The following is a 117,993-nucleotide window of genomic DNA, read 5'->3' as shown; positions in this document are numbered from 1 at the left end:
ACCTCAGGGTCTGCGCCTTCGTCTGTGTCAAATGAAATAACTGAAAACGACAGTAAGATAAAAATGACGGTACAACCACCTCTACCACCAAATTCTCCACCACCAATCCTTTGAATTTTGAAATTAAGACCGAAGTTGTGGATGATATGTACTGAAGTTAACACAGAAGAAAGACCAAATAAATAGGGGACAGACAGTAGAATATTCTATAGAGTTTGAGTCCTAAGCAGAAAACCTAAAAACAATGTGCAATGCAAGGATTTCATTCGTGGTACATGCAAGAGAGGAGAAACCTGCAATTATGTGCATGTGCTGGATTTGGACAACTACTTTTTGAAAGGAAAGCTTCTTTAGAACTGGTTATTTGCCACCACATACGTTACGCCATTTGAAATAATGCATCCAGTTTATCCTACCCTACCAACGGAAATGCAAGCTGGATCCTATTCGGGACCACCAGGATCAAGAAACGAAAGACGAGACAGTCCCGTTCAAAACGGGACTTGTGGTCATGTTGCATATACACCATTCCGTGCGGCTGTCTCTCCGCCTACTTATGCTTGGTGTTGAAAATACAGACCAACCGGTATACAAGAAATGTCTGAATTGTGAATTCCATAAGGTCAGATACCAATAAAATCAAGCAAAGATAGACATATCGATAAAATCCACTAAAACATTGGATGAAAATATTGCAAAATTGTTGAATAAGAAGAACTGGCTTACCACTGTGCTCAAAGTTATATTGTCCTGTCCAGACACTTATTACAATAGCGATGTAACTGCCTGAATTTATACTACTAATATACGGTATAATATTTTTTGTAAACATACCATTACGTACATGAAAATATACTGTACTTATTTTAATTTTATGCCTTGCTGTGCGATGGTTCTTTTACGATGATTATGATTTCAGTATTTTATAATTTTAAATATATTAACCCTACAAGAGAACCATAGAAGAACCATATGCGGAACACCGACTTTAATCGTTCCTGTAGCTATAAAAGTATTAGTAGCGACATCTTTTGACTTGACTTGATAGAAGCTACTGATTTTTAGCAATATAGTAATACGATCCATTACCGAAAGATGTTGTTCGTGTTTTTGTTATAGTGAACTCAGGGTGAAATTTGAATGAAAGTGTTGCGTTAGTAAGTTGTTTTTTATATTACAATAGTAAACGTATCAGTAAATCATATTTTTATATATGTTGTTGTTTTATATGTGTTGCTGTCCTTGTGAATACTTTGATTTTATTATAGATAATGTCGCGAAGAAGATTGTGTGATGCAGATATTGAGGGTTTCTTGAATATTCCTCCTGGAAGCGAAGATGAACAAGATTTCTATGACGCTGAAAGTGATGATGACATCGAAAGTTCAATCAATCCGAAACATTTTATCCGAGGCGCTTAGCGACGTGGAAACTTCCTCATCTCCGCAGAAACGTCAGTGTTCGTCTCCTGTTAACGAGGTTGTTACGAATATTGAAAATTATCAACCAGAAATATTAGAGCCTCAGTCTAGTACATCAGGAATGACTTCCGGGACAACTACAGGTACCATTACACAATGTCGGGCATCTAGACGATCATGGAGTATGAGTAACACAATCGGTCATAGATCTAGAATCCCTGGCTCTGTCACTCAAAGAAAAAAGAGGAGATTTATTTGGAAGAAAACTTCTTTCCAATCACTTCCTTTATCATGTACTGGAAACACAAATTTACAGTCACCGATTATAGACTTCGAAACTCCCCTGCAATATTTTTCATGGTTTTTTGATAATGAATTATTTCAACATATCGTAGAAGAAATGCACAAATTTAGTATACAAAAATCCATCAAAGCCGTATATAATAACAACTAATGAATTGGAAAAGTTTACAGGTATCTGTGTGATTATGAGTCTGGCGCCACTGCCAAATATTCGAATGTATTGGGCATCTGAATTAGGTATTCCTTTGATTATAAAGACGATGTCGCTAAATCAATTCAAAAAAATCTGTCAATTCCTACATTTTAACGATAATTCTACGCAACCGCCATCAGATAGTCCAGGGTATGACCGTTTGCATAAAATTAGGCCCATATTGGAAACATTAAAAAAAATGTCAAAGCGTGCCGAAAAGAGAAGCACTATCAGTCGACGAGCAAATGTGCGCGACAAAAGCCTGTAATCTTCTTCGACAATACCTACCTAATAAGCCACACAAACGGGGCTATAAACTGCTTATTCTCTGCGACGATCGTGGCTTTGCTTACGATTTTGAAATTTATTCTGGAATGGAGAACGATCCCGAGCTAAGACATCCAAGTGAGCCAGACTTAGGAGCTAGTTCAAATATCGTAGTACGCTTAGTTAGGTCCATACCAAAGAATAAAAATTACAAATTATTCTTTGATAATTATTATACATCACCAGAATTGATTGCTCATTTGGCCAAACAGGGACCAACTATTACACCTATATCTTGAGATATGTTAGGCACAATGTAAGCCTTTAAATCTTTACACATGGCTTCATCAGCTTTTATAGTAATCAAAACCTCGCCAAGAGGTGTAACAATTGATCCACCGAAACCTTTTATTACATTATTTTCTGCACACGGTTGAATGTCCAGCAATAGTTGATTAGCCACCGACTCCGTTATCGTAATGCATGTACTTCCAAAATCTATAAAAGCATTTACTTTTATGTCATTAATAATTATGGGCATAAAATACTTTGAACCTTCATCACGATCAGTAATCAATTGTACCTTTTGCGGAGGCATAGAGTTTTTTGTATTACGACTTTAAGTTTGAAGCATTCCTCCTTAATGTGACCCATTTTATTACAATATGAACATTTACGTATTTTTAAAAAACAATTATTTTCATTATGTCCCTTTTTACTACAAAACGAACAATTACTTACTAATTTTTCACGCATTTTATAAGTACAACGATTGGCAGTATGACCGCGCCTTTTGCAAGTGTGACATTTAACATTATTAGAATACCTAACGTCCGTACTCTCATATTTGTGAGACACTGGAACGGCTAAAGCTGAGGTTCTCAATGATGACAAATAATTTAATAATGAATTTGGTTCACGACAACCCGCCGATATCGCTCCTATTTCTACCAACTCGTTACCTATCGTACCTATAATTGCCTCTGTTATTAACGATGGTTGTATGTTACATGCATTACCTAGCGCCAGTTTATCATAGTAAAATGGTAAATAATCCATATCGGGACGCCTAATGGTATTTACTAAATCACGTAACATACTTAATTTACTTTTATGGGACGGAAAAGCTGTTAACAATTTATTTTTAAATTCCGCCCAAGGGCGGTTTATATCTTGCAGTTGTAATTGATTATACCAACTACGAGCATAACCTTTTAATTTTGAAGCGCAATTAAATAGTAATGTTTTCTCATCCCAGCCATACATGTTGGAAATGCCCTCTACCTTACGGAGCCACAACTCCATGGTTATTAACGACGTTTGAGGGTCGTATTCTGGTACTGGGTCACTCCGACCTACATAACGAATATTAGTATTGAAAGAACTATTATTACAATGTTCATCATACGTAAATCCCTCTTGAGATGACAGCTGTGGTCTACCTGTGATAGTCGTTGAGTCCTGTGCGACTACAACAGGCAGCGAACCAATTGTGCACGAAGGAGTCTGCACTGTAGACTGTGAGTGCGCGGCCCGCTCACTAACAATCACAGACGGCATGGCCTGTAATGTAATGAGGTCGACTGCAACCCTCCGTCAATTGGAACATGCCGAGCTTTGTAAATTTCATTTTCCAAATTATGTAACCGTTGTGCCAACCGACGGTTTTCTATTTCGGCAAGCAACCGACGACGTAAACGCTTTTCCCGTCTTGCACTTGATTTGTCTTTTTTTGACTTCGACCCCATAGTCACAATATTAGTACTATAAATATCACAGTTACGTCGTAAACAAACACAATAACAAGCGTTCTTCGGCTAACTACGCAGTTAAATTGTCTATCCCGGAAACACAAGAACAAGCGTTCATCGGTTAACTACGCAGTTAAATTGTCCATCGCACTTCTGAACTGTAAGAGTATATAATAAAATTAAACTATAGTTCATTCTATTAATTTATGAACACAGTTTATCACTCGTATATATATTAACAAAAAACAATAAAACATAATTGTGGACGAGTAGCAAGAACGCAAAAGTAGTAGCCGTGAGGTGTCCTTCACACCGGGCGACGGATGTCGAACTAACTCGGCTCACCAAGGACGTGCGTAGCAAGCGCCGATTCGGATACGCGAGAACAATAGGTGTTAGGCTGGCATCCCCACTATGGTCGCGTCCTCGTTCACTATAAACTCGCATTAAATATGTCATCGTTTGCAAAGTTATTGCATATCATAGTTCATATATACCGCTTTTTAAATAAATTATCAAATAAGAAATGCATGTCATCTGGAGCAAGTTCAGAAATGTTACCTGAAGCTGCTAAATCAATCAATTTTAAGCCTTCGCCTAACTTTAAATACATAAGAAAGTAATTAAAATCTAAGTTTGAGGAAGCAGATAAGATAGCGTCAACGTCTAGTGTACCGTCAGGGTCTGCGCCTTCGTCTGTGTCAAATGAAATAACTGAAAACGACAGTAAGATAAAAATGACGGTACAACCACCTCTACCACCAAATTCTCCACCACCAATCCTTTGAATTTTGAAATTAAGACCGAAGTTGTGGATGATATGTATGAAGTTAACACAGAAGAAAGACCAAATAGGGGACAGACAGTAGAATATTCTATAGAGTTTGAGTCCTAAGCAGAAAACCTAAAAAAACAATGTGCAATGCAAGGATTTCATTCGTGGTACATGCAAGAGAGGAGAAACCTGCAATTATGTGCATGTGCTGGATTTGGACAACTACTTTTGAAAAGGAAAGCTTCTTTAGAACTGGTTATTTGCCACCACATACGTTACGCCATTTGAAATAATGCATCCAGTTTATCCTACCCTACCAACGGAAATGCAAGCTGGATCCTATTCGGGACCACCAGGATCAAGAAACGAAAGACGAGACAGTCCCGTTCAAACGGGACTTGTGGTCATGTTGCATATACACCATTCCGTGCGGCTGTCTCTCCGCCTACTTATGCTTGGTGTTGAAAATACAGACCAACCGGTATACAAGAAATGTCTGAATTGTGAATTCCATAAGGTCAGATACCAATAAAATCAAGCAAAGATAGACATATCGATAAATCCACTAAAACATTGGATGAAAATATTGCAAAATTGTTGAATAAGAAGAACTGGCTTACCACTGTGCTCAAAGTTATATTGTCCTGTCCAGACACTTATTACAATAGCGATGTAACTGCCTGAATTTATACTACTAATATACGGTATAATATTTTTGTAAACATACCATTACGTACATGAAAATATACTGTACTTATTTTAATTTTATGCCTTGCTGTGCGATGGTTCTTTTACGATGATTATGATTTCAGTATTTTATAATTTTAAATATATTAACCCTACAAGAGAACCATAGAAGAACCATATGCGGAACACCGACTTTAATCGTTCCTGTAGCTATAAAAGTATTAGTAGCGACATCTTTTGACTTGACTTGATAGAAGCTACTGATTTTTAGCAATATAGTAATACGATCCATTACCGAAAGATGTTGTTCGTGTTTTTGTTATAGTGAACTCAGGGTGAAATTTGAATGAAAGTGTTGCGTTAGTAAGTTGTTTTTTATATTACAATAGTAAACGTATCAGTAAATCATATTTTTATATATGTTGTTGTTTTATATGTGTTGCTGTCCTTGTGAATACTTTGATTTTATTATAGATAATGTCGCGAAGAAGATTGTGTGATGCAGATATTGAGGGTTTCTTGAATATTCCTCCTGGAAGCGAAGATGAACAAGATTTCTATGACGCTGAAAGTGATGATGACATCGAAAAAGTTCAATCAATCCGAAACATTTTATCCGAGGCGCTTAGCGACGTGGAAACTTCCTCATCTCCGCAGAAACGTCAGTGTTCGTCTCCTGTTAACGAGGTTGTTACGAATATTGAAAATTATCAACCAGAAATATTAGAGCCTCAGTCTAGTACATCAGGAATGACTTCCGGGACAACTACAGGTACCATTACACAATGTCGGGCATCTAGACGATCATGGAGTATGAGTAACACAATCGGTCATAGATCTAGAATCCCTGGCTCTGTCACTCAAAGAAAAAAGAGGAGATTTATTTGGAAGAAAACTTCTTTCCAATCACTTCCTTTATCATGTACTGGAAACACAAATTTACAGTCACCGATTATAGACTTCGAAACTCCCCTGCAATATTTTTCATGGTTTTTTGATAATGAATTATTTCAACATATCGTAGAAGAAATGCACAAATTTAGTATACAAAAAATCCATCAAAGCCGTATATAATAACAACTAATGAATTGGAAAAGTTTACAGGTATCTGTGTGATTATGAGTCTGGCGCCACTGCCAAATATTCGAATGTATTGGGCATCTGAATTAGGTATTCCTTTGATTATAAAGACGATGTCGCTAAATCAATTCAAAAAAATCTGTCAATTCCTACATTTTAACGATAATTCTACGCAACCGCCATCAGATAGTCCAGGGTATGACCGTTTGCATAAAATTAGGCCCATATTGGAAACATTAAAAAAAATGTCAAAGCGTGCCGAAAAGAGAAGCACTATCAGTCGACGAGCAAATGTGCGCGACAAAAGCCTGTAATCTTCTTCGACAATACCTACCTAATAAGCCACACAAACGGGGCTATAAACTGCTTATTCTCTGCGACGATCGTGGCTTTGCTTACGATTTTGAAATTTATTCTGGAATGGAGAACGATCCCGAGCTAAGACATCCAAGTGAGCCAGACTTAGGAGCTAGTTCAAATATCGTAGTACGCTTAGTTAGGTCCATACCAAAGAATAAAAATTACAAATTATTCTTTGATAATTATTATACATCACCAGAATTGATTGCTCATTTGGCCAAACAGGGACCAACTATTACACCTATATCTTGAGATATGTTAGGCACAATGTAAGCCTTTAAATCTTTACACATGGCTTCATCAGCTTTTATAGTAATCAAAACCTCGCCAAGAGGTGTAACAATTGATCCACCGAAACCTTTTATTACATTATTTTCTGCACACGGTTGAATGTCCAGCAATAGTTGATTAGCCACCGACTCCGTTATCGTAATGCATGTACTTCCAAAATCTATAAAAGCATTTACTTTTATGTCATTAATAATTATGGGCATAAAATACTTTGAACCTTCATCACGATCAGTAATCAATTGTACCTTTTGCGGAGGCATAGAGTTTTTTGTATTACGACTTTTAAGTTTGAAGCATTCCTCCTTAATGTGACCCATTTTATTACAATATGAACATTTACGTATTTTTAAAAAACAATTATTTTCATTATGTCCCTTTTTACTACAAAACGAACAATTACTTACTAATTTTTCACGCATTTTATAAGTACAACGATTGGCAGTATGACCGCGCCTTTTGCAAGTGTGACATTTAACATTATTAGAATACCTAACGTCCGTACTCTCATATTTGTGAGACACTGGAACGGCTAAAGCTGAGGTTCTCAATGATGACAAATAATTTAATAATGAATTTGGTTCACGACAACCCGCCGATATCGCTCCTATTTCTACCAACTCGTTACCTATCGTACCTATAATTGCCTCTGTTATTAACGATGGTTGTATGTTACATGCATTACCTAGCGCCAGTTTATCATAGTAAAATGGTAAATAATCCATATCGGGACGCCTAATGGTATTTACTAAATCACGTAACATACTTAATTTACTTTTATGGGACGGAAAAGCTGTTAACAATTTATTTTTAAATTCCGCCCAAGGGCGGTTTATATCTTGCAGTTGTAATTGATTATACCAACTACGAGCATAACCTTTTAATTTTGAAGCGCAATTAAATAGTAATGTTTTCTCATCCCAGCCATACATGTTGGAAATGCCCTCTACCTTACGGAGCCACAACTCCATGGTTATTAACGACGTTTGAGGGTCGTATTCAGGTACTGGGTCACTCCGACCTACATAACGAATATTAGTATTGAAAGAACTATTATTACAATGTTCATCATACGTAAATCCCTCTTGAGATGACAGCTGTGGTCTACCTGTGATAGTCGTTGAGTCCTGTGCGACTACAACAGGCAGCGAACCAATTGTGCACGAAGGAGTCTGCACTGTAGACTGTGAGTGCGCGGCCCGCTCACTAACAATCACAGACGGCATGGCCTGTAATGTAATGAGGTCGACTGCAACCCTCCGTCAATTGGAACATGCCGAGCTTTGTAAATTTCATTTTCCAAATTATGTAACCGTTGTGCCAACCGACGGTTTTCTATTTCGGCAAGCAACCGACGACGTAAACGCTTTTCCCGTCTTGCACTTGATTTGTCTTTTTTGACTTCGACCCCATAGTCACAATATTAGTACTATAAATATCACAGTTACGTCGTAAACAAACACAATAACAAGCGTTCTTCGGCTAACTACGCAGTTAAATTGTCTATCCCGGAAACACAAGAACAAGCGTTCATCGGTTAACTACGCAGTTAAATTGTCCATCGCACTTCTGAACTGTAAGAGTATATAATAAAATTAAACTATAGTTCATTCTATTAATTTATGAACACAGTTTATCACTCGTATATATATTAACAAAAAAAACAATAAAACATAATTGTGGACGAGTAGCAAGAACGCAAAAGTAGTAGCGGTGGGGTGTCCTTCACACCGGGCGACGGATGTCGAACTAACTCGGCTCACCAAGGACGTGCGTAGCAAGCGCCGATTCGGATACTCGAGAACAATAGGTGTTAGGCTGCCATCCCCACTATGGTCGCGTCCTCGTTCACTATAAACTCGCATTAAATATGTCATCGTTTGCAAAGTTATTGCATATCATAGTTCATATATACCGCTTTTTAAATAAATTATCAAATAAGAAATGCATGTCATCTGGAGCAAGTTCAGAAATGTTACCTGAAGCTGCTAAATCAATCAATTTTAAGCCTTCGCCTAACTTTAAATACATAAGAAAGTAATTAAAATCTAAGTTTGAGGAAGCAGATAAGATAGCGTCAACGTCTAGTGTACCGTCAGGGTCTGCGCCTTCGTCTGTGTCAAATGAAATAACTGAAAACGACAGTAAGATAAAAATGACGGTACAACCACCTCTACCACCAAATTCTCCACCACCAATCCTTTGAATTTTGAAATTAAGACCGAAGTTGTGGATGATATGTATGAAGTTAACACAGAAGAAAGACCAAATAGGGGACAGACAGTAGAATATTCTATAGAGTTTGAGTCCTAAGCAGAAAACCTAAAAAAACAATGTGCAATGCAAGGATTTCATTCGTGGTACATGCAAGAGAGGAGAAACCTGCAATTATGTGCATGTGCTGGATTTGGACAACTACTTTTGAAAAGGAAAGCTTCTTTAGAACTGGTTATTTGCCACCACATACGTTACGCCATTTGAAATAATGCATCCAGTTTATCCTACCCTACCAACGGAAATGCAAGCTGGATCCTATTCGGGACCACCAGGATCAAGAAACGAAAGACGAGACAGTCCCGTTCAAAACGGGACTTGTGGTCATGTTGCATATACACCATTCCGTGCGGCTGTCTCTCCGCCTACTTATGCTTGGTGTTGAAAATACAGACCAACCGGTATACAAGAAATGTCTGAATTGTGAATTCCATAAGGTCAGATACCAATAAAATCAAGCAAAGATAGACATATCGATAAAATCCACTAAAACATTGGATGAAAATATTGCAAAATTGTTGAATAAGAAGAACTGGCTTACCACTGTGCTCAAAGTTATATTGTCCTGTCCAGACACTTATTACAATAGCGATGTAACTGCCTGAATTTATACTACTAATATACGGTATAATATTTTTTGTAAACATACCATTACGTACATGAAAATATACTGTACTTATTTTAATTTTATGCCTTGCTGTGCGATGGTTCTTTTACGATGATTATGATTTCAGTATTTTATAATTTTAAATATATTAACCCTACAAGAGAACCATAGAAGAACCATATGCGGAACACCGACTTTAATCGTTCCTGTAGCTATAAAAGTATTAGTAGCGACATCTTTTGACTTGACTTGATAGAAGCTACTGATTTTTAGCAATATAGTAATACGATCCATTACCGAAAGATGTTGTTCGTGTTTTTGTTATAGTGAACTCAGGGTGAAATTTGAATGAAAGTGTTGCGTTAGTAAGTTGTTTTTTATATTACAATAGTAAACGTATCAGTAAATCATATTTTTATATATGTTGTTGTTTTATATGTGTTGCTGTCCTTGTGAATACTTTGATTTTATTATAGATAATGTCGCGAAGAAGATTGTGTGATGCAGATATTGAGGGTTTCTTGAATATTCCTCCTGGAAGCGAAGATGAACAAGATTTCTATGACGCTGAAAGTGATGATGACATCGAAAAAGTTCAATCAATCCGAAACATTTTATCCGAGGCGCTTAGCGACGTGGAAACTTCCTCATCTCCGCAGAAACGTCAGTGTTCGTCTCCTGTTAACGAGGTTGTTACGAATATTGAAAATTATCAACCAGAAATATTAGAGCCTCAGTCTAGTACATCAGGAATGACTTCCGGGACAACTACAGGTACCATTACACAATGTCGGGCATCTAGACGATCATGGAGTATGAGTAACACAATCGGTCATAGATCTAGAATCCCTGGCTCTGTCACTCAAAGAAAAAGAGGAGATTTATTTGGAAGAAAACTTCTTTCCAATCACTTCCTTTATCATGTACTGGAAACACAAATTTACAGTCACCGATTATAGACTTCGAAACTCCCCTGCAATATTTTTCATGGTTTTTTGATAATGAATTATTTCAACATATCGTAGAAGAAATGCACAAATTTAGTATACAAAAAATCCATCAAAGCCGTATATAATAACAACTAATGAATTGGAAAAGTTTACAGGTATCTGTGTGATTATGAGTCTGGCGCCACTGCCAAATATTCGAATGTATTGGGCATCTGAATTAGGTATTCCTTTGATTATAAAGACGATGTCGCTAAATCAATTCAAAAAAATCTGTCAATTCCTACATTTTAACGATAATTCTACGCAACCGCCATCAGATAGTCCAGGGTATGACCGTTTGCATAAAATTAGGCCCATATTGGAAACATTAAAAAAAATGTCAAAGCGTGCCGAAAAGAGAAGCACTATCAGTCGACGAGCAAATGTGCGCGACAAAAGCCTGTAATCTTCTTCGACAATACCTACCTAATAAGCCACACAAACGGGGCTATAAACTGCTTATTCTCTGCGACGATCGTGGCTTTGCTTACGATTTTGAAATTTATTCTGGAATGGAGAACGATCCCGAGCTAAGACATCCAAGTGAGCCAGACTTAGGAGCTAGTTCAAATATCGTAGTACGCTTAGTTAGGTCCATACCAAAGAATAAAAATTACAAATTATTCTTTGATAATTATTATACATCACCAGAATTGATTGCTCATTTGGCCAAACAGGGACCAACTATTACACCTATATCTTGAGATATGTTAGGCACAATGTAAGCCTTTAAATCTTTACACATGGCTTCATCAGCTTTTATAGTAATCAAAACCTCGCCAAGAGGTGTAACAATTGATCCACCGAAACCTTTTATTACATTATTTTCTGCACACGGTTGAATGTCCAGCAATAGTTGATTAGCCACCGACTCCGTTATCGTAATGCATGTACTTCCAAAATCTATAAAAGCATTTACTTTTATGTCATTAATAATTATGGGCATAAAATACTTTGAACCTTCATCACGATCAGTAATCAATTGTACCTTTTGCGGAGGCATAGAGTTTTTTGTATTACGACTTTTAAGTTTGAAGCATTCCTCCTTAATGTGACCCATTTTATTGCAATATGAACATTTACGTATTTTTAAAAAACAATTATTTTCATTATGTCCCTTTTTACTACAAAACGAACAATTACTTACTAATTTTTCACGCATTTTATAAGTACAACGATTGGCAGTATGACCGCGCCTTTTGCAAGTGTGACATTTAACATTATTAGAATACCTAACGTCCGTACTCTCATATTTGTGAGACACTGGAACGGCTAAAGCTGAGGTTCTCAATGATGACAAATAATTTAATAATGAATTTGGTTCACGACAACCCGCCGATATCGCTCCTATTTCTACCAACTCGTTACCTCTCGTACCTATAATTGCCTCTGTTATTAACGATGGTTGTATGTTACATGCATTACCTAGCGCCAGTTTATCATAGTAAAATGGTAAATAATCCATATCGGGACGCCTAATGGTATTTACTAAATCACGTAACATACTTAATTTACTTTTATGGGACGGAAAAGCTGTTAACAATTTATTTTTAAATTCCGCCCAAGGGCGGTTTATATCTTGCAGTTGTAATTGATTATACCAACTACGAGCATAACCTTTTAATTTTGAAGCGCAATTAAATAGTAATGTTTTCTCATCCCAGCCATACATGTTGGAAATGCCCTCTACCTTACGGAGCCACAACTCCATGGTTATTAACGACGTTTGAGGGTCGTATTCTGGTACTGGGTCACTCCGACCTACATAACGAATATTAGTATTGAAAGAACTATTATTACAATGTTCATCATACGTAAATCCCTCTTGAGATGACAGCTGTGGTCTGCCTGTGATAGTCGTTGAGTCCTGTGCGACTACAACAGGCAGCGAACCAATTGTGCACGAAGGAGTCTGCACTGTAGACTGTGAGTGCGCGGCCCGCTCACTAACAATCACAGACGGCATGGCCTGTAATGTAATGAGGTCGACTGCAACCCTCCGTCAATTGGAACATGCCGAGCTTTGTAAATTTCATTTTCCAAATTATGTAACCGTTGTGCCAACCGACGGTTTTCTATTTCGGCAAGCAACCGACGACGTAAACGCTTTTCCCGTCTTGCACTTGATTTGTCTTTTTTTGACTTCGACCCCATAGTCACAATATTAGTACTATAAATATCACAGTTACGTCGTAAACAAACACAATAACAAGCGTTCTTCGGCTAACTACGCAGTTAAATTGTCTATCCCGGAAACACAAGAACAAGCGTTCATCGGTTAACTACGCAGTTAAATTGTCCATCGCACTTCTGAACTGTAAGAGTATATAATAAAATTAAACTATAGTTCATTCTATTAATTTATGAACACAGTTTATCACTCGTATATATATTAACAAAAAAACAATAAAACATAATTGTGGACGAGTAGCAAGAACGCAAAAGTAGTAGCCGTGAGGTGTCCTTCACACCGGGCGACGGATGTCGAACTAACTCGGCTCACCAAGGACGTGCGTAGCAAGCGCCGATTCGGATACTCGAGAACAATAGGTGTTAGGCTGGCATCCCCACTATGGTCGCGTCCTCGTTCACTATAAACTCGCATTAAATATGTCATCGTTTGCAAAGTTATTGCATATCATAGTTCATATATACCGCTTTTTAAATAAATTATCAAATAAGAAATGCATGTCATCTGGAGCAAGTTCAGAAATGTTACCTGAAGCTGCTAAATCAATCAATTTTAAGCCTTCGCCTAACTTTAAATACATAAGAAAGTAATTAAAATCTAAGTTTGAGGAAGCAGATAAGATAGCGTCAACGTCTAGTGTACCGTCAGGGTCTGCGCCTTCGTCTGTGTCAAATGAAATAACTGAAAACGACAGTAAGATAAAAATGACGGTACAACCACCTCTACCACCAAATTCTCCACCACCAATCCTTTGAATTTTGAAATTAAGACCGAAGTTGTGGATGATATGTATGAAGTTAACACAGAAGAAAGACCAAATAGGGGACAGACAGTAGAATATTCTATAGAGTTTGAGTCCTAAGCAGAAAACCTAAAAAAACAATGTGCAATGCAAGGATTTCATTCGTGGTACATGCAAGAGAGGAGAAACCTGCAATTATGTGCATGTGCTGGATTTGGACAACTACTTTTGAAAAGGAAAGCTTCTTTAGAACTGGTTATTTGCCACCACATACGTTACGCCATTTGAAATAATGCATCCAGTTTATCCTACCCTACCAACGGAAATGCAAGCTGGATCCTATTCGGGACCACCAGGATCAAGAAACGAAAGACGAGACAGTCCCGTTCAAAACGGGACTTGTGGTCATGTTGCATATACACCATTCCGTGCGGCTGTCTCTCCGCCTACTTATGCTTGGTGTTGAAAATACAGACCAACCGGTATACAAGAAATGTCTGAATTGTGAATTCCATAAGGTCAGATACCAATAAAATCAAGCAAAGATAGACATATCGATAAAATCCACTAAAACATTGGATGAAAATATTGCAAAATTGTTGAATAAGAAGAACTGGCTTACCACTGTGCTCAAAGTTATATTGTCCTGTCCAGACACTTATTACAATAGCGATGTAACTGCCTGAATTTATACTACTAATATACGGTATAATATTTTTTGTAAACATACCATTACGTACATGAAAATATACTGTACTTATTTTAATTTTATGCCTTGCTGTGCGATGGTTCTTTTACGATGATTATGATTTCAGTATTTTATAATTTTAAATATATTAACCCTACAAGAGAACCATAGAAGAACCATATGCGGAACACCGACTTTAATCGTTCCTGTAGCTATAAAAGTATTAGTAGCGACATCTTTTGACTTGACTTGATAGAAGCTACTGATTTTTAGCAATATAGTAATACGATCCATTACCGAAAGATGTTGTTCGTGTTTTTGTTATAGTGAACTCAGGGTGAAATTTGAATGAAAGTGTTGCGTTAGTAAGTTGTTTTTTATATTACAATAGTAAACGTATCAGTAAATCATATTTTTATATATGTTGTTGTTTTATATGTGTTGCTGTCCTTGTGAATACTTTGATTTTATTATAGATAATGTCGCGAAGAAGATTGTGTGATGCAGATATTGAGGGTTTCTTGAATATTCCTCCTGGAAGCGAAGATGAACAAGATTTCTATGACGCTGAAAGTGATGATGACATCGAAAAAGTTCAATCAATCCGAAACATTTTATCCGAGGCGCTTAGCGACGTGGAAACTTCCTCATCTCCGCAGAAACGTCAGTGTTCGTCTCCTGTTAACGAGGTTGTTACGAATATTGAAAATTATCAACCAGAAATATTAGAGCCTCAGTCTAGTACATCAGGAATGACTTCCGGGACAACTACAGGTACCATTACACAATGTCGGGCATCTAGACGATCATGGAGTATGAGTAACACAATCGGTCATAGATCTAGAATCCCTGGCTCTGTCACTCAAAGAAAAAAGAGGAGATTTATTTGGAAGAAAACTTCTTTCCAATCACTTCCTTTATCATGTACTGGAAACACAAATTTACAGTCACCGATTATAGACTTCGAAACTCCCCTGCAATATTTTTCATGGTTTTTTGATAATGAATTATTTCAACATATCGTAGAAGAAATGCACAAATTTAGTATACAAAAAATCCATCAAAGCCGTATATAATAACAACTAATGAATTGGAAAAGTTTACAGGTATCTGTGTGATTATGAGTCTGGCGCCACTGCCAAATATTCGAATGTATTGGGCATCTGAATTAGGTATTCCTTTGATTATAAAGACGATGTCGCTAAATCAATTCAAAAAAATCTGTCAATTCCTACATTTTAACGATAATTCTACGCAACCGCCATCAGATAGTCCAGGGTATGACCGTTTGCATAAAATTAGGCCCATATTGGAAACATTAAAAAAAATGTCAAAGCGTGCCGAAAAGAGAAGCACTATCAGTCGACGAGCAAATGTGCGCGACAAAAGCCTGTAATCTTCTTCGACAATACCTACCTAATAAGCCACACAAACGGGGCTATAAACTGCTTATTCTCTGCGACGATCGTGGCTTTGCTTACGATTTTGAAATTTATTCTGGAATGGAGAACGATCCCGAGCTAAGACATCCAAGTGAGCCAGACTTAGGAGCTAGTTCAAATATCGTAGTACGCTTAGTTAGGTCCATACCAAAGAATAAAAATTACAAATTATTCTTTGATAATTATTATACATCACCAGAATTGATTGCTCATTTGGCCAAACAGGGACCAACTATTACACCTATATCTTGAGATATGTTAGGCACAATGTAAGCCTTTAAATCTTTACACATGGCTTCATCAGCTTTTATAGTAATCAAAACCTCGCCAAGAGGTGTAACAATTGATCCACCGAAACCTTTTATTACATTATTTTCTGCACACGGTTGAATGTCCAGCAATAGTTGATTAGCCACCGACTCCGTTATCGTAATGCATGTACTTCCAAAATCTATAAAAGCATTTACTTTTATGTCATTAATAATTATGGGCATAAAATACTTTGAACCTTCATCACGATCAGTAATCAATTGTACCTTTTGCGGAGGCATAGAGTTTTTTGTATTACGACTTTTAAGTTTGAAGCATTCCTCCTTAATGTGACCCATTTTATTACAATATGAACATTTACGTATTTTTAAAAAACAATTATTTTCATTATGTCCCTTTTTACTACAAAACGAACAATTACTTACTAATTTTTCACGCATTTTATAAGTACAACGATTGGCAGTATGACCGCGCCTTTTGCAAGTGTGACATTTAACATTATTAGAATACCTAACGTCCGTACTCTCATATTTGTGAGACACTGGAACGGCTAAAGCTGAGGTTCTCAATGATGACAAATAATTTAATAATGAATTTGGTTCACGACAACCCGCCGATATCGCTCCTATTTCTACCAACTCGTTACCTATCGTACCTATAATTGCCTCTGTTATTAACGATGGTTGTATGTTACATGCATTACCTAGCGCCAGTTTATCATAGTAAAATGGTAAATAATCCATATCGGGACGCCTAATGGTATTTACTAAATCACGTAACATACTTAATTTACTTTTATGGGACGGAAAAGCTGTTAACAATTTATTTTTAAATTCCGCCCAAGGGCGGTTTATATCTTGCAGTTGTAATTGATTATACCAACTACGAGCATAACCTTTTAATTTTGAAGCGCAATTAAATAGTAATGTTTTCTCATCCCAGCCATACATGTTGGAAATGCCCTCTACCTTACGGAGCCACAACTCCATGGTTATTAACGACGTTTGAGGGTCGTATTCAGGTACTGGGTCACTCCGACCTACATAACGAATATTAGTATTGAAAGAACTATTATTACAATGTTCATCATACGTAAATCCCTCTTGAGATGACAGCTGTGGTCTGCCTGTGATAGTCGTTGAGTCCTGTGCGACTACAACAGGCAGCGAACCAATTGTGCACGAAGGAGTCTGCACTGTAGACTGTGAGTGCGCGGCCCGCTCACTAACAATCACAGACGGCATGGCCTGTAATGTAATGAGGTCGACTGCAACCCTCCGTCAATTGGAACATGCCGAGCTTTGTAAATTTCATTTTCCAAATTATGTAACCGTTGTGCCAACCGACGGTTTTCTATTTCGGCAAGCAACCGACGACGTAAACGCTTTTCCCGTCTTGCACTTGATTTGTCTTTTTTTGACTTCGACCCCATAGTCACAATATTAGTACTATAAATATCACAGTTACGTCGTAAACAAACACAATAACAAGCGTTCTTCGGCTAACTACGCAGTTAAATTGTCCATCCCGGAAACACAAGAACAAGCGTTCATCGGTTAACTACGCAGTTAAATTGTCCATCGCACTTCTGAACTGTAAGAGTATATAATAAAATTAAACTATAGTTCATTCTATTAATCTATTTAATGAACACAGTTTATCACTCGTATATATATTAACAAAAAAACAATAAAACATAATTGTGGACGAGTAGCAAGAACGCAAAAGTAGTAGCCGTGAGGTGTCCTTCACACCGGGCGACGGATGTCGAACTAACTCGGCTCACCAAGGACGTGCGTAGCAAGCGCCGATTCGGATACTCGAGAACAATAGGTGTTAGGCTGGCATCCCCACTATGGTCGCGTCCTCGTTCACTATAAACTCGCATTAAATATGTCATCGTTTGCAAAGTTATTGCATATCATAGTTCATATATACCGCTTTTTAAATAAATTATCAAATAAGAAATGCATGTCATCTGGAGCAAGTTCAGAAATGTTACCTGAAGCTGCTAAATCAATCAATTTTAAGCCTTCGCCTAACTTTAAATACATAAGAAAGTAATTAAAATCTAAGTTTGAGGAAGCAGATAAGATAGCGTCAACGTCTAGTGTACCGTCAGGGTCTGCGCCTTCGTCTGTGTCAAATGAAATAACTGAAAACGACAGTAAGATAAAAATGACGGTACAACCACCTCTACCACCAAATTCTCCACCACCAATCCTTTGAATTTTGAAATTAAGACCGAAGTTGTGGATGATATGTATGAAGTTAACACAGAAGAAAGACCAAATAGGGGACAGACAGTAGAATATTCTATAGAGTTTGAGTCCTAAGCAGAAAACCTAAAAAAACAATGTGCAATGCAAGGATTTCATTCGTGGTACATGCAAGAGAGGAGAAACCTGCAATTATGTGCATGTGCTGGATTTGGACAACTACTTTTGAAAAGGAAAGCTTCTTTAGAACTGGTTATTTGCCACCACATACGTTACGCCATTTGAAATAATGCATCCAGTTTATCCTACCCTACCAACGGAAATGCAAGCTGGATCCTATTCGGGACCACCAGGATCAAGAAACGAAAGACGAGACAGTCCCGTTCAAAACGGGACTTGTGGTCATGTTGCATATACACCATTCCGTGCGGCTGTCTCTCCGCCTACTTATGCTTGGTGTTGAAAATACAGACCAACCGGTATACAAGAAATGTCTGAATTGTGAATTCCATAAGGTCAGATACCAATAAAATCAAGCAAAGATAGACATATCGATAAAATCCACTAAAACATTGGATGAAAATATTGCAAAATTGTTGAATAAGAAGAACTGGCTTACCACTGTGCTCAAAGTTATATTGTCCTGTCCAGACACTTATTACAATAGCGATGTAACTGCCTGAATTTATACTACTAATATACGGTATAATATTTTTTGTAAACATACCATTACGTACATGAAAATATACTGTACTTATTTTAATTTTATGCCTTGCTGTGCGATGGTTCTTTTACGATGATTATGATTTCAGTATTTTATAATTTTAAATATATTAACCCTACAAGAGAACCATAGAAGAACCATATGCGGAACACCGACTTTAATCGTTCCTGTAGCTATAAAAGTATTAGTAGCGACATCTTTTGACTTGACTTGATAGAAGCTACTGATTTTTAGCAATATAGTAATACGATCCATTACCGAAAGATGTTGTTCGTGTTTTTGTTATAGTGAACTCAGGGTGAAATTTGAATGAAAGTGTTGCGTTAGTAAGTTGTTTTTTATATTACAATAGTAAACGTATCAGTAAATCATATTTTTATATATGTTGTTGTTTTATATGTGTTGCTGTCCTTGTGAATACTTTGATTTTATTATAGATAATGTCGCGAAGAAGATTGTGTGATGCAGATATTGAGGGTTTCTTGAATATTCCTCCTGGAAGCGAAGATGAACAAGATTTCTATGACGCTGAAAGTGATGATGACATCGAAAAAGTTCAATCAATCCGAAACATTTTATCCGAGGCGCTTAGCGACGTGGAAACTTCCTCATCTCCGCAGAAACGTCAGTGTTCGTCTCCTGTTAACGAGGTTGTTACGAATATTGAAAATTATCAACCAGAAATATTAGAGCCTCAGTCTAGTACATCAGGAATGACTTCCGGGACAACTACAGGTACCATTACACAATGTCGGGCATCTAGACGATCATGGAGTATGAGTAACACAATCGGTCATAGATCTAGAATCCCTGGCTCTGTCACTCAAAGAAAAAGAGGAGATTTATTTGGAAGAAAACTTCTTTCCAATCACTTCCTTTATCATGTACTGGAAACACAAATTTACAGTCACCGATTATAGACTTCGAAACTCCCCTGCAATATTTTTCATGGTTTTTTGATAATGAATTATTTCAACATATCGTAGAAGAAATGCACAAATTTAGTATACAAAAAATCCATCAAAGCCGTATATAATAACAACTAATGAATTGGAAAAGTTTACAGGTATCTGTGTGATTATGAGTCTGGCGCCACTGCCAAATATTCGAATGTATTGGGCATCTGAATTAGGTATTCCTTTGATTATAAAGACGATGTCGCTAAATCAATTCAAAAAAATCTGTCAATTCCTACATTTTAACGATAATTCTACGCAACCGCCATCAGATAGTCCAGGGTATGACCGTTTGCATAAAATTAGGCCCATATTGGAAACATTAAAAAAAATGTCAAAGCGTGCCGAAAAGAGAAGCACTATCAGTCGACGAGCAAATGTGCGCGACAAAAGCCTGTAATCTTCTTCGACAATACCTACCTAATAAGCCACACAAACGGGGCTATAAACTGCTTATTCTCTGCGACGATCGTGGCTTTGCTTACGATTTTGAAATTTATTCTGGAATGGAGAACGATCCCGAGCTAAGACATCCAAGTGAGCCAGACTTAGGAGCTAGTTCAAATATCGTAGTACGCTTAGTTAGGTCCATACCAAAGAATAAAAATTACAAATTATTCTTTGATAATTATTATACATCACCAGAATTGATTGCTCATTTGGCCAAACAGGGACCAACTATTACACCTATATCTTGAGATATGTTAGGCACAATGTAAGCCTTTAAATCTTTACACATGGCTTCATCAGCTTTTATAGTAATCAAAACCTCGCCAAGAGGTGTAACAATTGATCCACCGAAACCTTTTATTACATTATTTTCTGCACACGGTTGAATGTCCAGCAATAGTTGATTAGCCACCGACTCCGTTATCGTAATGCATGTACTTCCAAAATCTATAAAAGCATTTACTTTTATGTCATTAATAATTATGGGCATAAAATACTTTGAACCTTCATCACGATCAGTAATCAATTGTACCTTTTGCGGAGGCATAGAGTTTTTGTATTACGACTTTTAAGTTTGAAGCATTCCTCCTTAATGTGACCCATTTTATTACAATATGAACATTTACGTATTTTTAAAAAACAATTATTTTCATTATGTCCCTTTTTACTACAAAACGAACAATTACTTACTAATTTTTCACGCATTTTATAAGTACAACGATTGGCAGTATGACCGCGCCTTTTGCAAGTGTGACATTTAACATTATTAGAATACCTAACGTCCGTACTCTCATATTTGTGAGACACTGGAACGGCTAAAGCTGAGGTTCTCAATGATGACAAATAATTTAATAATGAATTTGGTTCACGACAACCCGCCGATATCGCTCCTATTTCTACCAACTCGTTACCTATCGTACCTATAATTGCCTCTGTTATTAACGATGGTTGTATGTTACATGCATTACCTAGCGCCAGTTTATCATAGTAAAATGGTAAATAATCCATATCGGGACGCCTAATGGTATTTACTAAATCACGTAACATACTTAATTTACTTTTATGGGACGGAAAAGCTGTTAACAATTTATTTTTAAATTCCGCCCAAGGGCGGTTTATATCTTGCAGTTGTAATTGATTATACCAACTACGAGCATAACCTTTTAATTTTGAAGCGCAATTAAATAGTAATGTTTTCTCATCCCAGCCATACATGTTGGAACTGCCGTCTACCTTACGGAGCCACAACACCATGGTTATTAACGACGTTTGAGGGTCGTATTCTGGTACTGGGTCACTCCGACCTACATAACGAATATTAGTATTGAAAGAACTATTATTACAATGTTCATCATACGTAAATCCCTCTTGAGATGACAGCTGTGGTCTGCCTGTGATAGTCGTTGAGTCCTGTGCGACTACAACAGGCAGCGAACCAATTGTGCACGAAGGAGTCTGCACTGTAGACTGTGAGTGCGCGGCCCGCTCACTAACAATCACAGACGGCATGGCCTGTAATGTAATGAGGTCGACTGCAACCCTCCGTCAATTGGAACATGCCGAGCTTTGTAAATTTCATTTTCCAAATTATGTAACCGTTGTGCCAACCGACGGTTTTCTATTTCGGCAAGCAACCGACGACGTAAACGCTTTTCCCGTCTTGCACTTGATTTGTCTTTTTTTGACTTCGACCCCATAGTCACAATATTAGTACTATAAATATCACAGTTACGTCGTAAACAAACACAATAACAAGCGTTCTTCGGCTAACTACGCAGTTAAATTGTCTATCCCGGAAACACAAGAACAAGCGTTCATCGGTTAACTACGCAGTTAAATTGTCCATCGCACTTCTGAACTGTAAGAGTATATAATAAAATTAAACTATAGTTCATTCTATTAATTTATGAACACAGTTTATCACTCGTATATATATTAACAAAAAAACAATAAAACATAATTGTGGACGAGTAGCAAGAACGCAAAAGTAGTAGCCGTGAGGTGTCCTTCACACCGGGCGACGGATGTCGAACTTACTCGGCTCACCAAGGACGTGCGTAGCAAGCGCCGATTCGGATACTCGAGAACAATAGGTGTTAGGCTGCCATCCCCACTATGGTCGCGTCCTCGTTCACTATAAACTCGCATTAAATATGTCATCGTTTGCAAAGTTATTGCATATCATAGTTCATATATACCGCTTTTTAAATAAATTATCAAATAAGAAATGCATGTCATCTGGAGCAAGTTCAGAAATGTTACCTGAAGCTGCTAAATCAATCAATTTTAAGCCTTCGCCTAACTTTAAATACATAAGAAAGTAATTAAAATCTAAGTTTGAGGAAGCAGATAAGATAGCGTCAACGTCTAGTGTACCGTCAGGGTCTGCGCCTTCGTCTGTGTCAAATGAAATAACTGAAAACGACAGTAAGATAAAAATGACGGTACAACCACCTCTACCACCAAATTCTCCACCACCAATCCTTTGAATTTTGAAATTAAGACCGAAGTTGTGGATGATATGTATGAAGTTAACACAGAAGAAAGACCAAATAGGGGACAGACAGTAGAATATTCTATAGAGTTTGAGTCCTAAGCAGAAAACCTAAAAAAACAATGTGCAATGCAAGGATTTCATTCGTGGTACATGCAAGAGAGGAGAAACCTGCAATTATGTGCATGTGCTGGATTTGGACAACTACTTTTGAAAAGGAAAGCTTCTTTAGAACTGGTTATTTGCCACCACATACGTTACGCCATTTGAAATAATGCATCCAGTTTATCCTACCCTACCAACGGAAATGCAAGCTGGATCCTATTCGGGACCACCAGGATCAAGAAACGAAAGACGAGACAGTCCCGTTCAAAACGGGACTTGTGGTCATGTTGCATATACACCATTCCGTGCGGCTGTCTCTCCGCCTACTTATGCTTGGTGTTGAAAATACAGACCAACCGGTATACAAGAAATGTCTGAATTGTGAATTCCATAAGGTCAGATACCAATAAAATCAAGCAAAGATAGACATATCGATAAAATCCACTAAAACATTGGATGAAAATATTGCAAAATTGTTGAATAAGAAGAACTGGCTTACCACTGTGCTCAAAGTTATATTGTCCTGTCCAGACACTTATTACAATAGCGATGTAACTGCCTGAATTTATACTACTAATATACGGTATAATATTTTTTGTAAACATACCATTACGTACATGAAAATATACTGTACTTATTTTAATTTTATGCCTTGCTGTGCGATGGTTCTTTTACGATGATTATGATTTCAGTATTTTATAATTTTAAATATATTAACCCTACAAGAGAACCATAGAAGAACCATATGCGGAACACCGACTTTAATCGTTCCTGTAGCTATAAAAGTATTAGTAGCGACATCTTTTGACTTGACTTGATAGAAGCTACTGATTTTTAGCAATATAGTAATACGATCCATTACCGAAAGATGTTGTTCGTGTTTTTGTTATAGTGAACTCAGGGTGAAATTTGAATGAAAGTGTTGCGTTAGTAAGTTGTTTTTTATATTACAATAGTAAACGTATCAGTAAATCATATTTTTATATATGTTGTTGTTTTATATGTGTTGCTGTCCTTGTGAATACTTTGATTTTATTATAGATAATGTCGCGAAGAAGATTGTGTGATGCAGATATTGAGGGTTTCTTGAATATTCCTCCTGGAAGCGAAGATGAACAAGATTTCTATGACGCTGAAAGTGATGATGACATCGAAAAAGTTCAATCAATCCGAAACATTTTATCCGAGGCGCTTAGCGACGTGGAAACTTCCTCATCTCCGCAGAAACGTCAGTGTTCGTCTCCTGTTAACGAGGTTGTTACGAATATTGAAAATTATCAACCAGAAATATTAGAGCCTCAGTCTAGTACATCAGGAATGACTTCCGGGACAACTACAGGTACCATTACACAATGTCGGGCATCTAGACGATCATGGAGTATGAGTAACACAATCGGTCATAGATCTAGAATCCCTGGCTCTGTCACTCAAAGAAAAAAGAGGAGATTTATTTGGAAGAAAACTTCTTTCCAATCACTTCCTTTATCATGTACTGGAAACACAAATTTACAGTCACCGATTATAGACTTCGAAACTCCCCTGCAATATTTTTCATGGTTTTTTGATAATGAATTATTTCAACATATCGTAGAAGAAATGCACAAATTTAGTATACAAAAAATCCATCAAAGCCGTATATAATAACAACTAATGAATTGGAAAAGTTTACAGGTATCTGTGTGATTATGAGTCTGGCGCCACTGCCAAATATTCGAATGTATTGGGCATCTGAATTAGGTATTCCTTTGATTATAAAGACGATGTCGCTAAATCAATTCAAAAAAATCTGTCAATTCCTACATTTTAACGATAATTCTACGCAACCGCCATCAGATAGTCCAGGGTATGACCGTTTGCATAAAATTAGGCCCATATTGGAAACATTAAAAAAAATGTCAAAGCGTGCCGAAAAGAGAAGCACTATCAGTCGACGAGCAAATGTGCGCGACAAAAGCCTGTAATCTTCTTCGACAATACCTACCTAATAAGCCACACAAACGGGGCTATAAACTGCTTATTCTCTGCGACGATCGTGGCTTTGCTTACGATTTTGAAATTTATTCTGGAATGGAGAACGATCCCGAGCTAAGACATCCAAGTGAGCCAGACTTAGGAGCTAGTTCAAATATCGTAGTACGCTTAGTTAGGTCCATACCAAAGAATAAAAATTACAAATTATTCTTTGATAATTATTATACATCACCAGAATTGATTGCTCATTTGGCCAAACAGGGACCAACTATTACACCTATATCTTGAGATATGTTAGGCACAATGTAAGCCTTTAAATCTTTACACATGGCTTCATCAGCTTTTATAGTAATCAAAACCTCGCCAAGAGGTGTAACAATTGATCCACCGAAACCTTTTATTACATTATTTTCTGCACACGGTTGAATGTCCAGCAATAGTTGATTAGCCACCGACTCCGTTATCGTAATGCATGTACTTCCAAAATCTATAAAAGCATTTACTTTTATGTCATTAATAATTATGGGCATAAAATACTTTGAACCTTCATCACGATCAGTAATCAATTGTACCTTTTGCGGAGGCATAGAGTTTTTTGTATTACGACTTTTAAGTTTGAAGCATTCCTCCTTAATGTGACCCATTTTATTACAATATGAACATTTACGTATTTTTAAAAAACAATTATTTTCATTATGTCCCTTTTTACTACAAAACGAACAATTACTTACTAATTTTTCACGCATTTTATAAGTACAACGATTGGCAGTATGACCGCGCCTTTTGCAAGTGTGACATTTAACATTATTAGAATACCTAACGTCCGTACTCTCATATTTGTGAGACACTGGAACGGCTAAAGCTGAGGTTCTCAATGATGACAAATAATTTAATAATGAATTTGGTTCACGACAACCCGCCGATATCGCTCCTATTTCTACCAACTCGTTACCTATCGTACCTATAATTGCCTCTGTTATTAACGATGGTTGTATGTTACATGCATTACCTAGCGCCAGTTTATCATAGTAAAATGGTAAATAATCCATATCGGGACGCCTAATGGTATTTACTAAATCACGTAACATACTTAATTTACTTTTATGGGACGGAAAAGCTGTTAACAATTTATTTTTAAATTCCGCCCAAGGGCGGTTTATATCTTGCAGTTGTAATTGATTATACCAACTACGAGCATAACCTTTTAATTTTGAAGCGCAATTAAATAGTAATGTTTTCTCATCCCAGCCATACATGTTGGAAATGCCCTCTACCTTACGGAGCCACAACTCCATGGTTATTAACGACGTTTGAGGGTCGTATTCAGGTACTGGGTCACTCCGACCTACATAACGAATATTAGTATTGAAAGAACTATTATTACAATGTTCATCATACGTAAATCCCTCTTGAGATGACAGCTGTGGTCTGCCTGTGATAGTCGTTGAGTCCTGTGCGACTACAACAGGCAGCGAACCAATTGTGCACGAAGGAGTCTGCACTGTAGACTGTGAGTGCGCGGCCCGCTCACTAACAATCACAGACGGCATGGCCTGTAATGTAATGAGGTCGACTGCAACCCTCCGTCAATTGGAACATGCCGAGCTTTGTAAATTTCATTTTCCAAATTATGTAACCGTTGTGCCAACCGACGGTTTTCTATTTCGGCAAGCAACCGACGACGTAAACGCTTTTCCCGTCTTGCACTTGATTTGTCTTTTTTTGACTTCGACCCCATAGTCACAATATTAGTACTACAAATATCACAGTTACGTCGTAAACAAACACAATAACAAGCGTTCTTCGGCTAACTACGCAGTTAAATTGTCCATCCCGGAAACACAAGAACAAGCGTTCATCGGTTAACTACGCAGTTAAATTGTCCATCGCACTTCTGAACTGTAAGAGTATATAATAAAATTAAACTATAGTTCATTCTATTAATTTATGAACACAGTTTATCACTCGTATATATATTAACAAAAAAACAATAAAACATAATTGTGGACGAGTAGCAAGAACGCAAAAGTAGTAGCCGTGAGGTGTCCTTCACACCGGGCGACGGATGTCGAACTAACTCGGCTCACCAAGGACGTGCGTAGCAAGCGCCGATTCGGATACTCGAGAACAATAGGTGTTAGGCTGCCATCCCCACTATGGTCGCGTCCTCGTTCACTATAAACTCGCATTAAATATGTCATCGTTTGCAAAGTTATTGCATATCATAGTTCATATATACCGCTTTTTAAATAAATTATCAAATAAGAAATGCATGTCATCTGGAGCAAGTTCAGAAATGTTACCTGAAGCTGCTAAATCAATCAATTTTAAGCCTTCGCCTAACTTTAAATACATAAGAAAGTAATTAAAATCTAAGTTTGAGGAAGCAGATAAGATAGCGTCAACGTCTAGTGTACCGTCAGGGTCTGCGCCTTCGTCTGTGTCAAATGAAATAACTGAAAACGACAGTAAGATAAAAATGACGGTACAACCACCTCTACCACCAAATTCTCCACCACCAATCCTTTGAATTTTGAAATTAAGACCGAAGTTGTGGATGATATGTATGAAGTTAACACAGAAGAAAGACCAAATAGGGGACAGACAGTAGAATATTCTATAGAGTTTGAGTCCTAAGCAGAAAACCTAAAAAAACAATGTGCAATGCAAGGATTTCATTCGTGGTACATGCAAGAGAGGAGAAACCTGCAATTATGTGCATGTGCTGGATTTGGACAACTACTTTTGAAAAGGAAAGCTTCTTTAGAACTGGTTATTTGCCACCACATACGTTACGCCATTTGAAATAATGCATCCAGTTTATCCTACCCTACCAACGGAAATGCAAGCTGGATCCTATTCGGGACCACCAGGATCAAGAAACGAAAGACGAGACAGTCCCGTTCAAAACGGGACTTGTGGTCATGTTGCATATACACCATTCCGTGCGGCTGTCTCTCCGCCTACTTATGCTTGGTGTTGAAAATACAGACCAACCGGTATACAAGAAATGTCTGAATTGTGAATTCCATAAGGTCAGATACCAATAAAATCAAGCAAAGATAGACATATCGATAAAATCCACTAAAACATTGGATGAAAATATTGCAAAATTGTTGAATAAGAAGAACTGGCTTACCACTGTGCTCAAAGTTATATTGTCCTGTCCAGACACTTATTACAATAGCGATGTAACTGCCTGAATTTATACTACTAATATACGGTATAATATTTTTTGTAAACATACCATTACGTACATGAAAATATACTGTACTTATTTTAATTTTATGCCTTGCTGTGCGATGGTTCTTTTACGATGATTATGATTTCAGTATTTTATAATTTTAAATATATTAACCCTACAAGAGAACCATAGAAGAACCATATGCGGAACACCGACTTTAATCGTTCCTGTAGCTATAAAAGTATTAGTAGCGACATCTTTTGACTTGACTTGATAGAAGCTACTGATTTTTAGCAATATAGTAATACGATCCATTACCGAAAGATGTTGTTCGTGTTTTTGTTATAGTGAACTCAGGGTGAAATTTGAATGAAAGTGTTGCGTTAGTAAGTTGTTTTTTATATTACAATAGTAAACGTATCAGTAAATCATATTTTTATATATGTTGTTGTTTTATATGTGTTGCTGTCCTTGTGAATACTTTGATTTTATTATAGATAATGTCGCGAAGAAGATTGTGTGATGCAGATATTGAGGGTTTCTTGAATATTCCTCCTGGAAGCGAAGATGAACAAGATTTCTATGACGCTGAAAGTGATGATGACATCGAAAAAGTTCAATCAATCCGAAACATTTTATCCGAGGCGCTTAGCGACGTGGAAACTTCCTCATCTCCGCAGAAACGTCAGTGTTCGTCTCCTGTTAACGAGGTTGTTACGAATATTGAAAATTATCAACCAGAAATATTAGAGCCTCAGTCTAGTACATCAGGAATGACTTCCGGGACAACTACAGGTACCATTACACAATGTCGGGCATCTAGACGATCATGGAGTATGAGTAACACAATCGGTCATAGATCTAGAATCCCTGGCTCTGTCACTCAAAGAAAAAAGAGGAGATTTATTTGGAAGAAAACTTCTTTCCAATCACTTCCTTTATCATGTACTGGAAACACAAATTTACAGTCACCGATTATAGACTTCGAAACTCCCCTGCAATATTTTTCATGGTTTTTTGATAATGAATTATTTCAACATATCGTAGAAGAAATGCACAAATTTAGTATACAAAAAATCCATCAAAGCCGTATATAATAACAACTAATGAATTGGAAAAGTTTACAGGTATCTGTGTGATTATGAGTCTGGCGCCACTGCCAAATATTCGAATGTATTGGGCATCTGAATTAGGTATTCCTTTGATTATAAAGACGATGTCGCTAAATCAATTCAAAAAAATCTGTCAATTCCTACATTTTAACGATAATTCTACGCAACCGCCATCAGATAGTCCAGGGTATGACCGTTTGCATAAAATTAGGCCCATATTGGAAACATTAAAAAAAATGTCAAAGCGTGCCGAAAAGAGAAGCACTATCAGTCGACGAGCAAATGTGCGCGACAAAAGCCTGTAATCTTCTTCGACAATACCTACCTAATAAGCCACACAAACGGGGCTATAAACTGCTTATTCTCTGCGACGATCGTGGCTTTGCTTACGATTTTGAAATTTATTCTGGAATGGAGAACGATCCCGAGCTAAGACATCCAAGTGAGCCAGACTTAGGAGCTAGTTCAAATATCGTAGTACGCTTAGTTAGGTCCATACCAAAGAATAAAAATTACAAATTATTCTTTGATAATTATTATACATCACCAGAATTGATTGCTCATTTGGCCAAACAGGGACCAACTATTACACCTATATCTTGAGATATGTTAGGCACAATGTAAGCCTTTAAATCTTTACACATGGCTTCATCAGCTTTTATAGTAATCAAAACCTCGCCAAGAGGTGTAACAATTGATCCACCGAAACCTTTTATTACATTATTTTCTGCACACGGTTGAATGTCCAGCAATAGTTGATTAGCCACCGACTCCGTTATCGTAATGCATGTACTTCCAAAATCTATAAAAGCATTTACTTTTATGTCATTAATAATTATGGGCATAAAATACTTTGAACCTTCATCACGATCAGTAATCAATTGTACCTTTTGCGGAGGCATAGAGTTTTTTGTATTACGACTTTTAAGTTTGAAGCATTCCTCCTTAATGTGACCCATTTTATTACAATATGAACATTTACGTATTTTTAAAAAACAATTATTTTCATTATGTCCCTTTTTACTACAAAACGAACAATTACTTACTAATTTTTCACGCATTTTATAAGTACAACGATTGGCAGTATGACCGCGCCTTTTGCAAGTGTGACATTTAACATTATTAGAATACCTAACGTCCGTACTCTCATATTTGTGAGACACTGGAACGGCTAAAGCTGAGGTTCTCAATGATGACAAATAATTTAATAATGAATTTGGTTCACGACAACCCGCCGATATCGCTCCTATTTCTACCAACTCGTTACCTATCGTACCTATAATTGCCTCTGTTATTAACGATGGTTGTATGTTACATGCATTACCTAGCGCCAGTTTATCATAGTAAAATGGTAAATAATCCATATCGGGACGCCTAATGGTATTTACTAAATCACGTAACATACTTAATTTACTTTTATGGGACGGAAAAGCTGTTAACAATTTATTTTTAAATTCCGCCCAAGGGCGGTTTATATCTTGCAGTTGTAATTGATTATACCAACTACGAGCATAACCTTTTAATTTTGAAGCGCAATTAAATAGTAATGTTTTCTCATCCCAGCCATACATGTTGGAAATGCCCTCTACCTTACGGAGCCACAACTCCATGGTTATTAACGACGTTTGAGGGTCGTATTCAGGTACTGGGTCACTCCGACCTACATAACGAATATTAGTATTGAAAGAACTATTATTACAATGTTCATCATACGTAAATCCCTCTTGAGATGACAGCTGTGGTCTGCCTGTGATAGTCGTTGAGTCCTGTGCGACTACAACAGGCAGCGAACCAATTGTGCACGAAGGAGTCTGCACTGTAGACTGTGAGTGCGCGGCCCGCTCACTAACAATCACAGACGGCATGGCCTGTAATGTAATGAGGTCGACTGCAACCCTCCGTCAATTGGAACATGCCGAGCTTTGTAAATTTCATTTTCCAAATTATGTAACCGTTGTGCCAACCGACGGTTTTCTATTTCGGCAAGCAACCGACGACGTAAACGCTTTTCCCGTCTTGCACTTGATTTGTCTTTTTTTGACTTCGACCCCATAGTCACAATATTAGTACTACAAATATCACAGTTACGTCGTAAACAAACACAATAACAAGCGTTCTTCGGCTAACTACGCAGTTAAATTGTCCATCCCGGAAACACAAGAACAAGCGTTCATCGGTTAACTACGCAGTTAAATTGTCCATCGCACTTCTGAACTGTAAGAGTATATAATAAAATTAAACTATAGTTCATTCTATTAATTTATGAACACAGTTTATCACTCGTATATATATTAACAAAAAAACAATAAAACATAATTGTGGACGAGTAGCAAGAACGCAAAAGTAGTAGCCGTGAGGTGTCCTTCACACCGGGCGACGGATGTCCAGCTTACTCGGCTCACCAAGGACGTGCGTAGCAAGCGCCGATTCGGATACTCGAGAACAATAGGTGTTAGGCTGCCATCCCCACTATGGTCGCGTCCTCGTTCACTATAAACTCGCATTAAATATGTCATCGTTTGCAAAGTTATTGCATATCATAGTTCATATATACCGCTTTTTAAATAAATTATCAAATAAGAAATGCATGTCATCTGGAGCAAGTTCAGAAATGTTACCTGAAGCTGCTAAATCAATCAATTTTAAGCCTTCGCCTAACTTTAAATACATAAGAAAGTAATTAAAATCTAAGTTTGAGGAAGCAGATAAGATAGCGTCAACGTCTAGTGTACCGTCAGGGTCTGCGCCTTCGTCTGTGTCAAATGAAATAACTGAAAACGACAGTAAGATAAAAATGACGGTACAACCACCTCTACCACCAAATTCTCCACCACCAATCCTTTGAATTTTGAAATTAAGACCGAAGTTGTGGATGATATGTATGAAGTTAACACAGAAGAAAGACCAAATAGGGGACAGACAGTAGAATATTCTATAGAGTTTGAGTCCTAAGCAGAAAACCTAAAAAAACAATGTGCAATGCAAGGATTTCATTCGTGGTACATGCAAGAGAGGAGAAACCTGCAATTATGTGCATGTGCTGGATTTGGACAACTACTTTTGAAAAGGAAAGCTTCTTTAGAACTGGTTATTTGCCACCACATACGTTACGCCATTTGAAATAATGCATCCAGTTTATCCTACCCTACCAACGGAAATGCAAGCTGGATCCTATTCGGGACCACCAGGATCAAGAAACGAAAGACGAGACAGTCCCGTTCAAAACGGGACTTGTGGTCATGTTGCATATACACCATTCCGTGCGGCTGTCTCTCCGCCTACTTATGCTTGGTGTTGAAAATACAGACCAACCGGTATACAAGAAATGTCTGAATTGTGAATTCCATAAGGTCAGATACCAATAAAATCAAGCAAAGATAGACATATCGATAAAATCCACTAAAACATTGGATGAAAATATTGCAAAATTGTTGAATAAGAAGAACTGGCTTACCACTGTGCTCAAAGTTATATTGTCCTGTCCAGACACTTATTACAATAGCGATGTAACTGCCTGAATTTATACTACTAATATACGGTATAATATTTTTTGTAAACATACCATTACGTACATGAAAATATACTGTACTTATTTTAATTTTATGCCTTGCTGTGCGATGGTTCTTTTACGATGATTATGATTTCAGTATTTTATAATTTTAAATATATTAACCCTACAAGAGAACCATAGAAGAACCATATGCGGAACACCGACTTTAATCGTTCCTGTAGCTATAAAAGTATTAGTAGCGACATCTTTTGACTTGACTTGATAGAAGCTACTGATTTTTAGCAATATAGTAATACGATCCATTACCGAAAGATGTTGTTCGTGTTTTTGTTATAGTGAACTCAGGGTGAAATTTGAATGAAAGTGTTGCGTTAGTAAGTTGTTTTTTATATTACAATAGTAAACGTATCAGTAAATCATATTTTTATATATGTTGTTGTTTTATATGTGTTGCTGTCCTTGTGAATACTTTGATTTTATTATAGATAATGTCGCGAAGAAGATTGTGTGATGCAGATATTGAGGGTTTCTTGAATATTCCTCCTGGAAGCGAAGATGAACAAGATTTCTATGACGCTGAAAGTGATGATGACATCGAAAAAGTTCAATCAATCCGAAACATTTTATCCGAGGCGCTTAGCGACGTGGAAACTTCCTCATCTCCGCAGAAACGTCAGTGTTCGTCTCCTGTTAACGAGGTTGTTACGAATATTGAAAATTATCAACCAGAAATATTAGAGCCTCAGTCTAGTACATCAGGAATGACTTCCGGGACAACTACAGGTACCATTACACAATGTCGGGCATCTAGACGATCATGGAGTATGAGTAACACAATCGGTCATAGATCTAGAATCCCTGGCTCTGTCACTCAAAGAAAAAAGAGGAGATTTATTTGGAAGAAAACTTCTTTCCAATCACTTCCTTTATCATGTACTGGAAACACAAATTTACAGTCACCGATTATAGACTTCGAAACTCCCCTGCAATATTTTTCATGGTTTTTTGATAATGAATTATTTCAACATATCGTAGAAGAAATGCACAAATTTAGTATACAAAAAATCCATCAAAGCCGTATATAATAACAACTAATGAATTGGAAAAGTTTACAGGTATCTGTGTGATTATGAGTCTGGCGCCACTGCCAAATATTCGAATGTATTGGGCATCTGAATTAGGTATTCCTTTGATTATAAAGACGATGTCGCTAAATCAATTCAAAAAAATCTGTCAATTCCTACATTTTAACGATAATTCTACGCAACCGCCATCAGATAGTCCAGGGTATGACCGTTTGCATAAAATTAGGCCCATATTGGAAACATTAAAAAAAATGTCAAAGCGTGCCGAAAAGAGAAGCACTATCAGTCGACGAGCAAATGTGCGCGACAAAAGCCTGTAATCTTCTTCGACAATACCTACCTAATAAGCCACACAAACGGGGCTATAAACTGCTTATTCTCTGCGACGATCGTGGCTTTGCTTACGATTTTGAAATTTATTCTGGAATGGAGAACGATCCCGAGCTAAGACATCCAAGTGAGCCAGACTTAGGAGCTAGTTCAAATATCGTAGTACGCTTAGTTAGGTCCATACCAAAGAATAAAAATTACAAATTATTCTTTGATAATTATTATACATCACCAGAATTGATTGCTCATTTGGCCAAACAGGGACCAACTATTACACCTATATCTTGAGATATGTTAGGCACAATGTAAGCCTTTAAATCTTTACACATGGCTTCATCAGCTTTTATAGTAATCAAAACCTCGCCAAGAGGTGTAACAATTGATCCACCGAAACCTTTTATTACATTATTTTCTGCACACGGTTGAATGTCCAGCAATAGTTGATTAGCCACCGACTCCGTTATCGTAATGCATGTACTTCCAAAATCTATAAAAGCATTTACTTTTATGTCATTAATAATTATGGGCATAAAATACTTTGAACCTTCATCACGATCAGTAATCAATTGTACCTTTTGCGGAGGCATAGAGTTTTTTGTATTACGACTTTTAAGTTTGAAGCATTCCTCCTTAATGTGACCCATTTTATTACAATATGAACATTTACGTATTTTTAAAAAACAATTATTTTCATTATGTCCCTTTTTACTACAAAACGAACAATTACTTACTAATTTTTCACGCATTTTATAAGTACAACGATTGGCAGTATGACCGCGCCTTTTGCAAGTGTGACATTTAACATTATTAGAATACCTAACGTCCGTACTCTCATATTTGTGAGACACTGGAACGGCTAAAGCTGAGGTTCTCAATGATGACAAATAATTTAATAATGAATTTGGTTCACGACAACCCGCCGATATCGCTCCTATTTCTACCAACTCGTTACCTATCGTACCTATAATTGCCTCTGTTATTAACGATGGTTGTATGTTACATGCATTACCTAGCGCCAGTTTATCATAGTAAAATGGTAAATAATCCATATCGGGACGCCTAATGGTATTTACTAAATCACGTAACATACTTAATTTACTTTTATGGGACGGAAAAGCTGTTAACAATTTATTTTTAAATTCCGCCCAAGGGCGGTTTATATCTTGCAGTTGTAATTGATTATACCAACTACGAGCATAACCTTTTAATTTTGAAGCGCAATTAAATAGTAATGTTTTCTCATCCCAGCCATACATGTTGGAAATGCCCTCTACCTTACGGAGCCACAACTCCATGGTTATTAACGACGTTTGAGGGTCGTATTCAGGTACTGGGTCACTCCGACCTACATAACGAATATTAGTATTGAAAGAACTATTATTACAATGTTCATCATACGTAAATCCCTCTTGAGATGACAGCTGTGGTCTGCCTGTGATAGTCGTTGAGTCCTGTGCGACTACAACAGGCAGCGAACCAATTGTGCACGAAGGAGTCTGCACTGTAGACTGTGAGTGCGCGGCCCGCTCACTAACAATCACAGACGGCATGGCCTGTAATGTAATGAGGTCGACTGCAACCCTCCGTCAATTGGAACATGCCGAGCTTTGTAAATTTCATTTTCCAAATTATGTAACCGTTGTGCCAACCGACGGTTTTCTATTTCGGCAAGCAACCGACGACGTAAACGCTTTTCCCGTCTTGCACTTGATTTGTCTTTTTTTGACTTCGACCCCATAGTCACAATATTAGTACTATAAATATCACAGTTACGTCGTAAACAAACACAATAACAAGCGTTCTTCGGCTAACTACGCAGTTAAATTGTCTATCCCGGAAACACAAGAACAAGCGTTCATCGGTTAACTACGCAGTTAAATTGTCCATCGCACTTCTGAACTGTAAGAGTATATAATAAAATTAAACTATAGTTCATTCTATTAATGTATTTTATGAACACAGTTTATCACTCGTATATATATTAACAAAAAAACATAATTGTGGACGAGTAGCAAGAACGCAAAAGTAGTAGCGGTGAGGTGTCCTTCACACCGGGCGACGGATGTCGAACTAACTCGGCTCACCAAGGACGTGCGTAGCAAGCGCCGATTCGGATACGCGAGAACAATAGGTGTTAGGCTGGCATCCCCACTATGGTCGCGTCCTCGTTCACTATAAACTCGCATTAAATATGTCATCGTTTGCAAAGTTATTGCATATCATAGTTCATATATACCGCTTTTTAAATAAATTATCAAATAAGAAATGCATGTCATCTGGAGCAAGTTCAGAAATGTTACCTGAAGCTGCTAAATCAATCAATTTTAAGCCTTCGCCTAACTTTAAATACATAAGAAAGTAATTAAAATCTAAGTTTGAGGAAGCAGATAAGATAGCGTCAACGTCTAGTGTACCGTCAGGGTCTGCGCCTTCGTCTGTGTCAAATGAAATAACTGAAAACGACAGTAAGATAAAAATGACGGTACAACCACCTCTACCACCAAATTCTCCACCACCAATCCTTTGAATTTTGAAATTAAGACCGAAGTTGTGGATGATATGTATGAAGTTAACACAGAAGAAAGACCAAATAGGGGACAGACAGTAGAATATTCTATAGAGTTTGAGTCCTAAGCAGAAAACCTAAAAAAACAATGTGCAATGCAAGGATTTCATTCGTGGTACATGCAAGAGAGGAGAAACCTGCAATTATGTGCATGTGCTGGATTTGGACAACTACTTTTGAAAAGGAAAGCTTCTTTAGAACTGGTTATTTGCCACCACATACGTTACGCCATTTGAAATAATGCATCCAGTTTATCCTACCCTACCAACGGAAATGCAAGCTGGATCCTATTCGGGACCACCAGGATCAAGAAACGAAAGACGAGACAGTCCCGTTCAAAACGGGACTTGTGGTCATGTTGCATATACACCATTCCGTGCGGCTGTCTCTCCGCCTACTTATGCTTGGTGTTGAAAATACAGACCAACCGGTATACAAGAAATGTCTGAATTGTGAATTCCATAAGGTCAGATACCAATAAAATCAAGCAAAGATAGACATATCGATAAAATCCACTAAAACATTGGATGAAAATATTGCAAAATTGTTGAATAAGAAGAACTGGCTTACCACTGTGCTCAAAGTTATATTGTCCTGTCCAGACACTTATTACAATAGCGATGTAACTGCCTGAATTTATACTACTAATATACGGTATAATATTTTTTGTAAACATACCATTACGTACATGAAAATATACTGTACTTATTTTAATTTTATGCCTTGCTGTGCGATGGTTCTTTTACGATGATTATGATTTCAGTATTTTATAATTTTAAATATATTAACCCTACAAGAGAACCATAGAAGAACCATATGCGGAACACCGACTTTAATCGTTCCTGTAGCTATAAAAGTATTAGTAGCGACATCTTTTGACTTGACTTGATAGAAGCTACTGATTTTTAGCAATATAGTAATACGATCCATTACCGAAAGATGTTGTTCGTGTTTTTGTTATAGTGAACTCAGGGTGAAATTTGAATGAAAGTGTTGCGTTAGTAAGTTGTTTTTTATATTACAATAGTAAACGTATCAGTAAATCATATTTTTATATATGTTGTTGTTTTATATGTGTTGCTGTCCTTGTGAATACTTTGATTTTATTATAGATAATGTCGCGAAGAAGATTGTGTGATGCAGATATTGAGGGTTTCTTGAATATTCCTCCTGGAAGCGAAGATGAACAAGATTTCTATGACGCTGAAAGTGATGATGACATCGAAAAAGTTCAATCAATCCGAAACATTTTATCCGAGGCGCTTAGCGACGTGGAAACTTCCTCATCTCCGCAGAAACGTCAGTGTTCGTCTCCTGTTAACGAGGTTGTTACGAATATTGAAAATTATCAACCAGAAATATTAGAGCCTCAGTCTAGTACATCAGGAATGACTTCCGGGACAACTACAGGTACCATTACACAATGTCGGGCATCTAGACGATCATGGAGTATGAGTAACACAATCGGTCATAGATCTAGAATCCCTGGCTCTGTCACTCAAAGAAAAAAGAGGAGATTTATTTGGAAGAAAACTTCTTTCCAATCACTTCCTTTATCATGTACTGGAAACACAAATTTACAGTCACCGATTATAGACTTCGAAACTCCCCTGCAATATTTTTCATGGTTTTTTGATAATGAATTATTTCAACATATCGTAGAAGAAATGCACAAATTTAGTATACAAAAAATCCATCAAAGCCGTATATAATAACAACTAATGAATTGGAAAAGTTTACAGGTATCTGTGTGATTATGAGTCTGGCGCCACTGCCAAATATTCGAATGTATTGGGCATCTGAATTAGGTATTCCTTTGATTATAAAGACGATGTCGCTAAATCAATTCAAAAAAATCTGTCAATTCCTACATTTTAACGATAATTCTACGCAACCGCCATCAGATAGTCCAGGGTATGACCGTTTGCATAAAATTAGGCCCATATTGGAAACATTAAAAAAAATGTCAAAGCGTGCCGAAAAGAGAAGCACTATCAGTCGACGAGCAAATGTGCGCGACAAAAGCCTGTAATCTTCTTCGACAATACCTACCTAATAAGCCACACAAACGGGGCTATAAACTGCTTATTCTCTGCGACGATCGTGGCTTTGCTTACGATTTTGAAATTTATTCTGGAATGGAGAACGATCCCGAGCTAAGACATCCAAGTGAGCCAGACTTAGGAGCTAGTTCAAATATCGTAGTACGCTTAGTTAGGTCCATACCAAAGAATAAAAATTACAAATTATTCTTTGATAATTATTATACATCACCAGAATTGATTGCTCATTTGGCCAAACAGGGACCAACTATTACACCTATATCTTGAGATATGTTAGGCACAATGTAAGCCTTTAAATCTTTACACATGGCTTCATCAGCTTTTATAGTAATCAAAACCTCGCCAAGAGGTGTAACAATTGATCCACCGAAACCTTTTATTACATTATTTTCTGCACACGGTTGAATGTCCAGCAATAGTTGATTAGCCACCGACTCCGTTATCGTAATGCATGTACTTCCAAAATCTATAAAAGCATTTACTTTTATGTCATTAATAATTATGGGCATAAAATACTTTGAACCTTCATCACGATCAGTAATCAATTGTACCTTTTGCGGAGGCATAGAGTTTTTTGTATTACGACTTTTAAGTTTGAAGCATTCCTCCTTAATGTGACCCATTTTATTACAATATGAACATTTACGTATTTTTAAAAAACAATTATTTTCATTATGTCCCTTTTTACTACAAAACGAACAATTACTTACTAATTTTTCACGCATTTTATAAGTACAACGATTGGCAGTATGACCGCGCCTTTTGCAAGTGTGACATTTAACATTATTAGAATACCTAACGTCCGTACTCTCATATTTGTGAGACACTGGAACGGCTAAAGCTGAGGTTCTCAATGATGACAAATAATTTAATAATGAATTTGGTTCACGACAACCCGCCGATATCGCTCCTATTTCTACCAACTCGTTACCTATCGTACCTATAATTGCCTCTGTTATTAACGATGGTTGTATGTTACATGCATTACCTAGCGCCAGTTTATCATAGTAAAATGGTAAATAATCCATATCGGGACGCCTAATGGTATTTACTAAATCACGTAACATACTTAATTTACTTTTATGGGACGGAAAAGCTGTTAACAATTTATTTTTAAATTCCGCCCAAGGGCGGTTTATATCTTGCAGTTGTAATTGATTATACCAACTACGAGCATAACCTTTTAATTTTGAAGCGCAATTAAATAGTAATGTTTTCTCATCCCAGCCATACATGTTGGAAATGCCCTCTACCTTACGGAGCCACAACTCCATGGTTATTAACGACGTTTGAGGGTCGTATTCTGGTACTGGGTCACTCCGACCTACATAACGAATATTAGTATTGAAAGAACTATTATTACAATGTTCATCATACGTAAATCCCTCTTGAGATGACAGCTGTGGTCTGCCTGTGATAGTCGTTGAGTCCTGTGCGACTACAACAGGCAGCGAACCAATTGTGCACGAAGGAGTCTGCACTGTAGACTGTGAGTGCGCGGCCCGCTCACTAACAATCACAGACGGCATGGCCTGTAATGTAATGAGGTCGACTGCAACCCTCCGTCAATTGGAACATGCCGAGCTTTGTAAATTTCATTTTCCAAATTATGTAACCGTTGTGCCAACCGACGGTTTTCTATTTCGGCAAGCAACCGACGACGTAAACGCTTTTCCCGTCTTGCACTTGATTTGTCTTTTTTGACTTCGACCCCATAGTCACAATATTAGTACTATAAATATCACAGTTACGTCGTAAACAAACACAATAACAAGCGTTCTTCGGCTAACTACGCAGTTAAATTGTCTATCCCGGAAACACAAGAACAAGCGTTCATCGGTTAACTACGCAGTTAAATTGTCCATCGCACTTCTGAACTGTAAGAGTATATAATAAAATTAAACTATAGTTCATTCTATTAATTTATGAACACAGTTTATCACTCGTATATATATTAACAAAAAAACAATAAAACATAATTGTGGACGAGTAGCAAGAACGCAAAAGTAGTAGCCGTGAGGTGTCCTTCACACCGGGCGACGGATGTCGAACTAACTCGGCTCACCAAGGACGTGCGTAGCAAGCGCCGATTCGGATACGCGAGAACAATAGGTGTTAGGCTGGCATCCCCACTATGGTCGCGTCCTCGTTCACTATAAACTCGCATTAAATATGTCATCGTTTGCAAAGTTATTGCATATCATAGTTCATATATACCGCTTTTTAAATAAATTATCAAATAAGAAATGCATGTCATCTGGAGCAAGTTCAGAAATGTTACCTGAAGCTGCTAAATCAATCAATTTTAAGCCTTCGCCTAACTTTAAATACATAAGAAAGTAATTAAAATCTAAGTTTGAGGAAGCAGATAAGATAGCGTCAACGTCTAGTGTACCGTCAGGGTCTGCGCCTTCGTCTGTGTCAAATGAAATAACTGAAAACGACAGTAAGATAAAAATGACGGTACAACCACCTCTACCACCAAATTCTCCACCACCAATCCTTTGAATTTTGAAATTAAGACCGAAGTTGTGGATGATATGTATGAAGTTAACACAGAAGAAAGACCAAATAGGGGACAGACAGTAGAATATTCTATAGAGTTTGAGTCCTAAGCAGAAAACCTAAAAAAACAATGTGCAATGCAAGGATTTCATTCGTGGTACATGCAAGAGAGGAGAAACCTGCAATTATGTGCATGTGCTGGATTTGGACAACTACTTTTGAAAAGGAAAGCTTCTTTAGAACTGGTTATTTGCCACCACATACGTTACGCCATTTGAAATAATGCATCCAGTTTATCCTACCCTACCAACGGAAATGCAAGCTGGATCCTATTCGGGACCACCAGGATCAAGAAACGAAAGACGAGACAGTCCCGTTCAAAACGGGACTTGTGGTCATGTTGCATATACACCATTCCGTGCGGCTGTCTCTCCGCCTACTTATGCTTGGTGTTGAAAATACAGACCAACCGGTATACAAGAAATGTCTGAATTGTGAATTCCATAAGGTCAGATACCAATAAAATCAAGCAAAGATAGACATATCGATAAAATCCACTAAAACATTGGATGAAAATATTGCAAAATTGTTGAATAAGAAGAACTGGCTTACCACTGTGCTCAAAGTTATATTGTCCTGTCCAGACACTTATTACAATAGCGATGTAACTGCCTGAATTTATACTACTAATATACGGTATAATATTTTTTGTAAACATACCATTACGTACATGAAAATATACTGTACTTATTTTAATTTTATGCCTTGCTGTGCGATGGTTCTTTTACGATGATTATGATTTCAGTATTTTATAATTTTAAATATATTAACCCTACAAGAGAACCATAGAAGAACCATATGCGGAACACCGACTTTAATCGTTCCTGTAGCTATAAAAGTATTAGTAGCGACATCTTTTGACTTGACTTGATAGAAGCTACTGATTTTTAGCAATATAGTAATACGATCCATTACCGAAAGATGTTGTTCGTGTTTTTGTTATAGTGAACTCAGGGTGAAATTTGAATGAAAGTGTTGCGTTAGTAAGTTGTTTTTTATATTACAATAGTAAACGTATCAGTAAATCATATTTTTATATATGTTGTTGTTTTATATGTGTTGCTGTCCTTGTGAATACTTTGATTTTATTATAGATAATGTCGCGAAGAAGATTGTGTGATGCAGATATTGAGGGTTTCTTGAATATTCCTCCTGGAAGCGAAGATGAACAAGATTTCTATGACGCTGAAAGTGATGATGACATCGAAAAAGTTCAATCAATCCGAAACATTTTATCCGAGGCGCTTAGCGACGTGGAAACTTCCTCATCTCCGCAGAAACGTCAGTGTTCGTCTCCTGTTAACGAGGTTGTTACGAATATTGAAAATTATCAACCAGAAATATTAGAGCCTCAGTCTAGTACATCAGGAATGACTTCCGGGACAACTACAGGTACCATTACACAATGTCGGGCATCTAGACGATCATGGAGTATGAGTAACACAATCGGTCATAGATCTAGAATCCCTGGCTCTGTCACTCAAAGAAAAAAAGAGGAGATTTATTTGGAAGAAAACTTCTTTCCAATCACTTCCTTTATCATGTACTGGAAACACAAATTTACAGTCACCGATTATAGACTTCGAAACTCCCCTGCAATATTTTTCATGGTTTTTTGATAATGAATTATTTCAACATATCGTAGAAGAAATGCACAAATTTAGTATACAAAAAATCCATCAAAGCCGTATATAATAACAACTAATGAATTGGAAAAGTTTACAGGTATCTGTGTGATTATGAGTCTGGCGCCACTGCCAAATATTCGAATGTATTGGGCATCTGAATTAGGTATTCCTTTGATTATAAAGACGATGTCGCTAAATCAATTCAAAAAAATCTGTCAATTCCTACATTTTAACGATAATTCTACGCAACCGCCATCAGATAGTCCAGGGTATGACCGTTTGCATAAAATTAGGCCCATATTGGAAACATTAAAAAAAATGTCAAAGCGTGCCGAAAAGAGAAGCACTATCAGTCGACGAGCAAATGTGCGCGACAAAAGCCTGTAATCTTCTTCGACAATACCTACCTAATAAGCCACACAAACGGGGCTATAAACTGCTTATTCTCTGCGACGATCGTGGCTTTGCTTACGATTTTGAAATTTATTCTGGAATGGAGAACGATCCCGAGCTAAGACATCCAAGTGAGCCAGACTTAGGAGCTAGTTCAAATATCGTAGTACGCTTAGTTAGGTCCATACCAAAGAATAAAAATTACAAATTATTCTTTGATAATTATTATACATCACCAGAATTGATTGCTCATTTGGCCAAACAGGGACCAACTATTACACCTATATCTTGAGATATGTTAGGCACAATGTAAGCCTTTAAATCTTTACACATGGCTTCATCAGCTTTTATAGTAATCAAAACCTCGCCAAGAGGTGTAACAATTGATCCACCGAAACCTTTTATTACATTATTTTCTGCACACGGTTGAATGTCCAGCAATAGTTGATTAGCCACCGACTCCGTTATCGTAATGCATGTACTTCCAAAATCTATAAAAGCATTTACTTTTATGTCATTAATAATTATGGGCATAAAATACTTTGAACCTTCATCACGATCAGTAATCAATTGTACCTTTTGCGGAGGCATAGAGTTTTTGTATTACGACTTTTAAGTTTGAAGCATTCCTCCTTAATGTGACCCATTTTATTGCAATATGAACATTTACGTATTTTTAAAAAACAATTATTTTCATTATGGCCCTTTTTACTACAAAACGAACAATTACTTACTAATTTTTCACGCATTTTATAAGTACAACGATTGGCAGTATGACCGCGCCTTTTGCAAGTGTGACATTTAACATTATTAGAATACCTAACGTCCGTACTCTCATATTTGTGAGACACTGGAACGGCTAAAGCTGAGGTTCTCAATGATGACAAATAATTTAATAATGAATTTGGTTCACGACAACCCGCCGATATCGCTCCTATTTCTACCAACTCGTTACCTATCGTACCTATAATTGCCTCTGTTATTAACGATGGTTGTATGTTACATGCATTACCTAGCGCCAGTTTATCATAGTAAAATGGTAAATAATCCATATCAGGACGCCTAATGGTATTTACTAAATCACGTAACATACTTAATTTACTTTTATGGGACGGAAAAGCTGTTAACAATTTATTTTTAAATTCCGCCCAAGGGCGGTTTATATCTTGCAGTTGTAATTGATTATACCAACTACGAGCATAACCATTTAATTTTGAAGCGCAATTAAATAGTAATGTTTTCTCATCCCAGCCATACATGTTGGAAATGCCCTCTACCTTACGGAGCCACAACTCCATGGTTATTAACGACGTTTGAGGGTCGTATTCAGGTACTGGGTCACTCCGACCTACATAACGAATATTAGTATTGAAAGAACTATTATTACAATGTTCATCATACGTAAATCCCTCTTGAGATGACAGCTGTGGTCTGCCTGTGATAGTCGTTGAGTCCTGTGCGACTACAACAGGCAGCGAACCAATTGTGCACGAAGGAGTCTGCACTGTAGACTGTGAGTGCGCGGCCCGCTCACTAACAATCACAGACGGCATGGCCTGTAATGTAATGAGGTCGACTGCAACCCTCCGTCAATTGGAACATGCCGAGCTTTGTAAATTTCATTTTCCAAATTATGTAACCGTTGTGCCAACCGACGGTTTTCTATTTCGGCAAGCAACCGACGACGTAAACGCTTTTCCCGTCTTGCACTTGATTTGTCTTTTTTTGACTTCGACCCCATAGTCACAATATTAGTACTATAAATATCACAGTTACGTCGTAAACAAACACAATAACAAGCGTTCTTCGGCTAACTACGCAGTTAAATTGTCTATCCCGGAAACACAAGAACAAGCGTTCATCGGTTAACTACGCAGTTAAATTGTCCATCGCACTTCTGAACTGTAAGAGTATATAATAAAATTAAACTATAGTTCATTCTATTAATTTATGAACACAGTTTATCACTCGTATATATATTAACAAAAAAACAATAAAACATAATTGTGGACGAGTAGCAAGAATGCAAAAGTAGTAGTGGTGAGGTGTCCTTCACACCGGGCGACGGATGTCGAACTAACTCGGCTCACCAAGGACGTGCGTAGCAAGCGCCGATTCGGATACGCGAGAACAATAGGTGTTAGGCTGGCATCCCCACTATGGTCGCGTCCTCGTTCACTATAAACTCGCATTAAATATGTCATCGTTTGCAAAGTTATTGCATATCATAGTTCATATATACCGCTTTTTAAATAAATTATCAAATAAGAAATGCATGTCATCTGGAGCAAGTTCAGAAATGTTACCTGAAGCTGCTAAATCAATCAATTTTAAGCCTTCGCCTAACTTTAAATACATAAGAAAGTAATTAAAATCTAAGTTTGAGGAAGCAGATAAGATAGCGTCAACGTCTAGTGTACCGTCAGGGTCTGCGCCTTCGTCTGTGTCAAATGAAATAACTGAAAACGACAGTAAGATAAAAATGACGGTACAACCACCTCTACCACCAAATTCTCCACCACCAATCCTTTGAATTTTGAAATTAAGACCGAAGTTGTGGATGATATGTATGAAGTTAACACAGAAGAAAGACCAAATAGGGGACAGACAGTAGAATATTCTATAGAGTTTGAGTCCTAAGCAGAAAACCTAAAAAAACAATGTGCAATGCAAGGATTTCATTCGTGGTACATGCAAGAGAGGAGAAACCTGCAATTATGTGCATGTGCTGGATTTGGACAACTACTTTTGAAAAGGAAAGCTTCTTTAGAACTGGTTATTTGCCACCACATACGTTACGCCATTTGAAATAATGCATCCAGTTTATCCTACCCTACCAACGGAAATGCAAGCTGGATCCTATTCGGGACCACCAGGATCAAGAAACGAAAGACGAGACAGTCCCGTTCAAAACGGGACTTGTGGTCATGTTGCATATACACCATTCCGTGCGGCTGTCTCTCCGCCTACTTATGCTTGGTGTTGAAAATACAGACCAACCGGTATACAAGAAATGTCTGAATTGTGAATTCCATAAGGTCAGATACCAATAAAATCAAGCAAAGATAGACATATCGATAAAATCCACTAAAACATTGGATGAAAATATTGCAAAATTGTTGAATAAGAAGAACTGGCTTACCACTGTGCTCAAAGTTATATTGTCCTGTCCAGACACTTATTACAATAGCGATGTAACTGCCTGAATTTATACTACTAATATACGGTATAATATTTTTTGTAAACATACCATTACGTACATGAAAATATACTGTACTTATTTTAATTTTATGCCTTGCTGTGCGATGGTTCTTTTACGATGATTATGATTTCAGTATTTTATAATTTTAAATATATTAACCCTACAAGAGAACCATAGAAGAACCATATGCGGAACACCGACTTTAATCGTTCCTGTAGCTATAAAAGTATTAGTAGCGACATCTTTTGACTTGACTTGATAGAAGCTACTGATTTTTAGCAATATAGTAATACGATCCATTACCGAAAGATGTTGTTCGTGTTTTTGTTATAGTGAACTCAGGGTGAAATTTGAATGAAAGTGTTGCGTTAGTAAGTTGTTTTTTATATTACAATAGTAAACGTATCAGTAAATCATATTTTTATATATGTTGTTGTTTTATATGTGTTGCTGTCCTTGTGAATACTTTGATTTTATTATAGATAATGTCGCGAAGAAGATTGTGTGATGCAGATATTGAGGGTTTCTTGAATATTCCTCCTGGAAGCGAAGATGAACAAGATTTCTATGACGCTGAAAGTGATGATGACATCGAAAAAGTTCAATCAATCCGAAACATTTTATCCGAGGCGCTTAGCGACGTGGAAACTTCCTCATCTCCGCAGAAACGTCAGTGTTCGTCTCCTGTTAACGAGGTTGTTACGAATATTGAAAATTATCAACCAGAAATATTAGAGCCTCAGTCTAGTACATCAGGAATGACTTCCGGGACAACTACAGGTACCATTACACAATGTCGGGCATCTAGACGATCATGGAGTATGAGTAACACAATCGGTCATAGATCTAGAATCCCTGGCTCTGTCACTCAAAGAAAAAAAAAGAGGAGATTTATTTGGAAGAAAACTTCTTTCCAATCACTTCCTTTATCATGTACTGGAAACACAAATTTACAGTCACCGATTATAGACTTCGAAACTCCCCTGCAATATTTTTCATGGTTTTTTGATAATGAATTATTTCAACATATCGTAGAAGAAATGCACAAATTTAGTATACAAAAAATCCATCAAAGCCGTATATAATAACAACTAATGAATTGGAAAAGTTTACAGGTATCTGTGTGATTATGAGTCTGGCGCCACTGCCAAATATTCGAATGTATTGGGCATCTGAATTAGGTATTCCTTTGATTATAAAGACGATGTCGCTAAATCAATTCAAAAAAATCTGTCAATTCCTACATTTTAACGATAATTCTACGCAACCGCCATCAGATAGTCCAGGGTATGACCGTTTGCATAAAATTAGGCCCATATTGGAAACATTAAAAAAAATGTCAAAGCGTGCCGAAAAGAGAAGCACTATCAGTCGACGAGCAAATGTGCGCGACAAAAGCCTGTAATCTTCTTCGACAATACCTACCTAATAAGCCACACAAACGGGGCTATAAACTGCTTATTCTCTGCGACGATCGTGGCTTTGCTTACGATTTTGAAATTTATTCTGGAATGGAGAACGATCCCGAGCTAAGACATCCAAGTGAGCCAGACTTAGGAGCTAGTTCAAATATCGTAGTACGCTTAGTTAGGTCCATACCAAAGAATAAAAATTACAAATTATTCTTTGATAATTATTATACATCACCAGAATTGATTGCTCATTTGGCCAAACAGGGACCAACTATTACACCTATATCTTGAGATATGTTAGGCACAATGTAAGCCTTTAAATCTTTACACATGGCTTCATCAGCTTTTATAGTAATCAAAACCTCGCCAAGAGGTGTAACAATTGATCCACCGAAACCTTTTATTACATTATTTTCTGCACACGGTTGAATGTCCAGCAATAGTTGATTAGCCACCGACTCCGTTATCGTAATGCATGTACTTCCAAAATCTATAAAAGCATTTACTTTTATGTCATTAATAATTATGGGCATAAAATACTTTGAACCTTCATCACGATCAGTAATCAATTGTACCTTTTGCGGAGGCATAGAGTTTTTTGTATTACGACTTTTAAGTTTGAAGCATTCCTCCTTAATGTGACCCATTTTATTACAATATGAACATTTACGTATTTTTAAAAAACAATTATTTTCATTATGTCCCTTTTTACTACAAAACGAACAATTACTTACTAATTTTTCACGCATTTTATAAGTACAACGATTGGCAGTATGACCGCGCCTTTTGCAAGTGTGACATTTAACATTATTAGAATACCTAACGTCCGTACTCTCATATTGTGAGACACTGGAACGGCTAAAGCTGAGATTCTCAATGATGACAAATAATTTAATAATGAATTTGGTTCACGACAACCCGCCGATATCGCTCCTATTTCTACCAACTCGTTACCTATCGTACCTATAATTGCCTCTGTTATTAACGATGGTTGTATGTTACATGCATTACCTAGCGCCAGTTTATCATAGTAAAATGGTAAATAATCCATATCGGGACGCCTAATGGTATTTACTAAATCACGTAACATACTTAATTTACTTTTATGGGACGGAAAAGCTGTTAACAATTTATTTTTAAATTCCGCCCAAGGGCGGTTTATATCTTGCAGTTGTAATTGATTATACCAACTACGAGCATAACCTTTTAATTTTGAAGCGCAATTAAATAGTAATGTTTTCTCATCCCAGCCATACATGTTGGAAATGCCCTCTACCTTACGGAGCCACAACTCCATGGTTATTAACGACGTTTGAGGGTCGTATTCAGGTACTGGGTCACTCCGACCTACATAACGAATATTAGTATTGAAAGAACTATTATTACAATGTTCATCATACGTAAATCCCTCTTGAGATGACAGCGGTGGTCTGCCGGGGATAGTCGTGGAGTCCTGTGCGACTACAACAGGCAGCGAACCAATTGTGCACGAAGGAGTCTGCACTGTAGACTGTGAGTGCGCGGCCCGCTCACTAACAATCACAGACGGCATGGCCTGTAATGTAATGAGGTCGACTGCAACCCTCCGTCAATTGGAACATGCCGAGCTTTGTAAATTTCATTTTCCAAATTATGTAACCGTTGTGCCAACCGACGGTTTTCTATTTCGGCAAGCAACCGACGACGTAAACGCTTTTCCCGTCTTGCACTTGATTTGTCTTTTTTTGACTTCGACCCCATAGTCACAATATTAGTACTATAAATATCACAGTTACGTCGTAAACAAACACAATAACAAGCGTTCTTCGGCTAACTACGCAGTTAAATTGTCTATCCCGGAAACACAAGAACAAGCGTTCATCGGTTAACTACGCAGTTAAATTGTCCATCGCACTTCTGAACTGTAAGAGTATATAATAAAATTAAACTATAGTTCATTCTATTAATTTATGAACACAGTTTATCACTCGTATATATATTAACAAAAAAACAATAAAACATAATTGTGGACGAGTAGCAAGAACGCAAAAGTAGTAGCCGTGAGGTGTCCTTCACACCGGGCGACGGATGTCGAACTAACTCGGCTCACCAAGGACGTGCGTAGCAAGCGCCGATTCGGATACGCGAGAACAATAGGTGTTAGGCTGGCATCCCCACTATGGTCGCGTCCTCGTTCACTATAAACTCGCATTAAATATGTCATCGTTTGCAAAGTTATTGCATATCATAGTTCATATATACCGCTTTTTAAATAAATTATCAAATAAGAAATGCATGTCATCTGGAGCAAGTTCAGAAATGTTACCTGAAGCTGCTAAATCAATCAATTTTAAGCCTTCGCCTAACTTTAAATACATAAGAAAGTAATTAAAATCTAAGTTTGAGGAAGCAGATAAGATAGCGTCAACGTCTAGTGTACCGTCAGGGTCTGCGCCTTCGTCTGTGTCAAATGAAATAACTGAAAACGACAGTAAGATAAAAATGACGGTACAACCACCTCTACCACCAAATTCTCCACCACCAATCCTTTGAATTTTGAAATTAAGACCGAAGTTGTGGATGATATGTATGAAGTTAACACAGAAGAAAGACCAAATAGGGGACAGACAGTAGAATATTCTATAGAGTTTGAGTCCTAAGCAGAAAACCTAAAAAAACAATGTGCAATGCAAGGATTTCATTCGTGGTACATGCAAGAGAGGAGAAACCTGCAATTATGTGCATGTGCTGGATTTGGACAACTACTTTTGAAAAGGAAAGCTTCTTTAGAACTGGTTATTTGCCACCACATACGTTACGCCATTTGAAATAATGCATCCAGTTTATCCTACCCTACCAACGGAAATGCAAGCTGGATCCTATTCGGGACCACCAGGATCAAGAAACGAAAGACGAGACAGTCCCGTTCAAAACGGGACTTGTGGTCATGTTGCATATACACCATTCCGTGCGGCTGTCTCTCCGCCTACTTATGCTTGGTGTTGAAAATACAGACCAACCGGTATACAAGAAATGTCTGAATTGTGAATTCCATAAGGTCAGATACCAATAAAATCAAGCAAAGATAGACATATCGATAAAATCCACTAAAACATTGGATGAAAATATTGCAAAATTGTTGAATAAGAAGAACTGGCTTACCACTGTGCTCAAAGTTATATTGTCCTGTCCAGACACTTATTACAATAGCGATGTAACTGCCTGAATTTATACTACTAATATACGGTATAATATTTTTTGTAAACATACCATTACGTACATGAAAATATACTGTACTTATTTTAATTTTATGCCTTGCTGTGCGATGGTTCTTTTACGATGATTATGATTTCAGTATTTTATAATTTTAAATATATTAACCCTACAAGAGAACCATAGAAGAACCATATGCGGAACACCGACTTTAATCGTTCCTGTAGCTATAAAAGTATTAGTAGCGACATCTTTTGACTTGACTTGATAGAAGCTACTGATTTTTAGCAATATAGTAATACGATCCATTACCGAAAGATGTTGTTCGTGTTTTTGTTATAGTGAACTCAGGGTGAAATTTGAATGAAAGTGTTGCGTTAGTAAGTTGTTTTTTATATTACAATAGTAAACGTATCAGTAAATCATATTTTTATATATGTTGTTGTTTTATATGTGTTGCTGTCCTTGTGAATACTTTGATTTTATTATAGATAATGTCGCGAAGAAGATTGTGTGATGCAGATATTGAGGGTTTCTTGAATATTCCTCCTGGAAGCGAAGATGAACAAGATTTCTATGACGCTGAAAGTGATGATGACATCGAAAAAGTTCAATCAATCCGAAACATTTTATCCGAGGCGCTTAGCGACGTGGAAACTTCCTCATCTCCGCAGAAACGTCAGTGTTCGTCTCCTGTTAACGAGGTTGTTACGAATATTGAAAATTATCAACCAGAAATATTAGAGCCTCAGTCTAGTACATCAGGAATGACTTCCGGGACAACTACAGGTACCATTACACAATGTCGGGCATCTAGACGATCATGGAGTATGAGTAACACAATCGGTCATAGATCTAGAATCCCTGGCTCTGTCACTCAAAGAAAAAAGAGGAGATTTATTTGGAAGAAAACTTCTTTCCAATCACTTCCTTTATCATGTACTGGAAACACAAATTTACAGTCACCGATTATAGACTTCGAAACTCCCCTGCAATATTTTTCATGGTTTTTTGATAATGAATTATTTCAACATATCGTAGAAGAAATGCACAAATTTAGTATACAAAAAATCCATCAAAGCCGTATATAATAACAACTAATGAATTGGAAAAGTTTACAGGTATCTGTGTGATTATGAGTCTGGCGCCACTGCCAAATATTCGAATGTATTGGGCATCTGAATTAGGTATTCCTTTGATTATAAAGACGATGTCGCTAAATCAATTCAAAAAAATCTGTCAATTCCTACATTTTAACGATAATTCTACGCAACCGCCATCAGATAGTCCAGGGTATGACCGTTTGCATAAAATTAGGCCCATATTGGAAACATTAAAAAAAATGTCAAAGCGTGCCGAAAAGAGAAGCACTATCAGTCGACGAGCAAATGTGCGCGACAAAAGCCTGTAATCTTCTTCGACAATACCTACCTAATAAGCCACACAAACGGGGCTATAAACTGCTTATTCTCTGCGACGATCGTGGCTTTGCTTACGATTTTGAAATTTATTCTGGAATGGAGAACGATCCCGAGCTAAGACATCCAAGTGAGCCAGACTTAGGAGCTAGTTCAAATATCGTAGTACGCTTAGTTAGGTCCATACCAAAGAATAAAAATTACAAATTATTCTTTGATAATTATTATACATCACCAGAATTGATTGCTCATTTGGCCAAACAGGGACCAACTATTACACCTATATCTTGAGATATGTTAGGCACAATGTAAGCCTTTAAATCTTTACACATGGCTTCATCAGCTTTTATAGTAATCAAAACCTCGCCAAGAGGTGTAACAATTGATCCACCGAAACCTTTTATTACATTATTTTCTGCACACGGTTGAATGTCCAGCAATAGTTGATTAGCCACCGACTCCGTTATCGTAATGCATGTACTTCCAAAATCTATAAAAGCATTTACTTTTATGTCATTATTAATTCTGGGCATAAAATACTTTGAACCTTCATCACGATCAGTAATCAATTGTACCTTTTGCGGAGGCATAGAGTTTTTTGTATTACGACTTTTAAGTTTGAAGCATTCCTCCTTAATGTGACCCATTTTATTACAATATGAACATTTACGTATTTTTAAAAAACAATTATTTTCATTATGTCCCTTTTTACTACAAAACGAACAATTACTTACTAATTTTTCACGCATTTTATAAGTACAACGATTGGCAGTATGACCGCGCCTTTGGCAAGTGGGACATTTAACATTATTAGAAGACCTAACGTCCGTACTCTCATATTTGTGAGACACTGGAACGGCTAAAGCTGAGGTTCTCAATGATGACAAATAATTTAATAATGAATTTGGTTCACGACAACCCGCCGATATCGCTCCTATTTCTACCAACTCGTTACCTATCGTACCTATAATTGCCTCTGTTATTAACGATGGTTGTATGTTACATGCATTACCTAGCGCCAGTTTATCATAGTAAAATGGTAAATAATCCATATCGGGACGCCTAATGGTATTTACTAAATCACGTAACATACTTAATTTACTTTTATGGGACGGAAAAGCTGTTAACAATTTATTTTTAAATTCCGCCCAAGGGCGGTTTATATCTTGCAGTTGTAATTGATTATACCAACTACGAGCATAACCTTTTAATTTTGAAGCGCAATTAAATAGTAATGTTTTCTCATCCCAGCCATACATGTTGGAAATGCCCTCTACCTTACGGAGCCACAACTCCATGGTTATTAACGACGTTTGAGGGTCGTATTCAGGTACTGGGTCACTCCGACCTACATAACGAATATTAGTATTGAAAGAACTATTATTACAATGTTCATCATACGTAAATCCCTCTTGAGATGACAGCTGTGGTCTGCCTGTGATAGTCGTTGAGTCCTGTGCGACTACAACAGGCAGCGAACCAATTGTGCACGAAGGAGTCTGCACTGTAGACTGTGAGTGCGCGGCCCGCTCACTAACAATCACAGACGGCATGGCCTGTAATGTAATGAGGTCGACTGCAACCCTCCGTCAATTGGAACATGCCGAGCTTTGTAAATTTCATTTTCCAAATTATGTAACCGTTGTGCCAACCGACGGTTTTCTATTTCGGCAAGCAACCGACGACGTAAACGCTTTTCCCGTCTTGCACTTGATTTGTCTTTTTTTGACTTCGACCCCATAGTCACAATATTAGTACTATAAATATCACAGTTACGTCGTAAACAAACACAATAACAAGCGTTCTTCGGCTAACTACGCAGTTAAATTGTCTATCCCGGAAACACAAGAACAAGCGTTCATCGGTTAACTACGCAGTTAAATTGTCCATCGCACTTCTGAACTGTAAGAGTATATAATAAAATTAAACTATAGTTCATTCTATTAATTTATGAACACAGTTTATCACTCGTATATATATTAACAAAAAAACAATAAAACATAATTGTGGACGAGTAGCAAGAACGCAAAAGTAGTAGCCGTGAGGTGTCCTTCACACCGGGCGACGGATGTCGAACTAACTCGGCTCACCAAGGACGTGCGTAGCAAGCGCCGATTCGGATACTCGAGAACAATAGGTGTTAGGCTGCCATCCCCACTATGGTCGCGTCCTCGTTCACTATAAACTCGCATTAAATATGTCATCGTTTGCAAAGTTATTGCATATCATAGTTCATATATACCGCTTTTTAAATAAATTATCAAATAAGAAATGCATGTCATCTGGAGCAAGTTCAGAAATGTTACCTGAAGCTGCTAAATCAATCAATTTTAAGCCTTCGCCTAACTTTAAATACATAAGAAAGTAATTAAAATCTAAGTTTGAGGAAGCAGATAAGATAGCGTCAACGTCTAGTGTACCGTCAGGGTCTGCGCCTTCGTCTGTGTCAAATGAAATAACTGAAAACGACAGTAAGATAAAAATGACGGTACAACCACCTCTACCACCAAATTCTCCACCACCAATCCTTTGAATTTTGAAATTAAGACCGAAGTTGTGGATGATATGTATGAAGTTAACACAGAAGAAAGACCAAATAGGGGACAGACAGTAGAATATTCTATAGAGTTTGAGTCCTAAGCAGAAAACCTAAAAAAACAATGTGCAATGCAAGGATTTCATTCGTGGTACATGCAAGAGAGGAGAAACCTGCAATTATGTGCATGTGCTGGATTTGGACAACTACTTTTGAAAAGGAAAGCTTCTTTAGAACTGGTTATTTGCCACCACATACGTTACGCCATTTGAAATAATGCATCCAGTTTATCCTACCCTACCAACGGAAATGCAAGCTGGATCCTATTCGGGACCACCAGGATCAAGAAACGAAAGACGAGACAGTCCCGTTCAAAACGGGACTTGTGGTCATGTTGCATATACACCATTCCGTGCGGCTGTCTCTCCGCCTACTTATGCTTGGTGTTGAAAATACAGACCAACCGGTATACAAGAAATGTCTGAATTGTGAATTCCATAAGGTCAGATACCAATAAAATCAAGCAAAGATAGACATATCGATAAAATCCACTAAAACATTGGATGAAAATATTGCAAAATTGTTGAATAAGAAGAACTGGCTTACCACTGTGCTCAAAGTTATATTGTCCTGTCCAGACACTTATTACAATAGCGATGTAACTGCCTGAATTTATACTACTAATATACGGTATAATATTTTTTGTAAACATACCATTACGTACATGAAAATATACTGTACTTATTTTAATTTTATGCCTTGCTGTGCGATGGTTCTTTTACGATGATTATGATTTCAGTATTTTATAATTTTAAATATATTAACCCTACAAGAGAACCATAGAAGAACCATATGCGGAACACCGACTTTAATCGTTCCTGTAGCTATAAAAGTATTAGTAGCGACATCTTTTGACTTGACTTGATAGAAGCTACTGATTTTTAGCAATATAGTAATACGATCCATTACCGAAAGATGTTGTTCGTGTTTTTGTTATAGTGAACTCAGGGTGAAATTTGAATGAAAGTGTTGCGTTAGTAAGTTGTTTTTTATATTACAATAGTAAACGTATCAGTAAATCATATTTTTATATATGTTGTTGTTTTATATGTGTTGCTGTCCTTGTGAATACTTTGATTTTATTATAGATAATGTCGCGAAGAAGATTGTGTGATGCAGATATTGAGGGTTTCTTGAATATTCCTCCTGGAAGCGAAGATGAACAAGATTTCTATGACGCTGAAAGTGATGATGACATCGAAAAAGTTCAATCAATCCGAAACATTTTATCCGAGGCGCTTAGCGACGTGGAAACTTCCTCATCTCCGCAGAAACGTCAGTGTTCGTCTCCTGTTAACGAGGTTGTTACGAATATTGAAAATTATCAACCAGAAATATTAGAGCCTCAGTCTAGTACATCAGGAATGACTTCCGGGACAACTACAGGTACCATTACACAATGTCGGGCATCTAGACGATCATGGAGTATGAGTAACACAATCGGTCATAGATCTAGAATCCCTGGCTCTGTCACTCAAAGAAAAAAGAGGAGATTTATTTGGAAGAAAACTTCTTTCCAATCACTTCCTTTATCATGTACTGGAAACACAAATTTACAGTCACCGATTATAGACTTCGAAACTCCCCTGCAATATTTTTCATGGTTTTTTGATAATGAATTATTTCAACATATCGTAGAAGAAATGCACAAATTTAGTATACAAAAAATCCATCAAAGCCGTATATAATAACAACTAATGAATTGGAAAAGTTTACAGGTATCTGTGTGATTATGAGTCTGGCGCCACTGCCAAATATTCGAATGTATTGGGCATCTGAATTAGGTATTCCTTTGATTATAAAGACGATGTCGCTAAATCAATTCAAAAAAATCTGTCAATTCCTACATTTTAACGATAATTCTACGCAACCGCCATCAGATAGTCCAGGGTATGACCGTTTGCATAAAATTAGGCCCATATTGGAAACATTAAAAAAATGTCAAAGCGTGCCGAAAAGAGAAGCACTATCAGTCGACGAGCAAATGTGCGCGACAAAAGCCTGTAATCTTCTTCGACAATACCTACCTAATAAGCCACACAAACGGGGCTATAAACTGCTTATTCTCTGCGACGATCGTGGCTTTGCTTACGATTTTGAAATTTATTCTGGAATGGAGAACGATCCCGAGCTAAGACATCCAAGTGAGCCAGACTTAGGAGCTAGTTCAAATATCGTAGTACGCTTAGTTAGGTCCATACCAAAGAATAAAAATTACAAATTATTCTTTGATAATTATTATACATCACCAGAATTGATTGCTCATTTGGCCAAACAGGGACCAACTATTACACCTATATCTTGAGATATGTTAGGCACAATGTAAGCCTTTAAATCTTTACACATGGCTTCATCAGCTTTTATAGTAATCAAAACCTCGCCAAGAGGTGTAACAATTGATCCACCGAAACCTTTTATTACATTATTTTCTGCACACGGTTGAATGTCCAGCAATAGTTGATTAGCCACCGACTCCGTTATCGTAATGCATGTACTTCCAAAATCTATAAAAGCATTTACTTTTATGTCATTAATAATTATGGGCATAAAATACTTTGAACCTTCATCACGATCAGTAATCAATTGTACCTTTTGCGGAGGCATAGAGTTTTTTGTATTACGACTTTTAAGTTTGAAGCATTCCTCCTTAATGTGACCCATTTTATTACAATATGAACATTTACGTATTTTTAAAAAACAATTATTTTCATTATGTCCCTTTTTACTACAAAACGAACAATTACTTACTAATTTTTCACGCATTTTATAAGTACAACGATTGGCAGTATGACCGCGCCTTTTGCAAGTGTGACATTTAACATTATTAGAATACCTAACGTCCGTACTCTCATATTTGTGAGACACTGGAACGGCTAAAGCTGAGGTTCTCAATGATGACAAATAATTTAATAATGAATTTGGTTCACGACAACCCGCCGATATCGCTCCTATTTCTACCAACTCGTTACCTATCGTACCTATAATTGCCTCTGTTATTAACGATGGTTGTATGTTACATGCATTACCTAGCGCCAGTTTATCATAGTAAAATGGTAAATAATCCATATCGGGACGCCTAATGGTATTTACTAAATCACGTAACATACTTAATTTACTTTTATGGGACGGAAAAGCTGTTAACAATTTATTTTTAAATTCCGCCCAAGGGCGGTTTATATCTTGCAGTTGTAATTGATTATACCAACTACGAGCATAACCTTTTAATTTTGAAGCGCAATTAAATAGTAATGTTTTCTCATCCCAGCCATACATGTTGGAACTGCCCTCTACCTTACGGAGCCACAACTCCATGGTTATTAACGACGTTTGAGGGTCGTATTCAGGTACTGGGTCACTCCGACCTACATAACGAATATTAGTATTGAAAGAACTATTATTACAATGTTCATCATACGTAAATCCCTCTTGAGATGACAGCTGTGGTCTGCCTGTGATAGTCGTTGAGTCCTGTGCGACTACAACAGGCAGCGAACCAATTGTGCACGAAGGAGTCTGCACTGTAGACTGTGAGTGCGCGGCCCGCTCACTAACAATCACAGACGGCATGGCCTGTAATGTAATGAGGTCGACTGCAACCCTCCGTCAATTGGAACATGCCGAGCTTTGTAAATTTCATTTTCCAAATTATGTAACCGTTGTGCCAACCGACGGTTTTCTATTTCGGCAAGCAACCGACGACGTAAACGCTTTTCCCGTCTTGCACTTGATTTGTCTTTTTTTGACTTCGACCCCATAGTCACAATATTAGTACTATAAATATCACAGTTACGTCGTAAACAAACACAATAACAAGCGTTCTTCGGCTAACTACGCAGTTAAATTGTCTATCCCGGAAACACAAGAACAAGCGTTCATCGGTTAACTACGCAGTTAAATTGTCCATCGCACTTCTGAACTGTAAGAGTATATAATAAAATTAAACTATAGTTCATTCTATTAATTTATGAACACAGTTTATCACTCGTATATATATTAACAAAAAAACAATAAAACATAATTGTGGACGAGTAGCAAGAACGCAAAAGTAGTAGCCGTGAGGTGTCCTTCACACCGGGCGACGGATGTCGAACTAACTCGGCTCACCAAGGACGTGCGTAGCAAGCGCCGATTCGGATACGCGAGAACAATAGGTGTTAGGCTGGCATCCCCACTATGGTCGCGTCCTCGTTCACTATAAACTCGCATTAAATATGTCATCGTTTGCAAAGTTATTGCATATCATAGTTCATATATACCGCTTTTTAAATAAATTATCAAATAAGAAATGCATGTCATCTGGAGCAAGTTCAGAAATGTTACCTGAAGCTGCTAAATCAATCAATTTTAAGCCTTCGCCTAACTTTAAATACATAAGAAAGTAATTAAAATCTAAGTTTGAGGAAGCAGATAAGATAGCGTCAACGTCTAGTGTACCGTCAGGGTCTGCGCCTTCGTCTGTGTCAAATGAAATAACTGAAAACGACAGTAAGATAAAAATGACGGTACAACCACCTCTACCACCAAATTCTCCACCACCAATCCTTTGAATTTTGAAATTAAGACCGAAGTTGTGGATGATATGTATGAAGTTAACACAGAAGAAAGACCAAATAGGGGACAGACAGTAGAATATTCTATAGAGTTTGAGTCCTAAGCAGAAAACCTAAAAAAACAATGTGCAATGCAAGGATTTCATTCGTGGTACATGCAAGAGAGGAGAAACCTGCAATTATGTGCATGTGCTGGATTTGGACAACTACTTTTGAAAAGGAAAGCTTCTTTAGAACTGGTTATTTGCCACCACATACGTTACGCCATTTGAAATAATGCATCCAGTTTATCCTACCCTACCAACGGAAATGCAAGCTGGATCCTATTCGGGACCACCAGGATCAAGAAACGAAAGACGAGACAGTCCCGTTCAAAACGGGACTTGTGGTCATGTTGCATATACACCATTCCGTGCGGCTGTCTCTCCGCCTACTTATGCTTGGTGTTGAAAATACAGACCAACCGGTATACAAGAAATGTCTGAATTGTGAATTCCATAAGGTCAGATACCAATAAAATCAAGCAAAGATAGACATATCGATAAAATCCACTAAAACATTGGATGAAAATATTGCAAAATTGTTGAATAAGAAGAACTGGCTTACCACTGTGCTCAAAGTTATATTGTCCTGTCCAGACACTTATTACAATAGCGATGTAACTGCCTGAATTTATACTACTAATATACGGTATAATATTTTTTGTAAACATACCATTACGTACATGAAAATATACTGTACTTATTTTAATTTTATGCCTTGCTGTGCGATGGTTCTTTTACGATGATTATGATTTCAGTATTTTATAATTTTAAATATATTAACCCTACAAGAGAACCATAGAAGAACCATATGCGGAACACCGACTTTAATCGTTCCTGTAGCTATAAAAGTATTAGTAGCGACATCTTTTGACTTGACTTGATAGAAGCTACTGATTTTTAGCAATATAGTAATACGATCCATTACCGAAAGATGTTGTTCGTGTTTTTGTTATAGTGAACTCAGGGTGAAATTTGAATGAAAGTGTTGCGTTAGTAAGTTGTTTTTTATATTACAATAGTAAACGTATCAGTAAATCATATTTTTATATATGTTGTTGTTTTATATGTGTTGCTGTCCTTGTGAATACTTTGATTTTATTATAGATAATGTCGCGAAGAAGATTGTGTGATGCAGATATTGAGGGTTTCTTGAATATTCCTCCTGGAAGCGAAGATGAACAAGATTTCTATGACGCTGAAAGTGATGATGACATCGAAAAAGTTCAATCAATCCGAAACATTTTATCCGAGGCGCTTAGCGACGTGGAAACTTCCTCATCTCCGCAGAAACGTCAGTGTTCGTCTCCTGTTAACGAGGTTGTTACGAATATTGAAAATTATCAACCAGAAATATTAGAGCCTCAGTCTAGTACATCAGGAATGACTTCCGGGACAACTACAGGTACCATTACACAATGTCGGGCATCTAGACGATCATGGAGTATGAGTAACACAATCGGTCATAGATCTAGAATCCCTGGCTCTGTCACTCAAAGAAAAAAGAGGAGATTTATTTGGAAGAAAACTTCTTTCCAATCACTTCCTTTATCATGTACTGGAAACACAAATTTACAGTCACCGATTATAGACTTCGAAACTCCCCTGCAATATTTTTCATGGTTTTTTGATAATGAATTATTTCAACATATCGTAGAAGAAATGCACAAATTTAGTATACAAAAAATCCATCAAAGCCGTATATAATAACAACTAATGAATTGGAAAAGTTTACAGGTATCTGTGTGATTATGAGTCTGGCGCCACTGCCAAATATTCGAATGTATTGGGCATCTGAATTAGGTATTCCTTTGATTATAAAGACGATGTCGCTAAATCAATTCAAAAAAATCTGTCAATTCCTACATTTTAACGATAATTCTACGCAACCGCCATCAGATAGTCCAGGGTATGACCGTTTGCATAAAATTAGGCCCATATTGGAAACATTAAAAAAAATGTCAAAGCGTGCCGAAAAGAGAAGCACTATCAGTCGACGAGCAAATGTGCGCGACAAAAGCCTGTAATCTTCTTCGACAATACCTACCTAATAAGCCACACAAACGGGGCTATAAACTGCTTATTCTCTGCGACGATCGTGGCTTTGCTTACGATTTTGAAATTTATTCTGGAATGGAGAACGATCCCGAGCTAAGACATCCAAGTGAGCCAGACTTAGGAGCTAGTTCAAATATCGTAGTACGCTTAGTTAGGTCCATACCAAAGAATAAAAATTACAAATTATTCTTTGATAATTATTATACATCACCAGAATTGATTGCTCATTTGGCCAAACAGGGACCAACTATTACACCTATATCTTGAGATATGTTAGGCACAATGTAAGCCTTTAAATCTTTACACATGGCTTCATCAGCTTTTATAGTAATCAAAACCTCGCCAAGAGGTGTAACAATTGATCCACCGAAACCTTTTATTACATTATTTTCTGCACACGGTTGAATGTCCAGCAATAGTTGATTAGCCACCGACTCCGTTATCGTAATGCATGTACTTCCAAAATCTATAAAAGCATTTACTTTTATGTCATTAATAATTATGGGCATAAAATACTTTGAACCTTCATCACGATCAGTAATCAATTGTACCTTTTGCGGAGGCATAGAGTTTTTTGTATTACGACTTTTAAGTTTGAAGCATTCCTCCTTAATGTGACCCATTTTATTACAATATGAACATTTACGTATTTTTAAAAAACAATTATTTTCATTATGTCCCTTTTTACTACAAAACGAACAATTACTTACTAATTTTTCACGCATTTTATAAGTACAACGATTGGCAGTATGACCGCGCCTTTTGCAAGTGTGACATTTAACATTATTAGAATACCTAACGTCCGTACTCTCATATTTGTGAGACACTGGAACGGCTAAAGCTGAGGTTCTCAATGATGACAAATAATTTAATAATGAATTTGGTTCACGACAACCCGCCGATATCGCTCCTATTTCTACCAACTCGTTACCTATCGTACCTATAATTGCCTCTGTTATTAACGATGGTTGTATGTTACATGCATTACCTAGCGCCAGTTTATCATAGTAAAATGGTAAATAATCCATATCGGGACGCCTAATGGTATTTACTAAATCACGTAACATACTTAATTTACTTTTATGGGACGGAAAAGCTGTTAACAATTTATTTTTAAATTCCGCCCAAGGGCGGTTTATATCTTGCAGTTGTAATTGATTATACCAACTACGAGCATAACCTTTTAATTTTGAAGCGCAATTAAATAGTAATGTTTTCTCATCCCAGCCATACATGTTGGAAATGCCCTCTACCTTACGGAGCCACAACTCCATGGTTATTAACGACGTTTGAGGGTCGTATTCAGGTACTGGGTCACTCCGACCTACATAACGAATATTAGTATTGAAAGAACTATTATTACAATGTTCATCATACGTAAATCCCTCTTGAGATGACAGCTGTGGTCTACCTGTGATAGTCGTTGAGTCCTGTGCGACTACAACAGGCAGCGAACCAATTGTGCACGAAGGAGTCTGCACTGTAGACTGTGAGTGCGCGGCCCGCTCACTAACAATCACAGACGGCATGGCCTGTAATGTAATGAGGTCGACTGCAACCCTCCGTCAATTGGAACATGCCGAGCTTTGTAAATTTCATTTTCCAAATTATGTAACCGTTGTGCCAACCGACGGTTTTCTATTTCGGCAAGCAACCGACGACGTAAACGCTTTTCCCGTCTTGCACTTGATTTGTCTTTTTTTGACTTCGACCCCATAGTCACAATATTAGTACTATAAATATCACAGTTACGTCGTAAACAAACACAATAACAAGCGTTCTTCGGCTAACTACGCAGTTAAATTGTCTATCCCGGAAACACAAGAACAAGCGTTCATCGGTTAACTACGCAGTTAAATTGTCCATCGCACTTCTGAACTGTAAGAGTATATAATAAAATTAAACTATAGTTCATTCTATTAATTTATGAACACAGTTTATCACTCGTATATATATTAACAAAAAAACAATAAAACATAATTGTGGACGAGTAGCAAGAACGCAAAAGTAGTAGCCGTGAGGTGTCCTTCACACCGGGCGACGCATGTCCAGCTAACTCGGCTCACCAAGGACGTGCGTAGCAAGCGCCGATTCGGATACGCGAGAACAATAGGTGTTAGGCTGGCATCCCCACTATGGTCGCGTCCTCGTTCACTATAAACTCGCATTAAATATGTCATCGTTTGCAAAGTTATTGCATATCATAGTTCATATATACCGCTTTTTAAATAAATTATCAAATAAGAAATGCATGTCATCTGGAGCAAGTTCAGAAATGTTACCTGAAGCTGCTAAATCAATCAATTTTAAGCCTTCGCCTAACTTTAAATACATAAGAAAGTAATTAAAATCTAAGTTTGAGGAAGCAGATAAGATAGCGTCAACGTCTAGTGTACCGTCAGGGTCTGCGCCTTCGTCTGTGTCAAATGAAATAACTGAAAACGACAGTAAGATAAAAATGACGGTACAACCACCTCTACCACCAAATTCTCCACCACCAATCCTTTGAATTTTGAAATTAAGACCGAAGTTGTGGATGATATGTATGAAGTTAACACAGAAGAAAGACCAAATAGGGGACAGACAGTAGAATATTCTATAGAGTTTGAGTCCTAAGCAGAAAACCTAAAAAAACAATGTGCAATGCAAGGATTTCATTCGTGGTACATGCAAGAGAGGAGAAACCTGCAATTATGTGCATGTGCTGGATTTGGACAACTACTTTTGAAAAGGAAAGCTTCTTTAGAACTGGTTATTTGCCACCACATACGTTACGCCATTTGAAATAATGCATCCAGTTTATCCTACCCTACCAACGGAAATGCAAGCTGGATCCTATTCGGGACCACCAGGATCAAGAAACGAAAGACGAGACAGTCCCGTTCAAAACGGGACTTGTGGTCATGTTGCATATACACCATTCCGTGCGGCTGTCTCTCCGCCTACTTATGCTTGGTGTTGAAAATACAGACCAACCGGTATACAAGAAATGTCTGAATTGTGAATTCCATAAGGTCAGATACCAATAAAATCAAGCAAAGATAGACATATCGATAAAATCCACTAAAACATTGGATGAAAATATTGCAAAATTGTTGAATAAGAAGAACTGGCTTACCACTGTGCTCAAAGTTATATTGTCCTGTCCAGACACTTATTACAATAGCGATGTAACTGCCTGAATTTATACTACTAATATACGGTATAATATTTTTTGTAAACATACCATTACGTACATGAAAATATACTGTACTTATTTTAATTTTATGCCTTGCTGTGCGATGGTTCTTTTACGATGATTATGATTTCAGTATTTTATAATTTTAAATATATTAACCCTACAAGAGAACCATAGAAGAACCATATGCGGAACACCGACTTTAATCGTTCCTGTAGCTATAAAAGTATTAGTAGCGACATCTTTTGACTTGACTTGATAGAAGCTACTGATTTTTAGCAATATAGTAATACGATCCATTACCGAAAGATGTTGTTCGTGTTTTTGTTATAGTGAACTCAGGGTGAAATTTGAATGAAAGTGTTGCGTTAGTAAGTTGTTTTTTATATTACAATAGTAAACGTATCAGTAAATCATATTTTTATATATGTTGTTGTTTTATATGTGTTGCTGTCCTTGTGAATACTTTGATTTTATTATAGATAATGTCGCGAAGAAGATTGTGTGATGCAGATATTGAGGGTTTCTTGAATATTCCTCCTGGAAGCGAAGATGAACAAGATTTCTATGACGCTGAAAGTGATGATGACATCGAAAAAGTTCAATCAATCCGAAACATTTTATCCGAGGCGCTTAGCGACGTGGAAACTTCCTCATCTCCGCAGAAACGTCAGTGTTCGTCTCCTGTTAACGAGGTTGTTACGAATATTGAAAATTATCAACCAGAAATATTAGAGCCTCAGTCTAGTACATCAGGAATGACTTCCGGGACAACTACAGGTACCATTACACAATGTCGGGCATCTAGACGATCATGGAGTATGAGTAACACAATCGGTCATAGATCTAGAATCCCTGGCTCTGTCACTCAAAGAAAAAAGAGGAGATTTATTTGGAAGAAAACTTCTTTCCAATCACTTCCTTTATCATGTACTGGAAACACAAATTTACAGTCACCGATTATAGACTTCGAAACTCCCCTGCAATATTTTTCATGGTTTTTTGATAATGAATTATTTCAACATATCGTAGAAGAAATGCACAAATTTAGTATACAAAAAATCCATCAAAGCCGTATATAATAACAACTAATGAATTGGAAAAGTTTACAGGTATCTGTGTGATTATGAGTCTGGCGCCACTGCCAAATATTCGAATGTATTGGGCATCTGAATTAGGTATTCATCCGCCGCTTTCCTCCACTGGTCCCGGCACTTCAAGTATGCGGGACCCTGTGACCGCCAGTCTAAAGCCCAGCTCGGTGATTCCGAGGGCATCCAACCGGATGTTTTGTTGGGCCTCTCGGAGCACCGAGCTGTAACTTGATCCTGCCGCCGCGGCCCCCGGCTGTAGCGTCAGCACTATCGCCGAGGATCGCGGAGGTCGGAACTGCCTCCTTCTCGCGTTCCTTTTCTTGGCGGCCTCATTAGTCGCCTTCTGTGTTGCCTCCTTTTGGGCTGGTCTCGCCCCTCCAGTGGGCGCCTGGGTGGCTGGGGCTGACTCCTTGCCCTTCGCCCCCTTGGCGCGCTTCCCACGCCGGACGACTGTCGTCCATTGCTCCTTGGTAGTGGGAAGCGGCTGAGAAGCACTCAATCCCGCCCCACTAGTGCCGGCTACAGGCGCCGAAGAACCTCCCTGTTTAGCCGCCCCAGGTGTTCGGGGTGCGGCCGTGGCGCGTTTGGGCGGCGAGATGTTTTGCCTGCCCACAAGCTCCTCGATTTTCTCAAACCGGGCATTGAAGATGTCCCCGATTTGTCTCACAATTCGCGCCTCGACGCTCTCGCTGATGGTCGGTGTTTCACTCGGACTAACAGCTTGAGCGTCGGGCGTCATCTCCATAGCCACAGACTCCGACGATTTCGCCAATGCGGCTTTGGCATCTGCCAACTCCCTTTGCGCTGTCGCAAGCGCAAGCCGATCCTCCGTGCTTCTCTTCAGGAGATCTTGGAAGGAACTTCGTGTAGCGGCCATTTCCTTCTCCCATTCCGCTCTTTCCGCCTTGAGCATTGCGAGCTCGTCCATGCCCTTGGCGGAAGCCCCCATGGTGTTCTTGAGGGTCTTCAGCTCCAAGTAATATTTGTCGGTTTCCTGCCTCATTCCCGTCAACATTTCCCGCATGTCCACCAGTTCGTTGGCCAAACGGGAGTTTTCCCGGCGCAACGCTGCACACTCTGATGATGCGGTCCTGTCTACAAGCGATTCGGACGCCACGCGGATGGTAGCAACGGCGTCCTTTATCTCCTTGACCACTGTGCCCTTCAAGTGGCCGGATTTCCTCACGGCTTCGAGGACTCTCAGGGCACACTCCCGAATATCCGATCCCAACACGTCGGCGCGCTTCGAGTCCTCAGTCGAGGGCCTGCGGGTGGTAGGGCGCGCCGACGGTTTCGGAGCATTCGCTACTGCGACTGCTGCCTCCCTCTGGATGTCACATTCCATGGCGGCGGCCAATTTGGCCTTTGCCTGTGTCGAGTCCGTGTATTTGCCCTTAGTGGGCGTCTTTCCTTTTTTTGAAGTTGGAGTCGCAACGACTTCGACAACCTCGACCTCCTCATCAAACTCCAAATCCGGGTCTGCGTCAACTTCTATCATCCTCCTTTTGCGCAGCGAGGCCCGAGATGTGCTGGGCCCGCTTCCTCCTACAGCGTCATCCTCCGTGTAGAATGAGAGCGACGAGTCGGAGCGCTCCAAGTAGTACTCCGCCTCGTCGCACTCACTCCTGCTTCTCCTATCCAGCTCCACGCTCCTCACTACCACCACTCTCGCCTCTCCTCTTTCAACCCCCCTTCCTCTGGCCTCAGTTGCCCCCTCCAGATACATGGGGCTGACCGCCCCCGGCTTGCCCGGTGCGACGGTGGAGGATTCTCCACCCGATTTACGGGTGGTACCTCCCTGGAGTATTTCGTTTTTCCTGCTGGCCATTTTCATCTTTGTTCCTTTTTTACCCGGGTTTGGTCCCGCATATAAAAACAGAAAATGAAAAAGAAGAACAAACCAAAACTATAGAAAGGAAGAAAGGACAGAAAAGGAAGAGAACACAAAACGAAGAGGAAAACTATTTACAAATATACAAACTAAACCTAACTATTTACAAATAAATAACTTAACCTAACTATGTACACTATATACACTCCTACCTACTCGCCGGACTATCGGCCGACATAGTAGCAGTATCCCGAAGGAACGTCTACTATCCCGCCCGGGGCGTACCAGAACCAAACCATTGCTCGGCCACCGTTCCCCGCGGACGTATCCACGAGGATGGGGAAGCCTCCCAATGGCAGGCCCATACTTGGAGGTTGCCCGACACACGCCCCAACCTAACCTAACCTAACCTAACCTAACCTAACCTAACCTAACCTTTTTTTTTTTTTTTTTTTTTTTTTTTTTTTTTTTTTTTTTTTTTAACGAGGGGAAAGGTTTCAATACCGAAACGTCCGCCTTTATGAAGGGGAGCGGACGAATACTGTGGGACTGGACGAATCCGACCCACCAAAACCCCTCGGTGTTCCTCCAAAAACCACGAAAGACGCCTTCGTGCGGGTTCGCATTTGCATTCAACCGCACTCCGGCCGCGGGTCTCCAGTGAAGGAGCCGCCGAAGTTGGGCGCGGGGACCACTCCACGCCCACACTCCACGGATCACTCGCCTCCTGGGAACTTCGGATGCCCCTACATCCTCCGCTCTGAGTGTCCAAGTTGGGGCTTAGGGTGAAAATACACCTTCCGCCCCCCACGCAAAGGCCGCGATCGCCGCTGCGTTGCGCTAGAAGCGCACCGCAGCCGCGACCGCGTATAGCCTTCCCGCCGGACGGAAGCGGTCCTGAAGGCACCGCTCCGCCCGGTGCCCCGACGGGTCGGGGCGACACACGCATACTTACCTTCGGCGACGTACTCCCTGCGCCGTCAGCAGTCTGCCCACCAAGCCGCACCAAGGCGCAGCCCGGGGATGTCCTCCGCAGATAGGACTCCCGATCTTAACATGTTAAAATCGGGAGCTGCCTACTCGTGAATACTTACCCAGATTCGCGATGCTCCTCCGGGACCGTATCCTCCATAAGCACTACCGCGCCACACGGTTAAACCGTAGGCGCCGGTAGTGTTGCCTCCTCGAGTGTTGCCCAGCGTCCGAAGACGCCTAGCAACGATCCTCCCGCTGTCTTCTCACGCCGCGTCGACTCCGTCGTCTGCGGGCGCTCCTCGCCCGGACGACGTCCTCCTCGTCGACAGCCGCGCCGACCGCCAGAGGTTTTTTATAGAGGTTGTCTCCTCGCAGCCCCGGGCGAACCCAGGGCCCCCGTTCTCACACTGGGCGGACGACCACTGTCATCACACCCAGTGCAAGTTTACGGTATGAAGAGACACTCGCAGTCTTCGCCAGAGACAACTCCGTCGTCTACGGGCACTCCTGCCCGCAACTCCGTCCTCCTCATGACTCTGACTCCGACCGCGAGAGGTTTTTTATAGAGGTTGACTCCTCGCAGCCCCGAGCGAACCCAGGGCCCCCGCTCCCACACCGGGCGGACGACCTCCTGTCATCACACCCAGTGCAAGTTTACGGTATGAAGATACACTCGCAGTCTTGGCCAGAGACAACTCCGTCATCTAAGGGCACTCCTGCCCGCAACTCCGTCCTCCTCATCAACTCTGACGCCGACCGCGAGCGGTTTTTTATAGAGGTTGGCTCCTCGCAGCCCCGGGCGAACCCAGGGCCCCCGCTCTCACACTAGGTGGACGACCTCCTGTCATCAACACCCAGTGCAAGTTTGCGGTGTGAGTCAGTCCGGCTATGCGCAAAGCACCACCGGACCCGACCCGAATGCTTCGCTCACGGCCTGGACGGGTCCCGGTTGGGGTCAGGACCCATTGTCCTAGCCGCTCGCGTCGCCCTCTCGCCGAAATCGGCCTAGGTGGCACGCCACCATAATTGGACGGGCGCCGTTAAACAGCGCCCACCCCCTACTCGCCGGGCTACTGGCCGACATAGTAGCAGTATCCCGAAGGAACGTCTACTATCCCGCCCGGGGCGTACCAGAACCAAACCATTGCTCGGCCACCGTTCCCCGCGGACGTATCCACGAGGATGGGGAAGCCTCCCAATGGCAGGCCCATACTAGGAGGTTGCCCGACCACACGCCCCAACCTAACCTAACTAACCTAACCTAACCTAACCTAACCTAACCTAACCTTTTTTTTTTTTTTTTTTTTTTTTTATCGTGTGGAAAAATCTTCAAAAGACCGTCACCCCGCCGGAGGGATGGCGAGGTGGTGTGTGGGACTTGTACCCACTAAAAAACCACACGGTGTACCTACGAGCGCCTATGCCGGAGCCAGGGGATTCGCAAGTGCATTCTACCCCAGCTCCGACGGCGACGGCCCGCCCTGTAGATGTTGTAGGGCAGGCCCCATCTCGTTTTGTGGTTAGGGCGACCTATTTCGCCCTACTCCATTGTGGAGGCGTGTGGGTACACGCGCACACCTCCGGGGCCTTTGGATTGGGGGACTGCCTCCCTCAAGGCAGTCACCCCGGCCCCAGTGGGGGATAGAGGGGGGCGGAGTTGGATACGCTCCCACCTCTAGGCCTGGCTCTTCTGCGGCGGAGGGAAGCGGGACGAGCTGGCTCCCGCTCCCTTTCCGCCGCCTCCTTCCGCGAGATAACTTCCTCGCAGAAGGAGCTCACCGCCAGCCACGATCTCTCGCTACTGACCATCCTCCGAACTAAATTCGGCAGCGAGAGATCGTCCCCCACTATTCGTGTGAGGACACGGCGCTCACTCTCGAACGCTGGACATTCGTCCAGCGTGTGTTGCGCCGTGTCCTCCACACCTCCGCACTCGTGGCAGCCGGTCGTCGGCTCCTTTCTCGCCACATGACACAGATACCGCCCGAAGCACCCGTGCCCGGACAGTATCTGCGTCATGCGGTACGTCAGTGGCCATCTCCTATTCATCCACCTTTTGAGGATGGGACGGACAGCCTCGACGGTCCTCAGGCCGGCCGATGGACTGGCCAGCCTTTCTCTCCACCTGATCCTGAGGATCCGCCGAAAGTCGGACATCCGCGCTCCAATCTCGTGGCCAGCGGGTGCCTCCCCCATGGAACGTCGCTCCGCGCACCAGTGGTACACTGACGCGTGGAGCTCCGCTACCAAGTCCCACGGAGGAGACCCCGCCAGCAGACCCGCCGCTTCCCCGGATATGGTGCGGTAGCCTCTTATGGCCCGTATGGCCATGACCCTGTGTGGCCTGTTAAGGCAGGCCACATTTTCCCTACCTAGGGCCCCCACCCAGATGGGGGCTCCGTACAGGGCCATGGACCGCACCACGCCGAGGTATAGGCGGCGGGAACCTTCTCCCGGGCCCCTCACGTTTGGCAGCAGCCAGCTAAGAGCGCCGGCGGCTGCCATAAGGCGAGGGACCAGGTTCCGAAAGTGAGCGCGGAAGCTCCAACGACTGTCCAGGTCAAGCCCCAAGTATCGAATACAGGGCTTGACCCCCACCCTCTGGCCACTGACGACCAGCTGGGCATCCGGAGGTGGCGCACGCCGAGGCCCATGAAAACATAAACCTAACCTAACCTAACCTAACCTAACCTAACCTAACCTTTTTTTTTTTTTTTTTTACAAGGGGAAATCCGTCATGGAGACCCGCACGCCCCGGGGGAAGCGTGGGGGTACTGCCGGACTCCTACCGGCTAAAACCCCTTGGTGTCCTCGAGCGCTTTAGTGCCGGGGTTACGGGATCGAGACATTCAACCGTGATCCCCGGCAGCGCGGGCTCTTCAGCCCCACTCCTGAGTGGCGCACGCGGACACCACGCGCGCCTACTCCTGGCCTCATCCCTTCTTAGGTGACAGCCGACGCCCCCGCGTCAGCTGCCACGAGGCCCATGGTGGGAGGCGACGGGCCGGACTCGGCCTCCATCGTCTCCACTCTCGCCGCCTGTTTGGGCGGACGGCACCCATTGGTGCTTCCCATTCGGTGGTCAGCCTTCCTCTTCGCCGCTGCACAATAGGGGCAGTGCGGCGAGGGGGCGGTGCACGAGGCGGCCTTGTGGCCGTCTTGTCCGCAGCGGAAGCAGGCTCCGCCGCGGTCCTCCTTGGCGGTGCACCGCTGGCCCACGTGACCCGTGAGCAGGCAGCGATAGCACCGCATCGGCCGGGGGTCTAAGGACCGCACCCGTGCCATCGTCCACCCCACTTTTAATCTGCCGGCATCGACCAGTCGCTTCACTGCTCCGATTGGGCCTCGGACCCAGACGGAGCCACTCCCTGAGGGAGAGCGCCGGATCTCCCCCGTTTTAACGGAGGCCTCGGCGCAGTCTCCCTCGCGCGCTACGGCTGCCACCACATCAGCTGCGGTTGTGGCATCGTCCAGGTCCAAGACGCGGAACTCCGCTGACTTGACCGGCCTGGTGACGCTGACCACCTCTGCCGGAAGCACCTCCGACAGTTTTGCGGCGAGGGCATCCGCCTTACCGCCGCTTTCCTCCAATGGCCCTGGCACTTCCAGGATACGGGACCCCGTAACGGCCAATCTGAATCCGAGTTCGGTGATTCCGAGGGCATCCAACTTGATCTTCTGTTGGGCCTCTCGGAGCACCGATGTATAACTCGATCCCGCCTCCGCAGCTCCCGGCTTCAGTGTTAACACTATCGCCGAGGAGCGCAGCTGGCGGAACTGCCTCCTTCGCGCCCTTTTCTTCTTGGCAGCCTCACTGTTGGCCTCCTTTTGAGTCGCCTGGGTAGACGTTTCGCGTCCTGATGCCGCCTGTGTGGCTGGGGCCGACTCCTGGCCCTTAGCCTTTTTGGCGCGCTTGCCTCTCCGGACAACGGTCGTCCACTGCTCGTTGGTAGTGGGAAGCGGCTGAGAAGCGCTTAATCCTGCCCTACTGGTGCTGGCAACAGGAGCCGCACTGCCTCCTTTCTTGGCCGCCCCAGGTGTTCGGGGTGCGGCCGTGGCCCGTTTGGGCGGCGAATTGTTCTGCCTGCCCACGAGCTCTTCAATTTTCTCAAATCGGGCATTGAAGATGTCACCGATTTGCCGAACAATCCGTGTCTCGACACTCTCGGTGATCACCGGGCCTTGCACACCCGGTTCAGCACCTCGAGCATCGGAAGTCACCTCCATGGCCGCACTATCCGGCAGTTTCGCCAAAGCCACTTTAGCCGCCGCCAGTTCGCTTTGGAGCGAATTGAGCGCCAAGCGGTCCTCGGTGCTCCTCTTGAGTAACTCCTGGTAGGAGTTGCGGGTCGCGGCGATCTCCCGCTCCCATTCCGCCCTCTCCGCCTTGAGCATCGCGAGCTCGTCCGTGCCCTGGGCGGCGGACCCCATGGTCTTCTTTTTGAGGTCCCGCAACTCCACGTAATACTTGGCGGACTCCTCCCTTATGGCGGTCATCATCTCCCGCATGTCCGCCAAGTCTCGTGACAACCGGGAGTTCTCTCGGCGCATTGCTACGCACTCAGTTGAAGATGTCCTCCCCGCCAATGACTCAGACGCCGCGCGGATGGTAGCTACGGCGTCCTTAATGTCCTTCACGATTGTGCCCTTCAGGTGGCCGGACTTCTTCACGGCATCAAGGACCTTCAGGGCACACTCCTGAATATCCGAAACCAGGACGTCAGATCGCTTCGCATCCTCATCTGATGGTCTGCGAGTTACCGAACGCTTCGCCGGTTTCGGAACAACCACTGCTGCAGCTGCTGCCTCCATCTCCACGTCTCTTTTTGTAGCGGCGGCCAATTCGGCCTTCGCATGCTCCAATTCAGGGTCATTGTCACCCCTCGTCATTTTCTTTGGCCCGGTACTGCTACCACCCTTTGTAACGGGCACCTTCTTTGCCGCGGATGAATTTGCGGGCTTCTGCGCCGGTGTTCTGAACACAATTTCTGGCGCGTCATTGTCAGTCTTGGGTTTTTCCACAATCCGCCTCTTGCGTTGTGATCGTCGTTGCGGCAAAGGTGTTGTGCCGCCAACATCGCTTCCCACCTCTGAGTCGAGGGAGAGACTCGATCCGGAGAAATCCGAATCTAATCCCTCCATCGCTTCTGCCTCCATTTCCTGTAGCAGCCTCTCTACGTACTCTCTCCTCGCTGCATCTACCTCCTCATCTTCCTCCCACCCATGACCTATGTTGTCCCCCCCAGAATACGTGGGACAGCCCACCCCGGCGAATCCGGTGCGGTGGGGAAGGATTCTCCAGCCTTGCTGGTACCTTCCTGGGGTAATTTGTCATTTTTAACATCTGTCATGTCTCCTGTGTTCCTTTTTTAACCGGGTGAGGTCCCGCGAAAGACGAAAAACGAAAACGAAGAATAAGGGGACAGAAAGAATATTAGGATAGGAAAGGGAAAACAACACAAATAAAACGAAGAAGAACGAAAACCAAGGAGAAAAACTATTTACAATTATACAACCTAAACCTAACTATTTACAAATAAATAACTGAACTATTTACACTATATACAACCTAACCTACTCGCCGGGCTACTGGCCGACATAGTAGCCGTATCCCGAAGGAACGACTACTATCCCGCCCGGGGCGTACCAGAACCAAACCATTGCTCGGCCACCGTTCCCCGCGGACGTATCCACGAGGATGGGGAAGCCTCCCAATGGCAGGCCCATACTAGGGCCCCGACCCACGCCCCAACCTAACCTTTTTTTTTTTTTTTTTTTTTTTTTTTTTTTTTTTTTTTTTTTTTTTTTTTTTTTTTTTTTTTTTTTACTTGGAGAAAATCCCTCATGGAGACCCGCCGGCCCCGGGGGAAGCCCGCGGGTACTGTGAGACTCCTACTCACTAAAAACTCCAAGATGTCCCTCACCCAAAGCCATATGCCGGAGTCGCGGGATCAAATTATAGTCGACCGCAACTCCGACGGCGGTGGCCCACTCTACAGCGGGCCCCATCTCTGCGGGTTCCCTATGGAACCCACCACTTCCCCCGTCTTCCCTGGGGAAGGCGCGCGGGGACATGCGCGCGACTTCTTCGGGCCTAGTGTGGTGGGGTGGGACCGCCCCCGCGGTCGTCACCCCGGCCCGGTAGCGATCTAGGGGCGGCCTGGGCCGCCCCTGCCTCCTTGATCGCTGGGAGGGGAGGTGTCCATCCCCTCCTCTGCTCCACTCCTACGGCCTGGGACCTGTGAGGCGGCCGTTTCCCCCTTCCTTTTGGGCGGGGTGCACTTCTTGCTCCCCACCCAATGGTCTGCCGGACGCCCCTGGGACGCACATACTGCGCATCTGGGGGCTGCGGTGCACGCTGCGACTTTGTGGCCCGCCTTCTCGCATCGGTAACAAAGCCCGCTGCGGTCTTCCTCCTGTGTGCATTGCCCCCTGACATGCCCACTTTGTAGGCATCGGAAGCACCGCAGCGGACGTTGCCGCAGCAGCTCCACCTTCGCGGACACCCATCCTAGCCGCATGTGACCCTCCGCCGTGACCTTTTTTACGGCCGCCATGGGGCCGCGGACCCAGCAAGACCCCAAGGCTTTGGGGCTGCTCCTTCTGATGTAGTATAGCTCCAGAGCGGCCCCCAGCCCGTCCATGAACTGCTCGAACTCGGCGAGAGTCCTGTTCGGAGAGAAGTATGTCCCGACAACGACGGTTTCCCCCCAACTCACTCCTATGTACCCCGCTCCGCCGAATAGGCGGCTGACGAGCGGGGTCGCGGGGTTGCCCGCGCCGACAATGGCCACCAGGCCAGAGGGGTCGCCGAACCAATGGTCGCTTTGTGGGACGCGATATGGTTCGGCGACCACTGCAAGGTCAACTCCCCACTGCACCGCGCTCTGCAGAAGCAGATCCTGGGCGCGCGCGCAGTGGTTCAGATTCCCCTGCAGGAGGCGATGGACTGCCATTATTAACCGGTGTCCATCACCTCAGCCTCTCCCCGGCGGCCATTGCCGCGGGCCGACGACAGTGCGGATCCCCTCGCTCTCTTGGACCGGGATTGGGGGCACTTTTTGGCCCCCACCCGGTGATCGGCTGGGCGACCCGCCGCTGCGCAAACCACGCAGTGTGGGGCCGCCGAACATCCGGCCGCTTTGTGGCCGGGAGCCCCACACCGGTAGCAAAGGCCACTCCGGTCCTCCTCGTGCGAGCACCGCGCCACCACGTGCCCGCTCTCGAGGCACTTGTAACACCGGAGTGGCTTCTGCCGCAGCAGCTCCACAGCGGCTGAGACCCAGCCGATCCGGATCCGCCCTGCCGTCGTGACCTTCTTGACCGATGTTACGCCCCAACCTAACCTAACCTTTTTTTTTTTTTTTTTTTTTTTTTCACTTGGAGAAAATCCGTCATGGAGACCCGCCGGCCCCGGGGAAGCCCGCGGGTACTGTGAGACTCCTACTCACTAAAAACTCCAAGATGTCCCTCATCCAACGCCATGTGCCGGAGTCGCGGGATCAGATTATAGTCGACCGCAACTCCGACGGCGGTGGCCCACCTAGTAGCGGGCCCCATCTCTGCGGGTTCCCTACCGGAACCCACCACTTCCCCCCTTCTTCCCTGGGGAAGGCGCGCGGGGACATGCGCGCGACTTCTTCGGGCCTAGTTCGGTGGAGTGGGACCGCCCCCGCGGTCGTCACCCCGGCCCGGTAGCGATCTAGGGGCAACTTGCGCCGCCCCTGCCTCCTCGATCGCTAGGAGGGGAGTTGATGTCCATCCCCTCCTCTGCACCACTCCTACGGCCTGGGACCTGTGAGGCGGGCCGTTTCCCTCCTTTGCTTCTGGGCGGGGTGCACTTCTTGCTCCCCACCCAGTGATCCGCCGGACGGCCCGTCGACGCGCAGAGTGCGCATCTTGGGGTCGCGGCACACCCGGCGACTTTATGTCCGGCTTCCCCGCATCGGTAGCATAGACCGCTGCGGTCTTCTTCCTGCGTGCACTGACTTCTAGGATGCCCACTCTGTAGGCACCGGAAGCACCGCAGCGGTCTTTGCCGCAGCAGCTCCACCTTTGCGGACACCCAGCCAAGCCGGATATGCCCCTCAGTGGTGACCTTTTTCACGGCCCCCACCGGGCCGCGGACCCAGCAAGACCCCAAGGCTTTAGGGCTGCTCCTCCTTATTTCGCCGACCCTTACCTCCTCGGCATTGCACTCTGCGTCATGCGCAACGGCGGCGGCGATGTCCTCCGGCGTCAAAGAGTCGTCCAGGCCCATGACCCGCATTTCCGCGGTCTTTGAAGGCCTGGAGACCGTGGCCACATCTTCCGGGATTAGGGCCCGGAGTTTGGACGCAAGCGCATCGGCCTTCTCGGCGTTGGAAGTGCCGGAGACTTCAAGTATCCGCCCCCGGTAATCGCGGGTCGAAGCCGCAAGCCGTCTATTCCGAGGGGGCGGAGATCTATTTTGTCCTTGGCCTCGCGTAGGATGTTGGCGTAAGTGACGCCCTCTTTTTCAGCCGCTTCCCCGATGGTTATGACCACCGCCGCAGAGCGGGGCAGCCGTAACTTTGCAGGGAGCGGCGGACTCATCTTCTTTTTGGGCGTCTCCTTAGCCTTCTTTGCCGCCTGAGTGGCGGTGGCCGTCTCCTGGTTTTGGGGGACCGTGGTCATCTTCCCCCGACTTCCCCTCACCACCTTAGCCCATGACGAGCTGCCGGCGGTGGGTTGTGTGGCTGGAATAGCCGGGGATTCCACTGCTGGGGGTTGTCCCTGGGGCGCAGTTTTGCTCGCCCTCTTTGTCTTGGCCTTGGACCCGCCTTTTTGGCCTGGGGGGTCAGAACCCCGACCTCCTACTTCTGGGGCAGGCTGGGAGGCCACCGCGTCTTGGGACTGCTCCAAGATTGTTGCCGCTGGTGCGGTTTGTACTGCACTGGGAAGGGGGGATTTTTCAATCTTTTCCCGGACTTCCTCCATGAATTGGGTCATCATTTTCCCCACAATTGTGCGGACAGTGCTGCCGACGTCCCTCATAATTTGGGCCCTAAGAGTGCCCAGCTCCTCGTTTTGGGGTGCTTCCGCCTTCTTCGCCGGCCCGGCCGCTTTTGCGGTGCGGAGCTTGGCTACCTCCTTGCGAAGTTCGCCTACTTCCTGTTGGAGCCGGAGGTTCCGGACCATCAGGGACGTGACCGAACTCGGGACAGAGTCACTCTCCAGGGTGCTCATTACTCTATTAATCCCGGTCAGCCCTTCCTTCATTGTCTTAACGAAGGTCCCCTTCAGGTTTCCGGACCTCCGGATGGCGTCTTCTATGACCGCCGTATGGTCGAGAACCGACAGGCGAACCCTGCGGATGATCTCTGCAGCCTCCTCATTCCGCGCATCCTTTCCACCGTCGAAGAATTCATAGCGGAAGGCTTCCAGCTCTTTTCTTTTTTGCGCCGACACCCGTGACTTAGGGCCGGCGGCCTTCTTTCTCCCCTCCTTAAGTGGGCGGTTTTCCGCCGCCGATGTCTCATCCGAGTAGGCCTCCGAGAGACGCCTTTTGCGCCCTGGTGGCAATGTCTCGTCCAGGTCCATATCAGACAGGCCTGTGCACGAGCTCGCCCGCGAAGAACCGCAGTCGATCCCGCGAACAGACCTGGATCTTGTCCTTCTGGCCCAGTGTTCCAGGTCCGAGATTTGTTCCCGGCTGGGGCCAGCCTCTTCAAAGTCAGTCCGGTCACTCCTAGTCAACACAACCGCGCACTCCTTCAAAGTAACTCCGTCCTTCTCGGACTCCCTTCGCACACCGTCCTTCGCGGACACCATCGTCGCTACGTCCTTCTCGGACACCTCGTCATTGGTTTTTTTGTTCATTTCCATCTTGTTCCCACGAGTAGTGGAGAAAGTTGCACAGTAGGCAGAGCTCCTATACCTATCTGCGGCCTCATACGACTGAGTGCGGCTAGTTCTCAGAAGGTGGTGCCCTCGCGGCCGAAGTTACTCCTCCGACCCGGACGCCCCGGGGAACACGCTAGCCGAAATGAAATTCCAGCAGCGTGCTCCACAAGACGACCTGTCCCTCGCCGGGCACCGAGCTTAAACAAGAGGTTTTTTATAGAGGTTGACTCCTCGCGGCCCCGGGCGGTTAAGCCAAGAGCCCCCGCTCCTACACTGGGCCGATAGACGTGATCACCGACACCCAGTGCAGGTTTACGGTTTGAAGCCAGTTGCACCGAAGTGCTGTCCGGCTGCGCAGTTAAGCACCCACCGGACCTGACTTGTCAGTAGGCAAAGACGAAAAAGAAGAAAAGAAAACAGAGTTACAGAAAAGAGACGAAGAAAGAAAAGACAAAGACGAAAACAGAAAAGACAAAAGAGGTGCCTACTCCTACTCGCCGGACTATCGGCCGACATAGTAGCCGTATCCCGAAGGAACGACTACTATCCCGCCCGGGGCGTACCAGAACCAAACCATTGCTCGGCCACCGTTCCCCGCGGACGTGTCCACGAGGATGGGGAAGCCTCCCAATGGCAGGCCCATACTTGGAGGTTGCCCGACTCACGCCCCAACCTAACCTTTTTTTTTTTTTTTTTTTACAAGGGGAAATCCATCATGGAGACCCGCACGCCCCGGGGGAAGCGTGGGGGTACTGCCGGACTCCTACCGGCTAAAACCCCTTGGTGTCCTCCGAGCGCTTTGGTGCCGGGGTTACGGGATCATGATGATATTCAACCGTAAACCCCGGCAGCGCGGGCTATTCAGCCCCACTCCTGAGTGGCGCGCGCGGACACCACGCGCGCCAACTCCTGGCCTCATCCCGCCTTAGGTGACAGCCGACGCCCCCGCATCGGCTGCCGCGAGGCCCATGGTGGGAGGTGACGGGCCGGACTCGGCCTCCATCTCCTCCACTCTCGCCGCCTGTTTTGGCGGACGGCACCCCTTGGTGCTGCCCATCCTGTGGTCCGCCTTCTTCTTGGCCGCTGCACAGTATGGGCAGTGTGGCGAAGGGGCGGTGCACGATGCGGCCTTGTGGCCGTCTTGACCGCAGCGGAAACAGACTCCGCCGCGGTCCTCCTTGGCGGTGCACCGCTGGCCCACGTGACCCGTGAGCAGGCAGCGGTAGCACCGCATCGGCCGGGGGTCTAAGGACCGCACCCGCGCCATTGTCCACCCAAGTTTGAGTCGGCCAGCGTCGACCAGCCGCTTCACCGTCCCGATCGGGCACCGGACCCACACAGAACCACTCCCTGAGGGAGAGCGCCGGATCTCCCCCGTTTTCACGGAGGCCTCGGCGCAGTCTCCCTCTCGTGCTACGGCTGCCACCACATCGGCTACCGTTGTAGCATCGTCCAGGTCCAGTATGCGGATTTCCGCGCACTTTACTGGCCTGGTTACGCCGACTACTCCTGCCGGTAAGACCTCGGCAAGTTTAGCAGCGAGGGCATCTGCCTTCCCGCCACTCTCCTCCACTGGGCCCGGTACCTCTAGGATACGAGACCCCGTTATTCCTAGCCTAAAGCCCAGCTCGGTGATTCCGAGGGCCCCTAACTGGATCTTCTGTTGGGCCTCTCGGAGCACCGAGCTGTAGCTAGATCCCGCCTCCGCAGCTCCCGGCTTCAGTGTTAACACTATCGCCGAGGAGCGCGGTGGGCGGAACTGCCTCCTGCGTGCCTTCTTCCGGGCGTCCTCACTTTGGGCCTCCTTCTGGGATGGTCCCGTCCCTCCAGTGGGCGTCTGGGTGGCTGGGGCAGACTCCTTGCCCTTCGCCCCCCTGGCGCGATTCCCACGACGGACGACCGTCGTCCACTGCTCCTGTGTCGAGGGCGGCGGCTGAGAGGCGCTCACCCCTGCTCTGCTAGTACTGGCTACAGGGGCCGTACTTGCTCCTCCTTTCTTGGCTGCCCCAGGTGTTCGGGGTGCTGCTGTTGTCCTTTTAGGCGGCGGTTGTTGAGGCCTGCCCATGAGCTCTTCTATCCTCTCAAACCGGGCATTAAAAATGTCCCCGATTTGACGGACTATTCTCGCCTCGACGCCCTCGGTGATGGGTGGCGTTTCGCTCGACTCAACACCTTGGGCGCCGGATGTCACATCCATGGCCGCACTTTGTGGCTGGTTCGCCAGTGCGACTTTGGCTGCCGCCAGTTCACTTTGCGCCTTTGACAGCGCCAAGCGGTCCTCCGAACTCTTCTTCATTAACTCCTGGAAGGAGTTGCGGGTTGCGGCGATCTCGCGCTCCCATTCTGCCCTCTCCGCCTTGAGCATCGCCAGTTCGTCGGAGCTCTGGGCGGCAGACCCCATGGTCTTCCTCTTCAAATCCCTCAGTTCCACGTAGTACTTGGCGGACTCTTCCCTCATTGCGGTCATCATCTCCCGCATGTCCGCCAAGTCACGTGACAACCGGGAATTCTCTCGGCGCAGAGCTGCGCACTCGGTTGACGCTGTCCTCCCGTCAAGAGATTCAGACGCCGCGCGGATGGTAGCGACGGCGTCCTTTATCTCCTTCACTACTGTGCCCTTCAAGTGGCCGGATTTCCTCACAGCCTCTAGAACCTTGAGGGCACTCTCTTTAATCTCCGTCACTAACACGTCGGCGCGCTTCGCGTCCTCATCTGAGGGTCTGCGGGTGGTAGGGCGCGCCGCCGGTTTCGGAGCACTCGCTTTCTTCGGTGCGGGTCTTGCCTCCGTCTCCATTTCTCTCCGGGTGGCGGCGGCCAAATCGGCCTTCGCCTTCTCCAAGTCCGGGTCCTTCGGTGGTGGCCTCTGCTTAGACCTTGGGGTTGCGACCACTTCCACAACCTCCACCTCCTCATCGAATGTCATATCCGGGTAAACTTCCACCTCAATCATTCTCCGTTTGCGCAGCGAAGCCCTAGATGTGCTGGGCTCGCTTCCTCCTGCAGCGCCATCCTCAGAATACAGTGAGAGCGACGAGTCGGAGCGCTCCATGTAGTACTCCGCCTCGTCACACTCACTCCTGCTCCTCCTATCCAAAGTAACGTCCCTCATCAACACCACCTTTGCCTCTCTTCCACTCACAACCACTCCCTCTCCTCTGGCCTCGGTTGCCCCCTCCAGATACACGGGGCTGACCGCCCCCGGCTTACCCGGTGCGACGGTGGAGGATTCTCCACCCGATTTACGGGTGGTACCTCCCTGGAGTATTTTGTTTAAACGCTCGGCCATTTTCATCTTTTGTTCCTTTTTTACCCGGGTTTGGTCCCGCATACAAAAATAGAAAAGGAAGAAGAAAACAAAATAAAACTAGAAAGAACAAAGGATAGAAAAGAATAGACTAAAACAACTAAAAGAACCAAAAAATAAAATGAAGAAAAAACAAAAGAAGACAAAACAAGAAGAATTTACAAAACTAACCTAACTATTTACAAATAAATAACTTAACCTAACTATATACACTATATACACTCCTACCTACTCGCCGGACTATCGGCCGACATAGTAGCAGTATCCCGAAGGAACGTCTACTATCCCGCCCAGGGCGTACCAGAACCAAACCATTGCTCGGCCACCGTTCCCCGCGGACGTATCCACGAGGATGGGGAAGCCTCCCAATGGCAGGCCCATACTTGGAGGTTGCCCGACACACGCCCCAACCTTTTTTTTTTTTTTTTTTTTTTTTTTTTTTTTTTTTAACGAGGGGAAAGGTTTCAATACCGAAACGTCCGCCTTTATGAAGGGGAGCGGACGAATACTGTGGGACTGGACGAATCCGACCCACCAAAACCCCTCGGTGTTCCTCCATGAACCACGAAAGACGCCTTCGTGCGGGTTCGCATTTGCATTCGACCGCACTCCGGCCGCGGATCTCCAGTGAAGGAGCCGCCGAAGTTGGGCGCGGGGACCACTCCACGCCCACACTCCACGGATCACTCGCCTCCTGGGAACTTCGGATGCCCCTACATCCTCCGCTCCGAGTGTCCAAGTTGGGGCTTCGGGTGAAAAATACACCTTCCGCCCCCCACGCAAAGGCCGCGATCGCCGCTGCGTTGGGCTAGAAGCGCACCGCAGCCGCGACCGCGTATAGCCTTACCGCCGGACGGAAGCGGTCCTGAAGGCACCGCTCCGCCCGGTGCCCCGACGGGTCGGGGCGACACACGCATACTTACCTTCGGCGACGTACTCCCTGCGCCGTCAGCAGTCTGCCCACCAAACCGCACCAAGGAGCAGCCCGGGGATGTCCTCCGCAGATAGGACTCCCGATCTTAACATGTTAAAATCGGGAGCTGCCCACTCGTGAATACTTACCCAGATTCGCGATGCGCCTCCGGGACCGTATCCTCCGTAAGCACTACCGCGCCACACGGTTAAACCGTAGGCGCCGGTAGTGTTGCCTCCTCGAATGTTGCCCAGCATCCGAAGACGCCTAGCAACGATCCTCCCGCTGTCTTCTCACGCCGCGTCGACTCCGTCGTCTGCGGGCGCTCCTCGCCCGGACGACGTCCTCCTCGTCGACAGCCGCGCCGACCGCCAGAGGTTTTTTATAGAGGTTGTCTCCTCGCAGCCCCGGGCGAACCCAGGGCCCCCGTTCTCACACTGGGCGGACGACCACTGTCATCACACCCAGTGCAAGTTTACGGTATGAAGATACACTCGCAGTCTTCGCCAGAGACAACTCCGTCGTCTACGGGCACTCCTGCCCGCAACTCCGTCCTCCTCATGACTCTGACTCCGACCGCGAGAGGTTTTTTATAGAGGTTGTCTCCTCGCAGCCCCGAGCGAACCCAGGGCCCCCGCTCCCACACCGAGCGGACGACCTCCTGTCATCACACCCGGTGCAAGTTTACGGTATGATGATACACTCGCAGTCTTGGCCAGAGACAACTCCGTCGTCTACGGGCACTCCTGCCCGCAACTCCGTCCTCCTCATCAACTCTGACCCGACCGCGAGCGGTTTTTTATAGAGGTTGGCTCCTCGCAGCCCCGGGCGAACCCAGGACCCCCGCTCTCACACTAAGTGGACGACCTCCTGTCATCAACACCCAGTGCAAGTTTGCGGTGTGAGTCAGTCCGGCTATGCGCAAGGCACCACCGGACCCGACCCGAATGCTTCGCTCACGGCCTGGACGGGTCCCGGTTGGGGTCAGGACCCATTGTCCTAGCCGCTCGGCCACACGCCCCAACCCAACCTAACCTAACCTTTTTTTTTTTTTTTTAACGTGTGGAAAAATCTTCAAAAGACCGTCACCCCGCCGGAGGGATGGCGAGGTGGTGTGTGGGACTTGTACCCACTAAAAAACCACACGGTGTACCTACGAGCGCCTATGCCGGAGCCAGGGGATTCGCAAGTGCATTCTACCCCAGCTCCGACGGCGACGGCCCGCCCTGTAGATGTTGTAGGGCAGGCCCCATCTCGTTTTGTGGTTAGGGCGACCTATTTCGCCCTACTCCATTGTGGAGGCGTGTGGGTACACGCGCACACCTCCGGGGCCTTCGGATTGGGGGGACTGCCTCCCTCAAGGCAGTCACCCCGGCCCCAGTGGGGGATAGAGGGGGCGGAGTTGGGTACGCCCCCACCTCTAGGCCTGGCTCTTCTGCGGCGGAGGGAAGCGGGACGAGCTGACTCCCGCTCCCTTTCCGCCGCCTCCTTCCGCGAGATAACTTCCTCGCAGAAGGAGCTCACCGCCAGCCACGATCTCTCGCTACTGATCATCCTCCGAACTAAATTCGGCAGCGAGAGATCGTCCCCCACTATTCGTGTGAGGACACGGCGCTCACTCTCGAACGCTGGGCATTCTTCCAGCGTGTGTTGCGCCGTGTCCTCAACACCTCCGCATTCGTGGCAGCCGGTCGTCGGCTCCTTCCTCGCCACATGACACAGATACCGCCCGAAGCAACCGTGCCCGGACAGTATCTGTGTCATGCGGTACGTCAGTGGCCATCTCCTATTCATCCACCGTTTGAGGATGGGACGGACAGCCTCGACGGTCCTCAGGCCGGCTGACGGGCTCATTAGCCTTGCCCGCCATTCGATCCTGAGGATCCGCCGAAAGTCGGACCTCCGCGCTTCGATCTCATGACCAGCGGGTGTCTCCCCCATGGAACGTCGCTCCGCGCGCCAGTGGTACACTGACGCGTGGAGCTCCGCTACCAAGTCCCACGGAGGAGACCCCGCCAGCAGACCCGCCGCTTCCCCGGATATGGTGCGGTAGCCTCTAATGGCCCTGATGGCCATGGCCCTGTGTGGCCTGTTAAGACAGGCCACATTTTCCTGCCTAGGGCCCCCACCCAGATGGGGGCCCCGTACAGGGCCATGGACCGCACCACGCCGAGGTATAGGCGGCGGGAACCTTCTCCCGGGCCCCTCACGTTTGGCAGCAGCCAGCTAAGAGCGCCGGCGGCTGCCATAAGGCGAGGGACCAGGTTCCGGAAATGAGCGCGGAAGCTCCAACGACTGTCCAGGTCAAGCCCCAAATACCTAATACAGGGCTTGACCCCCACCCTCTGGCCACTGACGACCAGCTGGGCATCCGGAGGTGGCGCGCGCCGAGGCCCATGAAAACATAGGACCTCGGTCTTCTCCAGCGCCACCTGGAGCCCAAGCCTCCTTATTCGGCCGACGACCAGCGCCACGCTTGCCGTGGCAAAGCGGGTAGCTTCCCGTAGGTCCCGCCCCCGGGCAGTGACCAAGGTGTCATCCGCGTAACACACGAGGTCAGTGCCCGTTAAAAGGGCGCCCCGCAGGTTCCAATCATACCCGATGTTCCACAGGATCGGGCCCAGAACCGATCCCTGTGGAACACCGCGTTGCATTTCCCTCGACACTACAACGCCGTTCCGCCCCGTGCAGAGCACAGACCTGTCTTCCAGGTAGGCCCCGATCACGTCCCGAATGTAGGGAGGCGCGCGATGGTACTGCAGCGCCTCCCTAATAGTCGCAAAGGGCAGGGTGTTGAAGGCGTTCCTAATATCTAGAGAGACCGCCAACAACACCCCACCCTGGGACGTCGCCTCTTCCGAGAGGGGAGCGCACACGCGAGATTGCGTCTATCGTCGAGCGCCCCTCTCGGAAAAAACCTAACCTAACCTAACCTAACCTAACCTTTTTTTTTTTTTTTTTTCACGTCAGGAAAATCCATCATGGAGAACCATTCCCTTAGGGAAGAATGGATACTGCCGGACTCCTACCTGCTAAAAAAAAAAAAAAAAAAAAACCTGACGACTGTTCCTCCTCGACATAATCGCCGTGGCCATGGGATACGCATAAGCATTCACCAAGACCACCGGCATGGTTCCCATCGAAGGGACCTCCATCTAGGCGTGCAGGGAACAGTCTCTGCACGCCACCTCCAGACCCTAATGCCTCCCCGGTGAGCTTCGGATTGCCCTAACAATCCTCCACCCTAGGGTCAATTTTGGAGTCGATGCACACCTGATTTTACTCAAGTGTCCATCGACTCCCCCCCCCCGCGTGTGGCCCGTGCCGCGGCTCGGGCCTTAGGCGGGCGACACAAATTTGTGACGCCCACTCTATGGTCGGATTTCCGACCCGCCGCGGCACAATACCGACACTTCGGCGATGGCGCGGCGCAGCGCGCGGCCTTATGGCCGGGCTCGCTGCAGCGGAAACATATTCCGCTGCTGTCCTCCGTAGCGGTGCATCGCACTCCCACGTGTCCCGTAAGGAGGCAGCGATAGCACCGCTGGGGACGCGGGTCCAGCGACTGCACCCGCGCCATCACCCACCCTATCTTAAGCCGGCCGGCCTCGGCCAACTTCTTTGCGGCGGCCACAGGGCACCGCACCCACACGGATCCCGTTCCCTGGGTGTTGCGCCGGATCTCCCCGGTTTTCACCGAGGATTCCAGGCAACCCCCTCACGCATCACGGCTACGACCACGTCGGCCACCATCACCGAGTCGTCCAGATCTCCAATGCGCAGCTCGGCCGACTTCACTGGCCTGGAGACCCGGACGGTGTCCTCGGGCAGGACCTCCTCGATTTTGGCGGCCAACGCGTCTGCCGCCTCGCCTGTGTGCGTTCCGGGGATCTCCAGGATACGGGACCCGGTTCTCCCTACTTTGAACCTCAGGTCGGTGATACCGAGCTGGGCCAAGGATATCTTGGCCTTCGCTTCGGTTAGCACCGACCTGAAGGTGACGCCCCTCTCCTCGGCTCCCGGCCTCATGGTTAACACCACTGCCGATGAGCGAGGGGGGCGTGCTTTAACCTTCTTCCGCGCGGGTGCCTTCCGCTGCGGAGGTGCCTCTGTTGGGCCGCCGCGTGGCCCCTTCGACGGGCGCGCATTGGCAGGAGCCGTCTGGCTAGCGCCAGCGCCCTTGCGCTTCCCTCGCCGGACTACCGTCGACCAGCCCTCCCGATTGGCTGAAGTCGACGGTTGTGGGTCTCCACCCCCGATGGGCTCCCCGTTCTGCGGGGCCCTATTGGCCGCTGGGCCGGATGATCCGGCAGCAGGCGAACTCTTGGCGGCTTTGGGTTGCCGCTTGCGCTTCGCCGAGATCCGCTCCTCCATCTCGGCGAAGCGGCCGTCCATAATCTCGCCTACTCGCCGGATAATCCGGTCTTCGGCTGTCTCCGATAGGGTGAGGGGCGTGGCACCTTCCGGCGCTTCCGCCGCCGTCCCCCCGATGGTAACTGGCGGGAGCTCGATGGCCGTCCTCGCCTCCTCCAAATCGCGCTGCGCCTGCAGCAGAGAGGCCTGAGTCTGAGCGTTGGTCTTCTTCAGCTCCTCAAGAAGCCTTCTGCTCTCCCGGGCCTCCCGCTGCAGCTCCTCCCTTTCGGCCTTGAGTTGGGCAATCTCCTCAGCCAAGATGGCAGAAGAATGTGCCGTTTTTCGGAGGGCATTTATCTCCCGCTTATCGGCCTTCGCCTCTTCGATGGCTCCGCTGGACATCAGCTTAGCATGTGCCAAGTCGTTCCTCAGGCGTGCATTCTCTCGGCTGAGGGTAGTCACCTCGACATCAGCCGACCTCTCCTTTAGGATCTCGGACGCCGTCATGATGTTGGCGATGGCGTCCTTGATCTCCTTTATAATAGTGCCCTTCAGGTTGCCGGATACTTTGACCGCGGCAAGAACCTTCCGGGCACTATCCTCGATGGTGGCGCCGAGTTCATCAGCGCGACGGACCTCTGTTACTGGGGCGGAGACGGCTCTGGAGGGCCCAGCGTCAGACGCCGAACCCTCTGTCTCCATTCGGGTGGCACGCTTGCTCTTCCCTTTCCCCAGTTCGGCTTTCGGGCTCGGGACCCGCTTCGCCACCTCTACAACCTCGACGTCGTCGTCGGAGTCCAGGTCTTGCGGCCTCTCGACGACGCGCCTCTTCCGCCGGACACGTTTGGGCGAAGTGCTCACCCTTACGTTGAGGCAGTCCTCAGATGTTACGGACATGGAATTGAGGCAGTCCTCCGACGCAGCCGACAATCCGGACTCCGTGCACTCGGAGTCCATGCCGGCCACGTGGATCTCAAACTCCTCAATCCCTTTCACGGCCTCAACGCACCTCCTAACTTCATCCTCCCACTCCTTCCTCCGGCTGTCCGCGTCCCCCCCAGAGTACTTGGGACGGCCCACCCCCGGCAAACCCGGTGCGGTGGGGGAGGATTCTCCGGCCGCAGAGCGACCGGTACCTCCCTGGGGTATCCTTTTTTTACGTTCAGCCATTCATAGTGTTCCTTTTTACGGGTGTGGTCCCGGACTCCTGCCACGAACGACGAAAAGAAAGAGAGACGAAAACCAAAAAGACAGAAAAGACGAACAGACAGACAAAGACAGATAAAACCAAAGAAAAACCAAAACCAAAATAAATTAAAACAAGAACCAAAAGAAGAAAAAACAAACCAAAACAAAAGAAGACGTAACCAACAAAACGAAGACTAAAAGAGAAGTTGGGCGGGTTCCTAACTCCGGGGTCCTCGACTTTTGTCGAGGCATAGGAATCCTAAACCCGCCCAACCTGCCGGGCTACTGGCCGACATAGTAGCCGTATCCCGAAGGAACGACTACTATCCCGCCCGGGGCGTACCAGAACCAAACCATTGCTCGGCCACCGTTCCCCGCGGACGTATCCACGAGGATGGGGAAGCCTCCCAATGGCAGGCCCATACTAGGAGGTTGCCCGACCCACGCCCCAACCTTTTTTTTTTTTTTTTTTTTTTTTTTTTTTTTTTTTTTTTTTTTTTTTTTTTTTTTTTTTTTTTTTTTTCTTTTTTTACAAGGGGAAATCCATCATGGAGACCCGCACGCCCCGGGGGAAGCGTGGGGGTACTGCCGGACTCCTACCGGCTAAAACCCCTTGGTGTCCTCCGAGCGCTTTGTTGCCGGGGTTACGGGATCAAAGTGATATTCAACCGTGAACCCCGGCAGCGCGGGCTCTTCAGCCCCACTCCTGAGTGGCGCGCGCGGACACCACGCGCGCCTACTCTTGGCCTCATACCTCCTTACGTGACAGCTGACGCCCCCGCGTCAGCTGCCGCGAGGCCCGTGGTGGGAGGTGACGGGCCGGACTCGGCCTCCATCTCCTCCACTCTCGCCACTTTCGCCGGGCGACACCCTTTGGTGCTGCCCATACGGTGGTCCGCCTTCTTCTTCGCCGCTGCGCAATAGGGGCAGTGCGGCGAGGGGGCGGTGCACGATGCGGCCTTGTGGCCGTCTTGTCCGCAGCGGAAGCAAGCTCCGCCGCGGTCCTCCTTGGCGGTGCACCGCTGGCCCACATGACCTGTGAGCAGGCAGCGGAAGCACCGCATCGGCCGGGGGTCCAAAGACCGCACCCGTGCCATAGTCCACCCCACTCTCAGCTTGCCGGCGTCGACCAGCCGTTTGACAGCACCAACAGGGCAGCGCACCCAGATGGAGCCACTCCCTGAGGGAGAGCGCCGGATCTCCCCCGTTTTCACGGAGGCCTCGGCGCAGTCTCCCTCGCGCGCAACGGCTGCCACCACTTCAGCTGCCGTTGTAGCGTCGTCGAGATCCAGGATGCGGAATTCCGCGGACTTCACTGGTCTGGACACGCTGACCACACCCGCCGGTAACACTTCGGCCAGTTTTGCGGCGAGGGCATCCGCCTTCCCGCCACTCTCCTCCACCGGTCCCGGCACCTCGAGTATGCGAGACCCCGTTATGGCCAGCCTAAAGCCCAACTCGGTGATTCCGAGGGCGTCCAACTGGATTTTCTGTTGGGCCTCTCGGAGCACCGAGCTATAGCTCGATCCCGCCTCCTCGGCCCCCGGCTGCAGTGTTAAAACTACCGCCGAGGATCGCGGGGGACGGAATTGACGCTTCCGTGCCCTTTTCCTTCTGGTGGCCTCACTCTCAGCCTCCGTGGTGGCCTTCTTCTGGCCCGTCTTAGCCCCACCTGTGGGCGCCTGTGTGGCTGGGGCCGACTGCTGACCCTTTGCTGCACTGGCCCGTTTTCCTCGCCGGACTACGGTCGTCCATTGCTCCGATGAGGATGGCGCCGGCTGCGAGGCGCTCACCCCTGCTCCACTAGTACTGGCTACAGGGGCCGTACTTCCTCCTTTCTTGGCTGCCCCAGGTGTTCGGGGTGCAGCCGTGGTCTTTTTAGGCGGCGGTTTTTGAGTCCTGCCCACAAGCTCCTCAATCCGCTCAAACCGGGCATTAAAAATGTCTCCGATTTGGCGGACTATTCTCGCCTCGGCGCCCTCGGTGATGGGTGGCGTTTCGCTCGACTCAACACCTTGGGCGCCGGATGTCACGTCCATGGCCGCACTTTGTGGCTGGTTAGCCAGTGCGACTTTGGCTGCCGCCAACTCACTTTGCGCCTTTGACAACGCCAACCGGTCCTCAGAACTCTTCTTCATTAACTCCTCGAAGGAGTTGCGGGTTGCGGCAATCTCGCGTTCCCACTCTGCTCTCTCCGCCTTGAGCATCGCCAGCTCGTCGGAGCTCTGGGCGGCAGACCCCATGGTTTTCCTTTTCAAATCCCTCAGTTCCACGTAGTACTTGGCGGACTCTTCCCTCATTGCGGTCATCATCTCCCGCATGTCCGCCAAGTCACGTGACAACCGGGAATTCTCTCGGCGCAGAGCTGCGCACTCGGTTGACGCTGTCCTCCCGTCAAGAGATTCAGACGCCGCGCGGATGGTAGCGACGGCGTCCTTTATCTCCTTCACTACTGTGCCCTTCAAGTGGCCGGATTTCCTCACTGCCTCTAGAACCTTGAGGGCACTCTCTTTTATCTCCGACACTAACACGTCGGCGCGCTGCGCATCCTCATCTGAGGGTCTGCGGGTGGTAGGGCGCGCCGCCGATTTCGGAGCACTCGCTTTCTTCGGTGCAGGTGTTGCCTTCGTCTCCATTTCTCTCCGAGTGGCGGCGGCCAAATCGGCCTTCGCCTTTTCCAAATCCGGGTCTCGGGTCGGTGGCGGCCTTTGTTTAGGCCTTGGGGTCGCGACCACTTCCACGACCTCCACCTCCTCATCGAATGTCAAGTCCGGGTCTACCTCCACTTCGATCATTCTGCGTTTGCGCAGCGAAGCCCGAGATGTGCTGGGCTCGCCTCCTCCTACAGCGCCATCCTCAGAGTACAGTGAGAGTGACGAGTCAGAGCGCTCCATGTAGTACTCTGCCTCGTCACACTCACTCCTGCTCCTCCTGTCCAAATCCCAATCTCTCCTCAAAACCACCATTACCTCTCTCTCACTTCCAACCACTCCCCCTCTTCTGGCCTCGGTTGCCCCCTCCAGATACATGGGGCTGACCGCCCCCGGCTTACCCGGTGCGACGGTGGAGGATTCTCCACCCGATTTACGGGTGGTACCTCCCTGGAGTATATGTTTTTTACTTTCGGCCATTCTCATTTTGTTCCTTTTTTACCCGGGTTTGGTCCCGCATACAAAAATAGAAAAGGAAGAGGAAAACAAACAAAACTACAGAAAGAACAAAGGATAGAAAAGAATAGACTAAAACAACTAAAAAGAAACAAAAATAAAATGAAGAAAAAACAAAAGAAGACAAAACAAGAAGAATTTACAAAACTAACCTAACTATTTACAAATAAATAACTTAACCTAACTATATACACTATATACACTCCTACCTACTCGCCGGACTATCGGCCGACATAGTAGCAGTATCCCGAAGGAACGTCTACTATCCCGCCCAGGGCGTACCAGAACCAAACCATTGCTCGGCCACCGTTCCCCGCGGACGTGTCCACGAGGATGGGGAAGCCTCCCAATGGCAGGCCCATACTTGGAGGTTGCCCGACTCACGCCCCATCTCCTATTCAACCTTTTTTTTTTTTTTTTTTTTTTTAACGAGGGGAAAGGTTTCAATACCGAAACGTCCGCCTTTATGAAGGGGAGCGGACGAATACTGTGGGACTGGACGAATCCGACCCACCAAAACCCCTCGGTGTTCCTCCATGAACCACGAAAGACGCCTTCGTGCGGGTTCGCATTTGCATTCGACCGCACTCCGGCCGCGGGTCTCCAGTGAAGGAGCCGCCGAAGTTGGGCGCGGGGACCACTCCGCGCCCACACTCCACGGATCACTCGCCTCCTGGGAACTTCGGATGCCCCTACATCCTCCGCTCCGAGTGTCCAAGTTGGGGCTTCGGGTGAAAATACACCTTCCGCCCCCCACGCAAAGGCCGCGATCGCCGCTGCGTTGCGCTAGAAGCGCACCGCAGCCGCGACCGCGTATAGCCTTCCCGCCGGACGGAAGCGGTCCTGAAGGCACCGCTCCGCCCGGTGCCCCGACGGGTCGGGGCGACACACGCATACTTACCTTCGGCGACGTACTCCCTGCGCCGTCAGCAGTCTGCCCACCAAGCCGCACCAAGGCGCAGCCCGGGGATGTCCTCCGCAGATAGGACTCCCGATCTTAACATGTTAAAATCGGGAGCTGCCTACTCGTGAATACTTACCCAGATTCGCGATGCGCCTCCGGGACCGTATCCTCCATAAGCACTACCGCGCCACACGGTTAAACCGTAGGCGCCGGTAGTGTTGCCTCCTCGAGTGTTGCCCAGCGTCCGAAGACGCCTAGCAACGATCCTCCCGCTGTCTTCTCACGCCGCGTCGACTCCGTCGTCTGCGGGCGCTCCTCGCCCGGACGACGTCCTCCTCGTCGACAGCCGCGCCGACCGCCAGAGGTTTTTTATAGAGGTTGTCTCCTCGCAGCCCCGAGCGAACCCAGGGCCCCCGTTCTCACACTGGGCGGACGACCACTGTCATCACACCCAGTGCAAGTTTACGGTATGAAGATACACTCGCAGTCTTCGCCAGAGACAACTCCGTCGTCTACGGGCACTCCTGCCCGCAACTCCGTCCTCCTCATGACTCTGACTCCGACCGCGAGAGGTTTTTTATAGAGGTTGTCTCCTCGCAGCCCCGAGCGAACCCAGGGCCCCGCTCCCACACTGGGCGGACGACCTCCTGTCATCACACCCAGTGCAAGTTTACGGTATGAAGGTACACTCGCAGTCTTGGCCAGAGATAACTCCGTCGTCTACGGGCACTCCTGCCCGCAACTCCGTCCTCCTCATCAACTCTGACGCCGACCGCGAGCGGTTTTTTATAGAGGTTGGCTCCTCGCAGCCCCGGGCGAACCCAGGGCCCCCGCTCTCACACTAGGTGGACGACCTCCTGTCATCAACACCCAGTGCAAGTTTGCGGTGTGAGTCAGTCCGGCTATGCGCAAAGCACCACCGGACCCGACCCGAATGCTTCGCTCACGGCCTGGACGGGTCCCGGTTGGGGTCAGGACCCATTGTCCTAGCCGCTCGCGTCGCCCTCTCGCCGAAATCGGCCTAGGTGGCACGCCACCATAATTGGACGGGCGCCGTTAAACAGCGCCCACCCCCTACTCGCCGGGCTACTGGCCGACATAGTAGCAGTATCCCGAAGGAACGTCTACTATCCCGCCCGGGGCGTACCAGAACCAAACCATTGCTCGGCCACCGTTCCCCGCGGACGTATCCACGAGGATGGGGAAGCCTCCCAATGGCAGGCCCATACTAGGAGGTTGCCCGACCACACGCCCCAACCTTTTTTTTTTTTTTTTTAACAAGGGGAAATCCGTCATGGAGACCCGCACGCCTCGGGGGAAGCGTGGGGGTACTGCCGGACTCCTACCGGCTAAAACCCCTTGGTGTCCTCCGCGCGCTGTGGTGCCGGGGTTGGGATCGAAACATTCAACCGTGATCCCCGGCAGCGCGGGCATACTCCTGAGTGGCGCACGCGGACACCACGCGCGCCAACTCCTGGCCTCATCCCGCCTTAGGTGACAGCCGACGCCCCCGCATCGACTGCCGCGAGGCCCGTGGTGGGAGGTGACGGGCCGGGCTCGGCCTCCATCTCCTCCACTCTCGCCGCCTGTTTGGGCGGACGGCACCCCTTGGTGCTGCCCATCCTGTCCCACGCCCCAACCTAACCTAACCTTTTTTTTTTTTTTTTTTTTAACGTGTGGAAAATCTTCAAAAGACCGTCACCTCGCCGGAGGGAAGGCGAGGTGGTGTGTGAGACTTGACTCACTAAAAACCACACGGTGTACCTACGAGCGCCTATGCCGGAGCCAGGGGATCGCGAGTGCATTCTACCCCAGCTCCGATGGCGACGGCCCGCCCTGTAGATGTTGTAGGGCAGGCCCCATCTCGTTTTGTGGTTAGGGCGACCTATTTCGCCCTACTCCATTGTGGAGGCGTGTGGGTACACGCGCACACCTCCGGGGCCTTTGGATTGGGGGACTGCCTCCCTCAAGGCAGTCACCCCGGCCCCAGTGGGGGATAGAGGGGGGCGGAGTTGGATACGCTCCCACCTCTAGGCCTGGCTCTTCTGCGGCGGAGGGAAGCGGGACGAGCTGACTCCCGCTCCCTTTCCGCCGCCTCCTTCCGCGAGATAACTTCCTCGCAGAAGGAGCTCACCGCCAGCCACGATCTCTCGCTACTGACCATCCTCCGAACTAAATTCGGCAGCGAGAGATCGTCCCCCACTATTCGTGTGAGGACACGGCGCTCACTCTCGAACGCTGGACATTCGTCCAGCGTGTGTTGCGCCGTGTCCTCAACACCTCCGCACTCGTGGCAGCCGGTCGTCGGCTCCTTCCTCGCCACATGACACAGATACCGCCCGAAGCATCCGTGCCCGGACAGTATCTGCGTCATGCGGTACGTCAGTGGCCATCTCCTATTCATCCACCGTTTGAGGATGGGACGGACAGCCTCGACGGTCCTCAGGCCGGCTGACGGGCTCATTAGCCTTGCCCGCCATTCGATCCTGAGGATCCGCCGAAAGTCGGACCTCCGCGCTTCGATCTCATGACCAGCGGGTGCCTCCCCCATGGAACGTCGCTCCGCGCGCCAGTGGTACACTGACGCGTGGAGCTCCGCTACCAAGTCCCACGGAGGAGACCCCGCCAGCAGACCCGCCGCTTCCCCGGATATGGTGCGGTAGCCTCTAATGGCCCTGATGGCCATGGCCCTGTGTGGCCTGTTAAGACAGGCCACATTTTCCCTGCCTAGGGCCCCCACCCAGATGGGGGCCCCGTACAGGGCCATGGACCGCACCACGCCGAGGTATAGGCGGCGGGAACCTTCTCCCGGGCCCCTCACGTTTGGCAGCAGCCAGCTAAGAGCGCCGGCGGCTGCCATAAGGCGAGGGACCAGGTTCCGGAAATGAGCGCGGAAGCTCCAACGACTGTCCAGGTCAAGCCCCAAATACCTAATACAGGGCTTGACCCCCACCCTCTGGCCACTGACGACCAGCTGGGCATCCGGAGGTGGCGCGCGCCGAGGCCCATGAAAACATAGGACCTCGGTCTTCTCCAGCGCCACCTGGAGCCCAAGCCTCCTTATTCGGCCGACGACCAGTGCCACGCTTGCCGTGGCAAAGCGGGTAGCCTCCCGTAGGTCCCGCCCCCGGGCAGTGACCAAGGTGTCATCCGCGTAACACACGAGGTCAGTGCCCGTTACAAGGGCGCCCCGCAGGTTCCAATCATACCCGATGTTCCACAGGATCGGGCCCAGAACCGACCCCTGTGGAACACCGCGTTGCATGTCCCTCGGCACTACAACACCGTTCCGCCCCGTGCATAGCACAGACCTGTCTTCGAGATAGGCCCCGATCACGTCCCGAATGTAGGGAGGCGCGCGATGGTATTTCAGCGCCTCCCTAATAGTCGCAAAGGGCAGGGTGTTGAAGGCGTTCTTTATGTCCAACGAGACCGCCAACAACACCCCACCCTGGGACGTCGCCTCTTCCGAGAGGGAGCGCACACGCGAGATCGCGTCTATCGTCGAGCGCCCCTCTCGGAACCCGAACTGCTTCGGGCTGAGATCGGGACCTACCTGAGACAGGTGTTGGACGAGTCGGCCCGCCAAGATTCTCTCGAAGAGCTTGCCGATCTCGTCCAACAGCACTATGGGGCGGAACGCCGAGGGAACCACCGAACCTGCGGGGTGCTCCGCTTTGCGGAGCAGGACCACTCTACCCGCTTTCCACTGATTGGGAAACCGTCCCGACTCCAGACACGCATTGAACAAGCGCCGGAGTCGGTCCCCTAGGGTGTTTAGGGCCAAGGCCAGGACGCGGCCGTGGATACCATCCGGACCCGGGGCGACATTCTTGCCCCGGAGTTTATCCACGGCCGCGGCGAACTCCTCCTCGGTGATGGCAGGAACCGCAGCAGCGCTGACGCCGCTGGCCTCTCCATCACTGCCACGCGGCATCATCGGAGGAGGTGTGAAGGGAGGCTGTCTCGGGAACAGCTCCTCCAACACCCCCTCCAACTGCTGCGGCTGGAGACCCTCTGCCACGGGGGCGCCCAGGGGCGTAATTTGCCCCTGACGAACCTATAAGGTCGCCCCCATGGATCCCTGTCCAGGGTCTCCAGGAGTTCTTCCCTGGCTGTCTCCTTGGCCCTGCTGATGGACAGCTGCAGAGCTTTCTTCCTCTCTTTGTACTGCTCGTACAGCTGTGCTTCCTCGTCGGCGTCGCGGCCCCGCCTGAGTCGGCGGTGCCTGGTGTACCGGCGGCGGGCGGCGGAGCACTCCTCTCTCAACGCCGCTATCTCCTCCGACCACCAGTACACCTGACGCCTAGGAGGTCGAGGGCCGGCTCGGGGCATCGCCGCGTCGCAAATGTGCGACAGAGCCTCACCGAACCAGCCCACCTCTGCGTCGACCTCCACAGGCCCCTCCGGTATCGGAACCCAGGCCTGGACGATGGAAGCCTCCATCAGCACGTCTTTATTCAGACGTTTCAACACCCATCTGGGGAGTTGTGGGACATTCCTCTCCTGGCGACCGGGGTGCGGAGCTACGGGTGAGGGGAGAACATCTATCCGGATATACCGATGATCGGATAGAGTCTCCACCTCATCCAACACCTGCCAGCTCCGCACCCTCTGTGCGATCGCTGGACTGCAGAGGGATACGTCGACATGCGACTCCCCCTGCTGTCTCACGCACGTGGCGGCCGACCCTCGGTTCAACACCACCAGGCCGGCCGCGGCCGCCCAGTCTTCCAGGACCCTGCCTCGAGAGTCGGTGATGGGGGAGCCCCATGCCGTGGATTTGGCATTGAAGTCCCCCATCACCATCATTGGACGGGCCGAGTATAGCTCCAGAGCGGCCCCCAGCCCGTCCATGAACTGCTCGAACTCGGCGAGAGTCCTGTTCGGAGAGAAGTATGTCCCGACAACGACGGTTTCCCCCCAACTCACACCTATGTACCCCGCTCCGCCGAATAGGCGGCTGACGAGCGGGGTCGCGGGGTTGCCCGCGCCGACAATGGCCACCAGGCCAGAGGGGTCGCCGAACCAATGGTCACTTCGTGGGACACGATATGGTTCGGCGACCACTGCAAGGTCAACTCCCCACTGCGCCGCGCTCTGCAGAAGCAGATCTTGGGCGCGCGCGCAGTGGTTGAGATTCCCCTGCAGGAGGCGATGGACTGCCATTATTGACCGGTGTCCATCACCTCAGCCTCTCCCCGGCGGCCATTGCCGCGGGCCGACGACAGTGCGGATCCCCTCTTTTTGTTTCGGGACTGGGGGCACTTTTTGGCCCCCACCCGGTGGTCGGCTGGGCGACCCGCCGCTGCGCAAACCACGCAGTGTGGGGTCGCCGAACATCCGGCCGCTTTATGGCCGGGAACCCCACACCGGTAGCACAAGCCACTCCGGTCCTCCTCGTGCGAGCACCTCGCCACCACGTGCCCGCTCTCCAGGCACCTGAAGCACCGGAGCGGCTTCTGCCGCAACAGTTCCGCAGCGGCTGATACCCAGCCGACACGAATCCGCCCTGCCGTCGTCACTTTCTTGACCGCGGCTAATGGGGCCCGCACCCAGCAGGTGCCCAGGCCCGACGCGCCGCGCCGAATCTCCCCGACATTGACGGCGTCCGCCGTGCACTCGCCGTGTTGTGCCACGGCGGCCGCCACCTCTTCCCGGTCGGTACCGTCGTCCAGGCCCATCAGCCTCATCTCGGCCGTCTTGGTGGGCCTGGCGACGCGACCTGTACCTTCCGGGAAGACGTCCCGGAACTTCGACGCGAGCGCGTCGGCCTGGTCTCCCGTCTGGGACCCTGGAATCTCCAGGATCCGGGCCCCAGTAGCCGCGGTCTTGAAGCGCAGACTTCCAAGACCCAAGGAGGCAAGGTCGATCTTCTCCTTCGCCTCCTTGAGGACCTTCGAGTAGGTCATACCCGCAGCCTCCGCCTCCGGGCAGAGCGACACGACTACGGCCGCCGAGCGCGGCGCGCGCAGTTTAGATGGTGACGGCGGGGCCGGTTTGCCCTTCTTCCCCTGAGAGGGAGCCCCAGAGCTCCTCTGAGTACTTTGGGTACTCTGGGTCTGCCTCTCAGGGACGCTGCGGTTTTTGCCGCCCCGTCTCACCACTGTATTCCAGCCATCCTGCGCGCGCCCTGCGCCCGACGGCCCCGGCTGTTGGCTGCCGGATGTTTGCCGGCTAGCGGGTTGACCACCCAAAGGTGGGAAGTCTGCGCCTTGTGCCCCGCGCAGATGGGGGGCATCCCTAAACCCCGGACCCCCTGCGCCAGGGATGCGGGCCAAAACCTCGTACCGCCCATCGCTTTGTAGCGGCGGGCGGTATTCAGGGCGGATTGTCGACGCCGGGGAGCTGATGCCCAGGGCAGCCTTGATTTCACGGATGCCCTTCTCAATTTGGGCACCGATACGGGCATCAATTAGCTCCCCGGTCGCCCTCATGATATCCGCCCTGAAGGCCCCGACTTCGTCCGGCTCGGGGGTCGGGCCAGGTGCCCTTACCCTCGGAGACCCCTGCGGCGCGCGGGAAGCAGCCAGAGGAGGTTGCGACCCCGAGTTCGCCGCGAGTTGCCGCATTTGGGCTTGGAGGGCCTGGAGCTGGCTTCGGAGCTCCTTGTTCTCCTTACGGAGCTCCTCCACCTGCGCCTCCAACATTCGCCGTTTGACGGCGCCCGCGGTGAACTCGCTGTTGATGGCGGCACTCCCGTCCAGTTCCTCCGCCATCAACATCACGGAGCTGATGCTCTCCTTCAGCTGCTTCTGGTCGGTCCCCTTTAAGTTCCCGCACCTGTGCACCGTGTCCAGGGCAGCCCCGAGCTTTCTCTGGGCCTCCGCCCTGAAGACGGCCACAGGCTGCGAGTCGTCCTTTTGGGGGACCTTCCCCTTTCCCGCAGGAACCTCCGAGGGTCGGACAAACACCCCGTCGTCCCCCCGCTTTTCCTGTCGCCGGGACTTCGGCGACGTTGCCGGACTCTCTGTGGCCCGGCCCACGGGCACCACCAGGACTACCCCGTTCCCGGACGACGGGCAGGGGATTTTGGACGGCTTGCCCGCCGCCCCGGAAGGGCCCGGTCCATCCACGTGCGGCCGCTTCGGAACGGCCGCTTTCGCCAGCCCGTCCTCGCTCGACACAAGGCAGCCGGACAAATCGTCCTCCACCAGCATCGAGCGCGTCGAGCGCGTGGAGCGCGTCGACGACGCCGAAGAGGGACGAGATGTCCGCGACCTTGCTCGCGAGACGGGCCGCGACCTCGCCGCCGACCGCACCGTGTCGGCGTCCGCCAATGTGACGGAGTCCGTCATGGACCAAAAGTCCAGGTCCCGGGGTAGGGACAGGTACTCCTCGTCCCCCCGGCGGGGGACGGGAAAAGAAGGGGGCTGGTAGTACCAGCCAACTCCCTTAAGTCGTCGGCAGCAGTAACACGCCCAACCTAAGTCGGGCGGGTAATACGGAGGCTAGCGCCTCCACAGGCTGCTCCAGGGTTTCCCCTGGAGCAGGCACAGCAAACAGGAGTTGCCCCCTGTCGCTCCCGGTGAGTCCACCACAAACCACCTCAGCGCAAAAGAAACAAAGAAAACAAAACAAAACAAAGGAAACTTAACCTAACTAACCTAACCTAAGTATATGTACAAAACCTAACCTATTTAATTAAAAGAAAAGAAAGAAATAAAAAGAATCAACAACAACAAACAAATACAAACAGACACTACTATACTATCGTAACCTAACTAACCTAACCTAACTATATATGTACAAAACCTAACTAACTTAACAATTAAAAGAAAAGAAAGAAAAGAAAGAAAGAAAGATAATATATTGCGCTAGCGCCAAAAAGAAAACACCAAAAAACACCCAAACAGACACTACTATACTATCGTCCAAAAAATGTGGTCAAGTTGTGCCTTCAAAAATGTGGAACCAAAAAATGTGGAACGCTTCACGATTTTGCGTGTCATCCCTGCGCAGGGGCCACGCTAATCCTCTCTGTATCGTCCCAACTCCAGCACATGTACTGCCGAAGCAAGTACAAAAAAAATGTGGTCAAGTTGTGCCTTAACCATTTTGTGTGTTCCATCCTTGTCAAGGGGAGTGCTAACCGTCTCTCCTTTCAATAGACACAACCTAACCTAACCTAACCTAACCTAACCTAACCTAACCTTTTTTTTTTTTTTTTTTTTTTTTCACGTCAGGAAAATCCATCATGGAGAACCATTCCCTTAGGGAAGAATGGATACTGCCGGACTCCTACCTGCTAAAAACCTGACGACTGTTCCTCCTCGACATAATCGCCGTGGCCATGGGATACGCAAAGCATTCACCAAGACCACCGGCATGGTTCCCATCGAAGGGACCTCCATCTAGGCGTGCAGGGAACAGTCTCTGCACGCCACCTCCAGACCCTAAAACCTCCCCGGCGAGCTTCGGATTGCCCTAACAATCCTCCACCCTAGGGTCAATTTTGGAGTCGATGCACACCTGATTTTACTCAAGTGTCCATCGACTCCCCCCCCCCACCTGTGGCCCGTGCCGCGGCTCGGGCCTTTGGCGGGCGACACAAATTTGTGACGCCCACTCTATGGTCGGACTTGCGACCCGCCGCGGCACAGTACCGACACTTCGGTGATGGCGCGGCGCAGCGTGCGGCCTTATGTCCGGGCTCGCTGCAGCGGAAGCAAATTCCGCTGCTGTCTTCCGCAGCGGTGCATCGCACTCCCACGTGGCCTGTAAGCAGGCAGCGATAGCACCGCTGAGGACGCGGATCCAACGACTGCACCCGCGCCATCACCCACCCGATCCTGAGCCGGCCGGCCTCGGCCAACTTCTTTGCGGCGGCCACAGGGCACCGCACCCACACAGATCCCGTACCCTGGGTGTTGCGCCGGATTTCCCCGGTTTTCACCGAGGACTCCGGGCAACCCCCCTCACGCATCACGGCTACGACCACGTCGGCCACCATCACCGAGTCGTCCAGATCTCCGATCCGCAGTTCGGCCGACTTAACTGGCCTGGAGACCCGGACGTCCTCGGGCAGGACCTCCTCGATTTTGGCGGCCAACGCGTCTGCCGCCTCGCCTGTGTGCGTTCCGGGGATTTCCAGGATACGGGACCCGGTTCTCCCTACTTTGAACCTCAGGTCGGTGATACCGAGCTGGGCCAAGGAAATCTTGGCCTTCGCTTCGGTGAGCACCGACCTGTAGGTGACGCCTCTCTCCTCGGCTCCCGGCCTCATGGTAAGAACCACCGCCGATGACCGAGGAGGGCGTGCTTTCGCCTTCTTCTTCCGCGGGGGTGTTTTCCTCTGCGGTACCTCTGTGGGGCCGCCGCTTGGCGCCTTCGTTGGTCGCGCGCTGGTGGGACCCGCCTGGCTTGCGCCAGCACCTTTGCGCTTACCACGCCTCACAACCGTCGCCCAGCCCTCCTTGTTCGCTCCAGACGTCGACGGTTGTGAGGCATGTCCTCCACTGGGCTCTCGAACCCTGTCAGCCGCTGCACCGGATGATCCGGCAGTAGGCGTACTCTTGGCGGCCTTTTGCGGCCGCGTTCGCTTCGCCGAAATCCGCTCCTCCATTTCGGCGAAGCGGGTGTTCATCATTTCGCCTACTCGCCGGATGATCCGGTCTTCGGCGTCCTCTGACAGGGTTCGGGGCGTGGCACCTTCCGGCGCTTCCGCCGTCGTCCCCGTAATCATCACCGGCGGGAGCTCGGTGGCGGTCTGCGCCTCCTCCAGCTGGCGCATGGTCTTATGCAGGGCGGCGCGGTCTAGAGCGTTGGACTTCTTAAGGTCCTCTAGTTGTCTGGCGCTCTCCCGCGCCTGCCTCTGCCATTCCTCCCTCTCCGCCTTCAACGCGGCCAGCTCTTCGGCCAACGCGGCGGAAGACTGCGACGCCATCTGGAGCTGTCGGAACTTCTTCCTCTCCTCGACAGACTCCTTCAGCATCGCAGCCTTCATCTCTTTCACGTCCTCTAGCTCCGCGCGGAGTTTGCGGATCTCCCTTCTGAGGGCCTCCTCCTCCTGGTTGACCGACCTCTGCCTCAGAGCACCCGACGCCATTCGGATGGTGTCGATGGCGCGGTTAATCTCGCCTACGATAGTGCCCTTCAGGTTGCTGGACTTTTTCACAGCAGCAAGGACCTGAAGGGCACTGTCTTCAACTTTGGCGCCCAGCTCGTCGGCGCCCATCGTGGCGTTCTCCTCCGACTCTCTGCGGGCGCGCGAGACGGACCTGGACGAATCGGCTTCAGAGGCCGAAACCCCTGTCCCCGATCGTGCCGCAGACTTGGCCGCTCGCGCTCCCCTCTTAGCCGTTGGAGGGCCCCTGGCCCTACTCCTTCGAGCCGCAGACGACAGCTGCACTTCGTCGTCGTCGGAGTCCAACGCCTCCTGACCCCTCTCGGCGATCCGCCTCTTCCGATGTTTCTTTGGGGGCGAGGTACTCCCTCTCGCCTCCCCAAGGTTGTCGTCAGATCTTAATGACATTGAGGACCCGGTGCACTCCGAGTCCATATCTGCCACATGCAGTTCGAGGGCCTCGAGATAATTTACGGCCCCGTACCTCCTTATCAGCTCCCTCTGATATCGTTCTTCATCGCTGCCCGTGTCCCCCCCAGAGTACGTGGGACGGCCCACCCCCGGCGAACCCGGTGCGGTGGGGGAGGATTCTCCGGTCGCGGAGCGACCGGTACCTCCCTGGGGTAATTTACTCTTTCGTTCAGCCATGACATGTTGTTGTTCCTTTTTACGGGTGTGGTCCCGAACTCCTGCCACCAACGACGAAGAAAGAAAAAGAAAAATAACCAAAAAGACAGCAAAGACAAAAGACAGAAAAAGACAGACAAACAACCAAAGACAAATAAAAACCCAAATAAATTAAAACAAATAAAAAGAAGACAAAACAAACCAAAACAAAAGAAGAAGAAACAAAACCAAAACCAAAAACGAAGAGAAAAGTTGAGGGGGTTCGCCGGCTCCGGCAGCCTCGACTTTGTCGAGGCATGGGAAACCGCGAACACGCCCAACCTGCCGGGCTACTGGCCGACATAGTAGCCGTATCCCGAAGGAACGACTACTATCCCGCCCGGGGCGTACCAGAACCAAACCATTGCTCGGCCACCGTTCCCCGCGGACGTATCCACGAGGATGGGGAAGCCTCCCAATGGCAGGCCCATACTAGGAGGTTGCCCGACCCACGCCCCAACCTAACCTTTTTTTTTTTTTTTTTTTTTTAACGTGTGGAAAATCTTCAAAAGACCGTCACCCCGCCGGAGGGATGGCGAGGTGGTGTGTGAGACTTGACTCACTAAAAACCACACGGTATACCTCGAGGTGCCTTTGAGCCGAGGACAGGGGTTCGCATTTGCATTCCACCCTGACCCCGGCGGCATGGCCCGTCCTGTAGATGTTGTAGGACGGGCCCCCTCTCTCTGGTTAGGGTGCTCTGGACGCACCCTACCTACTCTTGGAGGCGCGTGGGTACACGCGCGCACCTCCAGGGGCCTGGCTATGGGGCAACGCCTCCCTCAAGGCATCGCCCCGGCCCCTGTGGGGGGTAGAGTCAGGACGGAGTTGGGCTCGTCCCGACGTCTACGCCTGGTCCTCCGGCGGCGGATCACTGGGGCGGATGGGTCGTTCTCACGCTCCCTCTCCGCCGCCTCCTTCTGCGACATCACTGCTTCGCAGAAGGCCACCATTGCCAGCCACGACCTCTCGCTCCTGACCATTTCCCGAACTACATTCGGCAGCGAGAGGTCGTCCCCCACATCCGCGACCAAGACGCGGCGCTCCTCTGCAAAAGCAGGGCACTCCTCCAGCACGTGCTGCGCCGTGTCCTGGTCGCATCCACACTGGTGACAGCAAGTTGTCGGCTCTCTTCTCGCGACGTTACACAGGTACCGCCCGAAACAGCCATGTCCGGACAGCACCTGTGTAAGTCGGTAGGTCAGCGGTCCACGCCGCCTGCCCATCCACTTCTTCAGTACGGGACGGACAGCTTCGACGGTCCTCAGGCCAGCCGTGGGATATGCCAGCCTCTGCTGCCATTTCTCCCTGAGGACTCGCCGAAGATGGGATTTCCGTTCCGCGATTTCCACTCCAGAAGGCTCTCCTCCCTGGGCCTTGGCCTCCGCGCGCCAGTGATATAGAGACGCGCGGGATTCTGCCTCTAGGTCCCAGGGCGGAGAGCCCGCAAGCAAGCACGCCGCCTCACCCGAGATGGTGCGGTACCCTCGGATGGCCCTCACAGCCATCGCTCGCTGCGGACGCAGGAGCGTGGCTGTGTTTTCTCTGGACAGGGCCCCATGCCAAATGGGGGCCCCGTATAGGGCCATCGACTGCACCACGTTCAGATAGAGACGACGGCAATTGCCACCCGGCCCCCCGATATTAGGCAGCAACCAGCTTAGAGCACCGGCCGCCGCCATGAGACGAGGAGCCAGGTTCCTGAAGTGGAACCGGAAATCCCAGCGACTGTCGAGGTCAAGCCCGAGGTACCTGATGTACGGCCTGACCTCCAGACTGTGGCCGCTGACCACGAGACGGGCTCCTGGCGGCGGCGCTCTACGGGGCCCATGAAAACACAGGACCTCCGTCTTGTCGAGCGCCACCTCGAGCCCCAATCTCCTTATTCTGCCGACAACTTGCGTCACACTGGCGGTAGCCAACCGGGCAGCCTCCCGGTAGTCCTGGCCCCGGGAAGTGACCAGCGTGTCGTCCGCGTAGCATACAACGCTGGTACCCCGGAGCAGAGCGCCCCGCAGATTCCAATCGTAGCCGATGTTCCACAGGACCGGACCCAGAACCGATCCCTGTGGAACACCGCGCTGCATCTCCCTCTCTACCATCGCGCCATTCCGCCCGATGCACACCACCTTCCGCTCCTGAAGGTAGGCCCCGATCACGTCCCTCAGGTAGGGAGGCACTCTATGATGTTTTAGTGCCTCCCTTATACATTCGAAGGGGAGGGTGTTGAAGGCATTTTTGATATCCAAGGATACCGCCAACAACACCCCCCCTTTGGCAACCACATTCTCCGAGAGGGCACGGACTTGCGCGATCGCATCTATTGTGGACCGGCCCTCTCGGAAACCGAACTGATTCGGGGAAAGATCGGGACCCACTTCGACCAGGTGCTTGACGAGGCGGCTCACTATAACCCTCTCAAACAGTTTGCCGACCTCGTCAAGGAGCACAATCGGGCGGAACGCCGAGGGAGAGATGGAATCTACGGGGCGTCCCTCCTTACGGAGCAGGACTACCCTGCCCGTTTTCCATTTTTTGGGAAATCGTCCCGACTCCATACACTCGTTAAAGAGGCTATGGAGTCGATCCCCAAGGGCACCAAGGGCCAAGTAGAGAGCGAGGCCGGGAACACCATCGGGTCCCGGGGCGGTGTTTTTGCCCCGGAGCCTGTCCACGGCCGTGGAGAACTCCGCCGTCGTTATTACTGGCACCCCAGCATCTACGGGACCGCCGTCGTCTTGTTGACGACCGCGCGGCCCCATTGGGGGGGGTGTGAACTCCGGCTGCTCTGGAAACAGAACTGTCAACACCCCCTCCAATTGCTGGGGCTGGAGGCTCTCTGCCACGGGGGGCGTCCAGGGGCGTAGTTTGCCCCTTACGCTCCTGTATGGGCGCCCCCATGGATCTTTATTGAGAGTCTCCAGGAGTTCCTCCTTGGCTCTCTCTTTGGCCCTGCTGATGGCGAGCTGCAGCGTCTTCTTCTTCAGCGTGTATTGCGCATGCAGCTCGGCTTCTATAGCGGCGTCGCGGCCCCGCCTAAGACGGCGGTGCCTAGTGTACTGGCGTCTAGCGGCCATGCTTTCAACTCGCAAGGCCGCTATCTCTTCGGACCACCAGTACACTTGACGTCTCGGAGGGGGAGGGCGGGCCCGGGGCATGGCCGCATCGCAGATGCGGGTCATAGCCTCCCCGAGCCAATTAGCTTCCTCCTCTACCTCCACAGGCCTGGATAGAGATGGTGACCAGGCCTGCACTATAGAAGCCTCCACCAGCAAGTCTCTATTGAGACGCTTCAGTGCCCATTTGGGGAACGTCGGAGCGTTTCTCTCCGGGCGATCCGGGTGCGGAGCTCCGGACGGGGGGAGAATGTCGAACCTGATATAACGATGGTCCGACAGGGTCTCCACCTCGTCCATCACCTGCCAGCTCTGCACCCGACGTGCGATGGATGGAGTGGCAAGGGAGATGTCCACTATGGATTCCCCCTGCCATCGCACGCATGTGGCGACCGACCCCACGTTTAAGACAGCGAGATCAGAAGCCACCGCCCAATCCTCCAGGACCGCGCCTCGCGCACTAGTACTGGGGGAACCCCAAGCCATGGATTTGGCATTGAGGTCCCCCATGACGAGCACTGAACGGGCCGAGTGGACACTTATGACGGTGGCCAGCCCGTTCAGATACTGTTCAAATTCGGCGACGGTCCTGTTGGGAGAGAAGTACACTCCGACGACGACGATTTCCCCCCAACTCACACCAACAAATCCCCTGCCCCTGAAGAGGGGCAAACAGGGAGGGGAGGCAGAACTCCCCCCGACTCGAACGACGGCAGCGAGGCCGTCAGAGTCGCCGAACCAATTTGCAGATGACGGAACTCTGTATGGTTCGGCGACTGCGACCACATCCACGAGCCACTCAGCCGCACTCTGGAGGAGTAGGTCTTGTGCTGCGGCCGAGTGGTTCGTATTCGCCTGAAGGAGACGGAGGGGACGAGGAGCCATTTAGGTGGCCGTTTCTTCTCTCAACCCCTCGTAACTGTTCGATGTTACGGTGGCAGCAGCCGCGGGAGGTGCGGGTGCCGGCCCCTTCTTCGCTTTTTGCCTTCCCTGGGAGCAGTTCTTACTACCCAGCCAATGTTCCGCCGGTTTCCCTGCGTCGCGGCAGATCGCGCAGTTGGGCGCCGCTGTACAGCCGACGGATTTATGGCCGGGCTTGCTACATCTGTAGCAGAGGCCACTGCGGTCCCCCTCGTGCGGGCACCTTGTTCTCACGTGCCCGTTTTGTAGGCACTTAAAGCATCGCAGTGGCCTCTGTTTGAGGAGCTCCACCGGGGCCGACACCCAGCCAATGCGGATGCGGGCTGCCGTTGTGATCTTTTTGACCACAAGGACCGGAGCCCGCACCCAACATGTACCGACACCCGAGGGGTTAATTCGGATTTCACCTGCTTTAACGTCCCCGGGTGCACAATCACCATCTCTAGCTACTGCCTCCGTAACATCGTTCAGGGTGACAGAGTCATCCAAGCCCATTATCCGCATTTCTGCAGACTTTGTGGGCCTGGAGACCTGTACCCTGTTTTCCCCCAGCACTTCGCGGAGTTTAGCTGCCAGGGCATCCGCTCTATCCCCGCTCTGGGCACCTGGGATTTCCAAAATCCTCGCCCCAGTCGCCGCTGATTTGAAGCGGACTTCAGCTATTCCCAGGGAGGGAAGGTCTATTTTAGACTTTGCCTCCCTGAGAATGGCGGCATAATTTGTTCCCGCCTTTTCCGCTTCCGGTGGCAGGGCGATATGGTATAAACTAGTAGTTAGGTAAGGTAGTGAATAATAGGTGTAGAAATAGTATTATAGGAATATAGACCTTTATTTTATTATAAACTCTCATTGGTCTTAGGATCTCTATTAACGATATATTTATTATTATCCACATTGCTACTTAATTAAAATAATCAACAGGTCTTGGCCTTTAATAATATCTATCAATTATTCTACAGTAATTGCTTAACTTTACATATTAGGACTCTTAGTCCATTCATCAATTTATATCCCATGACTATCCGCCTAGTGGTTACTCCTACATCTCAACTTTATACATTAGGACTCTTAGTCCTTTCATATATATAATTACAACTAAGGAGTTCGGTTCTTCATCAATTTATATCCTATGACTATCCACTTTGTGGTTAATCAATTTACAACAACCAGGCCTTGGCCTTTACATCTAAGGACTTCGGTCCTCTATCATATCGACTAACCACCTAGTGGTTACTCCTACATCTCAACAATCCAGGTCTCAGACCACAATCACTATTATCAATATTATCTTGGTTATTTCACTATGTGATTAATCAAGTTCTATTGATTATTATATCCGGACTTGCAGTCCTTATTACAAACCATATATTATCTCTGGTTGATTCATTATGTGGATCATTCAGACATCTCGATTTAGATTCGGGACTTATAGTCCTCGCTTCTAATATTTATCATAATAAATAATGATTATTTCACCTTGTGAGTAATCTTATTTACATACAACACTCATAATAGAGCCTGTCTCTATTCAACAAACACCTAATTCTTAATTCCTCGAGTATTCTTGGTATTAAGTAAATTATAAACTTTTATATGCTATGTATGTAATATAGCAATTATCAACATTAGATATTGGTTTGACCAATATTGTGGTGTCGATGGTATCAACCTATCACACTACTCTATTAATACTATTTATCATGCTGCAATTACAGGTAATCTCTAATGTCACATTATAGGGCCGAAAGGATCAATATTCCCTAAGTAAGTTCCGGCATCTGAGTGACCTCATGGTTTCTGTTACGACTCGTACTGTATATTCAGACTGATCTCCAATGTCACACTATAGCCGAAGGGTATCCCCCATTAAGTAAGCTCCGTAACTGAGTGATGCTGGGATTTCAGTTTCGACATCGGACTGTCTCCTTGAGTATACCTCCTATGTTACCTTATAGAACCGAAGGAATCAATATCCATAAGTAAGCTCTGTGTCCCGAGTAATCCTGAATTCAGTTACGATTTGCCTTCAGGCAACTATATCTTCATTATATACTTGAAGCATCGCCAGCTTGGTGAACCCACTTGTAATGTTGATTTAATAATATATTTTAATCTTGGTTGGGTGCTGAGAATACTCATCCCTTACCACCTTCAATTATTTACCTTGTATCATAATTATTATTTATAACATATACTCTGTATAATAATTTGTATTATTCAGATTTGTACTTATTTATGCAAATATTACTCTTTCATATACCTATAAGTCAATTATCTATTATATATTAGTTCTCTCGACAAATTAAACCATGCGTTGCTCTGTAGAACAAAGAAATTTTATTGAAACTTTTACAATTTCTGATACAAACAAACTACAAATCATACACGAGTCACCGCAATGCAACAAACATTACCTGTAGAACAAAGAAACGACATTCAATGTTTATTTGTCGATCCTTTTCACCAAAACACTGTTACTTTCAATTACTGTCACTCACAATCCCAGTTTTATAATCCACCATACTTCTACTCATCTTTAACAATTAGCGCCATCTATTGGAAGTCGATGAGAGAGCAATTGACGCTCAATAACGCGCCTAAAAGCAAACCGCAAAGGAATGCTAAGTAAGTATTCCTTTATATCTCCCCCCTAGAATAGATAATATTCTTGGATATTTTCAATACTTTTTTTTTTTTTGTGAATGTTAATTTTCTTAAGGTATGGAAACCGGAATAAGTTTTGTAATATGGTATATGTTTGACTCCATCTTTCTATGACCCGTATTAATTTTGTATATTGATTGCGATAGTTTTTCTTCTATTTTAAATGGGCCAATCCTTAACTCATCCAATTTTCTTCTATTCAATTTGTGACCATTTTCAACATATACCATATCCCCAGTTTTAAAATTATGATTTGTTCTATTTTTATCTATTATTCTTTTATTATATTCATGTGACTTAATAGTTCTTTCTAATGCAATCTTTCTATCTTTAATCCAGTCTGTTTTTATATCTAGTTTAAGTTCTTTTGGTAAGAATGAAATATCAGTGCCATCTAATAAGTACCTTGGTGTAAATTCAGTTATAGGGGGGATGGCGATTGTTAGCAATGGGAACCAGTAACTCCCATTGCTAACAATGTACCATATTAGGTCGACCTCCACGTGGTTCCCCCTGGAAACCATCGTGATGAATTCTTGGTGAATTTGTCACGATGGGCTAACTGACCTGACCTCATGCTCATCTTGTCATCCTCCACTGGTGCCCTGCCAGCGTAAACCGTTAGCGCAGGCGGGTGCACCATTCCATTATCATACACTAAAAAAAAAAAAACCAGTTATTGAGTGTTCCGTGTTATTATATTGATCCACACAATTATGAGCAATAGTCGTCCATGCTTTAGTATTTGGTTTTTCATTTATTTTGCACCTTATCTTGTTTACAAGTGTTCGGTTTAGTCTTTCGTTAAGTCCATTAGAAAAAGGCGAATTTACTGCAGTGAAAATTAATGTGATCGATTTTTCATTCAAAAATGTTTTAAATTCTTTTGAGTTAAGTCCAGGATACTGATCGGTGAGCACTATGCCAATGTCATTACAATTCAGTACATTATTTATAATTTTTATAAAATCCTTTGCATTCTGTGTCTTTGAGGTTACTATATAGGCATATCGTGTGAAATGATCGACTAAAAGGTGTAGATATCTCTTTGTTGATCGTGAGCCACCAAATCCTCCAATTGTGTCTATTGAGACAATTTCCAATGGTTTTGTGGCAGGTCCTAAATACGACATTAAACCATATTTAGCTTGTCTTCTAGTCTTATTCTTTATACATATTTCACATTGTTTGCATAAATCAGTGATATTTCTAGTTAAATTCTTTGCTGTGTACAGTTTTCCAATTGTTTTTTGCATTTGTTTTATACCTATATGACACATCTTTTCATGTATCAATTTTATAATTTTTATACTGAACTCTTCTGATAACAGAATTTTCTCTTGTTTTTTTATTCTCTTTTAATATATATTGTTTTTATATATAAAAGTGTTCTTATAGTTTTGAACACTCTCATTTTTCTGTTGATCTGTTTGTATATCACTTAATGTTATAAAGGTTATTACTTTTAACTGTTCATGTGTATCTTTATTCGCTTCTATTACTGGGTTTCTACTCAAACAGTCTGCTTCTAAATTATACTTTCCAGGTGTATATTTTATTTCAAAATCATATTGTGATAGATAATAGGATAATTCTCCTAATTCTTCATCCGTCTTAGACTTCATATTTAAATTTTCCAATGGTTTGTGGTCAGAATGTACTGTGAAATGCTTACCTATTAACCAGTATTGCCAGTATTTTATAGCTTCTTTAATGGCTAAACATTCCAAGTAAATAGCCTTTTTTTTTTTTTGGTATTCATTTAATTTTTTTGAAAAATATGCAACTGGTTTTTCTTTTCCATTTGGTTGAGTTTGCTTTAACACTGCACCAATGCCTTCTAATGAAGCATCTGTGTATATGTTTATGGACAGGTCTTGATCAAATATTTCTAAAATTGGTTGTGTAATTGTTTTAATTTTTCAAAAGCTTCTTGGCAGCTCTCTGACCATATGAATTTTAAATTTTTCCTTAGTAGATTATGTATTTTTCCTTAGTGGCTCTAAAATTATTGAACTGTTAGGTATATACTAATGGTAGAAATTTATTTTTCCTAAAAGTTGTCTAATATTTTTATATATATACTTTATTGCACTTATTATATTAATAGACAAAGATAGTTATATTAAATTGTGAACAAGGGCGGGCTTATCTCTACAAGAGATCTCTTCCAGCCAACCTAACGCTGTGACAGAGGTGGTAATTAGCAGGCAACGATAGTGCTTGAGTTTTTAAGTGGTTGTAATACATAACCATAGATATTCCAATGTATACTTAAAGAACAAACAAAAAAAAAAAAGCATACACACACTAAATATATAAAATACAATACATATAATAAATAAATATTATATTATAAATATAATAAAATAACCATATATAAATACATAAACAAATACATAAGCAACTATATAATAATTACATTTGAAACCATGTCATGTATTGATGGAGAGAAAATGAGATTTTAATCTTTTTTTAAATGTGGTGATGGAAGGACTTTCCTGAATGTGAATTGACAGATTATTCCACAAAAATGCAGCTCTAAAAGAGAATGAATTTCCCATATAATGGGTTCTACATGTAGGAAGCTTCAACATTCTAGACTGAACCTGACATGCTCGTTTTGGACAAGTGGGTGGAGGGAGTAATTGAAACCGGGAACGGAGGTACGATGGAGAATTGGGATCATAGAGTATATTATACAGAGTGGAAAGGATATGCATATCACGCCGAAGACGAACAGGGAGCCATTTTAATTTATTACGAAAATCAGAAACATGATCGAATTTTCGCAGACCAAAGATGAATCTGATGGCTAGGTTTTGAAGACGTTCGAGTTTGTTTAGAAGCTCTTCAGTCACATCAATGAAACAAACATCGGCATAGTCGAGAACGGGGAGGAGAATAGATTGCGCGAGCATAATTTTGGTATTGAATGGGAGAAAGTATTGGAGACGTTTGAGCGAATGAAATGAAAAGTGCATACGTCTACTAATTTCATTAATGTGAGGCGACCAAGACAGTGTACCGTCCATTACGAGACCTAAATTTGTTAACTTATCGGTGTAAGTCACAGTAACACCGTTGTAGAATATTGGTGGTACTTCAGTCCAGTCTAATCTAGAGCGCAACCTACTGCTACCTACAATCATGGCTTGTGATTTTGCAGGATTAACAACGAGGCCAAATGAATTAGCCCACAACTGAATGGCAGATAAATCTTTATTTAATGCTCCGATAGCTTGTGGTAATTCTGACAGTGAAAAGTGCCGGTTTAATTGCAGGTCATCAGCATACAGATGGTAGGGAGACGAAATGATGCGTGATATGTTGTTAATAAATATCGAGAAGAGTAAAGGAGAAAGCACACCGCCTTGCGGCACGCCAGCAGTGAGGGTAGACCAAACTGACGAGGCGTCGTTTACTTTCACGCACTGCTGATGACCGAGAAGATAGGAAGAAAACTATTCGATAACAGGAATAGACACATTGACTGCACGCAGAGCACCAAGCATAATGTCAAAATCAACAGAATTAAAGGCACTAGTAAAGTCCAGTAAAATAATAGCAGTAAGCATAGTGTCATCCATAGCTAGTCGAATGTCCTCAGTAATATTGAGCAGTGCCCCCGTAGTGCTGTGAGAAGGACGGAAACCAGATTGGAAGGGACATAATAGGTGGTTGGCAGAGAGATGATGATATAGTTGATTATGGACAACTGATTCAAGGACTTTGGACAAGAAGGGAAGAATGGATATGGGACGGTATTGGGAGAAGCTAGTCGGATTGGAAGTTTTTGGAAGAGGAATAACAAAAGCCTTTTTCCATTGAGTGGGAAAAACATTGCACGTAAGGGAGTAATTTATAATGTGAGTGATAACGGGCAATATTTCCTCCAAAACAGGTAAAATCATATCGAGACTTAAGCTATCACTACCGATGGCTTTGGTAGTTATGGAAAGGATAGTCTTTCTAACAGCATCTACGGACACTGAACTAAAGCTAAAAGGAGAGCAATCCGGTGGTATTATGTTAAAGAGATGTAATAGAGAACTGGCCTTGACAGCGCTGCTTAAGATAAAGGGGGAGTAGAGAAATGAGTGTTTAAAGTGTCAAGGTCCAAGTTATTTTCACAAATTACGGTGGATTTACCCACCCCTAGTGATTGAAGAAATTTCCACACTTGAGACTGGCTTAGGTTTTGAATGGTGAAATGAATGTAACGGCGTTTTGCATCCCTACACATTCTGTTACAAATGTTACGTAGTTTTTTATACATTTCAAAATTTATTTGTGACCTGTCAAGTTTATACCGGGACTTAGCCCTGTCACGCTTAGTCATAGTCCTCCTTATTACTGGAGACAACCAGGGAGCAGGCGCATGCTTAACCCGAACAGGACGAATGGGCGCATGAGTGTTGTACAAATTCAATAGTTCACTGTTTAAGGTTTCGACCATCACATCAATGTTATCAGCTGATAGTAAACTAGACCAGTTGATGCCTCTCAAATCATCGCGTAAACGGTCCAGATCCATATGCTTAAAGTCGCGAAGTAAGTGGACCCTACCCCTAGTTTTAGGAGGTATAGGTATTTTTCGGATTCTTTGGTGTTGGAAATTTCCTTATTAAAGTCAAGTTGTCTCTGACAGGTCTTACTGTGTTATCCTTTATTATATGTCCAAGATATTTTACTGAATTTGTTGCAAATCGACACTTTGTGAATTTTAGTCGGAAGCCTTCTCTTTGTATTGCTTTTAAAAGCTGTGATAAATGGTCTATATGGTCCTCATATGATTTTGAAAATATTAAACTGTCATCAATGAAATTTACCGCAAAATCTGTTAATTTGTACCGTCTCAATATGTTACTCAGTATTCTTTGAAATATGGCTGGGGAAGTTTTTAAACCGAAGGGTAAGCATATCCATTGATAGTGTCCTTCTTGTGTAACAAAAGTAGTTTTCTTTCTGTCTTCAATTCGCAGGGGAATTGACCAGAATGCGGAGTTAATATCTAATGATGAAAAATACTTACAGTTTCTAGTTTTCATTACTAAGTCATCAATCAAAGGGAACGGTTGGGCCTGAGGTACCACCACTTTATTTAAATCTCTGAAATCAATACACAGTCTAGATTTTTTATTATCTTCTTTTTTGAAAGCTAAGGTTACTAGTGCTGCAAATGGGCTGTATGATTCCTCTATGAGATTTTTCCCGAGCAATTTTCTTACCTGTCCTTCTATTTCTAGCTTATCTTCGATAGAGCATCTGTAAGGTCTTTTACTACAATATTTGTCCACAAGTAGATCAATGCGTGCTTCATAATCTTTTACTGTTCCAATGCCATATTTATCTTTAGCAAAGCTTGATTTATATTTATCTATCAGTTTATTTATTTCAGATTTTTGTTGACTATTTAAATGAGTCAAATCCATAATAAATTCATTTTCTTTGACATGTTCATTAAAATTTACAAAGATATTTTTTTCTTCATTTTCATTAGGATTGTCTTTAAAATATTTTTTTTCATTTGTAATTTTTACTTCTGGTTTTTGTTTGATTTCCAGATATTCGTTTTGAGTTAAATTAAATTCTTTTATAATATCAAGTCCAATCAGAAAATTATATTTGAAGCTTTTTCCATCTACAATGTAAATATCAATTTTCTTCTCTATGTTAAAAATCTTAATTTTTATTGTTGTCCAACCTTTTGTCTTTTTTACACCATTAATTGTTATTAAGTTTGTGTTGTACTCATTTTTTCCTTCTTTCTTTAATCGCAATAATTTAGAATTAATTAAAGAAATATTAGAGCCGGAATCATATATACCAAACATCTCTAATTTTCCTTCCAGTGTTAGTTTTAATTCAATTAATGGTGTAATTCTACGTTTTTTGGCTCTTTATCTTTTAATTAAACTTCCAATACAGTGTTGTTTACATTCCTATTATAACTTCACTTGTTCTCATAATCATCAGTTTGTTTAAACCATCATTTTTCTTCAGAGTGAAAACGTCTACCTTTATTTAATTTTTCACATATTTTTTTCAGGGTTTAACTCTTAATTTATTATCAAATGAGTTTCTCTTGAATCTATTATAATTATTTTTATTGATTGTCTGTTCATCTTTATATACCAATCAAAGAATCTATAGTTACTACATACACAACGGGTCCACCGATACTAGACGATCACAATAATTTATTTATATGGCCAAATGATTGAGTGTTCATGCGTGTTTGATGATCTATATTTAGTTATATTCCTCTTTTATTTAGAGAGGGAGTTTAGTTCATTTCTGTTAGGGAGAGGGGGGGGGGGGGGGCGTTACAATTGGTGCCGTGACCAGGATGCCAGGATTGGGTTATAAGTAAAATTTTATTAAAATAGATCACTTCGAACACTTTATCACTATTGGAGTCTGTGACTGAGTGAATTGGTTTTAAAATATGATGAGAGTAGCAAAAATATGTAATTTAAATGTCATAGTAGTATGAAAGTAAATTTACGAATAAATTATGTAACTAGTGGAATATTAGGTAACTAGTGGAATATTAGGTTCGTTAAGCTATTGAAAATTAACTGAAAATTAAAACCCTAATTCTTTAAATATTATGTATCTAATTCTCGATTGTCTTCTTATTTCGAATTTAAAAGTTAATCATGTTAAATCGTATAAAATCGTTCCTTTTAAGATGTAATGCAATACAAAATCATTTCAATTTATAAAACGCGATAATATCGAATGAAGGAAAATAAAACATTTTTATCAATAAAACACTAGAGAGATAGGAAAATAAATATTCAATGTTTTTCAACAATATCTCAATATATATAAAATGTTTGGGTTAATAAATTTTTGATTGCTTTCAAACAAAAATTATTGCGTTCAAGTAATTACAAAATTAACTACGTGACTTAGTCTTTCATTTTAATTTTATTAATAGACATTTAATAATTTATAATTCTATTCTGAATTATAATTAATATTATTGAATCTACAGGCCTATTTTATACAAATCAATTATTTTAATATTAAACTAATATTAATGTCAATTAAATTATTTTCTTTCTCTTCTATAGATATGTAGATAGTTGCATAGGTATTCGTATAAATGTAAAATGATATAGAAACTTGAAACTAATGAATTTATTAGTTATAGACAACGAATATAATTGTTTTTACAGAAGACGTCATTTTCACAACAATAAATAATTGCGAAAATCTTTGCGTTCGAAGTTAGATAATTAGTTCACTGGTTAAAATATAAGTAAATGTGTTAAGTTAGTTACTATGAATTATTGTTTTGGAATTACTAACAGTTTGGGGGTCGGTTAAAATTTAAAATTGTTGGGGGTCGATAGAAATATTTACAACAAAATTAATACATGTGTCAAACTAGTTATTATGTCATTGTTTTCTAAATTACTAAAGGTTTGGGGGTCGATAGAAATACTTGTATAACTATATTATGTATAAAACTAATTATTAATTATTGGTTTCGAATTACTAGCAGTTTGGGAGTCGGTTATAATTTGAAATTATTGGGGTCGATAGAAAGATCAGTCAATTAGCTTTTATCAGATTTTATAGCTTTCGTTATCTGTCGCTTTGAGTTACCACATCCAATAAT

At 45.0% G+C, this 117,993-nt stretch overlaps 5 protein-coding genes, 2 non-coding genes and 11 pseudogenes across 7 annotated transcripts; 11 read left to right on the top strand and 7 right to left on the bottom strand.

Annotated features, from left to right (window-relative positions):
- Nucleotides 1-13,707: 13,707 nt before the first annotated feature.
- LOC131852570 (uncharacterized) lies at nt 13,708-14,221 on the top strand (annotated as a pseudogene).
- A 4,102-nt stretch (nt 14,222-18,323) lies between these two features.
- On the top strand, nt 18,324-18,837 carry LOC131852569 (uncharacterized; annotated as a pseudogene).
- A 4,095-nt stretch (nt 18,838-22,932) lies between these two features.
- On the top strand, nt 22,933-23,446 carry LOC131852568 (uncharacterized; annotated as a pseudogene).
- A 4,097-nt stretch (nt 23,447-27,543) lies between these two features.
- LOC131852567 (uncharacterized) lies at nt 27,544-28,057 on the top strand (annotated as a pseudogene).
- A 4,097-nt stretch (nt 28,058-32,154) lies between these two features.
- LOC131852566 (uncharacterized) lies at nt 32,155-32,668 on the top strand (annotated as a pseudogene).
- Nucleotides 32,669-36,762: 4,094 nt separating this feature from the next.
- Nucleotides 36,763-37,276, top strand: LOC131852565 (uncharacterized; annotated as a pseudogene).
- Nucleotides 37,277-41,372: 4,096 nt separating this feature from the next.
- Nucleotides 41,373-41,886, top strand: LOC131852564 (uncharacterized; annotated as a pseudogene).
- A 4,097-nt stretch (nt 41,887-45,983) lies between these two features.
- Nucleotides 45,984-46,497, top strand: LOC131852563 (uncharacterized; annotated as a pseudogene).
- A 4,099-nt stretch (nt 46,498-50,596) lies between these two features.
- LOC131852562 (uncharacterized) lies at nt 50,597-51,110 on the top strand (annotated as a pseudogene).
- Nucleotides 51,111-55,207: 4,097 nt separating this feature from the next.
- Nucleotides 55,208-55,721, top strand: LOC131852561 (uncharacterized; annotated as a pseudogene).
- A 4,096-nt stretch (nt 55,722-59,817) lies between these two features.
- Nucleotides 59,818-64,942, top strand: LOC131852560 (uncharacterized; annotated as a pseudogene).
- A 15,078-nt stretch (nt 64,943-80,020) lies between these two features.
- LOC131852559 (uncharacterized) lies at nt 80,021-82,381 on the bottom strand. Its single transcript, XM_059203239.1, has one exon. It carries the CDS (start codon nt 82,379-82,381, stop codon nt 80,021-80,023), a length of 2,361 nt encoding a protein of 786 aa, XP_059059222.1.
- A 4,214-nt stretch (nt 82,382-86,595) lies between these two features.
- On the bottom strand, nt 86,596-86,892 carry LOC131852558 (uncharacterized). Its single transcript, XM_059203238.1, has one exon. It carries the CDS (start codon nt 86,890-86,892, stop codon nt 86,596-86,598), a length of 297 nt encoding a protein of 98 aa, XP_059059221.1.
- Nucleotides 86,893-89,611: 2,719 nt separating this feature from the next.
- On the bottom strand, nt 89,612-91,984 carry LOC131852557 (uncharacterized). The gene has a single exon (XM_059203237.1). It carries the CDS (start codon nt 91,982-91,984, stop codon nt 89,612-89,614), a length of 2,373 nt encoding a protein of 790 aa, XP_059059220.1.
- Nucleotides 91,985-94,414: 2,430 nt separating this feature from the next.
- On the bottom strand, nt 94,415-100,222 carry LOC131852556 (mitogen-activated protein kinase kinase kinase 10-like). Its single transcript, XM_059203236.1, has 2 exons — nt 98,561-100,222; nt 94,415-94,564 (listed from the first exon to the last, which is right to left on the bottom strand). The coding sequence occupies exons 1-2, from the start codon at nt 100,220-100,222 to the stop codon at nt 94,415-94,417; spliced, it is 1,812 nt and encodes a 603-aa protein (XP_059059219.1).
- Nucleotides 100,223-100,841: 619 nt separating this feature from the next.
- Nucleotides 100,842-100,948, bottom strand: LOC131852571 (U6 spliceosomal RNA). Its single transcript, XR_009357943.1, has one exon. It is a non-coding gene; the product is annotated as a U6 spliceosomal RNA (small nuclear RNA).
- Nucleotide 100,949: 1 nt separating this feature from the next.
- Nucleotides 100,950-101,039, bottom strand: LOC131852572 (U6atac minor spliceosomal RNA). Its single transcript, XR_009357944.1, has one exon. It is a non-coding gene; the product is annotated as a U6atac minor spliceosomal RNA (small nuclear RNA).
- A 367-nt stretch (nt 101,040-101,406) lies between these two features.
- On the bottom strand, nt 101,407-103,638 carry LOC131852555 (uncharacterized). The gene has a single exon (XM_059203235.1). The coding sequence runs from the start codon at nt 103,636-103,638 to the stop codon at nt 101,407-101,409; it is 2,232 nt and encodes a 743-aa protein (XP_059059218.1).
- Between the last annotated feature and the right edge of the window lie 14,355 nt (nt 103,639-117,993).

This window comes from Achroia grisella, unplaced genomic scaffold (genome assembly GCF_030625045.1).
Source record: "Achroia grisella isolate CSIRO2021 unplaced genomic scaffold, CSIRO_AGI_Agris_v1 utg8557, whole genome shotgun sequence".
Classification (NCBI taxonomy): Eukaryota; Metazoa; Arthropoda; class Insecta; order Lepidoptera; family Pyralidae; genus Achroia; species Achroia grisella.
Note: the sequence above shows the minus strand (reverse complement) of the source record. Positions and strands in the feature narration are given on the sequence as shown.

Bases quoted from the DNA above. Each gene is read 5' to 3' on its own strand.
- LOC131852558 (XM_059203238.1), bottom strand. From the start codon at position 86,892: ATGGCGCGGGTGCAGTCGCTGGACCCGCGTCCCCAGCGGTGCTATCGC.
- LOC131852555 (XM_059203235.1), bottom strand. From the start codon at position 103,638: ATGGCTGAACGAAAGAGTAAATTACCCCAGGGAGGTACCGGTCGCTCC.
- LOC131852559 (XM_059203239.1), bottom strand. From the start codon at position 82,381: ATGGCCGAGCGTTTAAACAAAATACTCCAGGGAGGTACCACCCGTAAA.
- LOC131852557 (XM_059203237.1), bottom strand. From the start codon at position 91,984: ATGGCCGAAAGTAAAAAACATATACTCCAGGGAGGTACCACCCGTAAA.
- LOC131852556 (XM_059203236.1), bottom strand. From the start codon at position 100,222: ATGACGGACTCCGTCACATTGGCGGACGCCGACACGGTGCGGTCGGCG. The intron at 94,565-98,560 runs GCACAACACGGC...AGGTTAGGTTAG, and splicing joins AAGAGGTGGCGGCCGCCGTG to GTTGGGGCGTGGGACAGGAT.